The sequence below is a fragment of the Podarcis tiliguerta genome, assembly GCF_965153285.1.
Source record: "Podarcis tiliguerta genome assembly, chromosome: 13".
In the NCBI taxonomy this organism is placed as follows: domain Eukaryota; kingdom Metazoa; phylum Chordata; class Lepidosauria; order Squamata; family Lacertidae; genus Podarcis; species Podarcis tiliguerta.
In genome coordinates, this window is record NC_139546.1 from 29,342,100 (window position 1) to 29,461,352 (window position 119,253).

General features: G+C 39.5%; 19 protein-coding genes across 19 annotated transcripts in view; 14 read left to right on the forward strand and 5 right to left on the reverse strand.

Annotated features, from left to right (window-relative positions):
- Nucleotides 1-397: 397 nt before the first annotated feature.
- On the reverse strand, nucleotides 398-1,336 carry LOC310662131 (olfactory receptor 6F1-like; the record flags this gene model as incomplete). The annotated part of the gene is made up of 1 exon (XM_083408900.1): nucleotides 398-1,336. One exon carries the CDS (start codon nucleotides 1,334-1,336, stop codon nucleotides 398-400), a length of 939 nt encoding a protein of 312 aa, XP_083265026.1.
- Nucleotides 1,337-4,516: 3,180 nt separating this feature from the next.
- LOC310662132 (olfactory receptor 6C4-like) lies at nucleotides 4,517-5,455 on the reverse strand (the record flags this gene model as incomplete). Its single annotated transcript, XM_083408901.1, has 1 exon — nucleotides 4,517-5,455. The coding sequence occupies one exon, from the start codon at nucleotides 5,453-5,455 to the stop codon at nucleotides 4,517-4,519; it is 939 nt and encodes a 312-aa protein (XP_083265027.1).
- Nucleotides 5,456-21,127: 15,672 nt separating this feature from the next.
- Nucleotides 21,128-22,023, reverse strand: LOC310662133 (olfactory receptor 6M1-like; the record flags this gene model as incomplete). Its single annotated transcript, XM_083408902.1, has 1 exon — nucleotides 21,128-22,023. Exon 1 carries the CDS (start codon nucleotides 22,004-22,006, stop codon nucleotides 21,128-21,130), a length of 879 nt encoding a protein of 292 aa, XP_083265028.1. The 5' UTR covers nucleotides 22,007-22,023.
- Nucleotides 22,024-24,705: 2,682 nt separating this feature from the next.
- Nucleotides 24,706-33,606, reverse strand: LOC310663373 (olfactory receptor 6M1-like; the record flags this gene model as incomplete). Its single annotated transcript, XM_083411186.1, has 2 exons — nucleotides 33,548-33,606; nucleotides 24,706-25,680 (listed from the first exon to the last, which is right to left on the reverse strand). Exon 2 carries the CDS (start codon nucleotides 25,654-25,656, stop codon nucleotides 24,706-24,708), a length of 951 nt encoding a protein of 316 aa, XP_083267312.1. The 5' UTR covers nucleotides 25,657-25,680; nucleotides 33,548-33,606.
- Nucleotides 33,607-39,347: 5,741 nt separating this feature from the next.
- On the forward strand, nucleotides 39,348-40,461 carry LOC310662134 (olfactory receptor 6M1-like; the record flags this gene model as incomplete). The annotated part of the gene is made up of 1 exon (XM_083408903.1): nucleotides 39,348-40,461. The coding sequence occupies one exon, from the start codon at nucleotides 39,348-39,350 to the stop codon at nucleotides 40,293-40,295; it is 948 nt and encodes a 315-aa protein (XP_083265029.1). The 3' UTR covers nucleotides 40,296-40,461.
- A 6,605-nt stretch (nucleotides 40,462-47,066) lies between these two features.
- LOC310662135 (olfactory receptor 2A7-like) lies at nucleotides 47,067-47,732 on the forward strand (the record flags this gene model as incomplete). Its single annotated transcript, XM_083408904.1, has 1 exon — nucleotides 47,067-47,732. The coding sequence occupies one exon, from the start codon at nucleotides 47,067-47,069 to the stop codon at nucleotides 47,730-47,732; it is 666 nt and encodes a 221-aa protein (XP_083265030.1).
- Nucleotides 47,733-49,813: 2,081 nt separating this feature from the next.
- On the forward strand, nucleotides 49,814-50,752 carry LOC310663394 (olfactory receptor 2G3-like; the record flags this gene model as incomplete). The annotated part of the gene is made up of 1 exon (XM_083411213.1): nucleotides 49,814-50,752. The coding sequence occupies one exon, from the start codon at nucleotides 49,814-49,816 to the stop codon at nucleotides 50,750-50,752; it is 939 nt and encodes a 312-aa protein (XP_083267339.1).
- Nucleotides 50,753-55,678: 4,926 nt separating this feature from the next.
- Nucleotides 55,679-56,617, forward strand: LOC310663395 (olfactory receptor 5A2-like; the record flags this gene model as incomplete). The annotated part of the gene is made up of 1 exon (XM_083411214.1): nucleotides 55,679-56,617. One exon carries the CDS (start codon nucleotides 55,679-55,681, stop codon nucleotides 56,615-56,617), a length of 939 nt encoding a protein of 312 aa, XP_083267340.1.
- Nucleotides 56,618-63,652: 7,035 nt separating this feature from the next.
- On the forward strand, nucleotides 63,653-64,591 carry LOC310663389 (olfactory receptor 2G3-like; the record flags this gene model as incomplete). The annotated part of the gene is made up of 1 exon (XM_083411208.1): nucleotides 63,653-64,591. The coding sequence occupies one exon, from the start codon at nucleotides 63,653-63,655 to the stop codon at nucleotides 64,589-64,591; it is 939 nt and encodes a 312-aa protein (XP_083267334.1).
- A 10,216-nt stretch (nucleotides 64,592-74,807) lies between these two features.
- On the forward strand, nucleotides 74,808-75,764 carry LOC310663364 (olfactory receptor 6M1-like; the record flags this gene model as incomplete). Its single annotated transcript, XM_083411174.1, has 1 exon — nucleotides 74,808-75,764. The coding sequence occupies one exon, from the start codon at nucleotides 74,808-74,810 to the stop codon at nucleotides 75,762-75,764; it is 957 nt and encodes a 318-aa protein (XP_083267300.1).
- Nucleotides 75,765-80,011: 4,247 nt separating this feature from the next.
- LOC310662136 (olfactory receptor 4D1-like) lies at nucleotides 80,012-80,959 on the forward strand (the record flags this gene model as incomplete). Its single annotated transcript, XM_083408905.1, has 1 exon — nucleotides 80,012-80,959. One exon carries the CDS (start codon nucleotides 80,012-80,014, stop codon nucleotides 80,957-80,959), a length of 948 nt encoding a protein of 315 aa, XP_083265031.1.
- A 4,054-nt stretch (nucleotides 80,960-85,013) lies between these two features.
- Nucleotides 85,014-85,979, forward strand: LOC310662137 (olfactory receptor 4D1-like; the record flags this gene model as incomplete). The annotated part of the gene is made up of 1 exon (XM_083408906.1): nucleotides 85,014-85,979. The coding sequence occupies one exon, from the start codon at nucleotides 85,014-85,016 to the stop codon at nucleotides 85,977-85,979; it is 966 nt and encodes a 321-aa protein (XP_083265032.1).
- Nucleotides 85,980-88,721: 2,742 nt separating this feature from the next.
- On the forward strand, nucleotides 88,722-89,654 carry LOC310662138 (olfactory receptor 4D1-like; the record flags this gene model as incomplete). The annotated part of the gene is made up of 1 exon (XM_083408907.1): nucleotides 88,722-89,654. One exon carries the CDS (start codon nucleotides 88,722-88,724, stop codon nucleotides 89,652-89,654), a length of 933 nt encoding a protein of 310 aa, XP_083265033.1.
- A 5,022-nt stretch (nucleotides 89,655-94,676) lies between these two features.
- Nucleotides 94,677-95,684, forward strand: LOC310662139 (olfactory receptor 6M1-like; the record flags this gene model as incomplete). Its single annotated transcript, XM_083408908.1, has 1 exon — nucleotides 94,677-95,684. The coding sequence occupies one exon, from the start codon at nucleotides 94,677-94,679 to the stop codon at nucleotides 95,682-95,684; it is 1,008 nt and encodes a 335-aa protein (XP_083265034.1).
- Nucleotides 95,685-99,736: 4,052 nt separating this feature from the next.
- On the reverse strand, nucleotides 99,737-100,687 carry LOC310662141 (olfactory receptor 4D9-like; the record flags this gene model as incomplete). The annotated part of the gene is made up of 1 exon (XM_083408912.1): nucleotides 99,737-100,687. One exon carries the CDS (start codon nucleotides 100,685-100,687, stop codon nucleotides 99,737-99,739), a length of 951 nt encoding a protein of 316 aa, XP_083265038.1.
- A 5,445-nt stretch (nucleotides 100,688-106,132) lies between these two features.
- On the forward strand, nucleotides 106,133-107,077 carry LOC310662142 (olfactory receptor 6M1-like; the record flags this gene model as incomplete). Its single annotated transcript, XM_083408913.1, has 1 exon — nucleotides 106,133-107,077. One exon carries the CDS (start codon nucleotides 106,133-106,135, stop codon nucleotides 107,075-107,077), a length of 945 nt encoding a protein of 314 aa, XP_083265039.1.
- A 4,643-nt stretch (nucleotides 107,078-111,720) lies between these two features.
- On the forward strand, nucleotides 111,721-112,722 carry LOC310662143 (olfactory receptor 6E1-like; the record flags this gene model as incomplete). The annotated part of the gene is made up of 1 exon (XM_083408914.1): nucleotides 111,721-112,722. One exon carries the CDS (start codon nucleotides 111,721-111,723, stop codon nucleotides 112,720-112,722), a length of 1,002 nt encoding a protein of 333 aa, XP_083265040.1.
- Nucleotides 112,723-115,003: 2,281 nt separating this feature from the next.
- LOC310662144 (olfactory receptor 14I1-like) lies at nucleotides 115,004-115,996 on the forward strand (the record flags this gene model as incomplete). The annotated part of the gene is made up of 1 exon (XM_083408915.1): nucleotides 115,004-115,996. The coding sequence occupies one exon, from the start codon at nucleotides 115,004-115,006 to the stop codon at nucleotides 115,994-115,996; it is 993 nt and encodes a 330-aa protein (XP_083265041.1).
- Nucleotides 115,997-119,172: 3,176 nt separating this feature from the next.
- LOC310663402 (olfactory receptor 14A16-like) overlaps nucleotides 119,173-119,253 on the forward strand; it is a 1,437-nt gene continuing 1,356 nt past the window's right edge. Inside the window, exon 1 of the mRNA XM_083411221.1 lies at nucleotides 119,173-119,253. This exon is cut by the window's right edge and continues 1,356 nt beyond it. The gene's annotated coding sequence lies outside the window, so the exon portion shown is untranslated.

Consider the following 119,253-nt stretch of genomic DNA (forward strand, 5'->3'; position numbering starts at 1 on the left):
CAACAACAACAACATTTAGTTGTGACTTGGTTCAGAGACAGGGAACCTGTGGTTGTCCAAATATTGTTGAACACAAGCCTCCATTAGCCCCAACCAGCATAACTAATGGTCAAGGATGACAGATGTGCTAGTCCTGCAGCATCTGGAAGGCAACATGTTTTTCAACATTCCACAAGTTACTTTCTTTTCTGCAGTTAGGAACATTGGTAAGCAACATGTAGGGTAACACAATTTGGTAAAGGATATGTAGAAAGTGAATGGATGGCAAGCTTTGGGTTTTGGCCCAAAATAAAACTGAATTCTTGAGTTTATGACTGAACAAAGGATACCATTTAGGGAGGTAGGCATAGAAAGAGTAAACTCTGTATTTTTTCCCATTGTACCTTGAGTTTGGAGTCTAATACCAATTTCTCCTCCTTACTATTAAGCTTTTGAATGCTTCATGGACCTTGGTGTTCCTCAGGCTGTAGATGAAAGGGTTCAGAAATGGTGTCACCACACAATAAAAGACAGACACTACTTTGTCCGAATCACGAATGTCCTTCACTGAAGGCCTCACATACATATAGATGACTGAGCCATAATATATTAATACTACACTAAGATGGGCAGTGCAAGTGGAGAAGGCTTTGTGCCTTCCTCCACTGGATGGCATCTTCAATATAGCCACAATGATGTTGACATAAGATACTATTATTAAGAAAAAGCAACCCAAAACCATTGAAGAAGTGAACACAAAGAAGAAAAATTCAATGAATGACTTTTTCCCACAAGGAAGAGTCAGCACTGGGGCAAGATCACAGAAGAAATGGTTGATTATATTGGGCCCACAGAAATTCAGCCGGGCAAGAAAAATGGTTGGGGGCAAGGGAGCAAGGAAAGCTCCCACCCAACACCCAAGAATCAGAGATTTACAGACTCTATTGTTCATCACTGTGGTATAGTTCATAGGGTTACAGATGGCTAAGAAGCGGTCATAAGCCATAAGCACCAGCAGGAAGTTCTCTGTCAGGCCCAGGAAGAGGTTGAAGTAAAGCTGTGTGAAGCAACCAACCAGGCTGATCACTTTCCTGTCTTTTAAGAAGTCGAACAACATTTTGGGGATAGTGTTTGTCATGTGTCCAATTTCTATCAAAGACAAATGGCTTAGGAATAAATACATGGGAGTTTGGAGTTGCTGATGAAGCTGGACTATGGTCATAATTGTGACATTCCCACTTATGGTTAAGACGTATGCCAAAAAGAAGAGTGACAGGAGAAATTTCTGGAGCCTTTGAGGATTAGAGAAACCAAGCAGGATGAATTCACTCACAGAAGTTTGGTTTTCTAAAATCATACCTCTATCTGTTAAGACATTAAAACAAAAAAAAAGAAAGAAAAAATTAGGTGTGTATAAGAGATAAGTTTGATCACTTAAGCACTCACAATTATTCCTCTTGGCAGTGTTAACACTTCCGAGAGAGTTCACCCAGGGTTTCCACCCTTTTTTGCTAGGTCTGTCTCAGGCTGTGATGGAAGAAAAACATCACTTAAAATTGATACCCTCCTGATAACCGCCCCCCCCCAAAATCCAGCACCCAAACTTTTAACAGCAGTTTGATTCAGCAGTTTGATTGTTATTGGATGCTAAAGGGTATTGTATCCAAGCTGTGAAGAGTTTGATCTGCTAATTGTTGCACATCAACCTGCAAAAACAAGTAAGTGAGATACACTAAAATAATATGGTTCATATCCAACAATCACACTTTATAAACTTGCATTTCAACATAGAGTTCCCCCATAGCTGGATGGTACAATCACAAATGGTTCAAAGCTACTTGAGGATTATGCAGCTACATATATGGAGCAGGGCAGGTTATGTGGGGTTACACTGCTGAATCAGTGACCTCACAGCATGATGGTGACTGTAAGAGCTTATAGGGCTGTGGAATCATATAAACAAAAAGCAGTTCCTTGGCAGGTGCAAGTATGGGTAACCCAAGTTTTACATTACAACACTAGGTAGTATGATTGTTTTGTTTCAGTTAGCCCTCTGTGAAGTAATTCACCCTACAAACAGTAGGGTGGATTACTTCATCTACACATCTACAAGCAGTCCCCTTGAAATCACCACTGTCCAGACTAACACATTTTGGTGCCTGAGCCTGAAATCTGAAATAGTGAAAATAATATAATAAGGAAGGTAATGAAATACAGAATTAAGTAACTGACAATTTGCTGTCTGTTAACATTGCCCTCTCTCTATCACCTAAGCCAGAAGCCACAGTCTGCTGAGACATAGAAGAACTAATGGTGCATTATTCCATGCCTTTTGATTATGGCCATAACCTTGGAGATTCTTTGAGTAATGACCAACATTCAACTCTGGAACCTCTTTTCAACATAAAGGGTTTGGGAACATGAAGCTTTTATGTCAGAGGCAGTACGCTTCTCAATACCAGTTGCTGAAAACCATAGGAGAGGATAGTGTTGTTGTGCTCAGGTCTTCTTCCACTGTGAGAACAGGATGCTAGATTAGATGAGCCACATTGAACCCAAGGATCTCTGCATCCAAAGCATATACTCTACCACTCTAGAATGGTCCTTGCCTATCTTTGCCTTTGCCTATTTGAGCAGAACATCAAAAGACTTTCATGTAGGCTTGCCATACATCAGGAAAATTCCTGACATGTCCTGGTCTTCAGGTGTAAAAATAGCATCAGGGGTAATGTATGGCAACTCAATGGAAAAAGCAGCAGAAACAGCTCAAAAAGCTTAAAATCAATTTTGGAGCAATCAACTAGAGACATCAAGCATTGCTTAGTCATGGTGCTGATGACCCCAAAAGTGTAACTTTCCTATAGTTCTCCACTCAAACAGAAAGATCTGCAAGTACCCTCTACTGGTCCAGACCATTCACAGACCATACATATCATTGCTCATATCCTTTTAAGGTCCTCGATATTATGATAAATTATAGAAAGTGGCCTCTTGCTACATATTTTCAACTCTTACCTAATTTTCTTGCCCAATCTGACCCTTATTTTCTTCTCACTTTGAACTAAAATAATACTTAAAAGATGTTGAAATCAATCCTATCTACTGGATCCCCCTAAAACCAAAACTACAGGAGGATCATCTTTACATGTTTCTCAGATACCAGATGAATGATCTGAGCACACACAAACCTTGTAACTATGGCAGATATCTGACGGTGCATTTAATTCCTTTCAAGACCAGAAAATACTGCATACAAAGAAAAATAGAAGCTGAACTCAATAAATTGCTAAATATTGTTAAGTATAAAATGAAAACAACTATTTCCCACTTGAAGAAAGGTGGAAGGAGTATAAATAGTCTAAAGTCCATTAGCATTGTTTGGCAATCTACTTAAAGCACTCTTAAAAAATGAATAAGGTGATTGTTTTATGATGTCCTTACTTTGTAGATGGTGTTTTCCTACTGGAATGCATGTTGTGCTTTCTCCCAGTAGTGTTTTTTTTTTTAAAAAAAAATCTTTATATTTCCATGCAGAGCCACAATTGGCTCATGGGAGCCAATTTATGAAACATCTACCCATTGTGATTCACATAATGGATTTTTCTTTGTCTCTCTTGACTTGTTATTCTTGTTATTAAGGAAATACTGAGAACCCTAATTCTGTCCAATTTCAGTGCCCAATCATAGTTCTATCCCAACCCATTTTGCTTGGGTATTTTTGAAAGAATGTACAAAAAGTATGTATTTAAATTGTACTCATTTTTCTGAACCTTATACACTCTTTCTGAGGGAAATCAGCCCTGAGTGCTCACTGGAAGGACAGATCCTGAAGCTGAGGTGCCAATACTTTTGCCACTTCATGAGAAGAGAAGACTCCCTTGAAAAGACCCTGTTGTTGGGAAAGATTGAGGACACAAGGAGAAGGGGACGACAGAGGATGAGATGGTTTGAGAGTGTTCTCAAAGCTACGAACATGAGTTTGAACAAACTGCAGGAGGCAGTGGAAGACAGGAGTGCCTGACATGCTCTGGTCCATGGGGTCACAAAGAGTTGGATACAACTAAACGACTAAACAACAACAACAACACTCTTTTTACATAGAATGCAATTTCCCCCGCTGCATTTTGGATTTCACTAAGTTGTGTACTTTGCCTGGTTGATGTAGCTATAATATCAATATAATGTTGATTTATTTTAGCTTACATAAATGAAGTATTCATTTATTGTGATTCATTATTTCTGGAATTTAGAAATGTCTCATGTTCTTTTGGTGGAATTAGCACACTTTGTTAAAACAAAAGAAGGATTCCCGGGATGGAATAAAATGGTTATGTTTTATTCATTCTTGTAAAATAATAAAATATATTCAAACAAACAACATAATTTTTCAACAATCTATATCATATATATCTATATGATATTCAAGTATTTAGTTTGTTGCAATAAGAAATGATGGCATTTCAGTAACACGTAGTATCTGTATTAGAATTTGTATTTCTGGCATTAAATAAAGAAGTTTTTAAAAATTGAGCATACCTTAATAGAATATTCTCTTCTTTACTATTATGCTTTTAAATGCTTCATGGACCTGAGTATTCCTCAAGGTGTAGATGAAAGGGTTCAGAAATGGTGTCACCACACAATAGAAGACAGAGACTACTTTGTCTGTATTATGGATATCCCTTGCTGAAGGCCTCACATACATATAGATGACTGAGCCATAATATATTAATACTACACTAAGATGGGCAGTGCAAGTGGAGGAGGCTTTACGCCTCCCCCCACTGGATGGCATCCGCAGTATAGTCACAATGATGTTGATATAAGACACCGTAATCAAGCAAAAGCAACCCAAAACCATTGAAGAAATGGACATGAAAAAGAAAAATTCAATGAATGATTTCCCCCTACACGGAAGAGTCAGCACTGGGGCGAGATCACAGAAGAAATGGTTGATTATATTGGGCCCACAGAAATTCAGCCTGGCAAGAAAAATGGTTGGGGGCAAGGGAGCAAGGAAAGCTCCCACCCAACACCCAAGTATCAGAGATTTACAGACTCTATTGTTCATCACTGTGGTATAGTTCATAGGGTTACAGATGGCTAAGAAGCGGTCATAAGCCATAAGCACCAGCAGGAAGTTCTCTGTCAGGCCCAGGAAGAGGTTGAAGTAAAGCTGTGTGAAGCAACCAACCAGGCTGATCACTTTCCTGTCTTTTAAGAAGTCGAACAACATTTTGGGGATAGTGTTTGTCATGTGTCCAATTTCTATTAAAGACAAGTGGCTTAGGAATAAATACATGGGAGTTTGGAGCTTCTGATGTAACTGAACAATGGTGATAATTGTGATGTTCCCACATATGGCCAAGATGTATGGCAATAGGAAGAGTGCCAGAAGAAAAGTCTGAAGCCTTTGAGGATTAGAGAAACCAAGGAGGATGAATTCATTCACAGAAGTTTGGTTTTCTGAGACCATATTGTATCTGTTAATGACCTTCAAAATAAAAGTAATATAATATATTCTTAATAACAAGTAGCAAAAACCTAGCTTCAGACAGATATTAATAATACATGTTATGGCGTTTACACTCACAGGGCAGCTGGGGATTACATTTGTAATGTAACAGCAAGTTCTTTTTCATCTATTCAGGTTACCATTCTTGTGTCACACCCTAGAGCAGGGGTAGCAAATATATTTCAGGCCAAGGGCTGCACTTCCACTTGGGCAACATTCACACAAAGAGTGTGAACATAGCATGAAAACATAAGAAGAACCTGCTGGATCAAGCCAGTCGTCCAACCACTTCAGCTTCCTATTCTCACAGTGGCCACACAGATACCTGTGGGAAACCTGCAAGCAGGGTTCAAGCACAAATGCACTCTACCTTTCTCAGCTTGCCAGGAACTGGTATCCAGGAGCATACTGCCTCCTACTTGTAGAGGCGGAGCATAGCCATCACGGTTAGTAGCTATTGATAGCCTTATCCACATTGAAGTTGTCCAATCCTCTTTTAAATCTGTCCAAGTTGGTAGACATCACTGCCTCCCATGGGAACGAGTTCCATAGTTTGAATATGTGTTGCATGAAGAAGTGCTTCCTTTTATCTGTCATGAATCTTCCAACATTCATCTTCACTGGATTTCCATAAATTACAGCCTTATGATAGAGGGAGAAAAATGTCTCTACCCACTTTCTCCATGGCATCCATAATTTTGTAAACTTTTATGTTGTTGGGTCTTATTTACCTTTTCTCTAAATTAAAAACTCCCAAATGCTGTAACCTTTTCTCATGGTTTAGTCACTCCATCACCTTATTTTATTTGGTTTCCATTTCCAGAACCTATCCCTACTATACTGTATAATTTAGAGGTGATGACCAGAACCTTACACGTTGTTCCAATGCAATCAAACCATTTATTTGTAGAACAGCAGTTTTATTTTCATTTTTAAAAATAATGATCCCTAGCTTGGAATTTGACTTTTTTATATCTTCCACACACTGGGTTGTCAACCTCATTAAGTTATTCAGTTTCACTACAAGGTCTCATTCCTGGTGAGTCACTGCCATTTCAGGCCCCATGAATGCATAAGTGAAATTAAAATTCCTCCCTTCCCTGACATATATCACTTTACTCTTCTTTATGGTGAATTGCATTTGCCATCTTACTGCGTATTTACTCAGTTTGGATAAGTTAGAGCTCTTTGCAGTCCCTTTTTGTTTTAACCATCCTGAAAAATAAAATCTTCATACCCCAGACATAAAGATCCCAGGCAAGTCTTCCCTCTTATTTAATTCTAATTAGGTTTGATGTGAATGTCAGTACTTCTTGATATGTAATTGGACTGTAGGTCCATTAGTACTGATTTTAATTGATATGGGCTGCACTCCTGCTCCTTTCAAGCATAGTAAGCAAAATGCAGAAGGACCACAGCTCACCATAGAATACAGAAAAAGCTTCTGATTTACAGCACAATACTATGCACATCTTTGCAGAAATAAGTCCCATTGAGTTCACTGGGGCCTCCTCCCAATTAAATGTGTATAGGATTGCAATCTCAGTGGGGAAACCTGTTTTTAGGAAAACAAATGAATGACTGAGAGCTGTTTTCTGATGATGCTCAAAGTTATTAACACACTACCAAATTTATTCCCCATTCCAACTCTTGCTACATCATACTTTTTACCTGGCGTCTTCTGCATGCAAAACATGGGCTCTGGGACTGTGCTATGATTCAGACCTCTCCTTATCAGTTTTTTACTTGAGCAAAACACCAAGAGACTTTCAAAAAGACATTTCAAGTGACCATTTCAAAACAGAATTCAACTGGAAACAACAAGCAGTGTTTTAATGCCCATGTGCTGAAGACTCTGAGAATGTGATCTTTTTATATTCTTCTATTGAAGCAGAAAGATTTGCAAGTACTCTATTCCAGTGTGGGCCATTTACACTCCATAGCTTTCGCACACATCTGTTTTGAGATAATCTATTAAGGGTCCTTAGGGCAATGGGCAAGATGGCCCATCGCTATATGCTCCCCCCCCAAAAAAAAAATCTTACCTTTTTTGTCAGTGTGCCAAAGGGATTTTCTTGCCCAAGTTAGTCATTGTCTGCCTCTCAATATGATTTTTTTAAAAACAAATACCCAATTCTTCCTGCCTTAATTTTTAAAGAATCATGGGAGGTTCACCTATACACCTTCCTCAGCTGCCTCCTAGATAATCTGAATGCACACACACCTCATAAGCACTGCAGATATCTGAAGGTGCATTTAATTTCTCTCAAGAATAGAAAACTTAGCATGGAAGACAGGTAAGAAGTTTTATTCCAAAAATGATTACACCATGTACCACTGTGAAGCATTAAAAATACAACTATTCTCAATCTAAAGAAAGATGGCAGAAATCCAGGTTGTCTATAGTTAGATCATCCATTAGTATTGCTTGGTGATCTTCTTGAATTCTAAAGCAACATTGTGAGGTAACTATTTATACACTAATTCTAATGCAACAGGGTCAACAGCACCATTGATGTTGTTTTCCTATTAATGTATGGCCTGTTATTTCTCAGTAGGACTGGTTAATGTTTTCACTTCCCATTGAGATTCCCCTTTGGCCCATGGGACCCAATTTATGAGATACCAATCTCATAATGACTTCCTTTCCCTGAAATTGTTGTTATAAGAACTTGGTGCTGGTACATTGGAAATAACTTATTTCAATTATCCCCTCACAATTGACATGCCTCACATCAGAAATGACAGCATATCATTCTCAGTGTTTAGTGACAGTGAGATAGAATAAATAAACATGATCAGGTATCTGGAAATAACATGTAGACTGGAGAAATGTTGATGAACCTCATGACTTTTGGGGTCAGAGTAAAGACCAGAATAAATGAGTGATAGATTGACATATGTACAATTTAGTTGCCATGTTTATCAGTTTTGACTGACTCATGTTGATGTGTATGCATGGGAGGGGAAAGTGAGTAACTTCACTGTATTTTCCTTCCTTACTTTCAAAATATATTTTCAAATTAACACAAACCTAATCTGAAAACATATAAATACATTTCTAGAACTTGCCTTTTTCATGATACAACCCCCCCCCCCCCATTTTTGCTTTATGCTTTATTCTGGAAGATGAGTTTAGGCTCAAAACAGAGGTTGATTTCTGATGAGAAAATGAAGAAGATGCCACAAAGATGATACTAGTCGGATTTCCTTATGAGATGCCCTTTAGTGTTAAGACTAGGTTTCAAAATGACAATATAACATTTTGGAAAAAAGATACAGCCAAGTAAACCTGCAGCAGAGGCTAAGATGGAGAAGATCTCCACAGCTACCATGTATTTCCCTTTGGCGCTGAGGTAAGTAGGAACAAAGCAGACCCAAACACTGCAAAACACCAACATGCTGAAAGTGATAAATTTAGCTTCATTAAAACTATCTGGCAGGTTCCTTGCAAGGAAAGCTACCAGAAAACTGATAATGGCTAAAAGGCCCATGTAGCTGAGGACACAATAAAACATAGTGACTGATCCTTCATCACACTGAACTATGATCTGTCCACTTTCAGAGTGCATGTCTAAGCTCAGGAAGGGAGGGTTTGCTCCTAACCATACAGTGCAGATTACAAATTGGCCAAGGAAACAGAACAAGACAATGGAGTTGGATACTCTTTTCCTCAGCCATTTCCTCATATTGCTTCCTGGCTGTGTGGCTTTGAAAGCCAGGACCACAGTGATGGTTTTGGCCAGCAAAGAAGAAACAGCAGCAGAGAAGATGAGCCCAAATGCTGTTTGTCGGAGAAGGCAGGTCACTTTCCTTGGCCTACCAATAAAGAGCAAGGGGCAGAGGAAACAAAACAGGAGAGAAACAAGCAGAATGTAGGTGATATCTCGGTTGTTGGCTTTGACAATTGGAGTGTCTTGATGCTTAATGAATATTTGAAGTATCAGAGCAGTGACTAAAGACAGCATGAGGGAACAGGTAGCTGAAGCCATTCCCAAAGGTTCTTCATATGAGAGGAAGTGAATTACTTTTGGAATGCATTGATTCCGTTCTTGGTTGGAGCGTTGCTCATTTAGACATCTGTCACAATGATCTGCATCTTTTAAAAGAGTAGAAACTGTCAGTGATGTAAGATACCAGGTGAAATCAAAGTAGAATCAGGGAACAAGGATTTTGTGGGCAAAGCCCATCAGAAATGTATGTAGAGCAGGGGTAGCCAATATTCTAGATATTGTTAGAATACAGTTCCCGTCATTCCCAGCCAGCATGACCAATGGTCAGGGATGATGGGAGCTGGAGTTCAAGTATATCTTGACTACACCACCTTAGGTAGCCCTGATACAAAGTTTTAAATATTTAGTTGTTTTTAATATTTAGTTGTTTTCTTTTTGTGGGGAAGGGCTTTCAGCTTCATTGCTGCTAGGCTTGCTGAATTTTAACTTTGTTGCTTACCCAGAGGAATTAGTTGGCATTCATGCACTTCCCTTCTTCAGGCTATAACTTATGGTAGTTTGTATGAAGATTTCTCTTTTTAAAGTCAGATTTACAGTGCTAGGAATGGCAATGCATCATCATGCAGTCTCATTCTCAGGGGCAACCCAGCCAAATGTTACAGAGCCTGGGCATTTTCTTTCCATCACTCTAAATCTTGCCCACTTGTCCACACACCTTCGCTTCATGCAAATTGGGTTGCGAAGTGGAGAAAGAAATTTCACCCAGCCCCATACTTAGTACTGAAAGAACTATGGGCCTCCAGGACTTTCCTACCTGTCTGGTTAGAAATCATCCCTTCTGGGCATGGAGTGCAATCATAGCAGCAGACTTGTTTACCCTCCTGAACTCTCTGGCTGTATCCAGGATGGCAGCTTTCAGAACACACAGAACGGGGCAGGGCCTAAATAGAAAAATAAGGTGATTAAAGTATTGCTGGTGGAGAATGCTAATCCTTCACTTGGGGTAGATAGGTGTAATCCTGTGAATAGTGACATAGGGAACACCAGAGACTATTGTACTAGTTGTATTACATTCTTACCCCTGACTCAAATAAAGGTCACACTATTTACTGGCATATGACTAAGGAATGACACATCACAATTCTGTTGGGGGCAAATTTATCCATGCAATCCTTCCTTCCTTCTATTATTTTCATATTTAAGTAAGAAAAGGAAGGGGGGAAATCACTGAAAGTGAAGAACGAAAGAAAAATTTAAAAATACTAATAAAAAGACAACAACAAAACACTATAGGTTATTTTGTGGACATAGTAACCATCAGAACATGCATCTTAAGTTGAAAGTATGAATTCATATAAACCCTCTAGATGTCGAAGTACGTATTCAAGTAAAATTGATGTCTATAGAAAATATGCTCAAATGTGATTCCCTCACACCATTGTATAATAGATGGTGGGCATTCAAGGGCACATTCTAGTGAGGCAAAAACTCTAAAGGAGGGTACAAAGCAGAGGAAATAGGAGTGTGGCTTAGTGAGAGTCCCAAGTGCCAGTTGCAGGGGCTTAGAGGCTCCCCAACTTTTCTAGATATCTGGGGGAACTTCTTACACTGCTGATGTCTCCTCTTGCATGTGGGTGGTGCAGAACTTATGGCTTATGAAGCATGACACAAGGACTTTGTTATTTGTGCATATAATATTAATGACTAAAATAACCCACCTTGTTGAACCAACTGTTCCAAGTTATTGCATTATCTTTAATGATAAACTTCTTGTGTACTGATGTATGGGCGTCCATTATTCCAATTTTAGCTCGAATGAGGGATCCATTAGGGAACACATAGCAATTCACAATATCATATCCAGTTGTAGACTCCTGGTGCTCATTAAAAAATATCTCTTCCCCAGCACTATTGTTAAACCTGATGTTTCTTAACATATGGTGTAGCTTTTTTAAAACAAAACAAAACAATCACATCATATGGTAGGGATTGTTGGAGAAATCTTAGAGCCTGGAGAATGATCAAGGATGATGGGATTTTCAGTTCAAATTAGGGAGGGCATCAAGTTGGGCAAATTGACTTTGGTCACATCATCACTATCAGGATCAGCATCATCTATCAATAAAAGAATAATAAATATTGAAACATGTTACCTGCTGCTGCACATTCCTCAGTCCGAATCTGCTTCTTTTCCCCAACTTTATGTGCTTGGAGGTGGATAAGTGCATTTCATGTAAAACATATGCTATGACATGAACAGCATTGTAGGCACTATAGCTCTGACCAGACATGCTCATTTCAAACACAGCTCCTGGCAGAGACTCCAGGTGTTCCTCTGTTGAACATCTTATCTCACTGGTCCTATCAGAGTAGATAACTCCACAGTGAAATACTTTCTTGTAGAATTCTTTCATGAACACGTCTTTTGGATGATATCGCTGAGGATTAAAGGCCTTAAGAAAATCTTGGAAACCTGGCACAACAGTTGTGTGAATTGTGAAAGCCAGAGCACCATGGAAATGTTTTAGAGACCAGAAACTCTGAGAGTCCACTGCAGTAAAGTCCCACTGGGCATTCATGATCCAAACTTTCCCTACGAGAGCCATTTGAGCACCTTGATAATTCAAATCTATCCAGAAAGTAAATAGCATTAGGGATTGGGAATCCCCACATACAACAACCACATTGGCTTTGGTTTGAGAGAATGTGTGATACATTTTTGCCTCTTCCTTTTCTATATCTGTGTCACTGGCAGAGGTTATTTCCAAGATTCTATGAGTGAAAGCCACGCAAAGATTATGCTGAGTGAGCAATCCCTTCAGAGTCTGAACAAAGGTTTCTCCACTGTGATCATCTGGAGCAATGAGACCAACCCATTTCCATGAGAAATGCAGGAGTAACTGGATTACCCCTTTAATCTGCATGACTTCATTTGGTACCATCCGATAGAAGAAAGGGAATCGGGTTTTATCACTTAGCACTGGATCAAATGAACCATAACTGAGCTGGAGGAGAACACAGGCCACATGTAAGGTGTTGATTTAAAATTCCGCAGTCCTTCCGGAAACAGTATTTCCCATCCAAATAACTGTAAGGCAAAACTGGATGAGGTGCTCAAGATCTGTATTAGCAGAATGAGGGCTTAGAAGTTGCTGTTAGCATTTATGAAAATATATAGGTTTTCTATTGTGTGTGAAGAGCATCTTTAAGAGTAAGGCGGGAGGGGGCATTAAAAAAGTAGAAGCAGGAAAGGTGCAGTAACTGGGAAGCGCTCAGAAAGACATGTCCTGAGATCAGAATATTTGTCTTGTGCTTTACCATAGTAGAATGGGTTTTAGGACATGTATCCAAGTCTACCATGTGTTCATGGCTTTTTTAGCAGGGGGGGGGGGGCTCTTGCAAAATTAAATGTGATTTTCTCTTCAGTTAGACAGAAGCCAACCGATTATTGGTAATGTTAATGACTCACAGAAGCAATCTATAGATGTCCCTGAAGTGCTTTGAGAGTAAGGTAGGCATTAGAAAAGGAAAAGTGCATTAAATGGAAAGGTGAAAAAGCAATTATTTAGGACCCAGTTGATTCATTTTGCCTAGCTCATTTTGACTTCATTATTGACTAAAACCCTAAGACGTAGGAGTAGCCTGGTTGCCTCACAAAAATTGTCTAGAGGGTTACTTGAACATTTTGTTTTCAAGGAGGACTAGAGACTTACTCCACCCCCCCCCCCATGAAAGCTCAGAGATCGCTTCTTTGCCACTTGGCCTAATTTTATTTTATTTCACTTATTCCTTTTATATCTGCCTGTCATTATTAAAACCCAATGAAAGTGTTTGAAAAGAAAGAAAGAAAGAAAGAAAGAAAGAAAGAAAGAAAGAAAGAAAGAAAGAGGCTCAAGGGCATCCATGGGTTGGTGATCCCTGTATTAGACATTACTAGTGAATACCCATAGATGAAGCATACTACATTGATAGCTTTGGAGTTACTCACTAGTACAACCACTCACTAGTAAAGCCTTACCTGTAACAACAAACAGAGAAAGTTAGCCACATAAACATATTCACTACTGGAACTGGAAAATACTAAAGTTAATTAGGTTGGTCTAATATTTAACAAAATCTAATATATAGTATTTAAGTATCTATAAATGTAAAATATGGCTGGCAAAGATTTGCAGGTTCAAAAGGTCTTCCTGAATAATACCATGTTTAGAAGATGCCTGAAAGCAAACTGGGATTATATCTGCCAATCCTCTGTTGCAAAAGAGTTGCACAGGGCCATTTCGATGTGTTTGATGGTACATAGTCACTGAATGTTCAGAAGGTACCATCTTCAGTCCTGTGCATCTAAAGTTCAAGTGACTCACGACAAACACCTCTTTAAGAATTTGCTGAGCTGCTGCCACTCAGAATAGACACAAAAGATCAATAGCTGGTTCATTATATACACATGGGCATTCACAGGAATTTTGAGCGGGAGGCAAGATTGGGGAAGCAATGCTGGAAAAAAAGGATAAGGCTAATTTCTCACACACAAGGAGAATCATGTCTACATTTTGTTTCACATCTCAGGTTCTAAAAATACAAGAATCTCTCTCTCTCTCTCTCTCTCTCTCTCTCTCTCTCTCAACAAAGGGCTCATCAAGAATTGACCTCACCTTACCACTTTCCCCTGGAGAAAACTTGATCTTTATCACTCAACTGGAGCAAATGTCAGACAGGTTTTCTCTGGATTAACATTTGCTCCAATTTATCTCTAGAGAGTGGGTTTTCCGAGTAAAAGTGGTAAAGCAAGAGCAAAACCAGTCACACCTGCGCCTAGAAAGTGTGGGACAAGCAGAAAACTCGAACTCATTATTTCTTGGCACGTGACAAAGTGTGGATGAGTGGAAAGCTGGGAATCTGAGGATAATACTTTACTATGGAGGAGGGATTGTTCCCTATGAACATTTATGTGCAAAAGAATGATACATTGTTCATAAATCAAGAAACCATACTCAGGGGGAGGGGAGTTCTCACCCACAGCTTGCCCTCTGAGTCCAAGTAGGAGCTTAAATTGCAAGACATGTAAGACCATGAATCCCAGTGTTATCTTCTGTTGACTCAAAATGGTAAGGAAACAAACTGGCCCTTTGATCTCTAATGTAATATTGTATGTTGTTAATTTCAAAGGGTTTTGATTTTGTGCAGATCCATGGCATTTGTTTTGCCTTTGACGAAAGTCTAGCTAGCTGTCTAGCTATCTCCATGCATCCATCTCTAGCCATCTCTATCACTTATCTTTTGTAAGGTCTGCTAAGGTAATTATAAGCACAAGCATATATATAGTTGCAATGAATCAAGTGAAAAGAGCTAAAACATCCAGGATGGGGGAGGAAAATATAGTGAAAATTTTGCAAATGTTCTTGAAAGCCTTGCAGGTTGTTTGCTTACATGAAATTCTGTTTCAGCCAATATAAACAATATAAGAAAAACCATGTGTTTGGGTGTATACATACAATTAGCAGCAACACATATAAAATGTGCACAAAGAAATGAGGGTGAATGCTTATTATTTTGCAATCAGAATGAATGCTCAATTAAGACTGCAAAACTAACCTTTACAGTGCTTTGTCTAAGCAAATCAGGATGAATGTTTAATAAATGAATCATTTTGATGAATGAATAGTCCTCTGAAAGTACATGACCCCTCTTCCCAATCCAAAAGTCCATACCTGAGCCATTTTGTAGGTGCTCGCAATATTTGATATTTCAATGGAGTTTTCAGATGCAAGTCCCCCAACAATGGCCAAGACACTATTCTTTGTATCACAGTTATAATTATTGGTCCTAACACCTCCTGATGTGAGCAACTGCATTGTTGTGAAATAAGTGAGTCTTCCATCGCAGAAGTTGTCAAGTAGACGGAAACCGAGGGTAACATTAGGTAAAAGCTTTGGATTCTTGTTGACTTCAATAATGGCAAACCAAAAAGCCAGGAAATGTTGGATATTCTTAGGTAGGATCCTACAACATGGATTGGACTGATAGTTACAAATTTTTCAGCTGGCAACTACTTATAGAAAAAATGTGAGACATGTCAGTACAGTATTTCTAATACGTGTTTCCAATGAAAGAGGCAGAACTAAAAGGATGAGATTACATTGACCATGCAACTTTAATTGCATTCAAATGTGAACATCAAAGTGTAATGACATTTGCATACGTATATAGTTTTGAGTTATTGAATTGCTAGTACAGTGGTGCCCCGCAAGACGAATGCCTCGCAAGACGGAAAACCCGCTAGACGAAAGGGTTTTCCGTTTTGGAGGCGCTTCGCAAAACGAATTTCCTATGGGCTTGCTTCGCAAGACGAAAATGTCTTGCGAGTTCCTGCGGGGTTTTTTTCCTCCCCCCCCCTTTTCCCAAGCCGCTAAGCCGCTTATCAGCTGATCCGCTAAGCCCGCTAAGTCGCTAATAGCGCTAATCTGCTAAGCTGCTAATGGGCTTGCTTCGCAAGACGAAAAAAACCTCAAGACGAAGAGACTCGCAGAACGGATTCTTTTCGTCTTGCGAGGCACCACTGTATAAGTATTCAATAAACAATGAGCCATAAAAAAATCATATTTTTCTTATTCATTGCACAAAGTCTCAAAATTTCACTACCCCCCCCCCCATGCCGAAGTAAATGCTTTTCTAGTGTTTAGTTTCCTTGGAATGGATGTCAGCTGAGACTGTAGTGTCTTTGGGATATACACATAACATGCAACATGAACATAGGAGTGAGGGGCTCGATGCATTAACAACCAAAACCATATTGCTTCTTCCATTTGGATCCAGCACAGATGGCAGCATAGCAACCCCTGCTGGCGCCTGGGGTAGAGCTTTTTTTAAGATATCAGCCAAAGTTGTTTAGCTTTTTGAAGGATGGTCAGTGGCTCTGCCATTCTCTTTCTGAGAATATTTGCATGTAGATTTTGGCATATTCTCTGAATCAGCTATCATATTAAAATGATTTCTATTTCATTTTTTAAAAATATGAACCAGAGTATTATAGGGCATCTTCATGTGATTAAGCCCTTTGAAAATTAAATAGATAATAAAAAAATGGATACCAATTAATTTTTGAAACACGTGTGCAAGTGTGGGGTGAGGGGCTTTTTTGTATTTATTCAAATGTAGCCAAGGACATTTTTTATATTTCTAAAAAATGCATAGTGCTTACCTTGTCAGATAAATACCAGCATCAGCAGCAGATTCCCGAAAGCTGTTGAATTCAAATGCAGCTGAACGGAATGAAAAAACACCACCAATAGTATGACCCCCTCGCTCATATTTCTCAGACATTACCAGATCTCTTTCTGAAGTGTGGCTACATATCATACTTTGCTGAACTGTGTGAGGAGTTAGGAGTAGCAATAGAAGGAGTAGCATAACTGTTTTGTAAACCAGCAAAGCACTTCACCCAACAGTGGCCAAAACTGGATAGAAGTCTCTAGCACACAGAATTGCAACCTAAGCTACAGCAGACCTCCCAGAGAGAAGCCTTTTCTCTTTCCAAGCTGAACTTACTCATTTGTTGAAACTGGTGCCTCATTTAGCCTAATGTCATGACCTATGTACTGCACAACACTTTTTCCTTCAGTGAACTAGCTACAAGAGTGAGGTTAATAGATCATTTAACTGCAGCATAGCACCAAAGTCAAAGCAAGTAATAGTCTACCAATATCTGCAACAGTGTGGTCAAACTGAGACGCACACACACACACACCTCCACCCAATACTGGTTCTTTAGACCACAAAAATCTTAGATAGACAGTATCAACACTGTCTTTTCCTGCAGTCTTGACAATGTATTTCAAATGCCTTATTTATACAAGTTAATAGTTGGCAGGTATTACATCAAACACATGCAAAATATTTTGCAAGTAGTATCTGTGTATCCACAGGGCCTCAGAAAGCAGGTGGTGAGGAGAGAAACAATTATTTCAATAATTGCAGGGGTGGCAATACTCTCCCAACAATTGTGCTTCCAGGTATAGCAATGTAGCTGGAAAACATATCTGCAAAATCTCAGCTGTACTGTGCTATACTTTTTTGCTTTGAAAGCGGAAAAAATAGTGCAAGACACTTGTGAAGGGAAGCTGAGAAAGAACGTCCTGGGATCAGAATATCTGCCTTGTGCTTTACCATATTAGAATGGGCTTTAGGACATGTATCTAAGTCTACCATGTGCTAATGGCTTTTTTTTGGGGGGGGGGGACCACTTGCAAAATTAAATGTGATTTCCTCTTCAGTTAGAGAGAAGCCAACCTATTACTGGTAATGTTAATGACTCACAGCAGCAATCCATAGATGTCCCTGAAGTGCTCAGAAGCATTTGTTCATTTGCTTAAAGTATTTATATTCTGCCATTGTGCACTATGATAACTTAGATTACTCACTGAAGAAGGCGAACATGCTAATGGAGAGATATTTAATTTCATTGTCATTGTGGGCACCTGTTGTCTAAATCAGCCCATAATATAACTAGCAAAGCTGTGCACCCTTTCCATTCTTGGGTCACATACACAGTTTCACACACCTATAGCATGCCATATAGTACTCTCTAGTACGATACAGAGTAATTAAGAAGTACAGACAGGGATCCCCAATCTCACCCTGCTTTGGAGCAGATATTTATTTTCCATTTATTTTTGTAGTTTGCTTGTTTGGAGGCACCCCACTGCATTTCAAGAATCGCGATCTCCATTCCATCTGTATTTACAGTGGTGTCCAAACTTTTTTCTTTCTTTCCCCCCCAAAATTTTTTATTAAGTTTTTCACACTTATAACAAATATAACATAGAAAAAAGAAAAGAAAACACACAAAAGTAAACACATTACAATACTAAAAAAGAAAAGCAATAAAATAAAATAAACACATATCACTTGAAAATCCCAATTTATCTTACATTGTTAATTGACTTCCTCAAATCCCTCCCTTCTGAATTTCATTGTGTCTGCATATAATAGTTCTCCAATATCATTCTTCAACTAAAATATTTCCAACAATTAACTATCTTCTTCTCTTTTCTTACTATTCTAAATCCAATTTACTTACAATTGAATTCTATTTTAATCCCAGACCTTTTTGGTACTTTCAAGTGACTTCTAATTATTTATATTAAAATATTTAGTTAAATAGTCCTTAAATTTCTTTCAATCTTCTTGATATTCCTCTTCCTTCTGGTCGCGGATTCTTCCAGTCAGGTTGGCTAGCTCCAAAAAAATCCAACATCTTCATCTGCCATTCTTCCACCAATGGGATTTCTTGGGATTTCCAATTTTTGGCTAACAGCAGTCTTGCCACTGTGGTGGCATACAAAAATAATTTGACATTTTTTGGGGGGAATTCCATTCCTATTATTCCAAGTAGAAAGGCTGCTGGTTTCTTAATAAATGTATTTTTCAACCTTTTTCCCCCCCAATTCATTATAAATCTTTTCCCAGAAGTCTTTCACCTTGGGACACATCCACCACATGTGAAAAAAGTACCTTCTTTTTCTCTACATTTCCAGCATGTATTATCATTCATGTGGTATATCTTTGCTAACTTTACTGGGGTTAAGTACCATCTATACATCATTTTCATGATGTTTTCTTTTAATATAGTACATGCAGTAAACGTAACCCCCTTCTTCCACAACTTTTCCCAATCTTCCAACACAATTACAGCACAAGGCGATAAATATCTTCTGTTGCGAATTTATGGACTAAATGACAGCAAAGAAGAAAGCAGGTTCCCACCACAACCCCCTATAAAGCCCCTATAAAAAATTCAGCAGTGCCTCCCTTCTTTAACTTTACTTTTACACCTTTAATTCCTCAAATGGACCTCAAAAAAGTGCTTTTCCACTTTGAAATTGTTTTTAGAGGGCAAGAGACACTTTTAGTAATATTTTTTTCCAGTTCAGGTAGCTGCAGTTACTTTGTTTTCCCCAAAGAGGAAATCAAAAGTTGAAAGCACCCTGTTCCTTTGTGATGTTACAATGGAGTCTAGCCTTCCCCACCGGGCGATCCGCTTCTGAAAAGAAAAGGGCAATTTTTCACCAGTCTATTTCATGCAGGAATTATTTAGATAAAAGTTTTTTCTCCCCCCTTCCTCCTGCTAAAAGGGGGGTTATGAAAGTTTAACTTGAAAGTCTTCTAAAAGTCCTATTTTAATTCGCGGCTTTGGGCTGCGGTAGCTGTTTTCTCTCTTGTTCAGCGGGAAGCAACCGACCTCCATATTTAAGTCCCTTTCCTGTAAAATTTATTGTCTGAATTTATATCCTTTTTACTCACAATTTTCTGAATAAATTTTGGAGAAATTGGCCGTTCACGATCGCCGGACTCGGAGCTTCATGCAGTGAAGAAAGTGAGTCTATTCCCAAGTGCCCCCATCTCCAACCCCGCTCGCTCTCGGAGCTCTTTTTAAGAGCCTACCGGGGAGCGGGGGAGTCGTTCTGGGCACCCACAGGAACACCAGGTTCTCAGAATGCTCAATCTGAGGTTGTTTCCGGGGTGCCGTGAAGCTTTTGTGGTCTCCCCAGCCTTCAGTGCACTTGGGCTCTTTCAGCCAAAAGAGCTCTCATCCGCCATAACTGGGCGCCCAACTGGAAGTCCAACTTTTTTTCAAAGAGTGGCAGATTTGATGAAGTGAAGGGTTGTGAGGGCCGACCAAGGGGCCGACCAAAGTTGTTGAGCTTTTATTTAGAATTTTACCCCTGGAAATAAACCAACTGGCCTGCCCCCAAAACGGACTTTGGACACACCTTTGGACATGCATTCACTACTGGGTGATGGTTGGCATGGTTTTTGCTGGGAATTTCTGCAATCTCCTCCTGGGGATATCACAATTACCTCCTGGGACTCAGTTCACTGCCTAACTGTTGTCTGAGAAACCCCTCAAGAATGCTACCCACTATTTCATTCTTCATCAGCTCCATTTCTCCCATACACTGGGCCTAATGTGCCACAAAAGGAGAGTTCAGAAGTTTCCCTAAACCTGGAATCAAGTCATTAAACAACTTGTGCTTGTGCATATATAAACAAAACTACCAGTGGATTTAAAATTCATATCTTACTTTTCTCTCCAGATGCTCTTCTATGTAAATAGCTGGAACAAACTGAAATAAACTGAGTTCTAGTACTAAGTTACCCAAAATAACTATGTAATGGAGTCTACCTCAGATTTTTTGAATTTCATATATAGGCATTTCAAAATATTTGATAGTTGTGTGAATAATGTATCACAGTAAAGGTATATAGCAGCTAGCAGATATACCAAACAATAAATAGTGGTAACTATTGATCACAGAGTTCTAATATTTATTTATTTAATTTATAAAAGCATTTATATACAGCTAAATCACAAAACATATCAAAGTGATTTACAACACGAGAAAGGTAAACAATACAGTACAATAAATGCATTTTTAATTAAAAGAAAATAGAGAGTCATGCAATATCTATAATCTAATCTGAAGTTTCCAGTAGTCTAAATTATGTAGTGCAAGAAGTTCTCCCCCTCTAAGTGAAGAAGTTACACATGACACCCTAATTAATATAAACTATACCTGAAAAGTTGAAATCTTGTGGATTATCTAAAAACAACAGACAATTGAAAGGAAACTCCCCCCCTTCATTTAATTTCACCTTCATGTTTTCTATTTAAAAACCATTATCCTAACTTTGGGTTATTCTTTGAGTAGACAGCATGCTTAATAAAAAGTGACTTGAGGGCAGCTTTCACCTGCTGATTTCTCAGACTGAAGATGAATGGACTCATCAGGGGTGTCAGCACTGTATTGATCAAAGATACCATCTTATTAATTGATGGGTTGCTGCCTGAGGGCCGTACATACATGAAGATGCAGCTGCCATAGCCAAGACTGACAATAATAAAGTGGGAGGAACAGGTGGAGAATGCCTTGTGGCGCCCAGAGGCAGACGGGATCTTGAGAATGGTTTTTATTATGTAAACGTAGGACACCACTGTGAAAATAAAGGATCCCACCACGGTGACTGAGGATGAGAAGAAACTCAGTAGCTCCACAAGACTAGTGTCAGCACAAGCCAGCTTTATCAAGGCCACACTGTCACAGAAAAAGTGATCAATATTATTGTTGTTACAGAAAGGTAGATTTATAACCAGGATGGTGGGAAAGATGGTAGCCAAAAAGGCAACAGTACAAGATCCGAGGACTAGCCATGGGCAGAGCTGAGTACTCATAATTGATGTGTAGCGCAATGGGTTGCAAATGGCCACATAGCGGTCGTATGACATGACTGCTAATAGGACAAAGTCACTGCTTCCTAAGAAGAAGAAGAAATAGCACTGAGAAAGGCAAGCTGGGTACGAAATTGTTGTGAAGCCTAGCAGAAGACTAGCCAGCACCTTTGGCACCACAGTGGTTGTAATTAAAATCTCTAAGCAGGAAAGATTCCATAAGAAGAAGTACATGGGTGTGTGTAGGTGATGATCATGAATGATGATCATGATGATCATGAGGTTTCCAGATACGGTGAGCAGGTAGCATGCAAGGAGGATGACTCCCATGAGATGATCCAGCCGATGCAGTTCTGGAAAGTTAAGGAAGATGAAGTCTGTAATAACAGTTTGATTCTCTGTCATTGTTTCAAGGATTCCTGAGAGAAAGAAGTAGAACTGGTGGGTGGGAGGGGGAATTATTTATTATAAGACCTCACAAAAGTAAAATGATACAAAAATACAAATAAAATAAAATACCATGGAGTGAAATACAATATCATATAATAGCATAAAATGACAACTTGCAACTTATTTTTTTCGGGCACATAGATAATATAGCAAGGGATAAAAAAAGACAAAGAGAGGTAAGCCTGGTGACAGGACACACTCAAGGAAACACAACATAATCATATGTTCATGTTTATGTTTGTTGTTAAAGAATCATATTTAAAATTAATATTCCTGGAAGGCAAAATGAATATCTATGTTTCTGTGTGTGTGTGTGTGTGTTTCCTTTTTCTTCCAAGAGGGAAAAAAAAAGCAGTAAGCAGTAAGGCGAGGCAAATGGAGAAACAGAAGGTGAGCTGAATAACGAAAAAGGGAAAGGCAGATGAACAGCTGAGAAGCATAAAGTTCCCTGAATGGAAAACAGTGTTGTATTGAACTACGAGGGTAGGGGTACAGCTCACTGGTAGAGCAAATGTTTTGCATGCATTAGGTCCTAGATGCAATCCCTGGAATCTTAAATACATTTGAGAAAGGGAGCTGCCTGAAAAGCTGGAGAGATGCTATGTTCCAGTGTAAAGGTTGGTGGTAGGGTTACCGTAGTTTTTTTGTTTTTGTAAGAATATGCAAGATGCTGAATCAGTCACTGCGAGTTGATAAGATTTTGCTACCTGTAGTGGCCCCCAAAGGCTCTCTTCCTGCTAGCCTTGTTTTACCTTTGAGATCTATGTCTCCACTGTGGAAGGATGTGTGGAATTGGCCTCCACAGTCACTTATGGACGCACTGTTAAGACTGTGTCCATGGAAGACAATCTTACTTGGCTACGAGTGATTGCCAAAGGAGGAGGAGGAGGAGAGGAAGAAGAAGAAGAAGAAGAAGAAGACCTTTGAGACATTCATTGCTGTCCTTAACTATCCATATCCTTTATCAATGCCGCCCTTATATTCATCCCTGCATTATGTAACTTTATCCTGCTGTATGGAGGTTGCATATGGGTCATTCTGCTGGGGGATTCAAAAATTTTCTATTCAGATAAAAAAACTGAACACTCAACACCCATCCCACTTTGCAAAAAAATATTTTAAAAATAAATGTATTTGTAACTGACATGATATCACAGAAGATTTTAATTTTTATAAGGCATTTTGTGACTCACATAAATCATGCTCCGTGCTTCACAGGTGTTCTTTTACCATTAACCAAATCTTCAGCAAAAAAATCAGCTGCATTCCCAGGCGATACATTCTAAAGATGTTTGGGGACACAGAGAGATCAGAGGAATATTCATTTGTGTTCCTGCCATTGCTGTTGTAGAATTGGATTTGATCTTTTTGGAACCTCACGCACTTCAGAGGTACTCCAGAATAAGCTGTTTTAATAGCTTATTCAGTCAATAGAAAATCGGTTGTTCAGATGACCTCCCTGGTGCACATATGATAACTGACCTACAAGGGTTTCATATTCTTTCTAAGAGTAATTTCAGATGGTGCTAAACATACTCTTGCTTTCACTCAGCTACTACGGCTCACCAAACAATCCTTTAACAACTACACCCTTCCAGCTGATTAAATAAAATTTGCTCATAAAATGATTCTCATGAGACTGTCAGAATCACCACAGGGACTAAATAAAATGTTATGCAATACACTAAGATCTGGTGTGCAACATGTTCCATTAAAATTAATAGGATTTTAACATAATAGTCCTATGTATGTCTACCTAGAGATAAGCCCGTAGGAATGTGCATAGCAGGGATAGGGGACATTTTTCAGTGTAAGGGCCACATTATCTTCTGAGCAACTTTCCAGAGGCTTCATGCTGAATCAGTTGGTTCTGAATCAGCTGATTTCAGTTCAGGATTTGGGCTTTGGCTGAACCCAGTGCACAACCCTACAATAAATAGGTCATCTGGAAGCAACCTTAGTCCTAAAATATTCATTTAATTTTGACTTGGGTTTAACATTGCAATCCCACCACATTTTTTTTCCTTGTCTTTTTCCTCTCTTGGAGTTTTTAAAATTAATATACTGTATTTAAAGTACCGTACTTCTCATATTTCCATGGCTGCTAACACAATAAGATCCAACCAAGAATTGATTGATTGATTTATTGTGGCTAAAAATATATTGTCTTCAGCATTTCTACCCTTATTTTTTATTTTAAACAAAAATACAAGAGATGCTTTACAAATAATAGAATATCATCTTTTTGTTGGATGGTTCCATTATTACAGATTCTACAGAACATCTAAAAACAAATTTGAGAGAATATAGACATAGAAATTTAGAACATTTTTAATAATTTGAAATATGTTTTGTTTGCCGTAAAGTCTAGGATGCTGTGATGAAGAAACTTGGGTAAAATCCATGATCGGTCATAAAGCACATTGGGCAGCCTCAGGCCATTTACTTTTTCTCAACCTAAACTACATCACAAGGCTACCGGGGTGGAGGGATTAAAGTGAGAACCTTGTATTCTACAATTATCACCTTGAAGAAAATTAAGGGGTGTGGATGGAATAAATGTAAATTTACAGCCCTTTTCAATCTCCTTCTTTTCTTTTCTTTATGTACTTGTTAACTGAGTCCCTAAAAACTTCCTGGACTTTCTGGTTTCTAAATGTAAAGATAATGGGGTTGAGCAAGGGTGTCACTGCAGTTGTGACCAGAGAGGCAATTTTGTTGAAGCTCATAGAATTGGCTTGGGAAGGCCTAACATAAATGAAGACAGAGGTGCCATAGCCAATTGTAACCACGGTGAAATGGGAGGCACAAGTTGAGAATGCCTTCTGCCTTCCTGTGGCAGAAGGAATCCTGAGAATGGTGTTTATAATATAAAAGTAAGAGATGAGTGTCAGTAAAAGAGAACCCAGAAGAATGGGAAGTGAGACAAGGAAGTCAATAAACTCCACAAGGCTGATGTCAGTACAGGCTAAGTGGAGCAAAGGGGCACTGTCACAGAAAAAGTGATCGATCACATTAGGGCCACAGTAAGGCAAGCCTAACTTCATCACCGTGGGAACAAGTATGGAGAAGAATCCACTCATCCAGGAACCTACAACAAGATTGACACAAACCTTCCCACTCATGATTGTGCTGTAGCGAAGTGGGTAGCATATAGCTGCATATCGATCATAGGACATCATAGCCAGTAGAACATATTCAGAGGTGCCAAACAAGAAATAGAAATATGACTGACCCAGGCACCCATAGAAAGAGATGGATTTCTTTTCCAGTAGGAAGTTCTGCATCATTTTGGGCACCACTGTCAGAGTTGCAAAAATTTCAATGACAGACAAGTTGCAGAGGAAGAAATACATGGGGGAATGTAGGCGGTAATCAATTATTATAAGAGTTATGATTATGGTGTTCCCAATCATTGTTGCCATCAGAATGATGAAGAATATCAGAAAGAGGAGGATCTCTATCTCCCAAGGATTTGGAAAACCGGTTAGGATGAATTCAGTTACATGTGTTGCATTCTTCCTTTCCATGTTTCATCATATTTATCTCTCCACCTAGATAACGAGAAAGCATCTTGTTACAAATGGTATCGGAACCACCGTGCTACATCTCAGATGCCTCCAGACTGCCACCATTTCGCAGGACAGCCAGCTGACTGATTTCCTGGACCTGACTTTTACTGGCTTTTTCCTGCTTTGCTGTATGAGAGAAAATAAATAGCTTAAGGATAGAGAACCTCTGGCTTTCCAGAAGTTTCACTCCAACATCCAGTAGCCATGCCCATCATAACCAATAGTCAGGGATAATGGGAACTGTAGTCCAACAACAATGGGGGGGGGGCAGTTGTTCCTCATCCCTACCTTATCTTATGCTTGGTTCCCAGAAGTATATTCCTCAGTTGCTTATAACATTTAGGAATGTCTTGAGTCACTCATAAGAGACATAATGTCACAGAATGATCCTATTATTAAATGTATATTTTGACTTATCTCCAAAGAGCTCAAGGTGATGAACATCCCCCCCCACCTTTTATCTTCACTGTCACCTTTAGAGATAGATTAGGCTGTAAAATGGTTACTTGCCTCAATGCCACCCAATAAGCTTTGTGGCTGAACAGGAATTTAAATGCAGGTCTTCCTTGTCTAAGTCCAATACTAATCACCAAACTTCCAGATATTAGTTAGTGTATACATTCAGTTAATAGTCATAAATATCTTGTCAATACAAACATACACATTGCTTCATTGATCTACATTTAATTGCTGCTTAATTGATGACGAGTAGCTGGAAATGTCATTTGGAAAACATTGCACTGGGGTGATGCTAGGGCATACAAAAAAAAAAATTTTCTGTGGCAAAATGTTTAAACATGAAAGCCACTCATTAGACATGTGAATATTGGGTGAGGAGTTTATATGTGTGCTAGCTGGCCCCGATTGTACATTACTTGTATAAATGTACACGTGCACATTAAATCAAGCTTAATTTGTAAACTAGTCATCAAATTTCTCTGTTTGTGCATTTGATCCTGTGTACTATTATTTCTCTATTTATTGTGATATAGATAATGAAAGTGTCTGTACAACAAGTGCTTTATGCACACACAGTTCCAGTTTATAATGTTGCTCCAACACTAACTTACCTGCTGCATATGAAACAGTGTAACATAATGTCCTAATGTATGTGTATATGCACTAGCAGCATTTGTACATATAAGGCTAGAGAGGGCAAATTTCATATATTTGTGCTATAAGTTTTTAATATCAGGGTTTGCTTGCTGTTAAGTGGGTATAAAATTACACACTAGGACACAGGACACACTAGGACACACACTGCAGAGGTTCCCAAAATTTGAGAAAAGCAGGACTTCCGGAGGCGGCGCGACCGGTAATGGCTGCCTTCTCCGAGTAAGGAGAAGGGAGCTCCGCTGTAAACGGGTCGTCCGCTACGGCGAAGCGGAGACCCATTCAGGAAAACCACAGGTGGCAGAAGCCTGTGGTCTCGGGACCCGGCGGGCGCCAGAAGCAGCCCCCAAAACGTTGAAGGGACCCCGTAAGGGGCTCCGGATCGCGGAGGGGGTAGCGGCGCTGTGGGTCGTTGCGCAAACAGCGAAGTGAAGCCGCGTTGCTGTTGCCGGTCAGCGCTGTCCTTTCTTCCTGCAACTTTTCTGAATTTTGGAAACTACAACCCGTGAGTAAATTTGGACATTGAAAACTCTCTGAAACTTTTGTCAACTTTCTGAAACTTTTTGAGAACTTTCTGAAACTTTTAAAACTTTTTTAAAAAAAGTTGAAATTTGGCTGAAAACGGAGTGAGGATAAGCAGGAAGCCCATCTCCCGCTATACTGAACTTTAAGCAAAGAGCAGGAGGAGTGGAGACAAAAAGTTATGCGTTAACTAAATGCTGGCACCCTGTTAAAGCAGTTTTCTGAGTGAAAGACTTTGAGCTATTGACTTTTGCTGGTCATATTGGGAGTGCATTGATACTCTTCTTCTGTGGAACCAGTGGATTACAAAATAAATAAGAATCTCTGGTGCTGGAGCTGCCTGGAAGAGCACCAGTTTGCAACTTTGGATACATTGAATTCAGGTTTTGAAACATTCTGAGTTGGAACTGGATACTTTGAAACTGTTGCAGTCAAGGCACTGTAAGAAACACTGTTTTGCTTTAAGTTTTACTCTGCTAAAAATAATACATTGTGGAGGCGATGGACATGGATTTAAATTTACAAGTTTAACTTGGATTTGATCTTTTCCCTGAAGACGTACCAAGCTCCCTCTAGAGGATTTTGGATTTACAGCAGTGACTTTGTCCTACTTTCCCTTTCCCGGCCTCTGTTTGACTATTGTATCTGGGACTCTGCTTTCTCATGGGAACAACTTGGATTGACCTTGGATTACAGATAACTTTGGAATGAGTGGCGCAAGGAGAAGAGGAAGGACTAAACAAACAACTCTAACTTTATCTGCAGCCTCACAGCGCAGATCTTCTGTGCCGGCCTTGCCTTCCACTTTGCCTCCAGACATAGAGGCGGCCTCCCTAATACAGGCAGGGGAGGGAGAGACAGAGGAGCTGCACCTGGGAGATATGGCTTCAGGGACAAGTAGCTCTGTCTTGGAGAAAATTTTGGAGAAACTGGAGGCTCTGGACAAGAAGGCTGATTTGCATACAGCTAAAATTGAACAGAACACAGAAAGCTTGAATAAGCTGACTGGACAAGTTGCACGGAATGCCCAGTCTATTGGAGAATTAAAGGAGGCTGTAGGTGAAAATCGTAAACTGGCTGAAGATACTAGTCAAAGACTGGAAGAACTTGAGAAAGAAGTAAGACCACTCAGTAAACAAGTTGGAGAACATCAGATTTACTTTTCGATGACAGAACTGCGAAACAGGGAGACCAACTTGAGGATACGGTCAATACCAGAGGTGGAAGAAGATAATTTTATTGAATTTTTAACTAAGGAATTTGCCAAGTTTTGGAAGTTAGAGGAAAAAGACTTCAAAATCGTATCTGCTTTCAGGCTTGGCAGAGTCAGAAGGACAGAGAAGCCCAGAGATTGTTTGATAACACTGAGATCAAAGGAGGAAAGGGACAAGATTTTGGGCCTGCACTACGAAAAGTCACTAGACATTTTGGGCAAGAGAATTGAAATCTACAAGGACATTCCTAAGCAGTTGCTGGACCTTAGATCTAACTACACGGAATTGGCAAGACTGTTGAGAAGCAACGCAATTATCTTCAGGTGGGAGTTCCCACAAGGATTATCCTTTACCTACAGAGGGAGAAAGATCAAAATCAAAACAGTGGAAGATAGAGACAAGTTTTTGGGAGCACACGGAGAAGACCTCCACAAAGGACTTGGATTGCCAGCGCCAGAACTTCCAGGGGAGCCCGCCCCCTCGGATCCTCAAGGACCGGAGAACAAGGTACCACCCCAGAAAGAATAACCAGACCTATCCAGGATGTCTCTGCAGCTTTTGAGCTGGAACATAAATGGCTGTAACAGTCCCGAAAAAAGGTCTAAAATTTTTCATATTTTAAAAAAGGAACAATTGGACATTATATGCTTACAAGAAACACATGTGATTAGGCTCCATAGAAAGGTGTTAATAAATAAAAGGCTTGGTCAAGAATTTATATCATCGGATACAGTTAAAAAGAGAGGTGTGGTGATCTATGCAAAAGAGAGCCTTTCACCAAAATTTCTCTTTAAAGATGAAAGTGGAAGAATCCTCGCAATAGAAGTACAGTATCAAGGAGAAAAAATTTTGATATTAGGAATTTATGCTCCAAATGAAGGAAAATCGGATTTTTATAAGAAGTTGCACGAGACCATGCTGGATTATCTGGATTACAACAACGTCATCATGATGGGGGACATGAACGGGGTAGTATCAACAAATATGGATAAGTCACAGAACCAGAACATTACTAAAGAGGGAAGACTACCTAAGACCTTTTTTGAAATGACTGACAATATGGACTGGGTTGACATCTGGAGAGTTAGAAACCCCTTGGGAAGAGAAGGAACATTCTTTTCTGAAGCTCAACTGACTTGGACACGAATCGACCAAATATGGATAACTAGAAGTCTGGCACCTAAGGTGAGGAAGGTGAAAATCTGCCCTAAAACATGCTCCGACCATAACGCCTTGAGAATGGATATGACATTGATCCCAACCGGCTCCTTTAGATGGAAGATGAATGATGGCCTGTTTAGAGACCAAAGAATTGTAAAGAAGGCCCAAAAAACTTTAAAGGACTATTTTGAGATTAACTTGAACACTACGGTGGAAAAAAGAACTATCTGGGATGCAAGTAAAGCTGTGATGAGAGGGTTCTTGATTCAACAGAATTCTTTAAAGAAAAGACTGCAAAATGAAAAGAAAGATAAAATTCTGGAAAGTATCAAAGAGTTGGAGAAGAAGTTAAGATCTAACCCGAAGTCCCAACCGATTCTGAGAGAAATTAAACTTTATCAGGCACAATATTCCAAACTGATAAATCAGGAAATAGAATGGAAGATTAAAACAATGAAACAAAAAACTTTTGAATCGGCAAATAAATGTGGGAAACTGCTAGCCTGGCAGCTGAAAAGGAGACAAAGATTAAATACAGTAACAAACTTAGAGGTTGAAGGAAGGAACATTCAGAACCCGGGAGAGATTAGAAAGTGCTTCCAGAGGTATTTTAAAAAGCTATACACTCAAGGGCCACAAGATGAAATAGAGATTACACAATTTTTGGAGAGAAATGGATTAGCAAAGCTGTCAGAAGAAAATAGAACAATTTTGAATGGCAAAATAACACGACAAGAGATTGAACAGGCCATCCAGAGTCTGAAACAGGGCAAATCACCAGGGCCAGATGGACTGACCTCTAACTACTATAAGACATTGAAGGATTATTTGATACAACCTTTGTTGGAGGTCAGTAATGAAATAATGGAGGGGAAGAAGGCGCCTGAATCGTGGAAAGAAGCATTTATCACATTGATTCCAAAGTCAGAAACTGAAAAGACACAACTCAAGAACTACCGTCCCATCTCCCTTTTAAATGTGGATTACAAAATATTTGCAGATGTTTTGGCACGAAGATTTAAGAAAGTTTTAAGTGAGATAATCCATAAAGACCAGGCAGGCTTTCTCCCGGGCAGACATATGTTTACTAACACAAGGAACATCATAGACATATTGGAACTTTTACAAACAAACATAAACACTAAAGCAGTTTTAATTTTTATAGACGCGGAGAAAGCCTTCGACAACATATCTTGGAAATTTATGAAGGGGAATTTAAAAGAAATGGGAGTGGGACGGGGGTTTGAGAACGGGATTGAGGCAATATATTCAGAACAAAAGGCTAAACTGATAGTTAACAATGTGGTTACAGAAGAGTTTAAAATTGAAAAAGGTACACGACAAGGCTGCCCGATTTCCCCATTACTGTTTATTTCGGTTCTGGAAGTGCTCCTGAATATGATTAGGGGGGACAGGTTGGTGGAAGGGATTCAGGTCGGAGCGAAACAATATAAACTTAAAGCTTTTGCAGATGACCTAGTTCTGACATTACAGGAGCCGGAGTCTAGTTTGAAAAGAGTACTACAACTGATTCAAAACTTTGGTCGAGTGGCAGGATTTAAGTTAAACAAGCAAAAAACTAAAGTTTTGGGGAAAAACTTGACAGATACTGAGTTGGAACAGCTTCAGAAAGAGACAGAACTAAATGTGGTTAAAAAAGTTAAATACCTAGGGGTAAACATAACAGCAAAAAATCTGAGTTTATTTAAAGATAATTATGAAAAATGTTGGTCAGAGATTAAGAGAGACTTGGATAGTTGGTCAAGACTAAAACTTTCTTTGTTGGGCCGAATAGCTGCCATCAAGATGAATGTATTGCCAAAAATGTTATTTTTGTTTCAGACACTGCAGATTGTAGACAAGACAGAGTGCTTCCGGAAGTGGCAGAAAGATATCTCTAAATTTGTCTGGCAGGGCAAAAAGCCCAGAATCAAATTTAAAATATTAACAGATGCGAAAGAAAGAGGGGGCTTTGCCATGCCAGATTTAAAGTTGTATTATGAAGCTGCAGCTTTCTGCTGGTTAAAAGATTGGTTACTTCTTGAAGATACGGATGTCTTGGATTTGGAAGGTTTTAATAACGCGTTTGGATGGCATGCATATTTATGGTATGATAAAGCTAAGATAAATAAGGCCTTCAAGAACCATATTGTCAGAAAATCAGTTTTTAATGTCTGGACAAAATATAAAGACTTACTGGAGAATAAAACTCCGAGGTGGCTGTCACCCCTGGAGGCTAAGGCTCGGAAAAGAGCCAATATGGAGGCCAACTGGCCAAAATATTGGGAGATAATAGAAAAGGATGGTGACAACTGGAAATTGCAGAGTTTAGAAAAGATGAGAGACAAAGTGCGAGACTGGTTACAATATGCTCAGATTAAAGAAGTGTTTAAAAATGACAAAAAGCTAGGATTCCAAGTGGAAAAGTCAAAGTTAGAAACTGAACTGTTAGAACCTAAGACTAAGGTACTTTCAAGAATGTATAACTTGCTGCTGAAATGGAACACACATGACGAAATGGTAAAATCAACAATGATAAAATGGGCGCAGGACATTGGGTATAATATTATGTTTGAAGATTGGGAAAGGTTGTGGACCTCTGGGCTGAACTTCACTGCATGTAATGCGTTGAAGGAAAATGTGATGAAAATGATGTATAGATGGTACATGACCCCTGTTAAACTGGCTAAAATATACCATTCGTCTGATAGCAAATGTTGGAAATGTAAGGAAAATGAAGGAACATTTTTTCACCTCTGGTGGACCTGCCCTAGAGTGAAGGCCTTTTGGGAGAAGATATATAATGAATTAAAAAAGGTGTTTAAATACACCTTTACTAAGAAACCAGAGGCCTTTCTCCTGGGTATTGTAGGCCAGAGTGTGTTAAAAAAGGACAGAACATTCTTTATGTACGCAACAACAGCAGCAAGAATATTAATTGCCAAGAATTGGAAAACTCAGGAGCTACCCACTGTGGAAGAATGGCAGATGCAACTGATGGACTATATGCAATTAGCCGAGATGACCGGCAGAATTCGAGACCAGGGAGAAGAAAGGATGGAAGAAGACTGGAGGGAATTTAAGATTTATTTACAAAAATATTGTAATTTGGCTGAGTGTTGAATTGGATGCCAGCGCAGATAATTGTCTACCATTAAATTAGATTTAAGGCTGAATTATATGTCAAACCAAATTAAGATTATTAATTAAGATGAGTTAAATGATAATTTGTTTGAAATAAATTTAATAATGATGTAAGTGTATGCGGGAGGTGTGGGGGAGTCCCATGTAATAATTGAGAGATGTTAAATGGACAATGATAAGTTGTGCTTATCTAATATATGCTTTATTTGAAAACTTCAATAAATATATATTAAAAAAAAAAAACAAAATTTGAGAAAAGCATTAACTTCCTTTGGAAACCTCTTTACTTTTGCAGCGTGTTCTTCCAATCCAGATATCTCCCTAACCTCAAATAAACAAGCAGTAGTAACTGGTGAGTTACATGAAGAAGGATGGGCAGCTACCATTTCGATCAACCAAACCTTTCCTTCTGATATCTACGTTAAGACATCAACCCCACACCTCAGGATGCTAGTGCCTCTTACATTTACTTAGTTGGGAGGCAGGGAAGCCCAGTAATTTTGATGGGCTTTGCCTCCAACTACTTGTCTTCATGATGGCAGTCTGCCAGAGATTGAATCTTAGAATATTTACATGCAACTCATTACATGGAAATGTGGTCTGCCATTGAGCTATATCACCTCATATGCTGGTATGAACATCAGATAGAGAGATAGAGAGATAGAGATAGATGATAGATTTTTGTAATTACTCACTTTCTTGTTGACTGAGTTATCCATGCTTACATGTCCATCAAAGAAGAAAAATAAAATTGTTTGCAGTATGATGGCTACTGCCAGACCATTATGGACTAGTTCTTGTAAGGAAAATCATACGAGTTAAGTGTTTCCTATAGGTTCTGTAATAACAGGTATATGAACAAGTTAAGCACACAATAAAAAGGACAATAAAATAAGTTTAGAATTTAGCATGTCGGCATTTCTTGTTAAAACATGGACAGTTAAGTGCCATAAATCCATGAGTTTTGTGTGAAAAGGAGCACTAAAGTTCATCTAAATCTAACATTTATTTTTATCCACTAGCTATCTAAAACCCCTTGTGTCTAGCTATGAATCCTGCTAAGAGTAAAGTCTGTTCTGACTTCCATAAAGCACTAGAGCACCTTGCTAAAAAGACTGATTCCAACACCAAATGTTTTGAAAAACTAACCTATTTGACTTTAAAATTAGTTCCTGCAATGGGAAGGGAAATGGCAACCTCAGCCCTTCTTCCTGTCTCTCCATATGCATCAAAAGATGTCTATTCAACCCCCACACAACCTGAATAAATAAACAAACTAATTAATAAAAAAAAGTCCTTGGAGGCCCAGTTAGTATGGATATTACTCTTGGGGCGATGCTGGGGGGTACGATGCATACTTCAAAATATTCTAGACTAGAGTTATGAAGTGGGAAGCATAGCAAGGCCATCAATGCTGACCAAGGGTGACCAAGATAGGGAACTAGTGGCAAGAATGTGGTCTCCTGAGTCTAAGGCATCATCAGCATTCAGAAGGTATCATTGCATGACCAGGTGCTGCAGCCCCCAGGGATCATGAGAAAGGAATAAAGACTCTGACATTATGGAATTAAAAATTAGGCCACAGCATTATTAAACTTCCGAATGTAGGAAGACCTTGGCTTAGGCCTTGTGTGTGTATCCCTCCCAGCCTCCCAGCTGGGGGGAACTGGGGCTCGTCAGGGTAAATGGGATATGGGGGTGCTCTGTGAGATGTAAGTGTAGCAGGCAGCCAAGCCCATATCCCCGCACGCAGGGTAGTTCACTGATGACCTTTCAGTGTATGGCCAGTGACACCCATTATATATAACCCCTTTAAGAGTGGTCCCTGGAATCACCGCTGCAGGGGGGTGAATCACCACTTCAAACCTCCCCCCCCCCCCATTATAGGGAAGAAAAGACTAAAGAATTCCACCCAAGGCCATAACCGCCAAAGTTATGATGAATTGCTATGGTGAAGACAAAACCTGCCAATGCAGGAAAATTTCTTCCCGGTCCTTCAACAGCTACCAGTCAAAGACCGTAGCAGCGCCTGCTAAACAGGAAGAAAAAGTTAACTCGCAAACAAGAAAACATTAATCAAAGGGAGGGTAGGGAGGGTGAATCTCCTAAGCCGACTGCCTGGATACTGTCGGCTCCACCACCTAATTATAAATGGACTGGCCCCGCCTCCCAGCAAGAAACTTGATTACTGAGGCTGGGCATGAACCTCCAAATAATAACACTGAGAGGCAGGCCAGCCACCTCTCTACTAGATAGTTCCCTGGGAACTGTAGCACCGTGTACGATCCTGTAAAGGGCTCCCACATTATAAAATGTGAATGTTCATTTCATCTGAGTTACACAGACCTCATGAAGGAGTTTTAGCTCTTTGCAAGCAGATTCTTTTGCATGCAAGGAAGCTCCTCATGAACGAGCAGCACCATTTAGAATTGGACAGCTGCTAAGTGATAGAATCAGATCCTACAGAGTGTTGGTGGATTTCCTCCTGGCTTTTTTATATGGTTGTAAAAACAAAACAAAACAAAACAAACATTTAACGTAACCCAAATGGCTTTGGGGGTGGATTTGGGGTGGGACCAAGGCAAATCAGCCCAATCTTGGAGTGGGAAGGGCACAGACAAGGGCTTCAGGGCAGATTGAAATTTTTGTGCACAGCTTTAGCATGCAGCACCCATTTGTTTGCAAAATTCCCTGTCCCAACACACAATCAGAAGTCTCTTTCTGCTTGCATGTAGTCCCTAGTTACTGTTAGGATTCTTGCCCCGTGTTGCAGTCATGGGATTGGTTTTTTATCATATGACAGTGTATGTTTTCATTCCACATAGTGGGAAGTGACAGAGACAGGATGTTTATATTACTGTGTTCCAGAATGTAGGACTATTGTCCTTTGTCTCTTTCTCTTTGCTGCCTGATGAGAAAGAGAAAGGAGCTAAGTCAATATGCTCCGAGTGTATTATATGTAAATAAAGTAGTTTAGCAAATATTGCTGCACTACTGAGTACAGAGGGCCTTCTCAATAGTGGTGCCCGCCCTGTGGAACGCCCTCCCATCAGATGTCAAGGAAATAAACAGTTATCTGACTTTTAGAAGACATCTGAACAACCCTGTTTAGAGGCATTTTTAATGCTTGATATTCTGTTGGGAGCCAACCAGAGTGGCTGGGGAAACTCAGCCAGATGGGTGGGGTATAAAATATTAATAATAATAATAATAATAATAATAGTCTCCTTAATGCTTTACTGTGTTATATTTTTATAGAATAAAATCAGCAATGAAGAGATTAAACTGTTCAATATTATATTTAGAAATGTACTTTTCTCTATGTTGAAATTATTTTAGAATTATCCCACCCACTATAAGTTTATGCAGGAAGCATTGTGTCAAAGTACCTTCCAAGTGGATTTATGTAGATTGAACAAAATGCTAAATGCCTGCTTTGGCTAATCAGAAATGTCAACCAGAAAAATATATGTTGTTGATTGGTACAAGTTTACATGTGTAAGTATTAGTGCCAAATGCCATCTATTGTAGATTAATACTGTTTAATTCCATAGATAAACATTTCTAACAACTTCTAAGAACTAATTAGCTGCAAAACGGAATTTCTTTCTTTGCCATCTTACCCAGGAGTGTCAATGCTTTCATTATTCCCAAGATATATTTTCTACCTAATTTCAAAATAATGAAAGGCAAAGAATTGTATTCCCCCCCCAACTTTTAAATAAATTCCAAGAAATGCTTAACCCACATTCCCTGACTCATCAGTTCCCTGTGGAAACACACAACTGAATTCTTATTTAAAAAGTGGGTCGTATTAATTAGTCTCCTGATAATTAAGTTCTGCCGAAATTCTTACGTTCATGCCTACTGTAATATTTTCTATTAACACAAGAGGTGAATCATTTTTTGTGAGGGTGGTGGTGGGAGCAGGGGGGGGGCAGTCCACCCTGGGTGTCACCACTGAAGGGGTGACAAAATGCTGGGCAGCACTCACCACAGGGCCTGCAGCGCACCCGAGCCACACGTCTCTCCTGGAAGTGACGTGGTGGCTTGGGTACCCGCAGGCTCAACACTGCCCCAAAGGGTGCACCTGCTCCCTCCCCCTCAGCTGTAGGGTGGCTGAGTGGGAGGAGGCAGGCAGACTCCTCAGAGGCCCCGCAGAGCATTCTATCCCAGCTCGCCCCACCCCGCGGGCGGCTGGCCCTGCTCCCATGAGCGGTTGGCCCCACCCCTGGGCACAGGGCACCCAAACGGTTTGCTCCACTGCTGGGTGGGAGATCCTGAGCCATGTCCTGAGGTTCCTTTAGGCTGTCATGCTCCACATGGCACAAGTAGTGGTCCCTCTCCTTGGGGTCTGTCTTGATGCCAAGCAAAGTGTAGTAGGTCCTTTCTGAGTTGGGTGTGACCACTCCACAGAAGGTGCCCTCCTGTCAGATCTCCCCATCCTCCACCCAGTTGGCATCAATCCCCTTGGTGTAGAAGCTGTGGGCTTGGCAAAGGAAGGTCTTCAAACCTTCATAGCCTTCCTGGTCACCTTCACCTCTGGCTGTCTTGTCCATGAGTTTCTTAAATTACTCCATACATTTCTCCTCTAAGTAGCCTTTCCAGGTCAGCGTGGCATTGCGTTCACACTCCCACTCCACCTTGGTCACCTGGGCTGGCACCTTGACTACTGTCCAGGTCAGGGTCTTCTTGTCCAGGCTGATGAAGTTCTTCACCTCATAGCCATACCTCATGAACCGTTCTCCAGGCCTATTTCCTCCCAGTTCACAGCCAAATTTGCATTGCCAGCTGTGAAGTCCCACACTCTGGTTAAAGTGATTCTGCAATGTTTGTTCACTTCTTTAAAGAAAACCAAAAAGTTTCTTTTTAGTCATGTGATGAAATGTTGTGGGCATCTTCTCCTCAAATTTATACGTGTCCTGGATGCATATATACACAAATATTCTTCCATTCCCTTTTCCCCTGGGGATGTTGTCAGGGGTAGCAAGCAACATTCCCTAAGGAAAAGGTGAAACAGCATAAAGTTTGAAACAACAGAATCCAACCATCCTCATAATAGACTGTGGCAGGAAAACTATTTCATCTTCAGAAGGGCTGTATTATTCTCTCTACTTTGTGTAGGGGTCAATTGTTTTTGGGTTTTATTATTAACAATTTGCATTTGCTTTCATTCTTTAAAATCTGCAGCGGGGAAACTTTGTTATTATTTTAATGTTGACCTTATATTTGATAAATGTGGAAGTGTAGTTACATTCAGAAACCACATGCAGTTTGCAGTAATAAAAACCAACAACTTTGCAGATGAGAGGCATTATTCTGGACACATTATCTGATGTCGACATACACCTAGAAATCTTACCGGTGATCTTTCCTATGCATACAGAAGAACACTTGAGCATTTGAAAGGTAAGATAATTGTGATACCTCGCTTTGCTCACTCTCACAATACACACATGTACCATCCATTTATCAACTGAATGTTTACAGACATTCTAAACTGGGATATTGTTTTCTAGAAAATGCAGATGATAATATAGATTTTATTTATTATTCATTTCACATATGTCTAAGTCACCTTTGCAGAATATAGGCTCCAATATAGCTCCAATATGCTTTAAACTATTGCATTGATATTTATTCATTGATGCATGAAACCATTCATTTGATGGTTTCATAGAATCAACTACTTTTTCATAGCTAATTTCACAATGCAGTTAAGATTGATTTTGTAGATGGGAGTAAAATGAAACTTGAGGAGCTCAACATTTTGAAACAAGAATTTTTGTATGATAGCAATAAATTTTGTAAATCACCTTGAGGTTTGTTTGTTTTTACAATCAAGTGATGTATAAATTTTATGAAATAAATAATTTGGATATAAACTAAATTGATTCTCAAGGAAACCTACCTGTTGCCAAACTGATACTTCTCTCTCTCTCTTTTTACTCTGATAACTTACTTATTACTAAAATATTGTGCAATAAAAGCTATTGTACTATAGTCTGGGATAGAAAACTTAATGTCATATGCAGAACAACTTTATCTATGATTACTTGTAGTATAACCTATTGTGACGCTTACTCATAAGGAAATTTACATTCACTTGCAACCCAATATTTTAGACATATTTCAATCCTTTAATAGTATTTATATTGTACCTTGTTAAAATCTTCTACATATATGATACGTTGCACACACACACACAAACACTTTTGTTACCTGATCATCGGGTAATAAGGATGGCAAAATATGTTTCATCACTTCAGTCTTTACATTTACATGCTTCGCAGAAACAGAAAACATGATCCCATCCTTACAAAGCAAGATCAAGTAATACATACAACTATCATTTGCTTTTCATTATGGTACTTGTTTATGTAATATAACTCTGTGTGGAATATGGGTCTTCTATTTATTCTTTGCAATGAAGTTTACAATGCTAGTACTGATGATCATCCCTTCCCCTCCTTCCTTCATTCAGGATGCCATAACATGGAAATAGAAAATGTGACAAATGTCAGTGAATTTCTTCTGCTTGGATTTATGTATGAACCAAATGTGGAGATCATCCTCTTCATAGTTTTCCTTCTCATTTACCTGGTGACAGTGCTGGGGAATGCACTCATCATTGTACTCATCTGCACTGATCAACGCCTTCACTCCCCTATGTATTTCTTCCTCAGCAACTTGTCCTTAATCGAGATACTCATGACAACGTGCGTTGTGCCTAAAATGTTAGCCAATCTCCTGGCTGAAAGAAAAACTATTTCGTTTGGTGGTTGCTTTGCTCAGTCATACTTCTACTTCTTCATGGGTTCTACAGAGTTCATCCTTTTTGCTGCGATGTCCTTTGACCGCTACATGGCCATCTGCTACCCACTTAGGTACCCCACTCTCATGACTGGGAAAGTTTGTGTCAATATGCTGATTGGCTCTTGGATCGGTGGGTTCTTGTCTGTGTTCTTGTCAACAGTGCTGAAAGTGAGGTTGCCTTACTGTGGACCTAATGTCATTAATCATTACTTCTGTGACAGTGCCCCTTTGCTACACCTCGCCTGCATTGACATCAGCTTTATCGAGTTCATAGATTTCATTGGGTCTTTGCTTCTACTGCTTGGCTCTCTCTCATTCACTGCTGTCTCTTACGTCTACATAATCAGTACCATCCTCAAAATCCCTTCTGCAAAGGGAAGGGAGAAGGCCTTTGCCACCTGTGCATCCCACTTCACTGTTGTCTCCATGGGCTATGGAATCTCCATCTTTGTTTATGTCAGGCCATCTCAGAGTGACACCATGAGCATGAACAAAGCATTAGCCATTTTCTCTGGCATCTTGACACCTTTATTGAACCCTTTCATCTTTAGTCTAAGGAATGAACAAATGAAAGAGGTGTTAAAAGATGTCCTAAAGAAGCTAATCTCCAGAATAAAACATAACTAATGTACTATATACACTTTCAGAATATATACCTTACATGAAAGTTCACATTTTCAATATAACAGCACAGATTGTATTGTCCATAGTGCATATGGACTGGGTTTTATGACTGTGGAGAATTGCCTTCTCCTACACTAATCTACAGAGAAACTTCTTCTCTAAAGATGTTCCCCACCATCTGAGGTTATGCGGGTTGTGAACAGAGAGTGAGAGTCTTTTCAGTTGTAGCACTACACCCTTATCCATGACCAAGCTCTTCAACCAGCTATGGTCCAGAGGAGACTAATATACTGCCAGATCCTCCTGTTGATGTTCCTCTGTTCCTTGCAGCTGGATCCTTCCCCTTCTTAAGTAGATCCTTCCCCCTAAGTGTCCCTTTGGTAATAGAGCAAAACAGGCAAAGTGTTGTTTGTTAAAGGTGCTGGGAATTGTAGTTCTGTGAGGAGTGACTTAGCATTCTCAGGATTCTTTGAGGGAAAGCAATTCACTTTAAATGTATGGTGTGAATATGAGGGGAAGGGAGAGACTTTGGTTTCACATGTTTTGCCACACACTCCAAGAGCCTTCATAATGTAACTTCTTCTAGAAGAGCTGTGAGGGAAAAGAAATTGTGTTTTTCATCAGTGAATGGCTGTTTCTGCTTGCTTTGTCCCATACTCTTGCCATAAGAGTCTTTATAAGGGATCCATTTCCAGATGAAGTCTGAAGTCTGAAGTGGATCAGCCATAAATGAAAGGTAAGAGGTTACTAGGCACTGATGCCATCAGTTTTGATGGTACATTTGGATGTGAAACTACTTGACTTGTTGAACTTTGCACTCTTGAATTTTCATGTATGTTATATGAACTGTTATTTTTGTTGAATATTAATTATCATCATCATTATTCTTTTGTGTCATGAAGTATTGTTGTGTTTTGTAAATTTGCTCCTTCATCTGCCCCAGCTACAACAAAACATGTCTCTCCCACATTAGTCTCTACAGCATATGTATTTTTTCATCATATCCTGAGAAAGGATGCCAGCAACAAAATATGTTCCAATATTTAGATATTTTTGTGAACAGCTTCAAGCACAGATGTATTTGTAGAATATGTGGTTACAAATAAATTGACTATGTCTATATTAATTACATGGAACTCTATGCTCTGGTTTCAGAGCTTTGTTCAGACACAGTAGGGATGTGTAACGAGGTGTGGTTGAATCAGTATATTTCTAGTCTGTATCACCATTGCATATATTAATTCAATTCTGCATTAAAGTGTAATGATGCTTACATATATAAATAAATCCATGTCAAAATGTTAAGTTTAGTGTGTAACAAATGTATTTCTCTCACAGGGCCTCTCCTCCTTCTGGAGGGGAGGTGTTGTGAGCGGGAGACGATTCCCATCATCGCCATGAATTTCGCCCCCTGCGCCATCCTCTGGCGCGCCACGCCCCCCCGGTTGAGCACCAAATCAGGACACGCAGAGGGGGCGTGGTTTGCTGCTCAAATGCGGCCGCGCCAGCCATCTCACGCCATTGCTCTCACTTTTTGCTTCAAGTTCCAATGCCTAAGCCAATACCTTCTCACATGCTGTAGTCAATAAAGTTGTGGCCTTTTCTTGCCCATTAACCTAATATTCTGTGTCCACGTGTCTTTATTTCCCAAGCGGGGATCGGGTCCTCGAATCACAAAATGTATCTTTCTAAAAATAGTTTAAAATGAACATTTGATAATGCACTTACATATTTTAAAAGAGCTGAGAACACTGTCACAAAGTTGGGAGAAGCACAAAATCCACCTGATTTATTAATTTGGGAGAGGTGAATGGAGTCTTCTCATATTGAGATTCACAAAGTTCAAATTCTTCCAACATTCACCATTGATCTTTGAGACTGTAAAACTGGATGTTGCCTCTGGGGTGGCCCTGCCTAATGTCAATAATAGGGGCATGGCCTTCTGTGGTTACTAACTCAACATGACCACACCTGCTGCACTTTGGCATCATGATTTCCAGAACAGAAGCAGACCCAGGCCCCACCTCCAGTTCCAGGAACTCTCTACAGCAGGAATGGAGAACTATCAACCTGAGGACCTAATCTGGAAGGCTTGGCTTCCTATTTCTAAGGCCATTTCATTCATCCTATTCATTCAAGCCACACCCAGCTGTCCTGCATGTGAAGTCATATGTGACATCAGCTGAGGGGCAGCTATAGGGGGGACTTGGACAAAAAGGCTTTGCAGGCACTGCTGATCATTTGGTTGTGGGGCTGCCATATGTCCTGATTTTCCCAGACATTCCCGGATTTGAAAAGTGGAATTGAAATTGTCTGGGGGGAATTTCCAAAAGTCAAAAAAGCTCAACAACCCAGCTGGCGATTGGTACTTAGTAAGTACTGCACAGTGAGCTTTGCAAGCCTCCTTTGGAAATAAAACCATTCCCTGTTTTTAAAAGGAGCAGTTTTTCCCCTTTCCATAGGAAATAGTTTATATTCAAAGTTCTTCCCCCAGCAAATATGTGGATTTTCAAATAATTTTTTTTTTTATTTTTTAAAAAAGACTTGAGGTACTACAGATTGATAGACTTAGAATCATAGAATCATAGAATCATAGAGTTGGAAGAGACCACAAGGGCCATCGAGTCCAGGCAGGAAACACCATCAGAGCACTCCTGACATATGGTTGTCAAGCCTCTGCTTAAAGACCTCCAAAGAAGGAGACTCCACCACACTCCTTGGCAGCAAATTCCACTGTCAAACAGCTCTTACTGTCAGGAAGTTCTTCCTAATGTTTAGGTGGAATCTTCTTTCTTGTAGTTTGGATCCATTGCTCCGTGTCCGCTTCTCTGGAGCAGCAGAAAACAACCTTTCTCCCTCCTCTATGTGACATCCTTTTATATATTTGAACATGGCTATCATATCACCCCTTAACCTCCTCTTCTCCAGGCTAAACATGCCCAGCTCCCTTAGCCGTTCCTCATAAGGCATCGTTTCCAGGCCTTTGACCATTTTGGCCCTTAGTCATGAGTCTGTTTGAGTTTGCCTCATTGGGGGATATCTGATCCTTGTGTCAACCCCATAAGCATGCCTGTGGCCCTCACATCTAGAAATGATTTTTTTCTAAGTCTGTGTGCCAATCCCTGCTCCAACCTCTGCCAAGTGGTAGCAAGATTCCAGGGAGTTCCATGTGCTCAAACAGGTTTGTATCTGGGAAATCAAGGCATACTGGAGACTAATATCTTTAAGAAATATGGTTTATTGTAGAAATACTTACACCTGGGTTTGGAGAGAATTTACAGCATTTACATTTCAGGTGGAGCCTTTCCTTCACTGTAGCCCAGCATTGGATTCCCAGGCATCTCCATGCCTCTCTCCCAACCTGCCTTCAGCCATCCCACCAAGATGGTTCTTGTCTTCCCAGCAGCTTCTGGGGTCCTCCCTCTTTTTCTCCAACCTCTATTTACTCACCCCACTTATCTAGACCTTTTTTATTTTTCCAGAAGGGCACATTTTTCCTGTGTGACATCATGCCTCCTATAACCGTCCCCTCCCAACTCTTCTATTTAGCCAGAGCTAAGGCAGAAGGTCAATGGATGGTCATTGTCCAGTAATTATACCTTAATGTTGAGAGCCAGTGTGGTGTAGTGGTTAAGAGCGGTAGTCTCGTAATCTGGGGAACCGGGTTCGATTCCCCGCTCCTCCACATGCAGCTGCTGGGTGACCTTGGGCCAATTACACTTCTTTGAAGTCTCTCAGCCCCACTCACCTCACAGAGTGTTTGTTGTGGGGGAGGAAGGGAAAGGAGAATGTTAGCCGCTTTGAGACTCCTTAAAGGGAATGAAAGGCGGGATATCAAATCCAAACTCTTCTTCTTCTTCTTCTAATGGCACTTATTCCCATGTGATTTTTTTTTTTTTTTTTAGTCTGGCACCTTCCCTTTCATACTCCAGACATTAACTAAATTCTGCCATATACTAATTTCTAACATTCCCTAACTCTAGCAGTTATGGGATCCTTTGTTCCCCAAGTCTGCTTCTCCAGATCTGTAACAATATAATATGGCCCCAGAAATCTCTTTAAAGGTTGACCATTTTAATGTCCCATAATCCTGTAAAAAAATTTTTTTGGGGGGGGGTTCATAGTAGAAAGTAAGACGTGCAAAGTTAATTGGAGCCTTGAGATTTTCTAACTGCTAATAAAGCCATCATATAGAAGATAAAAGTAAATATGTAAGGTTTTTTTTAAATTATCGTCTTCTGCATTCATGTAGCATGAACTGTATACAAGTTCATACTTACTCATACTTAATCATACTATTCAGCTTATCTCCTTAAGGCCAAACACAATAGGAATTAAACACACTATGAGTTGGTTCCAGAAGAAGGTACTTATGGAATCAATGGGAGATCTTATGTCTAATGTATTTCAATGAGACTACCTCTACTGTGCTTGGAGGTAGGTGGAACTGAAGGAATCTTCCTGGCTGGTTACCATTTTTTTACAACTATTGAATCTCCAGAAGAGAGGGGTACTGTACTCTGGGAATGTCAGTGTCAGACCCTCCAAGTGTCCCTATTTCCAGGGACATCCTTGATTTAGAGAAGCTGCTCCGGTTTCTGATTCAATACCAGAATGTTCCACTTTTCGTTAGGATGTATCTATTTTCATTGGTGAAATGCTGCAGGGTATGGAGTATTCAACTCCCAATCCATCTGAAGGTAATCCTTTATAGAGAAGTGTTTTTTAAATGTTTAATGTTTTATTATGTTTTTAAGTCTGATCCAGGAGGGCTCTTTCATTTTTTTTTTTTTATGCTCTTAAAAGACTTTGCTTCTTTGAGAAGTCAGTTCTGGTTCATTTTCTACACCCTACTACTATATTTCATCTCCATTCTTTATTATTATCATCTCAATAGAAAATATGCATGGCAGTAAGAGTGTCATTTATGTGCCTTCCAAGTACGGGTCACTAATGCTTCCATTTGTCAGTGAATTTAAACATCAGTATTATTGTCAATAGGGATGCGGGTGGCGCTGTGGGTAAAACCACAGAGCCTAGGACTTGCCGATCGTATGGCCAGCAGTTCGAATCCCCGCGGCGGGGTGAGCTCCCGTCGTTTGGTCCCAGCTCCTGCCCACCTAGCAGTTCCAAAGCACCCTTAAGTGCAAGTAGATAAATAGGTACCTCTTTATAGCGGGAAGGTAAAAGGCGTTTCCGTGTGCTGCGCTGGTGCAGGCTCGCCAGAGCAGCTTCGTCACGCTGGCCATGTGACCCGGAAGTGTCTTCGGACAGTGCTGGCCCCCGGCCTCTTAAGCGAGATGGGCGCGCAACCCCAGAGTTGGTCACGAGTGGCCCATACGGGCAGGGGTACCTTTACCTTTTATTATTGTCAATGTAACATGAGCAATCAATGTACATATTAGAATTAAGGTAGGTTAAGGTACTATAAGGAGAGTGTTTCAATTAGCCTTTTCTCCCCTCCCCTAACTCCTGGAAATTAAATTGAAATCCATGGGATTTCTTCTCAATAAAACTCTTAGAATTAAAAAAAAAAATTGAGGTTACAAGTGAATGGAGCAATAGTAGCATGGAGATAATGGAATGTATACTAGAAAGAAAGGAATATTAATATATTGGTATAAGCACATCTCTTCAAATGTGCTTTTTGTCTGTGTTGGAGGGGAGCTGGTAGTATTAAACAAATATGGTAAGCTTTGCTAGGCAAGAGAAACATGTAAACTTTAAGACAAGTGTGGTGGGCAAACATAAGCATAGATTGGCCAGCTTGATGCTGCTTTTACCAGTCATGTTGAATTGTGATAATACTGCAGATTTTTGCAGATTTATTGGACTTCATTGGGTTAGTTATATGTTCATGTTTTATCATTTTATTTTACAGCCCCTAGCCTGTCTGCCCACCTAACCTAGTCTGCATTGAGTATATGCGTAGAAAACTAGTTTAAGGATATAATCTGAAATCTACCTCTATGGGAAGAAACCCCTGCTTCTGTTGACCTCTGTTAACTTCTGTTAATCAAGGAGGGAGGGAGGGAAGAAGGAATCCTATTTATACTCAGATGGGGAAAAGTGAACATAATGAGATTTATTTCTATTGTTAAGATTAGGATGCATGCAAGTAAGGAATAGAACAATATTTAAAATTATTATTAAGGCGTATAACAAAAACAATAAATAAGATTAGAAAAACTATTAAAATAAAATTTCTAAATCGTAAATGAGTTGCCTTCCAGATATTGTTGGGCTACAATGCCCACCAATCCTGACTATTTGTTGGTGGGAAGTTTAATCCAACAGTACCTGAAAGCCAACCTGTACTATCGTTGCTCAAAAAAACTTTTTTTTTTTAATTTAACTTTTTACATTTGTCTCTATTTCTTCCCAGCTCTGCTCTGCTTTAATATCTGCTAAATTTCTAGTGCCTGTATGATGAAAGAACTGTTGCATAGATCACAATTTTATAATTTAATCATAAACAATAAGTTACTTCAGGAGGAAAACAACCTTACTGATCTTTTCCAGACATAGAATATGCAAAACAGCATAAAACTGAAAACTACAACTTAACTTTACAATCTGATGGACATATGCCTAATGAAGTTATGGAACAATATTGCATAAAGTTTATATTGCATTTAATGAATGATACTTTAGATGCAGGACTACGTTTTACGATATATTATGATAAATCTATATTCTCACATTCTAAAAGGTAGTTTTGTCTGCTCTTCTCCCAGGTTCCCCCCTCCCAATAGTTGGAATCGATGGGGCATTATGAGACCAACAAATGATACAGAAAGTTGGGAAATCATACTTTTGGGTTTTTCTAATCATCCAAAAATGGAACCTTTACTCTTTGCAATCTTCTTCTTTCTATATGCTGCAACCCTTCTTGGGGACTTTAGTATAATTTGCTTGGCCACAGCAGATCCCCATCTGCATACTCCCATGTATTTTTTCCTTCAACACTTGGCATTTCTGAACCTTTGCTACACCACTGCTGTAGTCCCCAAAATGTTGGCCAACCTGATATACACCACGAAAACTATATCGTATCATCTGTGCATGCTGCAAACCCATATTTCCCTCCTTATGGGAGCCGCAGAATGTCTCCTTCTAGCAGTGATGGCATTTGACCGCTATGCAGCAGTGTGTCATCCCTTGCGTTACACCACAATAATGAGCTACTGTGTTTGTGTGAAGACTGCAGCAGCATCTTGGACCATCAGTTTTCTAGTCTCTGTGGTTTCCCTCTCCATATTCTTGCCCCCTCTTTGTGGACCCTATGTTATTAATCATATTTTCTGTGAGCTTCCCGTTCTGCTGCACATGATCTGTACTGATACCACTTTAGTGGAACTTCTGATGTTGATAGGGGGTACAGGCACATTTATCCTGGTTCTGGTGTCCTACGGCTACATCCTTGGAGACGCAAAGTGATTAAGGGAGTATTAACGTCTGTCGCACCCTCCACCCTCAGATTTTACAAAAAAGCATGGTGCGATTTCATGGGCTTCAGGTCAGGGATATTGGGGCTTTCGCCTAGCGTGTCACCCACCATGGATGACGTTCCGCAATACCTTTCCCATCTTGACGATTTGGGACGGGCCCCCAAAACTTTGAAGGTACATGTAGCCGCCAACCACTTCTTTGCTAAAGCCATGTTTTCCTCTGATCCGTGCAGTGACTTCCTGATGCGCAGAGCTATTGAGGGTTGGGGCAGGCTACAACCCCCTAGGGCCGAGGGCCGTAAGCCAATTTCTTATGGGTTGCTCTCACAGATACGCACAAAGCTTAGGTCAATCTGCTGGACCAAGTTCGAGGCCCGCCTCTTTTCCGCAGCATATGCTATCACCTTTTTTGGCGCCTTGAGAGTTGGCGAAGTGGTAGTCGAGGTTAACCCAAGCGGCTTCCCAGGATTATGCGGCACACTCATTCAGGATTGGCGCCGCCACAACAGCTGCGCCCTTGGGTCTTCCGGCGGATAGGATTAAAGAAACAGGCCGGTGAAAATCCGATGCTTATAAAGGTTACATTCACTAGAATGTGCTCTGCTCCATTACCTCTACTTACCCATCTTTTCTTTCCTTTATTCTCAGCCGTTCTCAGGAGAAGTGTCTGGATTTGTGGCCACAGTATAGTCCATTGGGCCCGCGTACGGTCGACTAGCTGCAACCTCACCCCTAATCTTGGGTTGCCACCTGGAGTGCGAGTTTCCTGGTTTTCGAGGTGAGGCATGCTTTGGGAGGAGCTTATGACATTGTTGAGAGAAAAAGCTGCCGCGTTTGGCCCGCCTGACATCCTTATCCTTCAATTAGGGGAAAATGACCTTGTTAGCAGGAGAAGTGCGGACTTGTCGTGGAACATAAAAAGAGATCTTGATAAGATTACTGACTTGTGTCCCGGAACAACGGTGTTCTGGTCCTCCTTCCTGAGGAGAATTGTTTGGCGCGGTGCGCAGAACTGTATGGCCATTAAAAAATCCAGGAAACTCTTAAATTGTGCAATAGCCCAATGGGTGCGTTTTATGAATGGCTGAGTCATTTCTCATGACTGTATCCGGATTGGCGACCAGGCCTTGTACCAGAATGATGGGGTTCATCTTTCAGACAAAGGGAATGACATTTGGTTAAGTTGCATCAGCAGCAGCATCAGGGATTGGTTACAGCTGTGAGGGTACTGGCGGCGAGCCTTTTGGGCTCGGGCGGCGGTTAGGCATTGGAATAATGTGTTGTGGTGTGTGGAAGGGCTAGGTGTGGCCATCGCCTACGCCTTCAATTTTGGGTATTCCGCTAAAGGAATCCGGCGGTCGTGTATTCTGTCCGATGCCTGCGTGGCGGGATGCCATGGCACGACCCTCGTTGACATCAGGGGAGAGCTTATAGTTGGATTAGCATCAACAGGCTCCACCTACTGGTGAATAAACCCCCCTGTTTTAGACTCACCCCTCTCCGAGTGGGTGGAGTCAGATGACGTAATCCAATGCCTAAGCCAATACCTTTTCACTTGCTGTAATCAATAAAGTTGTGGCCTTTTATTGCCCATTAACCTTATATCACGTGTCCTTGTGTTTTCATTCCACTATGCGGGGATCGGGTCCTCGAACCACAATTCACTATTTTATAGTTATTGCTCCATAGATCACAATTTTATAGTTTTTGTTCCATAGATCACAATTTTATAGTTATTGTTCCATAGATCACAATTTTATAATTTTATCATAAACAATAAATTACATCAGGAGGAAAATAATCTTACTGATCGTGTCCAGACAGCATATGCAAAAAGAGCATAAAACTGAAAACTAAAACTTGACTTGACAAAATAATGGAGATATGCCTAGTGAAGTTATAGAAGAATATTGCATAAATTGTATTTGCGTTTGATGAATGATAGTTTAGATGTAGGATTTCGGTTTAGGATATATGATGATACACCTATATTCTCACATTCTAAAAGGTAGTTTTGTCTGCTCTTCTTCCAGGTTCCCCCCTCCCAATAATTGGAATCGATGGGGCATTATGAGACTAACAAATGAAACAGAAGTTTGGGAATTCATGCTTTTGGGTTTTTCTAATCATCCAGAAATGGAACCTTTACTCTTTGCAATCTTCTTCTTTCTATATGCTGCAACCCTTCTTGGGAACATTAGTATAATTTGCTTGGCCACAGCAGATCCCCATCTGCATACTCCCATGTATTTTTTCCTTCAACACTTGGCATTTCTGAACCTTTGCTACACCACTGCTGTGGTCCCCAAAATGTTGGCCAACCTGATATCCAGCAAGAAAACTATATCGTATCATCTGTGCATGCTGCAAACCTATATCTCCCTCTTTATGGGAGCAGCAGAATGTCTCCTTCTAGCAGTGATGGCATTTGACCGCTATGTAGCAGTGTGTTATCCCTTGCGTTACACCACAATAATGAGCTACTGTGTTTGTGTGAAGACTGCAGCAGCATCTTGGACCATCAGCTTTCTAGTCTCTGTGGTTCCACTCTACTTATCTTTGCCCCCTCTTTGTGGACCCTATGTTATTAATCATATTTTCTGTGAGCTTCCCGTTCTGCTGCGCGTGATCTGTACTGATACCACTTTAGTGGAACTTCTGATGTTGATAGGGGGTGCAGGCACTTTAATGCTGCCCTTTATCCTGGTTCTGGTGTCCTACAGCTACATCATTGCTGCTATCATCAGAATCCGTACCACTAGTGGTAGACACAAAGCTTTTTCCACATGCTCTTCCCATCTAACAGTAGTGACCATCTATTATGGCACAGGAATGTTCATGTACATGAGGCCAAAATCATTTTACTCCCCTGAGAATGATAAAATGATTTCTGTATTTTATGCAGTAATCAATCCTATGCTAAATCCCATTATATATAGTTTCAGGAACAAGGAAGTCAAAGAGGCATTAATGAGAGCTTTGGGAAGGAATGTATTGACCAAGACATAATAGAAATGTATTGGAACAGTGTTCATCAATGGTACTATATTTTAAAGTATGCATTAAATTGCTCATAGTCCAAACAAGAATTTCATTATAAAGCATCTCGTGCTTTATAATGTCCAGGGCCTGCAATAATGTAGAAACAAGGAAGGATATGCTAAATTAATCAAGGCTAGTGGATTCTTAAATTCCTGGGCTATGAGGTAGAGGATGATTCAATGAACACTAATATTAATTATCTGGTTCACTTATTATGGCTAAAATGTTACTTTAGACGCCATTGGCTTTTGAAAATTGTATTCATGCATACGGGAGAAGACTTTTATGAGAAGGCTTTTAATAAGTTGAACTTTTATGCATATTTGTCTAAGTGACAATTTAGAGGTAATTGAGAGCATCAATAAAATGTGGACAGAGTGATATAGTCTGCATTGCATAGCTGAACATTCAAAAACCTTTTGTTCCAATTTTTGACCAAAGACTCCTGAGACTCCTGCTCCTTAGCAGTCATGGGATAAAGAGAGGCTATCTTGAAAGGATGTATGAAGTGTGATTTTCCAAGGATCTATACTGGGACATATGCTTTAAATCTTGTTCATTAATAACCTGGAAGGAGGAATGTCCAGTGAGGTGGTCATGTTTTCTGATGACATCAAATTATTCAGAATGATAAAAAAGCAAAGAAACACACACAAACCCCACCTGTCTAATGCATGTTATATTCAGATTAATTGCCAACAAAACAGTGGGGAATATTAAGTTATTTCTTATTCCTTTCCCCCCAAACCCATGACTATATTTTGTGTTTTGCTCAGTCATACTTCTACTTCTTCATGGGTTCTACAGAGTTCATCCTTTTTGCTGCGATGTCCTTTGACCGCTACATGGCCATCTGCTACCCACTTAGGTACCCCACTCTCATGACTGGGAAAGTTTGTGTCAGTATGCTGATTGGCTCTTGGATTGGTGGGTTCTTGTCTGTGTTCTTGTCAACAGTGCTGAAAGTGAGGTTGCCTTACTGTGGAACTAAAGTCGTTAATCACTACTTCTGTGACAGTGCCCCTTTGCTACACCTCACCTGCATTGACATCAGCTTTATCGAGTTCATGGATTTCATTGGGTCTTTGCTTCTACTGCTTGGCTCTCTCTCTCTACCTACCTTAATCTAGAACCATGTGAGGGAAAAGAAACTGTGTTTTTCATCAGTGAATGGCTGTTTCTGCTTGCTTTTTCCCATACTCTAGCCATAAGAGTCTTTATAAGGGATCCATTTCCAGATGAACTCTGAAGTTACTTTCTGGACTTTGAGGATCAGGCGTAAATAAAAGGTAGGAGGTTATTTTTATTTAATATTAATTATCATCATCATTATTATTTTGTGTCATGAGGTATTATTATGTTTTGTAAATGTGCTCTTCCTCTACCCCAGCTACAGCGAAACATGTCTCTCCCATATTAGTCTCTACAGCATATGTATTTTTCCATTGTCTCCTGAGACAGAAGGATGCCAGCAACAAAATGTGTTCCGATATTTAGATATTTTTGTAAACTGCTTCAAGCACAGATGTATTTGTAGAATATGTGGTTTATAAATAAATTGACTATGACTATATTAATTACCTGTAAGTCTATGCTCTGGTTTCAGAGCTTTGTTCAGACACAGTAGGGATGTGTAACGAGGGGTGGTTGGATCAGTATATTTCTAGTCTGTATCACCATTGCAAATATTAATTTAATTCTGCATTAAAGTGTGATGATGCATACATATATAAATAAATCCATGTCAAAATGTTAAGTTTAGCATTCAAAAATGTATTTTTCTCACAAAATGTATTTTTCTAAATATAATTTAAAATGAACATTTGGTAATGCATTTACACATTTTACATGAACTGAGAACACTGTCACAATGTTGGGAGAAGTACAAAATCCACCTGATTCATTAATTTGGGAAGGGTGAATGGAGTCTTCTCATATTGAAATTCACAAAGTTCAAATTCTTCCAACATTCAGCATTGAGCTTTGAGACTATAAAACTGAATGTTGCCTCTGGGGTAGCCCTGCCTAATGTCAATACTAGAGGCAACCTGTCCTCAGCCATCCCACCAAGATGGTTTTTGTCTTCCCAGCAGCTTGTGGGGTCCTCCCTCTTTTTCTCCAACCTCTATTTACTCACCCCACTTATCTAGACCTCTTTTATTTTTCCAAAAGGGCACATTTTTCCTGTGTGACATCATGCCTCCTGTAACCGTCCCCTCCCAACTCTTCTATTTAGCCAGAGCTCAGGCAGAAGGTCAATGGATGGTCATTGTCCAGTAATTATACCTTAATGACACTTATTCCCATGTGATTTATTTATTTTTTGTTTAGTCTGGCACCTTCCCTTTCATACTCCAGACATTAACTAAATTCTGCCATATACTGATTTCTAACATTCCCTAACTCTAGCAGTTATGGGATCCTTTGCTCCCCAAGTCTGCTTCTCCAGATCTGTAACAATATAATATGGCCCTAGAAATCTCTTTAAAGGTTGACCATTTTAATGTCCCATAATCCTGTAAAAAAAATATTATTTTTTTTTTGGTGGGGGTTCATAGTAGAAAGTAAGACGTGCAAAGTTAATTGGAGCCTTGAGATTTTCTAACTGCTAATGAAGCCATCATATAGAAGATAAAAGTAAATATGTAAGGTTTTTTTTTAATTATCCTGTTCTGCATTCATGTAGCATGAACTGTATACAAGTTCATACTTATTCATACTTGATCATACTATTCAGCTTATCTCCTTAAGGCCAAACACAATAGGAATTAAACACACTATGAGTTGGTTCCAGAAGAAGGTACTTATGGAATCAATGGGACATCTTATGTCTAATGTATTTCAATGAGACTACCTGTACTGTGCTTGGAGGTAGGTGGAACTGAAGGAATCTTCCTGGCTGGTTACCATTTTTTTACAACTATTGAATCTCCAGAAGAGAGGGGAACTGTACTCTGGGAATGTAAATGTCAGACCCTCCAAGTGTCCCTATTTTCCAGGGACATCCTTGATTTAGAGAAGCCGCTTTGGTTTCTGATTCAATCCCGGAATGTCCCACTTTTCTTTAGGATGTATCTATTTTCATTGGAGAAATGTTGCAGGGTATGGAGTTATTCAACTCCCAATCCATCTGAAGCTAATCCTTTATAGAAAAGTGTTTTTTAAATGTTTTATTATGTTTTTAAGTCTGATTCAGGAGGGCTCTTTCATTTTTTATGCTCTTAAAAGACTGCTTGTTTGAGAACTCAGTTCTGGTTCATTTCCTACACCCTACTCCTATATTTCATCTCCATTCTTTATTATTAACATCACATCTCAATAGAAAATATGCATGGCAGTAAGAGTGTCATTTATGTACCTTCCAAGTACGGGTCACAATGCTTCCATTTGTCAGTGAATTTAAACACCAGCATTATTGTCAATGTAACATGGGTAATGAGCAATTGATGTACATATTAGGATTAAGGTAGGTTAAGGTATTATAAGGAGAGTGTTTCAATTAGCCCTTTCTCTCTTCTCTTCTCTTCTCTTCTCTTCCCTCCCCTCCCCTAACTCCTGGAAATTACATTGAAATCCATGGGATTTCTTCTCAATAAAACTCTTAGAATTAAAAAATAATAAAAATTGAGGTTACAAGTGAATGGAGCAAAAGTTGCATGGAGATAATGGAATGTATCCAAGAAGAAAGGAATATTAATATATTGGTATAAGCACATCTCTTCAAATGTGCTTTTTGTCTGTGTTGGAGAGGAGCTTGTAGTTTTAAACAAATATGGTAAGCTTTGCTAGGCAAGAGAAACATGTAAACTTTAAGACAAGTGTGGTGGGCAAACATAAGCATAGATTGGCCAGCTTGATGCTGCTTTTACCAGTCATGTTGAATTGTGATAATACTGCAGATTTTTGTAGATTTATTGGACTTCATTGGGTTAGTTATATGTTCATTTTTTATCATTTTATTTTACAGCTCCCAGCCTGTCTGCCCAATCACCCACCTAACCTAGTCTGCATTGAGTATATGCAAAGAAAACTAGTTTAAGGATATAATCTGATATCTACCTCCATGGGAAGAAACCCCTGCTTCTGTTGACCTCTGTTAACTTCTGTTAATCAAGGAGGGAGGGAGGGAAGAAGGAATCCTATTTATACTCAGATGGGGAAAAGTGAACATAATGAGATTTATTTCTATTGTTATTAGGATGCATGCAAGTAAGGAATAGAACAATATTTAAAATTATTATTAATGCGTATAACAAAAAACAATAAATAAGATTAGAAAAACTATTAAAATAAAATTTCTAAATCATAAATGAGTTGCCTTCCAGATATTGTTGGGCTACAATGCCCACCAATCCTGCCTATTTGCTGGTGGGAAGTTTAATCCAACAATCCCTGAAAGCCAACCTGTACTATCGTTGCTCAAAATAACTTGGTTTTTAAAAATGTATTTTTTTTAATTTGTCTCTATTTCTTCCCAGCTCTGCTCTGCTTTTATATCTGCTAAATTTCTAGTACCTGTATGATCAAAGAACTGCTCCCCCTCATATTATATAGTAATTGTTGCATAGATCACAATTTTATAATTTTTTCATAAACAAGAAGTTACATCACGAGGAAAACAACCTTACTGATCTTTGCCAGGCATAGAATATGCAAAACAGCATAAAACTGAAAACTACAACTTGACTTTACAATCTGATGGAGATATGCCTAAAGAAGTTATGGAACAATATTGCATAAAGTTTATATTGCATTTAATGAATGATACTTTAGATGCAGGATTTAGGTTTAGGATATATTATGATACATCTATATTCTCACGTTCTAAAAGGTAGTTTTGTCTGCTCTTCTCCCAGGTTCCCCCTTCCCAATAGTTGGAATTGATGGGGCATTATGAGACCAACAAATGATACAGAAGTTTCGGAAATCATACTTTTGGGTTTTTCTAATCATCCAGAAATGGAACCTTTACTCTTTGCAATCTTCTTCTTTCTATATGCTGCAACCCTTCTTGGGAACATTAGTATAATTTGCTTGGCCACAGCAGATCCCCATCTGCATACACCCATGTATTTTTTCCTTCAACACTTGGCATTTCTGAACCTTTGCTATACCACTGCTGTAGTCCCCAAAATGTTGGCCAACCTAATATCCACCAAGAAAACTATATCGTATCACTTGTGCATGCTGCAAACCCATATTTCCCTGCTTATGGGAGCCGCAGAATGTCTCCTTCTAGCAGTGATGGCATTTGACCGCTATGCAGCAGTGTGTCATCCCTTACGTTACACCACAATAATGAGCTACCGTGTTTGTGTGAAGACTGCAGCAGCATCTTGGACCATCAGCTTTCTAGTCTCTGTAGTTTCCCTCTCCATATTCTTGCCCCCTCTTTGTGGACCCTATGTTATTAATCATATTTTCTGTGAGCTCCCCGTCCTGCTGCACATGATCTGTACTGATACCTCTTTAGTGGAACTTCTGATGTTGATAGGGGGTACAGGCACATTAATGCTGCCCTTTATCCTGGTTCTGGTGTCCTACGGCTACATCATTGCTGCTATCATCAGAATCCGTACTACTAGTGGTAGACACAAAGCTTTTTCCACATGCTCTTCCCATCTAACAGTAGTGACCATCTATTATGGCACAGGAATTTTCATGTACATGAGGCCAAAATCGTTTTACTCCCCTGAGAATGATAAACTGATTTCTGTATTTTATGCAGTAATCAATCCTATGCTAAATCCCATTATATATAGTTTCAGGAACAAGGAAGTCAAAGAGGCATTAATGAGAGCTTTGGGAAGGAATGTATTGACCAAGACATAATAGAAATGTATTGGAACAGTGTTCATCAATGGTACTGTATTTTAAAATATGCATTAAATTGCTTATAGTCCAAACATGAATTTCATTATAAAGCATCTCGTGCTTTATAATGTCCAGGGCCTGCAATAATGTAGAAACAAGGAAGGATATGCTAAATTAATCAAGGCTAGTGGATTCTTAAATTCCTGGGCTCTGAGGTAGAGGATGGTTCAATGAACACTAATATTAATTATCTTGTTCACTTATTATGGCTAAAATGTTACTTTAGACACCATTGGCTTCTGAAAATTGTATGCATGCATACAGGAGAAGACTTTTATGAGAAGACTTTTATGAGAAGTCTTTTAATAGGTTGAACTTTTATGCATATTTGTCTAAGTGACAATTTAGAGGTAATTGAGAGCATCAATAAAATGTGGACAGGAGTGATATAGTCCGCATTGCATAGCTGAACATTCAAAAACCTTTTGATACAGTCTTTGACCAAAGACTTCTGAGAATACTTAGCAGTCATGGGATAAAGAGAGGCTATCTTGAAAGGATGTATGAAGTGAGATTTTCCAAGGATCTATACTGGGACATATGCTTTAAAACTTGTTCATTAATAACCTGGAAGGAGGAATGTCCAGTGAGGTGGTCATGTTTTCTGATGACATAAAATTATTCAGAATGATAAAAAAGCAAAGAAACACACACAAACCCCACCTGTCTAATGCATGTTATATTCAGATCAATTGCCAACAAAACAGTGGGGAATATTAAGTTATTTCTTATTCCTTTCCCCCCAAACCCATGACTATATTTTGTGTTTTGCTCAGTCATACTTCTACTTCTTCATGGGTTCTACAGAGTTCATCCTTTTTGCTGCGATGTCCTTTGACTGCTACATGGCCATCTGCTACCCACTTAGGTACCCCACTCTCATGACTGGGAAAGTTTGTGTCAGTATGCTGATTGGCTCTTGGATCGGTGGGTTCTTGTCTTTGTTCTTGTCAACAGTCCTGAAAGTGAGGTTGCCTTACTGTGGAACTAATGTCGTTAATCACTACTTCTGTGACAGTGCCCCTTTGCTACACCTCACCTGCATTGACATCAGCTTTATCGAGTTCATGGATTTCATTGGGTCTTTGCTTCTACTGCTTGGCTCTCTCTCTCTACCTACCTTAATCTAGAACCATGTGAGGGAAAAGAAACTGTGTTTTTCATCAGTGAATGGCTGTTTCTGCTTGCTTTTTCCCATACTCTAGCCATAAGAGTCTTTAGAAGGGATCCATTTCCAGATTAAGTCTGAAGTTACTTTCTGGACTTTGAGGATCAGGCATAAATGAAAGGTAGGAGGTTACTCAGCACTGATGCCACCAGTTTTGATGGTGTATTTGGATGTGAAACTACTTGACTTGTTGAACTTTGCACTCTTAAATTTTCATGTATGTTAAATGAACTGTTATTTTTATTTAATATTAATTATCGTCATCATTATTATTTTGTGCCATGAGGTATTATTATGTTTTGTAAATGTGCTCTTCCTCTACCCCAGCTACAACGAAACATGTCTCCCATATTAGTCTCTACAGCATATGTATTTTCCATTGTCTCCTGAGACAGAAGGATGCCAGCAACAAAATGTGTTCCAATATTTAGATATTTTTGGAAACTGCTTCAAGTACAGATGTATTTGTAGAATATGTGGTTTATAAATAAATTGACTATGACTATATTAATTACCTGGAACTCTATGCTCTGGTTTCAGAGCTTTGTTCAGACACAGTAGGGATGTGTAACGAGGGGTGGTTGGATCAGTATATTTCTAGTCTGTATCACCATTGCAAATGTTAATTTAATTCTGCATTAAAGTGTGATGATGCATATATATATATAAATAAATCCATGTCAAAATGTTAAGTTTAGCATTCAAAAATGTATTTTTCTCACAAAATGTATTTTTCTAAATATAATTTAAAATGAACATTTGATAATGCATTTACACATTTTACATGAACTGAGAACACTGTCACAAAGTTGGGAGAAGTACAAAATCCACCTGATTCATTAATTTGGGAAGGGTGAATGGAGTCTTCTCATATTGAAATTCACAAAGTTCAAATTCTTCCAATATTCAGCATTGATCTTTGAGACTATAAAACTGAATGTTGCCTCTGGGGTGGCCCTGGCTAATGTCAGTAATAGGAGCATGGCCTTCTGTGGTTACTAACTCAACATGACCACACCTGCTGCAGTTTGGCACCTAGCTTTTCCAGAACCTAGGCCCCACTTCCAATTCCAGCAACTCTCTACAGCAAAAAAGGAGAACTATCAACCTGAGGACCTAATCTGGAAGGCTAGGGCTTCCTATTTGTAAGGCCATTTCATTCATCCTATTTATTCAAGCTACATCCAGCTGTCTTGCATGTGAAGTCATATGTGACATCAGCTGAGGGGCAGCTATAGGTGGGACTTGGACAAAAATGCATTTGCAGGCACTGCTGATAGGTTGGTTGTAGGGCTGTCTTTCGGGGTGTCTTGGTTTTTACTTTTTGAAATATGGCAATCCTAGTTGATTTGTGGTGTCTACTAAGGCCTCTTGCACTGTGCTTCTCACATAACTGACACCCAGCTGACTATTGGTGCTTAGGAAGTACTGCACAAGAAGCTTTGCAAGCCTCCTTTGGAAAGAAAAGCATTCCCTGTTTTTAAAAGGTGCATTTTCTTCCCTTTGCATAAGAAGTATTTTCTATTCAAAGTTCCTTCCCCCTGCAAATACGTGAATTTTCAAATAAATACTGCATTTTTTTTTAAAAAAAAAGCCTGTTTGAGTTTGGCTCATTGGGAGATATCTGATCCTTGTGTCAACCCCATAAGCCTGCCTGTGACACTCACATCTAGATGTGTGTGTGTGTGTGTGTGTGTGTGCGCGTGTTAAAGTTTGTGTGCCACCCCACCCCCAATCTCTGCTAAATGGTAGCAAGATTCTAGGGGGTTCCATGTGCTCACCCAGGGTTGTGTCTGGGAAATCAAGACATAGTAGAGACGAAGGTCTTTAAGAAATATGGTTTATTTTACAAATATTTACACATGGGCTTGGGGAGAATTTACAACATTACATCTCAGGAGGAGGCTTTCCTTCACTGTAGCCCAGAATTGGATTCCCAGGCATCTCCATGCCTCTCTCCCAACCTGCCTTCAGCCAGTTCACCAAGACGGTTCGGTCTTCAAAACAGCTTGTCGAGTCCTCCCTCTTTTTCTCCAACCTCTATTTACTCACCCCACTTATCTAGACCTCTTTTATTTTTCCAAAAGGGCACATTTTTCCTGTGTGACATCATGCCTCCTGTAACTGTCCCCTCCCAATTCTGCTATTTAGCCAGAGCTCAGGCAGAAGGTGAATGGCTGGCCATTGTCCAGTAATTACACCTTGATGGCCCTTCTTCCCAGGCGATTTTTTTTGGTTTAGTCTGACACCTTCCCTTTCATACTCCAAACATAATCTAAATTCTGCCATGTAATAATTTCTAACATTTCCTAACTCAGAAACCTAAAACCCATGGGCCAGAAGCAGCTCATAGAGGTCGTTTGACCGGCCCATGAGCCACCCCTGAACCGAGCCGTCTGCTCTCGTGCTGCGCTAAACCAGTGCAGTGCAGTGCGGGAACACACTTCTGTGGTGCCGGAAATCGCGTCTGCGCACATGCAGACACCAAAAATCACAGGCACACACACGCTCGAGATCCAGCCCGTGGAGGGATCTCCGCAGAACCGATTAGGCTCAGGCAAGATAAACCTTGTTGACCCCTGCTCCTGGCAGTTATGGGTGCCTTTGCCCACCCAACTCTGTTTCTCCAGATCTGTATTATAATATGGCCCTAAAAATCTCTTTAAATGTTGTCCATTTTAACCTTCCATTATCCTGTAAGTTTTTTGTTTTTTTTAAGGGAGTGGTAATTTCTGCTGAGTCCATTTCATAGTAAGACGTGCAAAGTTAATTGGAGCCTGGGGATTTTCTAACAACTAATAAAGCCATCATATAGAAGATAGGAGTAAATATAGAAGTTTTTTTTTATCATTCTCTTCTGCATTCATGTGGTATGAACGGTATACAAGTAGGTCATATTATTCAGTACTTTTCAGCTTATCTGCTTAAGACCAAACACAATAGGAATTAAACACACTATGGGTTGGATCCAGAAGAAGGTAGCTATGGAATCAGTGGGACAACTTAAGTCTAATTTATTTCAATGAGACTACCTGTACTGTGCTTGGATGAAGGTGGAGCTGAAGGGATCTTCTTGGCTGGTTCCCATTTTTTACAATTATTGAATCTCCAGAAGAGAGGGGTACTATACCCTGGGAATGTCAATGTCAGACCCTCCAAGTGTCCCTGTTTTCCAGGGACATCCCTGATTTAAAGAATCCGCTCAGTTTTCTGATTTGATCCCGGAATGTCCCACTTTTCCTTAGGACTTCCATATTTTCATTGGAGAAATATTGGGGGGGGGTATGGAGTTATTTGATTCCCAAGCCGTCTAAAGGCAATTCTGTATAGAGAGGTGTGTTTTGTGTTTTTTTTTTAAAAAAATGTTTTATTACATTTTTATATATGTTGAAAGCTGCCCAGAGTGGCTGGGGCAACCCACTAAGATGTGTGGGGTATAAATAGTAAAATTATCATTATGGAATGATAATTCCATTCTCCTATTTTCATTGGAGAAATGTTGGAGGGCATGCAACGTAGCGTCTCATGCTGTTATCTTGGTTTATTTCCCCCAGGAACAAATAAACATATTGGATTGTCTCTAATTCTGTCCTTCAACTCACACAATGTTCTTTGATTCGGCAGAGGTTTTTGTGAAGATGGGCAGAGGGAAGGGAACTCTGTAAATCCATCCTTTCTCTGGCAACCTGCCATGATATGCTGTGGAGACTCTGAGCCCTTTGGAGTAGAGGTTGAATGGAACAGGGGCTGCAGAGGCAAAAGAGTGCCAGTGACAATTGCTTTCACCCTTACTATAAATTTCAGCGTGATCAGAGACTTAGGTGAACAAGACAAAACTAGGTACAATCCTTGATTTAAAAGAAAACAAAAAAATGAAAGGAATGAAACATATTCTGATATTGCTATTAGTGTGAACTGAGAATGATAACTAGACTCTGTTTTCACAATTGAAGGCAGTGGCTCTCTGAACAACATTTACTGTACTGATAAAATGGAGTAAATGCTCTTGTATTTAGATTCTGTCTCTGGGCCTGCTTCCTATTTTTATTTAGTTATTATTATTAAAATTACACTTCACCCTCCTTTCCAAAATAGTCCAGATATCAGATAGACCAATGTGTGAATAGAATGCTGGACCACATCCAGCAGGGCTCTTTCTGTTTTTAGGCTCCTAAAAGACTTTACTTCTTTGAGAACTCAGTTCTGGTTCATTTCCTACACCCTACTCCTATATTTCATCTCCATTCTTTATTATTAACATCACATCTCAACAGAAAATCTGCATGGCAGTAAGAGTGTCATTTATGTACCTTCCAAGTATGGGTCACTAATGCTTCCATTTGTCAGTGAATTTAAACACCAGCATTATTGTCAATGTAACATCAAGGCCAAAGAGCAATGAATGTACATATTACGATTAAGGTAGGTTAAGGTACTATAAGGAGAGAGTATCAATTAGACTTTTATCTCCCTCCCTCTCTCCCCCCGGAAATTAAATTGAAATCCATGGGATTTCTTCTCAATAAAACTCTTAGAATTCAAATAAAAATAATGGAGGTGCATGGAGCAAAAGTGTTATGGAGATAATGAAATGTATTCTAGAAAGAAAGGAATATTAATATATTTGTATAAGCACATCTCTTCAAATGTGCTTTTTGTCTGTGTTGGAGGGGAGCTGGTAGTATTAAACAAATATGGTAAGCTTCACTAGGCAAGAGAAATATGTAACCTTTAAGAGGAGTGTGGTGGGCAAACATAAGTATAGACTGGCCAGCTTGATGTTGCTATTACCAGTCATGTTGAATTGTGATAATACTGCAGCTTTTTATAGTTTTATTGGACTTCATTGCGTTAGTTATATGTTCATGTTTTATCTTTTTATTTTACAGCTCCTAGCCTGTCTGCCCACCTAACCTAGTCTGCATTGAGTATATACATAGAAAACTAGTTTAAGGATATAATCCGATATCTACCTCCATGGGAAGAAACCCCTGCTTCTGTTGACCTCTGTTAACTTCTGTTAATCAAGCAGGAAGGAAGGGAAGAAGGAATCCTATTTATACTCAGATGGGGAAAAGTGAACATAATGAGATTTATTCCATTGTTATGATTAGGATGCATGCAAGTAAGGAATTGAACAATATTTAAAATTATTATTAAGGCATATAACAAAAAACAATAAATAAGATTGGAAAAACTATTAAAATAAAATTTCTAAATCATAAATGAGTTGCCTTCCAGAAATTGTTGGGTTACAATGCCCACCAATCCTGACTATTTGCAGGTGGGAAGTTTAATCCAACAATACCTGAAAGCAAACCTGTACTATCATTGCTCAAAATAACTTTTTTCATGTAACTTTTTACATTTGTCTCTATTTCTTCATAACTCTGCTCTGCTTTTATATCTATGAAATTTCTAGTGCCTGTATGATGAAAGAAATCTTTTTTCTTTCCTATATTGTTGCATAGTTCACAATTTTATAGTTATTGTTCCATAGATCACAAACTTATAATTTTATCATAAACAATAAGTTACATCAGGAGGAAAACAACCTTACTGATCTTGTCCAGACTTAGCATATGCAAAAGAGCATAAAACTGAAAACTAAAACTTGACTTGACAAACTGATGGGGATATGCCTAATGAAGTTATAGAACAACATTGCATTAATTGTATTTTGTGTTTGATGAATGATACTTTAGATGTAAGATTTAGGTTTAGGATATATGATGAGATATCTATATTCTTACATTCTAAAAGGTAGTTTTGTCTGCTCTTCTCACAGGTTCCCCCCTCCCAATAATTGGAATTGATGGGGCATGATGAGACCAACAAATGAAACAGAAGTTTGGGAATTCATGCTTTTGGGTTTTTCTAATCATCCAGAAATGGAACCTTTACTCTTTGCAATCTTCTTCTTTCTATATGCTGCAACCCTTCTTGGGAACATTAGTATAATTTGCTTGGCCACAGCAGATCCCCATCTGCATACTCCCATGTATTTTTTCCTTCAACACTTGGCATTTCTGAACCTTTGCTACACCACTGCTGTGGTCCCCAAAATGTTGGCCAACCTGATATCCACCAAGAAAACTATATCATATCATCTGTGCATGCTGCAAACCTATATCTCCCTCTTTATGGGAGCAGCAGAATGTCTCCTTCTAGCAGTGATGGCATTTGACCGCTATGTAGCAGTGTGCCATCCCTTGCGTTACACCACAATAATGAGCTACCGTGTTTGTGTGAAGACTGCAGCATCATCTTGGACCATCAGTTTTCTAGTCTCTGTGGTCCCACTCTACTTATCTTTGCCCCCTCTTTGTGGACCCTATGTTATTAATCATGTTTTCTGTGAGGCTCCCATTCTGCTGCACATGATCTGTACTGATACCACCTTAAATGAACTTCTGATGTTGATAGGGGGTGCAGGCACTTTAATGCTGCCCTTTATCCTGGTTCTGGTGTCTTACGGCTACATCATTGCAGCTATCATCAGAATCCGTACCACTAGTGGCAGACACAAAGCTTTTTCCACATGCTCTTCCCATCTAACAGTAGTGACCATCTATTATGGCACAGGAATGTTCATGTACATGAGGCCAAAATCGTTTTACTCCCCTGAGAATGATAAAATGATTTCTATATTTTATGCAGTAATCAATCCTATGCTAAATCCCATTATATATAGTTTCAGGAACAAGGAAGTCAAAGAGGCATTAATGAGAGCTTTGGGAAGGAATGTATTGACCAAGACATAATAGAAATGTATTGGAACAGTGTTCATCAATGGTACTGTATTTTAAAATATGCATTAAATTGCTAATAAACCAAATAAGAATTTCATTATAAAGCATCTTGCGTACTGCCATAAAATGATCCAGGGCCAGCAATAATGTAGATATAATGAAGGACATGCTAAATTAAGGAAGACTAATAGATTCTTAAATTCTTGGGCTCTGGGGTGGGGGATGGTGTCAGTCTTGTTTTTGGACCTGAAACCACTTATCCACAAAGCTTGTGATCTATCAGTGTTCAGCTTCAATTTATTGGCCCTCAGGAAGCCCATTAGGGCCTTCAGACACTGTTCTAGCACTTGCAAAGTCTCTTGAATCATATAATATGAAGAGATAGAATTGGGTGTCACCCACACATTATGAATACTTCATACTAAGTATCCAGATGATGCCTGGGTTTCATATAGAATAGATAAAAGTAGCATGGGAAATAAAATTGAATGTTTGCTTGACACCACGGCATAAACACAAGAGTCCAAATAAAAGACTTGCATGGCTATTCATTGGTAGCAGTCCAGCTGGTAGGAGTGGAACCCCTCCAAAAGTGTGTGTCCAACTTCCAACCCTTTGGTCTACATCTAGCCAATACCTGGCTAGAACTGATGTGGGCTGGAGTCCAGCCGCCTTTGAAGGTTCACTAGTTCTACGCACTTGTAATACACAGATGTATAACTTTTTATAGTGGGGAGCAGGTGTTACCAACATGGCTTTTTTTTATTACATAGACATACAATTCTCACACCAGGAACTGTTCACGAACTCTATAATTGGTAAAATCACTATCATTCCCTCAACCCCCATTTCATGGAGAGACAGTAACATCATCAACAAAAATTCAGATAAGAAACACTCCGTCCTGTGCTGTGTCATGAGAACTGGGTGTTGATCAATAAAAGAGATGGGGTAGTTAACCATAATTTGTTATATCTGCTTTGCTATTTAACAGAACAATTTAGATTCTGTGAGTAAGTCTTAGAACAATTATAGTTGGGAGTCTTGTGAAGAATGCCAGTTTCCAGCTTTGGGATAGAGAGAGATGGGTTTTCAATCAGGTGGTTACTCATCCTGTTATTTTTGCTGCTGCTGCTCCCTTCTCTTGTGTCCAAGGATACCAAATGGAAGCCTAGTAATACTATTAGTGTCCAAGACAATTTGTATCAACCATGAGAAGCCATAATTGGTGGGATATTCTCTTTGGTATATCCCCAGTATCCTGAGAGAAACTGGAATGAACCACCTCGTAGAAGTCATGAAATATATACGTAAGTTCTTTGTAGCTTATTAGCAGGAAGTGTATCTCAACAGAAGTGAATTCTGCTATCTTTAACTCAATGCCTTAAATGCTGGGGGAGGGGTGGGCGAGATCCAGGCCAGAGTGGCTTCCAGAAGCCCCTGTTTAATGAATATTCATGTTTGTTCATCTTGAGAATCCATACTTCACATTTATTTGTTTGAGGCAAAGAGATGTTATCCTACACTTTTCAGTACATTTTCACATTCACTTCACTTATCACAAAAAGTCTGATCCTTTGGTGAAGTAGATCTGGATTGCAAAAGCTCCAAATTAATTCCAATTGCTCAGGTTTATTTTGCCAGGATGTTATTGAATCTCATCTGATATAGCGACAGTCTGGAAATGTCCTAAATTAGAAAATCTAACATGTCAGTTATTTCAATAGAGTTGGGTTAAGCAATGTTTAATTTTAATCAGTTAGATTTTGAAAATTTTCTTTAATGTCTCTTTTTTCTGAGATCAGGAGGACTTCTGGAGTCTACCCATTCTGACCAATTTCAAACCACTGGTGTTTGATGGGCAGTGGTACATCTTTTGAATTCACAGACATATAAGTTAACCAATGCTGGTTGATTCACAATTTATGTCACAGACCTTCTTGTACTGTCAGAGGCCGCTTTTCTTTTTCCCTGAGGCATTTCACCTCCCTTTCTCAATCCAGAAATGAATGTGCAGGAAACATATATTTGATAAAAGTAAGCTTGACTCTTTGTCAATCTCATTGTAGTTCAGTGCTGAATAATTATCAGCATGCTCTCGGTTTGTTGTTTGCCGTTCATGAGATCAATAAGAACCCAAAGCTTTTGTCCAATATTACTCTGGGTTCCCATATGTATGACAACCTTTATGATGAAAAGATGACATATGATATCATGCTGGACCTACTATTCACTCCCGTCGTTCGGTCCCAGCGCCTGCCAACCTAGCAGTTCGAAAGCACCTCCGGGTGCAAGTAGATAAATAGGGACCGCTTAACAGCGGGAAGGTAAACAGCATTCCGTGTGCTGCACTGGCTCGCCAGATGCAGCTTGTCACACTGGCCACGTGACCCGGAAGTGTCTGCGGACAGCGCTGGCTCCCGGCCTATAAAGTGAGATGAGCGCACAACCCTAGAGTCTGGCAAGACTGGCCCGTACGGGCAGGGGTACCTTTACCTTTACCTTTTATATTGAAAGTTAATAGTATAATTAGATTCTAGGAGCTCCCAACAACAGCTCAGACATGTGCTATTTCTTTGCTCTCATCAGCACTGTTTTTTCTCCATCAGTTTAACTATGGTGCGTATGAGTCTACACTTAGAGGTACAACAGATTTCCCATTTTTGTATCGAATGTCACCAAGAGAAACTCTTCAACTCATTGGAATTACTCAGCTACTTTTGCATTTCAGATGGACATGGGTTGGGCTCATTGTTTCAAATGATGATGATGGAGAAAGCTTTGGTCAGATCCTGACATCTCTGCTTCTGCAGTATGGCATTTGTGTTGCCCGCCAGTATAAAGTAGGAGAATCAAAATATGTGTGGCATGAAACTTATCGCAACTATATGTCAAAGTTATATACAGAACTTTTCTTAAGTGAGATAAATGTGGTAATAGTCAGTGGAGACTATAATTTGATGAGTGGATTACAAAACCTCATGGGACAAAATTGGGAGATCAATCCTGGGAAAGTTTGGGTCATAACTGCTCGGTGGGATTTCAGACAGCATATTGGTTTATTAGTAACACCTCCGGAAACGTACAGTGGTGCTTTTTTCTTTTTCAGTCCACAAAAAGCCTGTGCCAGGTTTCCGTGAGTTTCTTGGGAGCTTTATGTCTGATAAGCCGGTGATTCGCTTTTTCATGGATTTCTGGTCAACTGCTTTCATTTGTTATTTTTATGAAGACAGCTTTTCACGCTGTTCACAAAGTAATATGTGCACAGGCAAAGAGAAACTGGAATATCTGTCTGAGTATACATTTGATATGGATATGACTGGTGAGACCTATTGTATCTACAATGCTGTCTATGCTGTAGCCCATGCTTTACATGCCATCTATGAGTCAAGACCAAGAAGAGACAGAATTGAACAGCTGAATATTCCATCATGGCAGGTAAATACATTGCCATAATAAAGTGTATGAGCTTGACATGATGTCTAATGAGGAAAACTGTTTACTTAGAGAATCAAATACAAATAAACAAATATGTTAATGTTTTGTATGCTGGTGAGTTTATAAGAGAATTAGGGAAGTCTGCTATGCTGTATTCATGTGCACAGTAAACTTTGAAGAAAAAGAAGAAGAGGAGGAGGAGTTGGGATTTGGTATCCTGCTTTATCACTACCCTATAAAGGTAAAGGTAAAGGGACCCCTGACCATTAGGTCCAGTTGTGACCGACTCTGGGGTTGCGGCACTCATCTCGCTTTATTGGCCGAGGGAGCTGGCCTACAGCTTCCGGGTCATGTGGCCAGCATGACTAAGCCGCTTCTGGCGAACCAGAGCAGGAAACACCGTTTACCTTCCCACCGGAGCAGTACCTATTTATCTACTTGCACTTTGACGTGCTTTCAAACTGCTAGGTTGGCAGGAGCAGGGACCGAGCAACAGGAGCTCACCCCATCACTGGGATTTGAACCGCTGACCTTCTGATTGGCAAGTCTTAAGCTCTGTGGTTTAATCCATAGTGCCACCTGCATCCCTATCACTATGCTAAGGAGTCTCAAAGTGGCTATCAATCTCCTTTCCCTTCCTCCCCCATAATAAACACTATTTGAGGTGAGTGAGGCTGAGAGACTTCAGAGAAGTGTGACTAGCCCAAGGTCACCCAGCAGCTGCATGTGGAGGAGCAGGGAATCAAACCTGGTTCACCGGATTACGAGTCTACTGCTCTTAACCACTACACCACACTGGCTCTCTTAAGATGCCGTTTCCTGAAAAGGGAACAGAACTATTAAGACATAAAGGAATGAAGATTTATTCCTACTATGTATTGGATGTGGCTGATCCCTGAGCCAAATTGTGTCTATTTGGAGGCACTGGTTGAGTTGGTTTGTGACAGCCACAAAACACTGTAGATTAGGTTTGATGGGCCAGAAAGATCTAGGGCTGTCGGGGGGGGGGGGATATATTATCAAAAAGAAAGAAAAGAAAAAAGAAAAAAAGAAAGAAAGAGAGAGAGAGAGAGAGAGGGAGGGAGGGAGGGAATAAGTGGAAAAACCAGTGGAAAAGCCAAAACCTACCTTACCACTGGCTGAATCTTCCCAAGAGAAGGTAGGAGCCCTGACTTTCCTTCCTGCCTGATACCCCTTCCTTGAAGCAGCACCCTGCAGGATTGATGCCTTTGTGCAACAGCTGTTGAGCTAAGTCATAAATCCTGCAGGGTTCCGGTTGCTCTTTCAATATGTTCTATCTGTCTATGCAGATATAAATCCTGTTGAGTTCAATGAGACTTGCTCCCAAGACAGACTTGCAAAATAAATAATGGACAATTTCAGAATTTGTTTCTTCTATCTTCTTCCAATTCAGCTGAATTCCATACTGAAAAACATCCATTTTAACAATGGTGCAGGGCATGAAGTATTGATTGAATATGGAGAAGTTTCGGCTGGCTATGATATCATCAACTGGATCATTTACCCCAATTTCTCTGTCATTAAACCCAAGTTTGCAAGTATTTCCCCAAACCATGAGTTCACCCTCACTGGGATAGATGTTGTGTGGAACGACAGACTTAAATAGGTAGGAAAATACTTAGCAGCTTATAGTCACAACTGAATAAAAATATGTTACTGTCCAGATGCTGCAGCACTGTTGCCCATGGATCTTAGAGGTAAGATTAATGTTCTTGGAAGTAGGGACAGAGCAGAAACCCACAGAACTTGGATTTCAAAGTGGACTCAGCTGATTCAATCTGGGTGGATCATGAAGCAAAACAGATCATGAATCCTATAAATCTGCAGTCCCACGAGTCCCTTTATGAGCTAGTCCACGAGCTTCTTCACTTGCCTTGTACTTTTATTATGATTATGATTATTTGTTTCTACCCACTTGCTCATAGGAGCCATGAGTGTGCTGGGCTTCTTTCTTCTGTGTGCTTTAAATAGAGCAATGAGACTTGATGATGTCGTGTTGCTCTCAGAGTCAAGTGCAATGTGAAAACATGACTGTGTACACAAACACTCTATTGTAGTTGAGACTGCAAGAAACCCCCAAATTTGCCCATCCTCCTGAAATTACTCTTCAATCATCATATAAATCCCTGAGCCATTGGTGGTTGTTTGTCCATCCCCACTGATATTTCCCCTGAAAATGTATTGTCAATGACTTTAAATAATTATTCAGCTGATTAGAGCAAGAAGTTCTTGGGTTATCAGGTAGAATAGAAATATAGCTGTATTTGTATGAAAATTTGGATGTGGCATAATATCCATATTCTAATCATTAGTTACCACCAAGTTCTAGGTGTGTTGAGAGCTGTCACCATGGACAGCAAAGGATGGTTCAAGAAGGCAAACCAAGTTGTTGTTATGGCTGTAATCCATGCCCAGAAGACATGTTTTCTAATGAGACAGGTAGGTGATATACAGACTGAGAGGAGATACAATAGCCAACTTCAAATATCTAAAGGGCTGTAACATGGAAGCAGCAGCAAGGTACAGTAGTTTTCTCCTTTCCCAGAGGGTAGTACCCAAACCAATGTCTTCGAGTTACATGAAAAGAGATTCCAGCTAAACAATCTGTCTGACAGTGGAATGAACTTTCTTGGGAGGTGGTGGACTCTCGTTCCTTGGAGGTTTTTATGCAGAGATTGGTTGGTCATCTGTCATGGATGCTTTAGTTGAGATTCCTGCATTGCAGGGGGTTGGACTAGATGATCCTCATGGTTCTTTCTGTCTCTACAATACTATAAACTGAATTCTATAATTACATGAGCTGAGTGCAATTAAATATGTACACAAAAGGAAAATATCTTCAAAGAAATTGACCACACATATTTAGGTACACCTATGCCCACTAGTGACTAAAAGTTCTATCATATCCATGGATATTCAGAATAAAATTTTAATATGTTTCAGGGACTTACCACTAGGTAAAGTTTGTATAATGTTGGTTGGGAGCATCTCCTTTCAGTTAGATGTGAAACAGGGAGTCATTATTATCTACCATTAAATTGACACACCTTCAGCTTTATGCAAACTAATAGAGGCATAGCAATGACAACACTTACTGATACTTTCTTGATCCCTTTCAGAAGCAGTTCATTGTCTCAAATGCCCAGAAGATCAATATCCAAATAGGAACAAAAACAAATGTATTCAAAAGGTTCTGAGCTTCCTTGCCTATCACGAGCCCTTGGGCATTGTCTTGGTTGTCCTTGCTATCTTTTTTCCTGCATTAACAGTTTTGCTAATGCACATTTTCCTAAAAAACTGGACTACCCCTATTGTCAAAGCCAACAACTGGAACCTCACCTGTGTTCTGCTTGCCTCCATCTTGCTTTGCTACCTTTCTTCCCTTCTCTTCATTGGCAAGCCTGGGAAGCTGGGCTGCTTGCTCCGGCAAACAGCATTTGGCATCATTTTCTCTGTTGTAGTTTCTTGTGTGTTGGCAAAAACCATCATGGTGGTCCTGGCCTTCCTGGCCACAAAGCCAGGCAACAGCATGAGGAAATGGCTAGGGCAGAAAGTAGCCAGCTCCATTGTTCTTTTCTGCTCGCTCATTCAAGTGGGTATTTGCATTGTGTGGCTGTTAACTTCTCCTCCCTTCCCCAAAGCTGACATGCACTCACAGGCTGGACATATTATATTGGAATGTAATGAAGGTTCCATCACCATGTTCTACTGTGTTTTGGGCTACTTGGGCTTTCTGGCCATTATCAGCTTCACAGTAGCCTTCCTGGCCAGGAAACTGCCAGATACATTCAATGAAGCCAAGTTCATCACTTTCAGCATGCTGGTGTTTTGCAGTGTTTGGATCTCCTTCATTCTGGGTTACCTGAGCACCAAGGGGAAATACATAGTGGCTGTGGAAGTTTTAGCCATCTTGGCCTCCAACACTGGCCTCTTGCTTTGCATATTTCTTCCAAAATGCTACATCATTGTTCTAAGATCTGATCTGAACACAAGAAAGGTCCTAATTGAAAAAAAGAGTTATTAATCCTAAGTGTAACCTCTTATTAGTTGACTTTCTGTTCGTTGCAGGACTGATATCATATCACACAAAAAATCAGTGATTGGCTGCTGTTTCAGACAAAAGTCAAAAGTCAAACCTTATTTCCATTGGGCAGATTGCCATCATTTTCATTGGGATGATCATAATATATTTTCAAACATCTCCTTGGAATAGAGAAGAAAATGGGAACCACACTGGCTTGGTGTAGCTTTACAAAAATTCGCTTTCCCCCTTGAAGTGCAATAGAAGGGTATTGATTTGAAACTCTCATTCCAGCCAACCTATCAACCCCTTCTAATATTCAGGTCTGAACTTTCAGTTTCAAAAATTCAGTCCCCTACTGGTATAGTTATCTGTTCACATTATATTTAATGAAACCCACGTGATGAATTTGCAAATTTATATTGCACTTTCTGTGAGGTTGCCCATGGGCTTGTTCTGGAAGTTCCAGCTGGTGCTTAATGCAGCAGCTAGACTGCTGATTGGGGCAGACACCTGGGGAAAACCACTTCTTAGTGCTCAAGCAGAGCAAACAGCATTTTGGTTTCTCCAGATTGAGGGTTGCTCCAGTTTAGAGCTAAATAATGGGTTTTTTGTGGAGCAAGGGGGAAACTACTCAGACCCATAATTCTAGGCACAGGACAAGTGGAGGAGCCCTTAATCTTGATTCAATCCATAATAATTGTACGTTTTGTATTTTAAAAAAAGAATGTGACATTCTTAATCTCTGGATAGCAGTTTTTTAATTGCTTCCCAGAGGTTCATTGAATGATTTTAGAAGATGAAATAATTAATACTTTGGATTTGTCAGTGATAATATAAGGAAATGTGCTATCTTTTCATCCTCTTTGCAGACTCAGAGTATCTTGAAATATGGGCCAACGTTGTCTTTCTATAGAAACAAGTAGGCATTGTGGTGTACATTTTTATCATCATCATTAGCATTAATTTGGCTTGAATCATTAAATAGTAGTATAACTTCTGAAATAATTAACACACTGAATATCAGTAATACACACACACACTTAAAGAAAATTTGATGAGAGATACAGAGAGGTTTCCAAATTATTGGGTATAGGGAGCATTTGGTTCCATTAATCTGATATTCTCCTTCTGTTAGAACTTCTGCAGGGACATATTTGGAATATCCAAAAATAAGACTCTCACTGTTTGTCCCTCCACTTTTTTCCTGCTGGGATTTGTAAAGGTAAGCATCATAAATCCTGCTATGGGAATATGATCTCTTTCTGTATCATCAGATGACTTTTAGAAATTTATGTGGAGTTATTAGAGGTAGGCTGATAATTGCTATGTTAGAAAAGAGGAGCCTGAGATTGGATACACAAGCTCTGCCCAAATGTAGTATCATAGACCAATTTTGGTTTCCCTCACTTTCTCAGTTCTCCACATTTCCACATCAGTTTCTATTTAAAAAGATCTCATGAAATTTTATCACCACCTTAGTGTCCATTTCTCCTAATATAAACAATTTTATGTGAAACTTTGCTCAATATGCTTCTTTTATAATGTATTTAATGCTATTTTCACTAATATATGCATTTTCATGCACTATTTACCTTAGTAAATGCTTCTTTTTTTGCTAATGGCACTTGACTGATTAACTGCACTGTGATATTCAAAACCGTGAATTATGAAGGATGGCTGTGTTTCATTTTTCATATAGTTTTGGGAAATGTGAATTAGGTACATTTGCTTTGAATGTGAACTGAATTATTCCCCCCACCACCACTGCCACTTTAACCATGAGGCTGGGGCAACATAGCTTTGTATACATGTTTAGGTCTGGGTTGTAAAACATTTAGTACTTAAATACTATTTCTTTGGCAAGTGGAGTTTTAGACTCCACTGGTCCTGGCTGTATTGCTCCATTCAATAACTCATCAGGAATCAAGCAGAATGTTGTAGGGAGGGGGGAGAGAAAATAATATTAATAGTGTGTTTCACAACTGAAGTAACATTCCTGATAATTTAATGAGGACCTCATAACCACACTATATTCAGAGTCTAAAATTAACCCCTGGGTTTTCTCATACCCTTTAACACATGTATCTCTTTGATGACCCAAATCATCAATTTGAAACATAAGAAAACTTTCTGTTCTTGAGTTAGAAATGCATTATAAATAAAACATGATTTTTTTAAAAAAAATGTTTCCTTAATTTTGTAATTTCCAAGAAATTCACCTGCTACAGATCCAATGTACAAGATCATCCATCAACACTTAAGAATTTGGTTTCAAAACTATATCAGCTGACCCCTTCATAAGGACATAAGAAGAGTCCTGTTGGTTCAAAAAATTTGGTTGGTTCATCAAATTTGGCATTGAGTTCCTGATTCGACATTCAGTAATGACAACTTCATTTCCCTTCTGAGATACAAAGAAGCTGACTGAGAAAACACCCTGAAATCAAATGGGGAAGGGATGTTGAAGAGAAGGTATGGGCTGATTCCTGGTGGGAGATTTTCCATTATACTCAATGGGAGCAAAGCCGAGCTTCATATTTCATATAAGATTTTGCTCCAAATAACAAATCAAAGCAGAACACAGAATCAGAACAACTGTTTTGGATGCAGCACCAATCAGGCTGCTTCCAAATGCTATAAATATGGATTAAGAGTGAATCTTGTGGTTGCTGCACATGCCTAGTGAACAACTCTGTTTTTTTCTTTTCCTTTCTTTTCCTAATATATTGTTTCCTATAGAATAGAATGCATGAAAATATGGAGAAATATAATAAGACTATTGTGACTGAGTTCATCCTTTTGGGATTTGAGACAATCCGCTCTGCTGAGATTCTGATCTTCATTACCTTCCTGATTATATATGCATTGACCATTATCGGTAATGTTGCATTAATTGCACTAGTCCTGGCCAATCACCAGCTTCAATTGCCCATGTATATTTTCTTGATTAACCTTTCATTCCTGGAACTCATAATCACATCAGCTGTCATGCCTAAAATGCTAATAAATTTTATCACGGGGAAGAAGACCATCTCCTTTGTAGGCTGCCTTACTCAGTCATTCTTCTATTTCCTCATGGGCTCAACTGAATTCTTCATTCTGGCTGTAATGTCATTTGATCGCTACGTTGCAATATGCTACCCATTGCGCTATGCATCCATCATGAACAGAAATGCCTGTTTCCAGCTCCTTTTGGGATCATGGATTGGTGGATTTCTTATTATTCTAGTTCCCAGCATTGTAACAGCTGGCCTTCCATTCTGTGGCCCAAATATAGTCAACCACTTCTTCTGTGACAGCGCCCCCTTGCTCAAGCTTGTCTGTGCTGACACATCATTGGCTGAAAAGGTTGATTTTGGGACATCTTGCATATTGCTTCTGGGTTCACTTCTTATAACAGTTGTGTCCTATATTTATATTATTGTTGCTGTATTGAAGATACCATCAACACAAGGTCGACAGAAGGCTTTCTCAACCTGTGTTTCTCATATCACTGTGGTATCATTGTATTATGGGAGCTCAATTGTCATTTATGTCCGTCCGACCAAAGGGAACGTTCTGGATTTCAACAAAATAGGCACAGTACTGAACACAATAGTGACACCCATGCTAAACCCTTTCATATATTGTCTCAGGAATGAGAAGGTGAAGGAATGCCTGAAACTTTCATTCAGTAAAATCATAATGTTTCTTAAGAAATGAATGTTACAGGATATTCCATCAATTGGAGTTTTAGGATTCTTTTATTTAAATGGGAGAGAGTCAGTATAAGACAGCATGTAGTATGTTGGACATAGGTCATGAAGACCAGATTCAAATCTCCACCTAGACAGAGAACTAACTTGGATTCCTTAATTTCTGTTATTCTTGCCTACTTCTGAAGGTTGTTGCAAAGATAAAATGTAGTTATTACCATGTATGTGCGCCTTCCCACTCTGTGTGTAAACCTGGAAGAAGTTTGAAAGTGGACATTTTTTTTCAAAAAAGGAATAAATAAATAGGTGCTTTTACTCCTCTGCTTCAATGGCTAAATTTGACTGACTCATGTCTTTTGTGATTTAAAGGGGAGGGTTGGGGGGTATATTTTAATCTAAGTCTTTTTTATTTACTATAGTTATACACCAGCTCTTCATTTTGGTGCTAATTATAAGTGTTTTAAATAAAAGTAAAAGCCTTAAAGTATTGTGATCTTTTGCAACCTAAAGGCCAAATCAAGAGGCAGGAACAAAACCTGGGTTGAACTTAGACCTCCTTATTAAACCCATAACAAATCTCCTGCAGAGGGAAACAACAAACATAACTTCCTCTCAGATGAGCAAACAAAATTGTATTTTCGATTGGATTTGATATCCCGCCTTTCACTCCCCTTCAGGAGTCTCAAAGCGGCTAACATTCTCCTTTCCCTTCCTCCCCCACAACAAACACTCTGTGAGGTGAGTGGGGATGAGAGACTTCAAAGAAGTGTGACTGGCCTAAGGTCACCCAGCAGCTGCATGTGGAGGAGCGGAGATGTGAACCCTGTTCCCCAGATTACGAGACTACCGCTCTTAATCACTACACCACACTGGCTCTTTTTGCACAGTTTTGTGGGTATAATCTTATTTTCCAAACTCAGTATCCTTGTATATGTTGATGGACTCCAACTCTCTGTCCATTGGACATGCTGGCTACAGCTTACTGGAGTGGATAACCAACAAGATCAGAAGGGTGCCAGGGGTAATGAAGGAAAGGTGTAATGATTTGTGGACTGAGCCAATAAATTAAATCATGGCACTGATATATTCTGTTAGGTGTGGAGCTGCCAAAGAAGTATCCCTAATTTTAGAAGAGCATAATATTCTGTCAAAACTCATTGAGGTGCAACTGTGTGGCTCTGCACATTCTTAGAGGAAGTTCCATTTTTCATATCAGCACACCTGAGAATTATTATAAAATACAATGGGAGAGGGAACCTTTAAAAATATATGGACTTGTTAATGAAATCCCTTGAGGTCCAAGGCAAAAATCCTGAAAGCAATAACTTGGGTATTTGGGGGAGCTCAGTGCTGCTCTCTAAAAAGGTAAGAGAATAAGAAGACCACAATGTGCTCATTGAGTGTTTCCCTACCCTCATAATGCCATTTGAAAACAGTTATTTGTTATCTCTCTATACACTGAAGGCAGCCTCTGCTAACTCCATTGTGTGAGGAAGCATTGTAGATTACTTTGATGGATGAACACTGGAACAATGCAATATAGTATGAGTGTATTGCATCATTGATCTGGGAAATGGGGACCTAGATAGGATGCTGGAAGCTCTCAGTTATGTGCCTTGTTCACTTTCAAAGCTGCCTTTGAGAAGAATATTGTTGTGAGGTTCTTTTTTGGGGGGTGGAGTGGATAGGCTGTATGCCTGAGTCTCTTCTAATTCCTGGATCCAACCAGGATCCCATTGCTGGAACAGCCAGACATGATGCTCCTGAGTATGGGTTGTTAAGGTAACAAAGGAAGTGGCTCTCACCAGGAGGCATCCTCCCTCAATTATCTGGTAGTTACAAAGACAAAAACCATAGTTAAAGTTCAAAAGAGCTAGAAGCTAGAAGCAGGAGGCTGCAGGCTAGGCAGCTCAGGGACAGAGCCATGCCTGATTTCTGCTGGAATCCAAGGCTGTGGCTATGGGAGAAGCAATACCATACTGGGGTGTTAATGCTACATCATAGGCTCAGGTTGCATATATATGTAAAAACAACCATATATCATAAAGACACCACAGTCTCCACTGTCCCTCATTCCAAGGAAGCCAAAACCTTGGTAAGCACCTAGAACCCCTGAATCTTGCACCACTCAGAGATTGGTGGTGCATACAACAATATAGCAGAATTCAAAATCTCCGCAAACAAATGTTTATCAGTTCATCTCTCTTCTCCTGCACTGGAAACTTAGAGAGTTTTCAGCTTGGTCTTGTTTACGAAATGCTGCTTCACTATACAGTTGAATGAAAATTGCATTCCAAAATGTAACTCTCAGCTAATGATTTCTATCCATAAGATTTTTGTCTTCAAAAGTTTACTTTCTCTTTCTGCTTCTCACACATTTGTCAAGAAAAGGCACAGTGGAAACTGAAGTAAAAAGGTTTTACACTGTTATGGTCTCTAAAGCTGCTAAAAAAATATGGTGAGCCGAAGCAAACAATCTGAAGTCATAACAAGAGAGATAATTTGTTGGAACAATGATAGACGTGGATTTTAAACTCACCCACTGTGAAGCCGTTTCTAAATCTTATGTGAAGTAGCTGAAACAGGTAAGACAACAGAACATCTCCTTTTTGCTAATTAGAAAATCATCTGAACCTAACTTTGTCAATTGGAAATTGTAATCTATGGCAAGGATGAGGAACCTGTGCTTTCCAGAACAGCTGTTGTTGGTCTGTAGCTGTACCATCCCTGACAAATAGTGAGGCAAGCTGAAGTTGATGAGAACTGGACTCCATCAATATCTGGAGGGCCACAAGACCTCTAATCCTGAGCTTGAGATACAAGCTAGGGGTGATTCTGTATTTCTCATGTTTTGAATCCCAGAGAAAACTGAATCACTTCTCACAGATTTCATTAAGATGAGCAAACCAAATTTTGTCATGCACTGCTCTCTGTGTATGCCCACATTAGCCCAACTTGGTGTTCTCTGGATGTTGATGGACTCTTAACTCTCTAACCATCAGACATGCTGGGCTAATGGAAGTGGGAATCCGACATTGGAAGAACACCAGGTTGTGAAAGTCTGGAGTAAGGATTTGTGGACTGGACTGCTAAATTAAATGATGGCATAAGAATAGAGCTACTATTAGGTTTCTCAGGTTTCTTCTAAATATGTATCCCTGTAATTTCCATCATCAAGTGTGTCAATGCAAGATCTTCTCCTTTCCTGGAACATAGTACTGCTTCTCTAAATATCCTGTGGCCCCTGCTCCTTCAAGTAGCTTAAGTTATAGTATCACAACAACTTGCCTAATATAGTCTATCAATATTGAGGAACTACTTACACACACAAAGGTGGATTCTGGAAAGGGCTAGAACTACCTCTGGGTGGAATGAGATAGCTATCTTATGTGGCATATGCTGAGGGGCAGGGAGTGGTTGTGAGTGGTTGAAGTACCGTAAATAATTTCACACCTGCCCTGTGCTTTCTAAACTAGTGTACTGTCCTGAGGTGTGGTGATGACCACAGCCCCATAACTGGATATGAAATTAGATTCAGTGTTTGGCTTGTGATGCTGGAATGTTGATCATCTTGTCCTTCACCCCAGGCAAAAAAATTTATTGAGCTGGCCTAGATTTTGGGCAATTACTGGTGCGCTTGAAAATGGTATTCTTCAACATTTTAAGAGTCAAGATCCAACTTTATTCCATGTATTTGGGGATCTACATCTTTTTTGTTATATATTAATATGGTTGTGGTGCTGCTGCTGATGCGACCTACCTTAGGTCCAGCTGTAACCCAGTATAGTGGAACCTTGGTTCCCAAACAGCTTAGTTGCCAAACAAATCGGCTCCTGAACACCGCAAACCTGGAAGTAAGTGTTCCAGTTTGTGAATGTTTTTCAGAAGCTGAACATCCGACGTGGCTTTTGCTTGAGCGCAGGAAGCTTCAGCAGCCAATGGGAACACATGCCTTGGTTTCTGAATGGTTTCAGGAGACGAACAGACTCCTGGAACAAATTAAGCTCGAGAACCAAGGTACCACTGTAGTGGGTCCAGGCCTACTTCATAGATGCCAGTTCTTTAAATAATACTGAAAGGCCTTTTTATTTCACTGCTGTAACTAACGAATTTCCCATTCACAATGAACATTTGATAGAAATAAATCATGGACATAAAGAAACTTTCTTTTTCCCAAATATTTTAGTTATTATTGAAAAAGTAAATGCTCTCACTATGATTACTTCCTTTGCAGCTATATTGTAAGGACACCAAATGGCTCTGAAGAAGTATAATACAACAGTGACAGAATTCATTCTCTTGGGTTTCTCTCAGAGTGCAAAGGTTCAGTCCATTCTTTTCTTTATCTTTCTCACAATGTACATCATAACCTGGCTTGGGAACCTCACCATTATAATTACAGTGATTTACACACCCCACCTCCACACACCTATGTACTTTTTTTTATGCAACCTGGCTGTGATAGACATCAGTGATTGCACAGTAACTGCACTCAAAATGCTGTGGGACCTCATCTCTCATACAAATTCCATCTCCTACAACTGGTGCATCACCCAAATGTTCTTCTTCCATTGCACTGGAGGTGCTGTGGTCTTCTTCCTAGTTGTTATGGCTGTTGACAGGTACATAGCTATCTATAAACCACTGCGATATTTACTTATTATGAACCAAGGAGCTTGCATAGGCTTGGTTATTGGAACATGGTTGGGTGGCTTTGCTCACTCTATTGTCCAGGTAGCACTGGTACTTCAGTTACCATTCTGTGGGCCCAACATTTTGGACAACTTTTACTGTGATGTTCCGCAAGTAATCAAACTGGCTTGCACAGACACATACATTACAGAAATACTGATGGTGTGTAACAGTGGACTGCTTCTCACACTGATCTTTTTTATCTTACTTGTATCATATACTATGATTTTGGTGAAGATTAGAATGCATGTCACAGAAGGGAAGCACAAAGCCCTTTCTACATGTTCTGCACAGGTCATAGTAATGAGCTTACATTTTGTTCCAGCAATGTTCATTTATGACCGCCCTTTCCGGGTATCTCCAGTGGACAAAATAACCTTGGTCTTGTACACTGCAATCACTCCAGTGCTAAATCCAATAATCTTCGCTCTGAGGAACACAGAAATGAAAAACAGCATTAGAAAATTGGTTGGGAATAATATGTTATTCAAAACAAGTGAATCAAAATGACATCTTTCTCATAGAGACTGCTGTTCTCAGAACCCTAACCCACAAAAGTCAAATAACCCACACAATATTGGGGCCCCAAAAGATACACTTTCTTTGAGGGGTGACCCAAAAACATAGGCCCAAAAAGCGCTTTTTGGAGGGAGGGGGAGATTGCAGTGCCCAAAATAGTCTCGGTTTTACAGGGACTGTTGAAGATGTTATAGTATTATAGTTATATGGTGTTATAGTGTTATAGTGATCCAATTTGAAAATTCACTGAGAATGGGTACTCTTAGATTTGCCACTCAATTTTAGCTGAAGTAAACATCCATCATGGCTATATATTTTCCTCCTCAGAGGAAATATCTGAATAATTTCAAGAGAAGTTCTTTTTGGCAAGAACCCACACTTCGTCACAGTGGGTGATTTTTGACAGAGGTGCAGAAAGGAAGGTAGTCATTGGAGATACACTATCTACATGTGAGATTAAAATTACATTTTATTCTTGTACACGTTATATACATTCTTTGCCCCCCCTCAAATCTGTGTCTAAGTCCAATTTTGGAACGTTGGTATCTGCATATTATTATTTTTTGCTTTGTTTTTAATATATTCTTTATTACAACATATATAGCTTTGTAATTAAAAAAATGGTTTGAAGTAACACTGTGTCACAACTTTTAATTTTTGGCATGGGAGAAGTATGGGCCATAATCCATAGCCAAATAAGTGAACATTGATAAGGGGTCTTGGGTGGAGTCATGTACAGTCTCAGATTCAACTCAGGGGGGCTGAGAATGGTTGCCTCACACCAGCGTCATGGGTTGGGCCCCGTCAACCACGTGTTAGCATGGAACAGGGATCTGAAGAATTTTGAACAAAGACAAAATGGCTTTCAACAAAGCTATGTAGTTTCTATGTACTGCACACACGCATACCCTTTCCCTCTAAAAAGTGTAAACATGGTTACACTTGCACCTATTGTGATTCGAGGACCCGATCCCCGCTTGGGGAATAAAGACACGTGGACACAGTATGTAAGGTTAATGGGTAAGGAAAAGGCCACAGCTTTATTGATTACAGCATGTGAGAAGGTATTGGCTTAGGCATTGGACCACGGAACATTAGACTCCACCCACTCGGAGAGGGGTGAACCCAAAGGGGGTTTATTCACCAGAAGGTGGAGCCTGTTGATGCTAATACAACTATAGGCTCTCTCCTGATGTCACCGAGGGTCGTGCCATGCCCCCCCCCCCGCCACACGGGCATCGGACAGGATCCACGACTGCCGGATTCCTTTAGCGGAGCACCCCCTGCATGACGCAGGAATCGTCTCCCGCTCACAACCCCTCCCCTCCGGAAAGAGGAGAGGTTTTCTCACAAGAATATTTAAAGCATATTATTTCCTTGATATAATCCTGTGAAGTGTAGCTCTGTGAGGAGTAAACTATAGTTCTATAGTTCACAATATTATTTCATGGAAATAATGGGCTTTAAATATATGCTGTTCACACTGCCCCTGTAAGATGGTTTAGGCTGATATTGATTGACCCAAGTTCCTCCAGTTATCCACATATATGAGTATGGATTTGAATATGCATCTTCCAGGTCATAGTCCAAACATTCTGATTGGTTCTCTGTTAAACTTCTTTTCCATACTGGCTTTGCTGTATTATTATTTTTTTAAAAAAAATATTTAGGTAAATTATATGCCACTTTGTATTTCTATTAAAATCTCTACGTGGTTCAAAATACCCTAAAATATCACAAATGAAAGTCGAATAATAAAACCCCCCACTAAAATAGCCACATTTTAGAACAGAGCAGGTAACAAATTGAAAATATACATTCTTAAACAGAAACAACTAATAAACGTGGACCAATGTAAGTGCAAAACACAGGAATACTGTAGCTATGTATTACTTGTAAGTTCAATTGTATGTGCATGTCTGCTCACAAAAAAAGGAAAAGGAAAGAAACAATATCTGTTGTAATGTCTGTGCCAATATTTAGCTGATTGTAGCTTTGAAAATCTTTAATGATCCCCTTTGTGGTTTTGTTCCCGATTCACAGTGCAGATACAGTTATTCTCCGAAGTCTGATAAAGCTTGAGTGCAGTGGCTGGAGTCTTCCATTGTTTATTTGATTAATAAGAATCCAGCTGGATTCACAGACAAGCCTTTTGGGGAATTATTATTACCTTGGCTGTACTAGGCACATAGGCACCTATGTGCTTTAGGCACATAGTTCAATCAATAGTTTTGTTGTTGATGGTGATGGTGATGGTTTTTTGTTTTAGGTATCACAGGATGTCCGGAGGTGTTAGTGATTTCTGTATAGGGAGAAGCCTACTTAACTTCACTCCCTCTGACAAACTGAAAGGTTCATTTATTAAAGCTGGGACTATGAAATTATAGAGAATCAAGAACAGAACACTTTTTTGTACCTTCTGATCCATGAAGAATCATGAGGTGCTTGGCTGAAAAGGGACACGAGGTTTTTCTTGGAAGTTCCCACTTCCAAAGAACTAGTCCATATTTCCTGGCTTTTTTAAATTTGTCTAATGACATTTAAAGGTATGTTGAAGATAAAGATGATTTATAGGACATATATTGAGGATGAAGTCCCCTTCCATTGAATTACATTCTCAGTTTGCAGCAAGCCTCCTTTCCAAGGAGGGAAGGTCATAGCCAACACCAGCAAGGTGCACAAAATCCATTTTCTCATTTGTTATTCAGAGACAATGAGCCCCAGTTCCTTATTCAGGATATTGTAGAGCTATTCTCCACCTTGTCACCAAAGACAATAACTTTAAAGATCTCAGAGTAATATGTTGTGCACTCTAGCAACTGGGACCCACCTGCTTCTGGAAAGATCTTTTTAGTTTCTGGATGCCCGATCCTGATTATCTTAAAAGGTGGTGGTGAATGGTTTGACTGGCTATCTGCACTGAATTGTGTGCTTTGAAGAGGTGTCCACCAAGTGAAAGGATCTGTGCTTCTAGAAAGAAAATGAAAGTATTTCTGTATCAGCTTGGTCTTTTCTAATTGTAATTAGAAAATGCTCTGCTAATGAGAATGTTGTGGCATCAACAGCATATTGAAATTATGGTTGGTTCAGAAATATAGTTGTAGAAAATTAAATTTTCTGGTCTAAAACTGTGCCCCTGAGGAAAAAAAACACATTTCAACAATATTTTTGTTTATTATTTGAAGATTAAACTTGCTATATAAAAATATAGGTTAGTGTATTCATATGAATACACTTTGCAGCATAATATCATTTTAGCATATTAGGCAGCATATTAAAAATATTTGATGGAGATGAGGAAGACCAACATAGGAAATGTAGTTTATACTCATGTTTCCATTATCTTTACAATTCCCAAAAATGTAAACAATATAATGGCTACATAATGGAATATGTGTCGGCCAACTAACAAAATGTTCTATCAGACACAGAGCTGGTATGACGTACAGCTCCCTTACATCTATAAACATTGTTACAGATATTATAACAACAACAACAACAACTTTGGAAAAAACCCATGCGTACAGAATCCTATTTATAAGAGTGTTCAAAAGAAATACAGTAACAGGAGTGCCAGGAGTTGCCATCTATTAGAAGTAGAAGCAACAGTAGTAGTAGCTCTACTCATGGCAGAGTTAGCAATATTTTCAGTACTAAAGGAATGGTAAAATATTATGATATTATAGTTAGTGTTTTGGTCTTTAGAATATAACATGATCTGTGCCTCTAACTTTTAAGCCACAATAGGAAACTATTGGTTATCTCTTGACATGATCTAACAGAAGCCCAATAAATACTACCAATATAAAGGTCTGGTTGAATTCACTTGGACTTAAATTTTGTCCAGCTAAGTTACCCAGTGTATTATATGACCTATATTATCATTAGAATCAGGAAGAGCTTCTAATATGTAACATTTTCTGGCAGGTGTACTTGATAAGTTGCTTTGGACAATATTTGGTGGCATGATTTTTATTGCTCCTTAGTGAACATTGTTTTTTTTAAAAAAAGGCTTCTTTTTTACATCATTCAACAGGTTGCTCACATGGAAAACAACAGCACAGCAGTGACAGGATTTATCCTCCTGGGGCTTTCTCAGAATCCAAGAGTACAGTCTGTTCTCTTCTTCCTTTTCCTCACTGTCTACAGCACAACATGGATTGGAAACCTCACGATTATAATCAGCGTTATCAGAACACCCAACCTTCACACACCCATGTATTTTCTATTAGCCAACCTGGCTGTCATAGACATCAGTGAGTCATCAGTCACATCACTGAAAATGTTGTGGGACCTATTCTTCCATACAAATACAATTTCTTACAATTGGTGCATTACACAGATCTTCTTCATCCATTTAACTGGGGGTGCTGTGGTCTTCTTACTTGTGGCGATGGCAGTCGACCGGTACATAGCCATCTACAAGCCACTGCGATATTTAGTTATAATGAACAGAGACGTTTGCATAGGTTTGGTAGCTGGGTCATGGTTGGGTGGCTTTGCTCACTCCATTGTCCAGATTGGAATTCTCATTCAGCTGCCTTTCTGCCAATCCAACATCCTGGATAATTTCTTCTGTGACATTCCACAGCTCATCAAACTGGCATGTGCTGATACGTATATCCCAGAGTTGCTGATGGTTTGCAACAGTGGACTGCTCCTCACGTTGATCTTCTTCATCTTGCTTGTGTCATACACTGTCATCTTGGTGAAGATTAGAGCACATGTCACAGAAGGGAAGAACAAAGCTCTTTCCACCTGTGCAGCACAAATCATGGTCATGAGCTTAAACTTTGTTCCAGGAATGTTTGTTTATGACCGGCCTTTCAAGGTATTTCCAGGAGACAAGGTTGCCTCAGTCCTCTACAGCCTTTTAACACCAATGCTGAACTCAATGATCTTTACTCTGCGTAACACTGAGATGAAAAACACAATTAGAAAGCTCACAAGAAATTTTCTGCTTTCTGAAAGGACAAAACCATCACTGTGTGTTCATGAAAGAGAGACATAGAACTTAAGCACCTTTTGTTGATATTTTTCTAAAAGTATATACTACATGTTTAAATTTTATTTTGCTTTCTATTCCCATGCATGGGAATTTGCAGCCTGTCCAGGCTGCTACAGCCTATGTGATGCTCCTGCATCACTCATATGTTTTATGCTTGGGGCTGGGGCAGACATCCCTGTTTAAGAGCTGGGCATACACACCTCTCCCTCTTCTCTTTGCAGCAACACCTGCCTGTCTGAGCTATCAATGTGACTTGCTGGTTGCTTTGGGGCCAAATATAATTTTTTTTGCTGATCCACCTTGTTTATGGGTTTTGTTGTTTTTCACCACTACTGGATAATTGGGTGGTGGGCATTCGATGATCTGGTGTGCTATTAGTTTAGAGTTCCCATTGCAAATTCTCGGCTTTTAAAGGAAAATAATCAAGAAACCCACTTCTGATATGGGCTGCCATGCGCCTGAGTCTTCCTAGCCATTTTAGCTGCTTTACCAAAATTCTGCCCCAACGATATTTTCAATGTTTGAATCCCGGCTATGTCCAGGAAATTGTGAATATATGGCAGCCCTATATTGATTAGCCTCCGGTTCTTGCATCAGGGGTTTTGTTGCCCTAAGCTAAAGTTTCTTTCAGGTTTTGGTTTGCTCCTGAACCAATAGTGTTTCCTCTGCAGCGGTTTTTATGGTATAAATAAATAAAGTGACCCTAGTTTGACCTATATGTATTTCTTTATTTATGTGTTATTTACTATTTCTGTGATATCTTCAAAGCAGCAAGAAAATTTAATGTGCTTAATAATTATTGACATTTATTGGATTAGCTTGGAAAATGTCTTCTGGACTTTTTGCATGAATCACTAAATAAACTTAAAATATATTTCTGATTAATTGAACTAACCATGTGATGTTTTTAGTCAGATTTAGTGGATCTGAATCATTATTGCATATTGTACATGCATGATGATAACACTAATTTCCAAAAGGATGGCACTGTCACTATTACTGGGAAAGCCAGCCAGAAGGGTGGGTTGTCAATAATAAATTATTATTAAATTATTATGTGTTCATCAGAGAGGCCAATAGAGAGCTCTGCAAGTTCCACTATAGTGTTATTAATATAGTTTTTCCAATCATTATTATTGTTTGCAGAGTTCCAAACTACTATATGTCTGAATCAAAGATCCTCCTGTTGCTTCTTGAAATTATTTTGCACAGATTCCTACTTTGGCTTTATCAAATCGGTTTGCACATCTTACTAACATTATATTTGTTTAAAAATCACATTTATTTTGTTTTATTTATTGTTAGGGTTCCAAGTCCCTGGATGTGTGGGTGAACAACAATTCCGTTGGCATCAGGAGTATCTATTTATTTTCATTGACACTTATTCATTTAGATTTTATAAACCAAATCTTGTGGACTGTGCCCCTGACTCAGCTTATCTCATGACATTAGCTGAGCCTCTGTTGAATAAATCACATATTGAACCTTAATGATCTCCCCTGTGTTTTGATTCCCCAGTTTCTCCTAGTACAACCTTCTTCACATAATGCTGAAACTCATAAGCAATTTCATAGCATCTCTATTACTTGCAGACATATGAATAGGGGTGACTCCATGTCCAACACCAGAGCCCCTTTGGATACAAATCCTTTGTCATCTCATATTATTACTAGGAGACAATAACCATTGATTCTCCATTCAGGAGACTGTAGGGTTATTCTCCATCAAAGGTAATACTTTAGGTGCAGGTTTCTGGAGTCACCATTTCATTATAGCTCTTTTCTTACTCTTGTCTCTGTGTTTATTTCTGGATTTAAAAGCAGAATCACTGAAGGTTAATTTGTTCAATATAGAAGATAAGAAGGCATTCTTGGAGTAATAAGCAATAGACTCTAGCAAATGGAACAAAACACTTTTGGAAGAAAGAAAAATGGGGCTGGATCCTTTTTTCAATATTCTGCCTTCATGATTTCTAATGCTCAACTTATCATGGATTACTGATGATTTAAAAAGATAATGATGAGTTGAATGCTATATGTTGGTGATGGTTTAATAGACTTTTTTTTGCACTGAACTTCATTATTCATCTGAACAGATGCTCACCAAGGAGAAATAACTGTGCTTCTCTAAGATGACAGTTTTCAACTTGTTTTGTAATTAGAAATGGAAAGTTCCCAGCTAATTGGACTGTTGTGGTATAAAATGTGGAAATTTATTTATTTATTCTATTTCATAATATTTAGATACTGCTTGATTGTAGGGGGAAAAACCTGAAAGTTGTTTCCAAAAGGATAGCACACTAAAATTATCACTAACATATGTACATCATGATTTAAAACATACAGAAAGTTAAAACCACCATATAATAGACTAAAACAAATTAGAATTCATACAAATTTGCTACAATAAACTGCCATAAGATTATATCAATATGGCACATGACCATTGCAAAAATAAGAAAAGCAATCCTTATCCCTTTACTGGGTAAAGTATCCCATTTACTTCAATATGATTTACTTCTCCATAGACAAGGTTGGGATTTGAACTGTGGAAAATGTTTACATTTTTTAGTGATGCTGGACAGATGAAGTGATACTTGATAAAGTCCAATTGTCTATCTACAACCCAAATTTATGATTTGAATGTTGTGGGGGACCTGTAATGGGTATGTCAAGAGTTGTTTGAGGAAGTAATTTGATGACATGACTTTTAGTGGTCCTTAGTGAGCCTCAGTAGGATGCTCACATGGAGAAGAACAGCACAACAGTAACAGAATTTGTCCTCCTGGGCTTCTCACAGAATCCCAGAATACAGTCCCTTCTCTTCTTCCTTTTCCTCACTGTCTACAGCACAACTTGGTTGGGAAATCTCACCATTATAGTCACTGTGATAACCACCCACAGCCTGCATACGCCCATGTACTTTTTGCTAGCCAACTTGGCTGTCATAGACATCAGTGAATCGACAGTCACATCACTGAAAATATTATGGGACCTCTTCTCCCATACTCATACCATCTCCTACAATTGGTGTATTGCTCAGATCTTCTTCTTCCATTTAACTGGGGGTGCTGTGGTCTTCTTACTCGTGGTGATGGCAGTGGACAGATATATAGCCATCTACAAGCCACTGCGATATTTAGTTATAATGAACAGAGAAGTTTGCATAGGTTTGGTAGCTGGGTCATGGTTGGGTGGCTTTGCTCACTCCATTGTCCAGATTGGAATTCTCATTCAGCTGCCTTTCTGCCATTCCAACATCCTGGATAATTTCTTCTGTGACATTCCACAGCTCATCAAACTGGCATGTGCTGATACGTATATCCCAGAGTTGCTGATGGTTTGCAACAGTGGACTGCTCCTCACATTGATCTTCTTCATCTTGCTTGTGTCATACACTGTCATCTTGGTGAAGATTAGAGCACATGTCACAGAAGGGAAGAACAAAGCTCTTTCCACCTGTGCAGCACAAATCATGGTCATGAGCTTAAACTTTGTTCCAGGAATGTTTGTTTATGACCGACCTTTCAAGGTATTTCCAGGAGACAAGGTTGCCTCAGTCCTCTACAGCCTTTTAACACCAATGCTGAACTCAATAATCTTTACTCTGCGTAACAAAGATATGAAAAACAATGTTGGGAAAATAATGAGAAAACTTTTGCTTTTCAAAAGGACTTAACCATCACTTTGTGTTCATCACAGACACCCATAGAGGATGCAAGCTCTGGAACATTTTAAATAAAATATTTTCCAATCATTATAATTTGTAGGCTTCGGAGTTGTGATTCATCTGAATACAAAAGACCAATTTTGCTTCTTTGGATTATTATAAAGTAATAATGCAGCTTGCATAATATGATAGTTACTGTCAGTGCTGATTTTTTTTTAGAAAAAAAGGTGGTAGAACTCACCACAAACGCCTCCCTTGTTTTCTTTTAATGGCAATGATGCCCACCTGAGAGGCACCGGAACTAAGAGATGCTGGAACTGGCTCACACTCAAGGATGGGAATAGCATTTTCAAGCATATAGAAGGACAGGTCTTGCTGAAGTAGAGGCAGCATGGCTTCTGCAAGCATAAGACTTGTCTTAACAAACCTTTAAGCTTATTTGAGAATATCAAGAAGCATAGAGACAAAGGCAATCCATAAAACATTGTGTACTTATTTAAATAACAATAATACTTAAAGTTTCAAAATGTGCTTCACCAAATGTTCCTGATTAAACTTAGCAGGATAGGAAAAAGAAGAGACATCTTCTTTGTAAAATATGTCTTTAATGTGCATATAAGTTGTGTGGAGGTTTGCATTTGCATTTGCCTTGCAGAGAACTGTACCAGGTGCAAAAGGTGCTTGTGCAGTTCGAGCTGCAAAAAAGAAGATGGAGACTTTGGAATCAGCTACATTAGTAAAAAGAAAGAAAGAAAAGTGTTTTAAATGTGTTATAGCACTGTGACACCAGATGGCACTGTGGGGTTACATCTTTGGGCAATGTGATTTCCCATTAGGAGGTTTACAGTGCATTTCCCTGAAACATTTTTTTGATGTTTCTAGATTCAGCCTTTGTTTCAATGTTTTGTTAATTGATGACTTTGTTTCAATGTTATGTTAATTGACGACTCATCCTTGCATTTCTGGGCTTTCCTACAAGCTACCAGCATGTAGAAGAAACAGCTTGCTTATTGAGTTATATCAGGGAATTCTGCTCACATATCTCACATATTTTTGTAGATCTGGAAGCAAAGATTAGGGATAGTCTGTTCTCCCAAATGAAGGGAGGTAGCAACTGGAATCCCCCAATGTTTGGTATTAAACATGTGCTTTTGAACTTGTACATAAATGATCTAGTGTTAGCAGTGAGGGGTGGCTGTGGATACCAAATTGTTCAGAGAGATTAAAACAAAATAAATTGTAAACAGTTTCAAAGGATCTCTACAATTAAAATGGGCAAATGGGCAGTAGAATGGCTTAAAGCCTTAAAACAGGCTTAGAAAATTTTCTGGGCTAGGCCTATGTTCTGTCTCTGCAGCTGCTAGAAACTATTGTGGTGAGCACTGCTTCACTCAGTTCCTGGAAAAAACCAGCAGAAAACCTTAACAAAAATGCATGTACGGGAAATTCCAGGCATCTCTTAAAATTCAAAATTCCCCCCAGGATGCCATTTTAGGTCTCCGATTTCCTGGCATGTCTGGAATTTTCCAGGCATATGGCAAGCCTAATGCATCTGAGATTTCTTAATCCATACAAGCACATCTCTGCACACACACACCATCCATGTAAACAATGAGAATTATAATAGTTCAGGGATACGTGAGCTAGGCCAATGCACTTCTGGAGTGTCCCTGAGGCCTGAGGGTGTGGATGTTGTTGTGGCCTGGGTAGTCTTGAGCAGGGGTGGCCCATCCCATTTCACTGCTGCTTCCCACCCCTCACCCCACCCCCACTTCTGCTGCATGCCAAACTCAGCAAGAGGGGTGGCAGTCTGCAAGACGTTGACGCTTATCTTCTCCAACCAAGGGGCAGGGAAGATGAGCAGCAATGCCCTTCCATTCTGCTGAACTTGGCAGGAGGGGAGGTGTTCTGGTGGTGGTGGTGGAAGTGATGAGGTGGGTGTTGCATCTTGTGCTTCGGCCACCTGTGGTGGGTGCTTCACTCCGCCTCATGGATTGGTGTTGAGAACCAGACAGAGAGGCTTACATAGTTGCATTTGGCTCAGAGATTCCCCACTATTAGCTTACCTTCCTTCCTTACTTACTTACTTACTTACTTACTGTGTTTTTATCCCACCTTTTCTTCCAATGAGCTCAAGGTGGTATACAGTGGTACCTCGTGTTACATACGCTTCAGGTTACATACACTTCAGGTTACATACGCTTCAGGTTACATACGCTTCAGGTTACAGACTCTGCTAATCCAGAAATATTACCTCAGGTTAAGAACTTTGCTTCAGGATGAGAACAGAAATTGTGTGGCTGTGGCACGGCGGCAGCAGGAGTCTCCATTAGCTAAAGTGGTGCTTCAGGTTAAGAACAGTTTCAGGTTAAGAACAGACCTCCAGAATGAATTAAGTTCCTAACCCAAGGTTCCACTGTACATTATTCTTTCCCTTCCCCAAAAAACCTCCCCCAAACCCTGTGAGGTAGGTTAGGCAGAGAGACACCCAGTAAGCTTCATGGCTAAGTGGGAATTGGAACCTTGGTCTCCCATGCCTTTGTACAGCACTGTAAATCACTACCCCAAACTGGCTCCTGGCAATAAATGAACATACTATTTATCAGCTCCTGTCTTGAGACTTCAGTACATAGGTAATGCTCAGCAGACAACATGCTTTTCATTTGGTTTTCATAATAATTATTTTTATTACATTGAATCAATATTTTGCCAGCATTTTCAGTTATAATAGTAATATGTAGCAATATAAAAATGATACTAATAAAGAAATAATAATAATAATCCTTGTGTTTGCATTTCCTTTTTGCCTCTTGTGGTTGAAATAATTGATATATAATACCTTCAAGTACCACAGTGATTCATTTAAACTGCTAATTGAATATCAGTTACACCTTTAGGGTAGAATGAAATTATTTGCTGTGGGGAAAATGAAGAGAAGAGTGCTGATGAGAATGAATGCCATTTTTGAATCATACTAATAGAGTATAATATTATTAATTGAATCTTATTAATAGCTATGTTGGACATTTTAAACGTTGGGAATATTATTTATTTATTTATTTATACCCCGCCCATCTGGCTGGGCTTCCCCAGTCACTCTGGGCGGCTTCCAACAAAATATTAAAGTACAGTAATGCATCAAACATTAAAAGCTTCCCTAAACAAGGCTGCCTTCAGATGTCTTCTAAAAGTCTGGTAGTTGTTCTCTTTGACATCTGGTGGGAGGGCGTTCCACAGGGCAAGCGCCACTACCGAGAAAGCCCTCTGCCTGGTTCCCTGTAACTTGGCTTCTTGCAGTGAGGGATCCTCCAGAAGGCCCTCGGCGCTGGACCTCAGTGTCCAGGTAGAACGATGGGGGTGGAGACACTACTTCAGATATACTGGACCGAGGCCGTTCAGGGCTTTAAAGGTCAGCACCAACACTTTGAATTGTGCTCGGAAACTGTATGATGGGGCACTGCATACAGGATTAAGCACTGGACTGATCTATAAATCCCTAATACAGAAATATTTCATTATTCACTCCATGTTATAAAATTCTGCATATAAGTGCTTTGGAATTGACTCAGGAATGCTTTGTCATAATTTGACCCTTAGGGATACATACCTATTGTATGATGAACAATCTTTCCCATATATCTGTAGGAAATAGAAGTGTACTGAATAAATCTCTACCAGCAAGGAAAGAACATAAGAGTATGGCATAGGTAAGTGGCTTCCTAATTTCTCTAATACTTAAATTGAAACTTTTGAAAATTTAAGGAGTATGAAGTATTCTTTTCCTCTCAAACCCATGCCCAATCTGCTTCAAATGTTAAAACTATTCCATGGCCCACAGAACCGAAGAGCACAAAATTGACAAATTACTTATTGCTGTGATAAACAAATATGTGTTTTGTTTTCATCTCTGCAGCTATCTAAACGAGGCAAGACAGAGAACACGGAGGTCGATGGGACTATCCACATTGTTGTCGTTGGTGTTGATGTCTTTGATAAGCTGAGTTAATTTTTATTTTTTCCAAACACATCAGCGAGTATAAGAGAAAGAAAGGCATGAGGATGGGAGTTAAGGGTTTCCATGAGACACTGTGGGAACAGGTTACAGAGGAAAGACCTGAGAGAGGTACACATGATTCTCTTTTCTTTCCTACTTCCCTTGTTATCTGTACTCATGTGCCATCCACTTTCTTTTTTCCTTTGTGTTGGCCTAAAATTTATTCTACTAGGGAAGGATAGGGAATTTCCTTCTAAAACAAAACAATACAAAACAATACAATTATATAAAACTATACTTTGGGCTGTATCTAAAGTTGCATGCAGGGAGCTGTACTTGCAGAACTGGGCTTCCCATTCTTCTCTTATCACCTTGCGGTCTCAAAATTTGCTCTGATGGAGCCTTCAGTGCTCTGCAGCAGATGCTGGGGGGAGCACTACAGAGGAAAAGAGGGGTGCAAGCTGAAGTCTGTAATGTTAGCAGAACAGCAGCATTATAAAAAATGTTTCAACAAACATCAGCTATGCTTGTTTAAACCCAGAGACAAAGTGAAAAGAGTGGTGTAAAGATGGCTACTAATTTGAACCTTTTTAATAGTTTGTTACTATAGATCATGGCAACTCAATATAAAAATTGATCCCCATTATGCAATGTCTTGAATCTGGTCTTTATTCTTATCTTAAACACTTTAAATAAATTTTAAAATGTTTATATCCCATTAATTTCCAAATGAAAAAATGTTTTAAATTTCCTAAATATTCCATTTTGAAATCAAAAGCACACAAAAGTGCTCAAATTTGACTCAGTTCTGATTATCATTTAATTTATCCAAAGTTATAGCATCTTCCATTTGAAATTGTATTCTCATGCATATTTCCATGCATTATCCCACAGGAATCACCATCCACCATCTTTTGTGCTTAAATAACTTATGGTGTCCCTACCATTGTATCATGTAGAGATTTCAACAAAGAAGAAGAATTGTTCATCTTGCTGCTCTCCATTTATTCAAGTGACTGTATTAGTTGTACAGCATAATGAGGAACCAAACAAGGACTGTGAATGAATTTATACTCCTAGGATTCATTGGGACTAAGAGGATTGAACCGCTACTTTTCATTTTATTCTTCATCACCTACACTGTTGCTATGGTAGGCAACTTTATCGTTATTACCTTGGTGTGGTGTGAGAACAGCCTTCACAGCCCAATGTACATGTTCATTGCTAACCTGTCTTTTTTAGAGATTATATTCACCACCACAGTTATCCCTAAAATGCTATTCAATTTCATGAGTCAAAGAAAATCTATCGCCTTCCATAGTTGCATCCTGCAGGCTTACATCTATTTCTCAACAGGTTCCACAGAGTTCTTCCTTTTGGCTATCATGTCATTCGACCGCTATCTGGCCATTTGCAACCCTCTGAGATATGCAGCCATCATGAGCACACATGTATGTTTTCAACTTATAGCTGCCTCCTGGATGTGGGGCTTCTTTGCAGTCCTACCACCTACAATCCTGGTAGGCCAGCTGCCATTTTGTGGACCCAATTCCATCAACCATTTCTTTTGTGATGTTGACCCAGTTCTCAAGCTGGCCTGCTTTGATGTAAAGAAGATTGAGATTATTAATTTTGTCAATTCAGCCTTGCTCCTCCTAGGCTCATTACTGGTGACAAGTGTATCCTATATATTCATTATTGCAACAGTGCTGAGGATCCCCTCAGCAAAAGGACGACAGAAAGCATTCTCTACGTGTGCCTCTCACCTAATTGTGGTGACACTGTTCTATGGGAGTTCTATTTTCATTTATGTTCAGCCACAAAAAAATCACTCATTGGACCTCAACAAGGTAGCCAGCATACTGAACACAGTGATAACTCCATTACTGAATCCTTTCATTTATAGTCTGAGAAACAAGAAAGTCAAGGAGGCCCTGGACCATTTAGTCAGAAGAAAGATTTTCCCCTTAATTAACCTCAGAGTCCTGAAAACAGAAGAAGGGTCCCAACACTGTGTAGTATTAAATGACAATGTAAGTAAATGAAGATTATGTAGGGGTTTACATGCATGCATTGGAATGGGAAAGAAATATGGTTCAGCTGAAAGTTCTGGAAATATTCTGTAGGTCATTCTTTTTGGAGATATTGAACCTTAATTTCAGCTTTCAAACTAACTATTGAAATTCTCTGGTGTTTAAAACTTAAAATCCTCTTTCATGGATAACTCTCACAGTTTATTCTTTGAACAGCCACTGTCTTTCAACTCCAGATCAGTAAGTTGCTACAAAAACTATCCACTCATGACTCTTTGAGCTTGTTTGGAAACAGTAGCCTACAAATATGGTAGTTATTAACAATTTCTATAATTGGGAATCTAAAAAAGCCCCTGAAAACTATAATATGTTATTATTGGAAGGAGAAAATTAACCATCGCTAGAAGCTGTTTTCCTAGGCTAATGAAAATAATGTAACTGTGTTTCTGAGTGGCATCAAGTTTAATGTTTCAAATTGTACTTTAATTATGATTTATAGATCTCCAACAGTATTTTTTTCTACAAACACGTTTAGCTCTCTACAGGCAGCTGTGAATTCCTTGAAAGTATTCCTGATAATTTTTAATTTTAGAGTTGAAGAATTAAGGAACAATTTGTGATAACACAGTTTTCTGTTGTGGATAGACTGTCATTTTTCTAACATAAGTGGGATCTGAGGCAATATATTTTGGTGTGGAATGTTCCTGTTTAGGCCTCCAGCCAATCACCCAACCATGCCCTATTCCAGGGTACTCCATTACACCCCTACTAGTTTTCTTGTTCCCAACCCCACCACCATTCTTCCAGCTGTCCACGTTTTCACCTTACAAACAGCAACCTTGGTTAAATCTTACATATATATTTATAATCCATTACACGTGTGTAATCTTTCATCTTCATTTTTGTTCTAGACCTGGTGTGTTGAAAGAGTTCAGTTCTTTCTCTTGTTGTTTGCAGTGTTGGCCAGAGTGGTACAAGGTCACATTTAATTTCATTTTGCTGTTATAAAACTAACTTGTGAACCACAGCCATAAATAAATTGCAGAGTGAACTATCCAGACTTCGCCATTAAATTCCCGTCTGCAATTCTCTCTCAGCACACAAAACACAGCAAAAAAATGATAATGATGATAATGACAATGAATTCATGCTGTTGCTAATCGCAAGTACCAGGTTATATTTAGTTTGGCACACAATCAGAGATGGAAAACAGATTCTTCAGTCTTCAGCAGTGTGCAAATGTATGTGTAACTGACGAAATGAAATGGGTTTATCCTGCCTGACAAACACCTACAATAAAACAATAAAGAGGGTGGTTGGTCTACTGCAAGAGACACAAGCTAATATCACCAAGGCAACTATCTGTAAACAAACAATAAACACCCATAAAACGGCAAAAGTAGTTTCTTTACAAAATAGATTTTATCTTAAATAATTGTGAATGCAGTAAATAAAGAATCCATTTGTGATATATCAGTAGTTCTGTGCTCATTTTTTGCTCTTTCCAAAATTGGTTTTATTTCAAAAAGGTAATAACCAGGACACCCCAAAAGCTGTTGAGACTTTTCCTTTTTCTCAAAAACTCCAAAAAAATGATGGAAGACAGCCCTACTGTATGGTCTACCTCACTAAGTCTCTCTGCTCTGCTCCCCTCCCCTCCCCTGCCTTATACTTAGCCTTCTTCCTTTGCCTGATTAGTTCACCGCCACCCTTCAGGGCACACACATTCTTCCCCCTTCTGCATCATAGTCTGTCAATTCAATCCCAGGATTTATGACAGCTGGATTGTGATTGCCCTTGCATATGTGATTATGCTATCCACATGTCACCCTGTTGTGTGTGGATTCCCCATCAAGGGGTTCCCAGACAAATAGAATTGTGGCTAAGCCCTGAAATTACAACACAACTCCTGTGATTTTCTGATTTCAGAGTTGCAAATGATTTTTTTTTATAGAAGCAAATAACATGGAAATGAGTGCTAAACTTCCACCAGATTCTGCTAGTTTTTCAGAAGTGGCTTTTACATCATGTGAAAGATCACATAAAACATGGAAATTATCAGGTAATAAAACATAAGGAAAATGCAGTGAAATACTGTCTGAAGCTTAAGTATGGCATCCAAAGTGCTCAACCTCTCACTGTCACCATCCCACAATCAAGTGTACACAGCATAAACACAAGGCTGGTGTCCCACCAAACACAAGGCATAAACACAAGGCTTAACAAGACCCTGGTGTCCCACCAAAGATTATTTGTGCACTTTTATTTGCTTAAGCCTTAATGGGTCAAAAATTGTATAGAAAAAGGGTGGGGTTTTGAAAATTTGAGCTGTTGGCAGCAAAACAAGAAGATATTTGAAGGGGGCCAAAGAGAGGAAAACTTTGAAAATAATTTGATGGTGGGGGCAAGAAATTGCACCTAAAATGTTAAATATCTCAAGTGGTTGAGGGTCATTTTCAAACTCCAGCCTTTACAGAAATGTCTTCCAAACACATGCAGCCATGCAGGGCTTTTCACAAACAGGCTGAGAGCCTGGTAACACTTCATAGAATCCAGAGAATGTCACCATGTCCCATGAGGTTTTTGTAGAAAGTGCTGCTAAACAATAAGCACAAAGACCCCTCCACAGCACTGCAAGTGCAAATAGGGCTTTTCTAAAGGTCAAAGAAGAGGGACACGGGTGCTGCTGTGGGTTAAACCACAGAGCCTAGGACATGCTGATCAGAAGGTTGGTGGTTCGAATCCCCGCAACAGGGTGCGCTCCTGCTGATCGGTCCCAGCTCCTGCCAACCGAGCAGATCGAAACCACATCAAAGTGCAAGTAGATAAATAGGTACCACACCGATGAGAAGTTAAACGGCATTTCCGTGCGCTGCTCTGGTTCGCCAGAAGCGGCTTAGTCATGCTGGCCACATGACCCGGAAGCTCCCTCGGCCAATAAAGCGAGATGAGCACCGCAACCCCAGAGTCAGTCATGACTGGACCTAATGGTCAGGAGTAAAGGTCAAAGAGCAATACCTTGACTATAGCCCCATTAGATCATGCTATCCTTTGAGGCTTACAGCTGAGTAGCCTTTTGAAGGCCCACATGACCCCATGGCACTCTGCCTCTTTCATGGGGACAAATTTATGCACCACTTGGTTGTAAAAAGCAGTTTATGAAGAAAATAAAACAACGACATCAACAGTAAAAGGGGTTAAAAACAACTACTGAAAACATCCTAAAAAACATCTTAAAAAATAAAATCAGCAATAAACTAAAAACAGAATAAAATATCAATACCACCACTGCTATAGTGACAGGGGGCAGATCAGTACTTTAGATGAGTACCCATGCATTAATTCTTATAAACACAGTGAGTCTTGTTTTAATGCTTTCAACCCTGAAGCTGCAGGCATTGCAGATTTCATTTTTGTTATTAGAACTACTCATTCAACTAATTTTAACTTCCTGAAATGGCCTACATTATGTTTAATGTATTATATACTCTGATGTTAGCCGCCCTGAGCCTGGTCCTGGCCAGGGAGGGCAGGATATAAATAAAATTTATTATTATTATTAGTAGTAGTAGTAGTAGTAATAGTATTACTGCTACTACTACTACATAAATCCAACTCATTATGTCCTTAACCATAAATATAGTTTACGCCCTTAATATACACTGGCAGCCCATTTGTTTTCATGCCAAATTTGAGGTGTTTAGATATTAAAAGCCTTATGTGGCCCAGGACCCCAGGTACTGACTTTCCCTATGTAAAACTACTCGGCCTGTGACATCATCATGAGAAACCCTTCTCTTTGTGCCACTGTTGAGGGAGGTCCAGAAGGTGATGACAAGAGAACAGGCCCTTTTTGTAGTCGTATCTCATTTTTTAAAAAGAATGCTTTCCCCAGAAAACCCCACTTCTCATCATTTCAGTGCCAGGTAAATGCAGTTCTCTTTTCCTGGGCATTTGGCAGAAACTAATAATATTTTAATTTTTTTGGTAATTTCATCACTAAATAAGTTTAAAGCAATATATAAGGATGCTTAAATAAGAATCAATATACATTTAAATAACATTTACAGTTTTGAATCTTTCTGATAAAACCTCAGCACTTTCCTCACTAGCCTCCTTATAGCATTTTTCATCTCTGTATTTCTTAATGTATAAATGATTGGATTCAGCACTGGGCTGATAACTGTGTAGAGAATGGAGACCACTTTATCCGCTGTAAATTTCTTGAAGGGCTGGTCATAAACATAGATACATGGGATGAAGTGTAAACTCACTACTGTGATCTGGGCTGCACATGTTGAAAGAGCTTTGTGCTTCCCTTCTGAGACATGATTTCTTATCTTGAACAAGATGATGCTGTATGAAATGAGCAAAGCAATGAAGGTTCCTGTCACAACAAGTCCATTGTTGGAGACCATAAGTAGTTCAACAGTATAGATGTCTGTGCAGGCCAATCTGACCACCTGTGGAACATCGCAGTAGAAATTATCCAGTATGTTGGGACCACAGAACGGTAACTGCAGGATCAGTGCTACCTGGACCATGGAGTGAATGGAGCCACCTAGCCATGCACACAAAATGATCCCAAAGCAGGTTTTCTTGTTCATGATGATCATGTATTGCAATGGCTTGTGAATAGCTAGATATCGATCAACTGCCATCATTGCAAGAGAAAAAACAACTGTACCCCCAATGAAGTGAAAAAAGAAAATCTGTGTCAAACATCCATTGAAGGAGATGGTTTTGTTCTGGGAAAAGAGCACTTGCAGCAATTTAGGTGCAGTTACTGTAGATTCACTAACATCCAGAAAAGCCAAGTTGGCCAGTAAAAAATATAAGGGCATGTGGAGATGGTGGTCTGATATTACAGTGATTATAATGGTGACATTCCCTAACCAAGTAGCTATATAAACTGTCAGGAACAGAAAAAATAAAAACTGTTCAAATTCTGAATTTTGTGACATTCCTACAAATACAAATTCTGTAACTCTGCTTGTGAAGTTATCCACTGCCATTCTGTAGACTTGTGACAAATATCTGGAGGGAGGAAATAATATTTTTTTTTATTTCATTTTATCCACATTTTCATTTGGTTATCAGTTTATTTCTTCGCAATGTTCAAAGCATATGGGTGATTCTATTTTCGGTCACTTTACCTCGTGAAAAATTTCAGGAACTTAAATTTGTTCTTTAAAAATCTTGTATGTCTCCTGCTTTTGGACTTCCTATAGGCATCTGCCTGGCTGCTGTGACTGGAAAGCAGAATACTGGGCTTGATTGGCCATGCGCCTGATTCAGCAGTGCCTTCTTATGCCCTCCTATGATCTTATCTTTATCCATCCAGTTTAATATTGTCTACTCTGAATGCCAGAAACTCTGCAGAAAGAATTTACTACCATCACGCTAAAAAGTAAAAAAAAAAAAAAATCATCCATAAAAAGGCTAATATTACCTGCTGTCCAGCAACACCCATGTCAATAATAAAAACACTGAGGGGGTAAGTTGGGCTCAATAGTTTCCAACCATATGCAGATTACATCTATCAAATGATAACTTCTATACCTTTGCTTCCATTTTAATCACACTCTGCTTTCCATGCTATTCTTCTAATCTGCACATCTATGTATCTCTCTTCACTTCCCCACCTCCCTGCTCTTCATTATTAGGAATAGGCTGAGATATAACAAAATTCCTTATTATAATATTGTTTTTACTGTTCTGCTGGGAGCCACCCAAAGTGACTGGCAAAACCAAGCCAGATGGGTGGGGAATAAATTAACCACCGCCACCACAGTGTTTCTTGAGTTATCTGTGCCTGTTGTAGAAGATACAGATGGATTCCATTTAAGGGGCTGCAAAGCAGCTCTTCCACTTTGCTTTTCTGTGTTGACACTGGAATCAGTGGGATTGTGTCCATTAAGATGTAACTATTTAGAACAACAACAAAGGATTCAACAAAGAAGCAATTAGAAGTGGTCCAATGCCTTTTAGAGAAGGATATGTACCTTCTTTGGAAGGCAATTATGCAGCAGACAAGCCTAGTTTTCCACAAAACAAAACAAAAATATATTCAACATATATGAAAATTTGCTGATCATCCTATATGTTATGTCCCTCAATGCATTATTTAGCAGTACAATGCATCTGTACATAGATGTTTCAATTGGTATGTTGACCTGCCTTCATTGTTTGTCCAATCATTTTAATGAATTATTGAATCTAAAGGTCATTGCCCAATCTCACTGGACTTTCTGTGGCATTCACACTAAATGTGTTTAAGTAGACACAATTCAGATGATACCTAGCTAGCTAGATGTGAGAGAGAGAGAGAGAGAGAGAGAGAATCCAGTCTGAAGGAAGCAAATTAAAGTCCCATAACGTCAATGGGAAAACCTGAAATCTGCCATTAAAATAAAATGCTTCACTTTAGTTGTCATAACATTGTGTGAGAAGCAACCCTGAAACTCTTGAATTGATACATGTTAAATAAAATTTTCAAAAAATGAAATAAGTGCACCATAAATACCCGATGTGTCCAAGATCTGAGATTCTACTTCACCAAGACCTTCAAAAATCTAATGTACTTACAGCTTTGATGTGATCACTGGTATTGTAATAAGCAGGAGAGAAAATTAGCCTACTTCTGTGAGAAAACGCAGTCAACTCTGGCTCCCACAAGTGGTCTCTGAAGCTGTTGCCTAAATTTAATTTAGCAAGAGACCATAACATCTCTTGGGTCTTCAGCTGCTACTACTTTAGCTCTTCCTAGAAAGGGTTCAGAGGAAAGCTATGTAAGGAAAGCTGCATCAGTGGACCAATTACATGACTGCTTCTCCAAATTTGATTCTCATTTCATTCTTTTCTTGCTGAAAGTGTATCAGGGTATGCATTGTGTTTGTGCTAGTTGGTCACATACAGTGTTAGGTAGCTTGCAACAAGGGTGTGTGGTGACTTTTGAGGAGTTTGATGCAGCTTCTCTGTTTAGAAATCTGCCAGCTCTTTCAAAAGTGAATTTGAAGAAAAAAGAAGAAAGTAAATGTTTCAGCTCCCTAAACGTACCCCTGCCCGTACGGGCCAGTCTTGACAGACTCTAGGGTTGTGCGCTCATCTCACTCTAAAGGCTGGGAGCCAGCGCTGTCCGCAGACACTTCCGGGTCACGTGGCCAGCGTGTCAAGCTGCATCTGGCGAGCCAGTGCAGCACACGGAATGCCGTTTACCTTCCTGCTAGTAAGCGGTCCCTATTTATCTACTTGCACCTGGGGGTGCTTTCGAACTGCTAGGTTGGCAGGCGCTGGGACCGAGCGACGGGAGCGCACCCCGCCACGGGGATTCGAACCGCCGACCTTTCGATCGGCAAGTCCTAGGCGCTGAGGCTTTTACTCACAGCGCCACCCGCATCCCTCTATTCAGCTTCCTAGAGGCCATCAGAAATCCACCTGCTTTATTACGCACTAGCTGCAGCTTCCGGACTATCAATGGTCTTCAGTATCAGCGACTATATGCCTCTGGCTGGGAATCATAGACCAGGGAGTGCTCTGTGCTCAGTTTCTGCTTGTGAGCTTCCCATCGGCATCTGCTTGGCCACTGGGAGAACAGAATGCTAGATTAGATAGGACTTTGGCCTTATCCAGTACATGCTTCATATACTCTTAAGTTTAAAGGCAGTTTTGTGTATAATGCAGCTGCTGTAATCTAGCCTAGGGTTTATCAGAGCATAGAACATTGAAGTCAATCTATGTCCATCCAGAAAGCACTCCAAAAAAACGCATGCCATTTGTGCATCTAAGGACAGTAATTGATCCAAGTGTACCTGTAAGGAGCACAACTGCAACTTCAGGGGGAGGGTGACCCCATACAGAAAAGAATGTACTCTACCAAAACAAACTGAGGAACCCCCTCCAAACAGTGTCTCTTTCTTTGCATTGAGCTTCAAATTCTTAGGTAAAGGTAAAGGTACCCCTGCTCGTACAGGCCAGTCATGACCGACTCTAGGGTTGTGCGCTCATCTCGCTCAAGAGGCCAGGAGCCGGCGCCGTCCGAAGACATTAACTCAATTGTTGCTGTTTTTTGCCTTTCCTTCTTCTTCTTCTTCTTCTTCTTCTTCTTCTTCTTCTTTTTGCCTTTCCCTAAGTTAAAAAAAGGCTTAATATTGTTAGGAATTTCTGAAGTTCTTTATAATTTGGAGAAAATGGAAGTGGGCTGGATCAGCATAGAATAAGGGCCCCCATAAGGGGCCTGAGCCATGTACTAAACTCAGGTTAGAGCCTTTGCCACTCTGGAATCTCTTCCCCTAGCTGCCCAGTGACACCCTGGTAGCTTGGCTTGCACCCTCCCAGTGGTCAACACTGGGCAATCCCATAGAGGGGTGTTGGGTGCTTCCCTGACCCCAATGGAGTGTCATTGCACCTGTAGGGGCTCGGAAGAATAAACTACACTATTCCACCACTACATTGTGGGCTGTGTAATCTCTCTTCAGGGGATCACATTAGTTGTCAGAGGTTCCAGGTTGCCCGCAAGATTGAGGGGGCCTAGCACACACCACATGTATGTGACATCACACACGTTGTGCATCAAACACGTGTGGTGTCACACAAGCGGCGTGCAGGACATTGCAACATCTGAAGGAGGTTGAGTGTTCTGGAAACTCTGATGCAATGTGCAACCCCTGTGACGTCATGCATGTGCACTGTGTTTGATCCCCTCAACATTGAGGTGCCCTTTCCAATAAAGATTGAGGGAGCTGGAGACACATTGGCCCCCTAGAGTTGGCATATCTGTTGGTTGTAATGAAATACCTGGAGCTTTTCTCAAAGTTCCTCACATGTTTCACCTGAGGAGAGACATCCAAATTCCACAAAAGGGGTCATATTGGAGGTTACCCAGCAAAAGGGCAGCACCCAATACCACCCCACATGACAATAGGCTTGTGGACAGGTTGTCTCTATACCACATTGTGTTTAAGAGTGTGCCCTTGTTGATTTATATGGTTCAACAATTGTCTACACACGAGGACAGGCTCTACACTCAATAAGCATTACATGAGAATAACAAAACAAGTGCACAACTCAAATTCTTATGTTCTACACACATTAAATGTAATGTGAGATCAGCCTGATTTTAAGCGATGGGAGGAACATTATACTTTATGTTAGGACATTGAATCTGAGGTCAGAGAACTCTTAAAGTTCTGCATAAAGGTGCTTTGGAATTGACTCAGGAAAGTGTTGCCATAGTTTGATCCTTTGGGATGCATACCTGCTGAATGATGAACATTTTTTTCCCATATATTCTGTAGGAAACAGAGTTGTACTAGTTCAGTCTCTATCATTAAGAAAAGAAGAGTAGGGCATGACACAGGTTGGTGGCTGCTTAATTCTTATAATATTTAAACTGCAACTTTTTAAAAATTAAAAGGGTATTAAGTACAGTGGTACCTTAGGTTAAGAACTTAATTTGTTCCGGAGGTCCATTCTTAACCTGAAACTGTTCTTAACCTGAAGCACCACTTTAGCTAATGGGGCTTCCTGCTGCTGCTACACCGCCGGAGCATGATTTCTGTTCTCATCCTGAAGCAAAGTTCTTAACCCAAGGTACTATTTCTGGGTTAGTGGAGTCTGTAACCTGAAGTGTCTTTAACCCAAGGTACCACTATACTGCCAAAAGAAGTAAAACAAAAAACAAAAAACCTCAAGCTGGGGAGGGGATCTGTTCCATAACAATATACATAAATATAGAGTTTTGAGTAATGCTTCAATTTGAACAACTGAACTTTCATTCCTGTCTTCTCTATGTATTCTTTAATCTGCTCCAACTGGTCTTCCTCCTCTCTGGAGCAGATATCGAGAATGCAGGAGACACTACAGAGGAGAGGAGGGGAAGGTTCTGTGGCATTGGGGAAGTCTGCAGTGCTGCCAAAGCAGCAGCATCAGATATGGTTCATTATTTATTAAAATATTTCAACAGTAACAAACAGTTAAATTAAATATTAAGCTTGAAAGTAAGAACTTGTGTGTACTGGTTTCAAACTTATTTAGGAGGTTGTTTATGCTTCCCCCTTTTGAAATTTGTAGGAGATAAACATTTTTATTGTATATAAAGCTTTTAAAAAGTTTTTTAATGAACCTTTTCTTTATTTCCTCATTTATTCAGTTTAGTACAAGAAAGGGCTTAGTTTTCAATCTATGAAAAATAGTATATCAATCCTAATATCTTGTATTTTTTTTCAATTTCTCAGGGTCCATTTCTTCCCTTGATTTAAACAAAAACAGCTGATGTTTCTCATGCATAGCTTCATGTATTATCTCACAGAAGCAGGCATGTGGGATGTTTTGTCCTTCTCTGGCTCATGGTTTCTATACCTTTCTTACATAATCCAGAATTATCACAGCAGAAGAAGAATTGGTATGACCAATACCTGTACCTTCACTATCCCAAGTGACTCTTTCAGCTTTGCATTACAATGAGGAACCAGACAAGGAATGTGACCGAATTCATCCTATTAGGATTCCTTGGAACTAAAAGGGTTGAACTTGTACTCTTCACTTTATTCTTCATCAGCTATGTTTTTGCTTTGGTAGGGAACTTTATCATTATTGCCTTGGTGTGGTGTGAGAGGACTCTTCATAGCCCAATGTACATGTTTATTGCTAACCTGTCATTTTTAGAGACTCTGTACACCACCGCGGTTATCCCCAAAATGCTAGTCAACTTCATGAGTCAGAGAAAATCTATCGCCTTCCATAGTTGCATTTTGCAGGTCTACATCTATTTCTCAGCAGGTTCCAGTGAGTTCTTCCTTCTGGCTGTCATGTCATTTGACCGCTATCTTGCCATTTGCAACCCACTGAGATATACAGCCATCATGACCTTGAGACTTTGCCTCCTGCTTATTGCTGCCTCCTGGATGTGGGGCTTCTTTGCAGTCCTACCACCTACAATCCTGGTAAGCCAGCTGCCATTTTGTGGACCCAATTCTATCAACCATTTCTTTTGTGATGTTGACCCAATTCTCAAGCTCTCCTGCTCTGATGTAAGGAAAATTGAAATGATTAATTTTGTCAATTCAGCTTTGCTCCTCCTAGGCTCATTACTGTTGACGAGTGTGTCCTATATATCCATTATTGGAACAGTGCTTAGGATCCCCTCAGCAAAAGGACGACAGAAAGCATTCTCTACGTGTGCCTCTCACCTAATTGTGGTGACACTGTTCTATGGGAGTTCTATTTTCATTTATGTTCAGCCACAAAAAAACCACTCATTGGACCTCAACAAGGTAGCCAGCATACTGAACACAGTGATAACTCCATTACTGAATCCTTTCATTTATAGTCTGAGAAACAAGAAAGTGAAAGAGGCCCTGCGACATTTAACCAGAAGAAAGATTTTCCCTTTAATTAATTGCTGAGTCCTGGAAACAGGGGAAAGTTTCCCTACACTATGTAGTGTTAAATAACAATGAAAGTAAATGGGGACTATTGGTAAAAAAACAAATCTTTATTACGGCTTTAAAACTCTTAGTAGTGGGTGGGGTTGAGTTTGTATTTTTTACTGAGAAGACCAGAGTGAACATTCTCACCCAGGGTCACACATTCTCACAATTTTGTGGTTTCCTGAGCTCCTTTGGAAATCAGCAGAAAACCAATATCATTGTTATTAATAATATATATTGTGACAAACTTGAAAATTATTCTGTGAGTGTCAGATGTGGAAAATAAATCCTCAAAGAAACTGTTTCACTTGGCTAATTACAATTATATAGTTGCATTTCTGAGTTTTGTTTAATCTTTTGACTGGTACTTTATATTTGAATTTATAGATCTCCAGCAGTAATATATTCCACAAATATTTTCTGGGGGATTTTTTGGTCATGCTGAAGCCAGTTGTGAAATACCTGAAGTTATTTGTGATGATTTCTAATTGCAAATGTTGAAGAATTAAGCCACAATTTTCTTTTGCATAGTCAACTAGTTCTCTGTTGTAGAGAGACAGTAATTTGTCTCTATTAAATGGAATCTGCACCAAAATATTTTTGTGTGGAATGTTTCTGTTTAAGGTGCCAGCCAGCCAGTCAGACATATCCCATTCCAGGGTACTCCATTACATCCCTTCTAGTTTTGTGGTTTCCAACCTCAATTCCCACCCCAGGATTGACCCAACAATTGAGCATTCAGTCTGGTGTGGATGTGCCATGCTTCACAAGAAGCTTCCTTTTAGGAAAGCCATTGGCAAAGCCTCACCCAGAACCTGAAAGATTGCCCTTTCCTCTCCACAGCTGTTGATCTTGGTGTGGGTGAGTGAGGAAAGCCAATTTCAGAGTGTCATCTGTATCCTGCAGGATTACAGCTGTTATGCAGAGTGAGCAATCCTTGGCTGGGAGGGTGAGTGCTCCTCAAGTGTCCTTCCTCTCCTTGACCCACCTATTGAGGGGAGGGGGCAATTTGGGGAGTGAGGCTCCATAACCAGCTTTTCTAAAGGAAAGTTGCTTGTGGAGCCCTCTGAGGGACTTCAGCTGGTACATAGCCCTGTACAAGCTTTCAGGCTTGCAAATGGATTCCAAACTTGGAAACATGGTTTCTTCTTCTTCTTCTTCTTCTTCTTCTTCTTCTTCTTCTTCTTCTTCTTCTACTACTACTACTACTACTTCTTTGAAGCAACTAACATGGAAAGAAGCACTGAAGTTGTTCTCTTTTCCACCAGACTTCTAAGAAGTGGCTCTTATGTCATGTGAAAGCTTGAATATAATGCACAAATTAGCAGGGAAACATCCAGGAAATGAAATAAACTGCTGTGTGAACACTGCCCAGGTGTACAGCAAAGAAGCAAAGGGTAAAACTTCCACACTCAACATAACAGTCTGAGCCAGATCAGAGAGCACAAACAAAAAAACAACATTCATGCAATTGCTAAGTGTGTGTCCAGTGTTGTTTCTAGTTTGGCCAGAAAGGATAAACCAATAAAACATGAAGTACAGTGTACATTTTTGATAGGAATCATTGATAACCCTTGATATTGGAAGTGGAGTCTTATCACTGCACATTATCACATTAAAAGTGATTATTCAATAAGTACACAGTTCATCCCATATACAGGATAATTACTACATAAACCGATAGAATGTCCCCTAAAATGGCTGCAAGAAACAGCACTATGTCCATGTCAGCACCCAAATGCCTTAGAGAACAAAAATGACTGCTTGGTGCTGATCAGATATCAGTGTTAGCACTAGGCAAGGTTGCCCAGTAAGAACATTCTGCACATGGGTATGGATAGCTGATATGGATTAGGCTGATCTGTCCATCCCTGGTACAAAGTCAAGGCATGAGGAACGTATAATACAATAGCCCTGAGATATACTGAATCTATTGGTCAAAACAGTTAACTTCTCAAATAAGTGGTGTGGTAGAATGCACTCTAAAATTTAGAATTGTGTGCTCTGTGCACAGTTGCTTGCTAAGATGTCTGTTAGTAACTTTTCCCATCACAGTTCCTCGCCTTGCATTTATTGGCCTGGAAAAAATAACATAAGAGTTTTTAAACTTGTTAAAGTTCTTAAATGCTTTTTCAGAGGCATTTAGAAACACTAGAATATTGTCACTTCTACGTACACTATCCCCAGTAAGGGGTGTAGCGTATTAAATTCTACTGAGAGTAGACCTATTGGAATTAATGGACATACGTTAGTCATGTCCATTGATTTTAACAGGTCATTAATTTTAATATTCTATGCATAACATTAGATCTGGAAGCTGCAGTTAGCGCAGAATGCTGCAGCACGATTTCTGACAGAAGTGGGGACCATGTGCTCAGAGATCTGCACTGGCTGACAATTTGCTATTGGTCCAAGTTCAAGCTGTTATTATCAGTATATAAAGCCATTAATAACGTGGGACCAGTTTGCTCGTGAGACTGCCTTACCCCACATGTGTCCACTGAACCACATTGATTGGCAAAATCAGCACTACTACAAGTGCCAGAAAAAACTTGATAATTTAGTGTAGCAGTGCCTACACTATGGAACTCCCTGCCTATTGAGATCAAGCAGCTGCATTCACTGTAGTATTTTTTGTGCCAGCTAAAAACATTTTAGTTCAGACAAGTCTACCCAGATGCTTAGGAAACTGAGGCAATTTTAAACTATTTTAGTATTTTAACCTTTGCATGTTTCAAAGAATGGCTCTAGTTTTTTTTCTTCATGATCCTATTGTTTTATTTCTTTGCTAACTGCTTTGAATAAGTCTGGGAAAGTGTCCTTAAACTGCCATATTCAACCAAAAGGGTAGTTTATGTCATCTACCGCAAGAAATCTCATTAGCTGTATTGAAATACTTTTTTTTTGCTTTCCTCAAAATTCCTCAAATGTTTCACCTGACGAGAGACATTCAGATTCACACAAATGTGAATTTAGAAGACATTTTGTAGATAACTCCACAAAGGTTCAACACCCAACACAAATCCAATGAAACATGCCAGATGACAATAGGCTTGTTCACATTTGTCTCCCTACGGCACAAGTTGTCTCCCTACGGAGTTTTTGTAAATATGTATATAGACTTAACACTCATTAAACATTACATGTGAATAATTGTACAGGTGTACAGCTCACCTGTTATATACACAAATTCTAAACTCATTGAATTCTGTGTGTGAATACACCTATTGTAGCAGTGGAAGATTCAGTGATCAGAGAAACAAAATATTTCATTATTCATTCTGTATTTTAAATGTCTGCAAATAAGTGCTTTGGAACTGGTTCAGGGATATATTGGTAGGCCTGATATAATTTGTTCCTTGGGGATACATACTTACCCTTTGATGAATAACTGTTTCCACATATCCTGTAGTAAACAAGACTGTGTTCATTTGGTCTCTATCATGAAGAAAAGGATAAAGGACTATAATGTTCTAGGCTGCTGCCTTCTTCATTCACCTAATATTTACACTGAAACTTTTAAAACAGTATTAACTGCTCTCTCTCACACCTATGTTCAGCCAGTTCTCTCCTGTGGGGGTGGTAAGAATCCAAGATAATGAAAACCTGAAAGAAGCTTGAAAAAAACATTAATATTGCTGAGGATGGACCCATTGCTTAATTTTGGCAATTTGGAAATATATGTTTGTTTTCGGTTTTATCCCTGCAGCTCTCTGAAAGAGGCAAGGCAGAAAAAAATGTAGCTTAATTAGACTATGCTTCATGAATTACCTTTTATTTTGACAAACATATCAATGAAAATAAGAAGGGGAAACCGATAATGAAGATTGGGGTTTCATTGGCACCCTATGGGTGCAAGTTACATCTGTAGAGAAAAGAGATAAAGGCTTATTGCTGAAGACCTGAGAGAGGTGGGAATGGTTCTATTTTCTCTTCTGCTTCTCTTGCCATCACTGTTTATGTTCCATCCACTTTTTTCCTCTGCTTCCTCATTCTCTTTGTTCTGTTCTAAAATTCATTCCAGCAGTGTCACTACTGGTAGAAGAAGTGAAACATACTGAGATAATAATATGTGTATTTATTTTATTAAAATATTCCAACGGTAAGAGTTTAAAACAGAAGCTGGGGGCATGTTGGATGAATTAAATAATAAGAGTCAGGTTATCAATTAGTGCTTTTCAGTACCATTGATTTTAAACTGGAACATTTAGGAAATTACTCACATGTCTTGCATTTGAAACTAATGGGTGATAAACATGTTTAACACTCTCTAAAGTGTTTTATTTATGTTTAAAAATGAAACATTGGCCTTATTGCACATTTCTATTCTGTAATTTGATAGAGGGCAAATGTTTTGCATTCATGAAACATAGAATTCCAGTTTTGGTTCTTTCAATACTTCTCTCTTTCCTTCTTTCCCTTAGTTTAAGCAAGCATAATTGATTTCTCCATGCATGGTCTGACTGGGAATGCCATATGGACTCTTCCATGCTTCTCAAACTCAGTTTTCATGCCTGTCTTATCTTATCTAAAATTTCAGAGTGGAAAAAAGAATTTGTCTGCCCAGCTGCTACCCATCTCTCCATTTCCTCAAGTCACTGTTTCAGCAGCACATCACAATGAGGAACCAGACAAGGATTGTAACTGAATTCATCCTCTTAGGCTTCTCTGATACTAAGGTGGATGAACCAGTGCTTTTCACTTTATTCTTCATCACCTACACTGTTGCTATGGTAGGCAACTTTATCATTATTACCTTGGTGTGGTGTGAGAACAGCCTTCACAGCCCAATGTACATGTTTATTGCCAACTTGTCTATTTTGGAGGCTCTCTACACCACCACAATTATCCCCAAAATGCTAGTCAACTTCATGAGTGAGAGAAAATCCATCTCCTTCCATAGTTGTATCTTGCAAGCCTACATTTTCTTCTCAGCAGGTTCCAGTGAGTTCTTCCTTTTGGCTGTCATGTCATTTGACCGCTATCTTGCCATTTGCAACCCACTGAGATATGCAGCCATCATGACCATGCGCCTTTGCCTCCAGCTTATTGCTGCCTCCTGGATGTGGGGCTTCTTTGCAGTCCTACCACCTACAATCCTGGTAGGCCAGCTGCCATTTTGTGGACCCAATGTCATTAAACATTTCTTTTGTGATGTTGACCCCTTACTCAAGCTGGCCTGCTTTGATGTAAGGAAAATTGAAATGATTAATTTTGTAAGTGCAGCTTTGCTGCTTCTGGGCTCATTACTAGTGACAAGTTTGTCCTATATCTTCATCATTGGAACAGTGCTTAGGATCCCTGCAGCCAAAGGACGACAGAAAGCATTCTCTACGTGTACTTCTCATCTAATTGTGGTGACACTCTACTATGGGAGTTGCATTTTCATGTATGTTGAGCCACAAAAAAATCACTCTTTGGACCTCAACAAGGTAGTCAGCATACTGAACACAGTGGTAACTCCATTGCTGAACCCTTTCATTTATAGTCTGAGAAACAAGAAGGTCAAGGAGGCCCTGAAACATCTTGCCAGGAGAAAGACTTCCCCCTTAATTAAGCTCAGATTTCTGAAACAGGAAAATGGGCCTATGCACTGTGTAGTATTAAATAATGGAAGTTGATAAAGGTGGGCAGGTTGGTGGGAAGCTGTACACACATCTACAAGGGTGGAAAAATGGTTCAGCTGAATGTGCTAGATGTGTAGATCATTTTCCTGGGAAACATCTAATCTTTGTTACTGTTCGAAATCTCTAACAAATGTGGTATGTTGGAGCTTCTGGCTTTCAGTGAGGCAATATTCATTAAAAAAGTTACTCAGTGATGAATCTCACAGGACAGTCTTTGAACAGATACTGTCTTACAGCCTCAGCTACCTCAGAGAGTTGGTTTGAAAACAGTAACACTATGATCCACTTTTTTTACTTTCTGAGTTCCTGTGAAAAGGGGCATATAGTTGTTATTAATAATTTTGATAATGATGCGGCTGAGAATGATCTGAAAACTCTATTGTGTGAGTCTCAGATGAAGAAAATGAAACCTCAATATAAAATGTTTTACTTGGTTAATGACAATTATGCAATTGCATTTCTGAGAGACATCAATTTTGTTAAATTTGTTCGTTAAGTATAATTTTCCAACAAACATTTTTATCACACTGTATCCAGCTGTGGATTTCTTGAAGCTATTTGTGATAAACTTTAATTGTTACGTTTGAAAACTTAAGCAACAATTCAGTTTTTGGTGGTTACACAATTCTCTGTTGTAGAGAGATTACCATCAGTCACAAATAAATGGGATCCACACACACAGTGTGTTGTTTGTGTTTGTGTGTGTGTGTGTGTAATGCTTCTATTACGGTTCCAGCAAGTCATGTCCTTGCCCTATTCCAGGATATCCATTCCATCCTTTCAAGTGTTCTGGTTTTCTACTCTTCCTCCAACAGTCAGGCAGCATTTGGTACCAATTTCTCTCCCTCCCTGTCTCTTTTACAAAACTCACACACTCTCTCACAAACTACAAACCCAAGGATGCAGATATCTCCCTACTGTGCCTGTTTGGTACTATTTGGGCTATGTAAGTTTTCACACAACTGGAGAATGCCACGTATCATTATGATATGGCTGTTTCATCGCACCTTTTTATGAAATTGAACTGGGGTCATATAGAGAGGGCATGCTGACATCCTGATGCAGGGAATGGTGATGTTCTAGTATTTTGTGCAGTATGCACATGTATTAATAGAAGTAAATATACAGGCAAGTAAATGAGAAGAATTAATTTCCAAAATTCTGACTTCACAACCTGAATCTGCATTAGCTATTACTTTCAAGTTTCTGATCCTTTTGAAACACACACAATATTTCACCTATTCCCTCCTGATGAGCTTTAGAGACTACCTGAGAGTTTCCAGTTCTACTGAGAATAAGTTTGGTTGTCTCTTTCCGAATGTCTTGTGCACTCTTGGGACCACAGATACAATGTGTGATGCCATCTGTAGGCTGCAATGCATTTATTAACAGGCTCTGTTGGGGGAGAAGTGAGCTTCTGAGGATTTCAGTAGGGCAAATTGAACACATGGCATATCATCGGGGTTAACCTGAATGCTCCCTCAACCTGTTCAGTACCTATTCATATTTTGCAACCTCATGTCATCCAACTGAAAGGTAAAAATTAAGCAGTTCATAATTCTTGCCTTCCTTGTTCCTGTCTGCACTTAACCAATGAGTGCCTTTCGCTCTCACAATCAAAATAGTTCATGTATTTTTCTTGACATTTCTTTCCATTTCTATTAAAATAGAGGGGTGGGGGTGGGGGATGGGGCACTCAATTTTTTTGCATGTGAGGACAGGATTAATGTTGCCATTTGATTCACACAGTTCCTAGACCCCTGCCTCCTACCTCCTACTCCAAATATGTGATCAGAATTGATAGCAGTTATCTGTGTCTGGGGGAGGAAAAGTAGGACCTTCTAATCTAATGCGTCCATCCCCAATCAATACTACCACGGCATGATAAACTGCTCTTCACTGAGCACTATGTATATGCCATGAGATTCAAAGAATTTAAATTCTATTGTAGTTCTCATGATTTGAGAGACAGGCATATTGGATAAGCTTGGTATGGGGAGAGAGAGGGCAGCACTATGCTGTTCTCTGGTGTTAAGAGATGATGAAACTTATCTCTCTCCCCCCTTAAAACTTTAAATCCATTCAGTTATTGTTAATGGGGAGGAAATAGGGGTTGGGGGGGCAACACCCATGCCAAAATTATGACATTTTCTTCTCCCCAGATCAAAAGTAGCCTTTTTAAGGGGGGTATATGAGTAACAAAAAGACAATTCTCCCTTACTAACTTTGGTTATGCTGCCTATTTTTTTGTAGGGCAAAATGTATTAAGGACAAAATGTCCAATGAAAGCACCATTACGGAATTCCTCCTCTTGGGTTTCTCTGATGTTCGGGAGATACAGCTTGTATATTTTGTGACCTTTCTACTGATCTATATGGCAGCATTGCTAGGGAACATCCTCATCCTTGTGGCTGTGGTCACAGATCCCCATCTTCACAATCCCATGTACTTCTTCCTGGCAAATTTGTCTGTTATGGACCTTGGGTACATCTCAGTCACAATACTAAAAGCCATGGCTAACTGTCTCATGAACACCAGGTTGATATCGTATTCTGAGTGCATCGCTCAAGTCTTCTTTCTCTTTTTCTTCATGGCATCAGACTTTTTCCTCCTCACAGTCATGGCGTATGACCGGTATGTTGCCATTTGTGACCCATTGCATTATGAAACAGTAGTGAATAAGGAAGCATGCATCCAAATGGTGACTAGTACATGGATCAGTGGTCTCCTTTACGCAACATTACACACTGGAGCAACCTTCGCTGTTCCTTTCTGTTCCAACACCATCAATCAGTTCTTCTGTGAGATACCTCAACTACTTAAGCTCTCCTGTTCTGACTTGTACCTTGTTGAAGCTGTGGCTCTGGGCTTGAGTGCATGTCTAGGACTCGGCTGCTTCAGTTTCATAGTTGTGTCTTATGTGGAGATCTTCAAAACAGTGTTCAGAATTCCTTTGGCACAGAGTAGAGACAAAGCCTTCTCCACTTGCATTCCTCATCTCTGCGTTGTCTCCTTATTTCTTTTCACTGGCATCTTCGCCAACCTAAAACCAACTTCCAACTCCCTGGCGGGTCTGGACAGTTCAGTTGCCATGGCTTACTGTGTCCTTCCCCCACTGATGAATCCAATAATTTATAGCATGAGAAACAAGGAGATCAAAGCAGTGTTGTGGAAAATCTATGGCAGATCCTGGAAAAAGCATACCAAAGGAAAATGTGGCTGTATAGGTCTGTGGCATAATATGCAAACAGGAACATCTACTCCCTGAGTCAGATATGGAAGTTTCTGACTGGCACATAGTACACAAGATGATTTGAAGCAGGGGCGCCACATATAGGGACCGGAAGGGGCTTTGGCTTCCTCAATATTGGTGGGCAGGGGGCTGAGCCCTGCAATATTGAGGGGGCAACCATCCTCCGCCACCACCGGGTGCCCTCCGAGTGCCCCTGCCCTCACCCAGGAGCCAGGCGGGGGCTGAGGTGAACAAAGGGCACAGATCACCCTCCATGCATCCTGCCTCTTCCCAGCGCCATCATGTGATGCATCAATATGGGGGGCAAGTCGGCTCCCATGATTTAAAGTGTACCTACCCATGTTCTTATGTCTTCATTATGACCCTGTTCTGTGTCCCATTGCTTTCTTTTTTTTTTAATAAAGTGGGCAGACACATACAATTGTGTAATGTTGACTAAACTAGACTAGATCATGGTGTTACTGGTAGGTTCTTTTGGCTTCATCTCTGCTTGTCTTTAGATGTAAGGCTAAGATAATGACATTTCAGCATGCATATTAAATGGATCCCACAGGGATGATCTGGGCTTTAATGCTTTTTCCTGGTTATTGCTGCTGAGGCTGTGTGTGGCATATGAAAAGAGATAAAGAGATACAGTTTCTATTGACTTGTTCCTAGAACAGATTTTTTAAACCTTTATTTCATTATATTTACTATAAATTCAGTGGTCTTGAAGATTATGACTGTGGATAGAAAGTCAGAATTATTCTTATTTTATTTTTTAAAAAACCTATAGTGCAAATAAAAGCCTTTGGTAACTAATTTTTGATAACTATTATGATTCATTCATCAGAGTCATTGTTACTTGAATTCATTGACCATTACTATGTTGGGTTAGTAAAATCAAGTTTTGCTTTAAAAATGTGAATGGGTTGCATTTCCAATTCCAGCAATGAAAGTCAAAGTACAGTTTTCCATGCCAGACATTAATGCTTCGAACATAAAAGAGACTCCTTGGCGGTTGGTGAATGAAATAAAAGCTGATGTGAAATGCTCTTCCAAAATCTCTTATGATTTGTGGGTGCTTATTGGTAACATAAATAACCTGTGATGGGAGGGAGAGAAGGGGCTGAAATTATCCAACACACTTCTCAGAAAACTATTGTATGTGAAATTTCTGCTCATTTAATGTTGAATAAAATTCCTGTGTTGGTAGTTCACATCAAAAGATCATGGAAGCAATCGTCAAAGTAGTGAGGACTGGAAAAAGTAGGGACAAGCCCATTGATAACTTCAACAACATGACTCAATATTTAAGACCGATCCTCAGTTGTGTCCAACACTGGCATTTGGAATGAGGTTTCCAAATGCAAGAAGACCTCACAAAACATATTTATGTACAAAGTGGACATTTAATATGGAAATTAATTGTAAAGAATTGAAAATGTAAAGAATTGAAAAATGTGTATTTTACAGGAGGAGTGTGTTCAGAAAGTGTAAAAAATGTATGCAATTTAAATGCAGAGATTGTTAATCATTTCAAAATGAACAGGGTTTGTGTTTCCTTTGGAATGAGGTACAGCAGAGGCTATTCCAGGAATGAAAATCCTGGAATAGATTTTAACACTTGCCAGATCCAGTGATTTGAAGGGGGGTCTAGGAATGCAGATGAAACAGTAACAGTATTGTTTCTCAAACCAGCTTCACTCCAGGAAGAGTCCTTCAGCCTTTCCTAGTTCATCTCCAGCCTAGGTGTGAACACCTAACACACTGACATCTTATTTCAAAGCATAACATTTTGCTTTGGATCCTTCCCAAGTTTCTTGAACCAAATCTATTGCTCCAGTTTAAAATCATAGACCTGTCTCAGATGTTTTGCTCCCAATATTTACTTTTTGTCATTATATCCCCCTTTTCCTCCAAGGAGCTGAAGGTCATCCTTCCCAAGTCTAACCTCTCGACAGCACAGTAAGGTAGATTAGCCTGAGAAAATTAGTGAAAGGTCATCCAGTTATCTTAATGGCTGAACAGAGATTTGAACCTGGGTTCCCTAGTCCTAGTCCAACACCCTAAGCACAACACTATACTGGCTCAGAATAATCAGAATAATTTACTTATGTTAATCAGATTCAGTACTTAATTCGACTTGCAGCTTGACATCTTGGTCAATAAAAAAAGATATAACAACCATGTAGGTTTTGAAATCAGTTTTCCATTCAGTCTCCATTCATCAGCACTTCACTCTTAAGCATCCCTTACATAAGACTGAAGTTAAGGGTCAGATAGTGGGGAAATAATCCTAGGAAATATAGACAATTGCATCACTTGTTTTGTAAATCAGGATTTGCAAATCCTCATGGTGATGTTCTCCAAGGAGTGATTCTCTGAAGCACTACAGAAAGCAGGGAGGCTCAATTGATTCCTCTTTGTCACAAACTATAAATCGTCTACTAAAGACAACACTTCAACATTTTGACACTTTCTTCTTCCAGACAAAGACAGAGGTGAGTAGAATCCTATTAGTTCATCCTCAGTGCAGACTAGGACTTGAAAGGTGTTCATATTTCAGTTATGAAAAGACTGTAAAAGGTTTAATACAGCAGTAGGATTAATGAAGAAAACATTATTCTATGAAAAAAAATAGGTAGTATTTATAGGTAAGAGAAGGTAATAAAGTGGTGTTTCAAAATTCTGGCGTTTGGGCTGATTATCTCATATTAAGAAAGGAGGCAAGCCCTACATACAATTGTCTGCATGTTTCAAAATTCTCGTGATTGGGCTTAAAAGCCTCATGATTTTTCATTAATGTTAGGAGGTGTGTGAAAACATTATGGTTAGCAAAAATACCAAAACATCAAGTGTAAAGTTCCTTTACGCAACCACACTCCAAGGAGGATTTTTAAATCTATTTACATCTAGTGCTCATATTTCTAGTTCTGAAAAGACCACAAAACGAATAAAGTAGTAGGATTAATGAAGATATGATTATTCTATGAAAAGATAGGTAGTATTTATAGGTAAGAGAAGGTAAAACGGTGTTTCCAAATACTGGTGATTGGTCTTAAACTCTGAACGCTCATCAAAGCCAAATTATTTTTCATTAATGCTAGGTGGTATGTGGTTTGCATTTTTAAAAATAAAGTAGAAGCATTATGGTTTGCAGAAAACAAACAAAAACACCATCATTAAGATCCTTTATGCAAACAACAAATGAGAATCTGCCTATTTACATCTAATAGCAAGGTTGCTCTGATAAGCTGTAGTGTGTATTTGATTCTACTTTCTCAATCTTG